This window comes from Colossoma macropomum, unplaced genomic scaffold (genome assembly GCF_904425465.1).
Source record: "Colossoma macropomum unplaced genomic scaffold, Colossoma_macropomum, whole genome shotgun sequence".
Classification (NCBI taxonomy): domain Eukaryota; kingdom Metazoa; phylum Chordata; class Actinopteri; order Characiformes; family Serrasalmidae; genus Colossoma; species Colossoma macropomum.
In genome coordinates, this window is record NW_023494810.1 from 20,412,422 (window position 1) to 20,534,317 (window position 121,896).

The window sequence follows — 121,896 nt, forward strand, 5'->3', positions numbered from 1 at the left end:
AACAAGTCCTCATACAGTCCAACTAGTTAAGTACAAGCCATGCTCCCGAGGGTGTCTTATGATGGCTTGATCAATTTCTTCAAATTTTCTGAATTTCTCTCCATCTTCACACAAGCTATTGATAGTGAACATACTGAATATGCAGAAATTCAATATATAAACATTTAAATTTAAACATTAAAAATAATCTAAATAGTAAAGAAAACTAAAACAGGACACTGATTCAAATTTTGAAATAAAACTTTTAACTTTAAAATAAAGTTAAATCATGATAAGCTCATTAAGAAGTCAAACAATTTTAAAAGTTTACAGTCCGTTCTATCTTAGGTGGCAGTGGATTAGGGCTGGGGTATACAGAGCTTAATGTAATTCCATGATTTCCTGAGCTCAGGCCTAGCCGTCAATCATTTCTGAGAGCTCTAGCAGGAGATCATCCTCGCCCTTGCCAGGGTCCAGCTCCATCTCATCCTCCAACTTGTCATCAGTGAATTCATCCAACAGGTCCTCAAAGTCATCCACCATGGAGGAGCTTCCTGGATTAGTAGCAGCGCGAGCAGAAACCAAACTCTGCCGACGTGCCCGAGACAGGGTCGGTGTTTTAACAACAGGACTACAAGAAGTGAAGTGGAAGAAGGTGGGGGAAAAGCATTGAGACACTCCACACATTTTTTTTTCTTTTCTAAATTTTCCCCCCAATTTAGTCATATCCAATTCCATCCCACAAGCTAGGACACCTCCAACCACACGATACCACCAGCGCGAAGACGTGAAGGCTAATACAAGCTTCCTCCGAAGGATGGAAGCCTGCCACCGCATCTTTTTTAACTGTCGTTAACGCAGTGTTGGACAGCTTATAAACAAATCAGAAAACATGCCATACCTTTGTGGGACAGAGAGAGTCTCAGTCACTGGCGACATAGTTTTGCTGGGAAGGTTTATGCCGTCTTCCACAAGAGATGACATTTGTTGGGTACCAGCGCCAACTTCTGAACTGCAGACCGTAGCAGTCGACTAAGGAGTGAAAACAGTAGCAAGTCAACAATGTTTGTCAGCAGTGTGAATCCATTACTTGACAGTACTTCATGAGTTCTCTGCAGTAGTAATAGATGCTTCACCTCGATGTGCTTGCAGGGCGGCTGAATTTCAGGTGCTGGGATAGCATTAAGAGGTTTCACTGCAGCAACAGCAGAGCAATGACTCCCTGCAGTTTTCCTCTTCTGGCCAAGTTTTACCTGAGCAGCTGGCTTCATCACAGAAGGTTTCACATTCAACTTGGGCCTCACTGAAATTCAGATACAACCACACATTGTCAAATATGTTTAAATACAGAACTTTCTGTAGTTGATTTAGTACATATGATTATGTACTTCATAATGAACAGTACCTTTCGTTTCCATGACTTTGCTTGGGGACGTTTTGGGGGCTTCTTGATTCTTCTCCATTTGTGGCTCCTGCGAGTTGGAGCCTGGAGAAACCGCCACTTCTGCTGCTTGCCTATGAGGAGCTACTGTAGGTGACAGCTTCAGTTTCTTTGGATTTGGGATGAGAGAGTTCTCCTCGGCTTGTGCCTCTGGAGACATCTTCTCTGGTATTACCACAGGCACAGGAGGGGAGGGCTGGGGTTTGATGCCAAGACGCTGTCGTACAGAAGGCTTTGCTTGGTCTGAGAACTCTGTGGATAGTGGGGCTGCTGCAGGTCCAGTTATGCGCGATCTGATTACAACAGGAGGCTTCTCCTCAGAAAGTGCTGGGGTTGATTTCTGACCAGGTTGGTCTGGCTGGCTGGTAGATAGGGCCTGATTCTCCTGCTGCTTGCGAAGTTTTTTCTCTCGCATGATCTCCTCAAAGGACTTTACCGTAACACCTTGGCTCGAGGGGTCACTTTTTCCATTGGCAGACTAAATAGGTTAAAAAATAAATAAATAAATAAATGAATTGTATAATTGCATCAAGTACACAGAAATTATATTCAAGTAAAATGACTATTAAAAGTATAATCCATCCTTGCCTCTGCCACATGATCCACTTTCTTCTCAGAATCTTGTGACTTCTTCAAGGGAATGGTTGAAGCGGCTGCTATAAAAACACAGTTTATCTTTAGAATGAATTTAAAATCTTAATTTCTATAACAACAAATGACTAAGAAAAACAACTTATTTAAACATACATGTGTTCTTGCTGATGCGAAGAATTCGCCTCTTCACAGCCACATCATTTGAACTAACGGTGTTGTCACTTGAAGTGTCCTGGGCCTGTGCTTGTGCTTGCATCCTTGCAGCTTTTTCCTTGCGAATCTCATCGAGGGTCTTCACTCTGACCTCCCCTGACTGAGCAGCTACTTTGACTGCTACAGCATTTTCAAGGCCTTCAGTTCTCTCTGGGCTGGAACTACCTTGCTGAGACACCCCCTTGTCCTCCTGCAGCTTTTTCTTCTCATGCAGGAGCTCAGAGAAGGTCTTTACTTGCGGTCCACTCACAGGCCTGTTCCCTTTTTTGGTGGAGCTTTTTACTGGCACCTCCATTACAACTCTGACACCTTTACGCTGCAATTGGGACTTAGTAGCCTTCTCTTTGCGGATCTCTTCGAGAGTTTTGATCCGGATCTCCCCAGATGGCTTTGGCTCAGTGTTAGGTGACTTGGGTGCGGTGAGGTCAGGGGCTGTTCCAAGTCTTTCATGCACAGGTTTTACAGCTAATGAAGTAGATATTAAAAGTGGTTTAAGTGCAACATAAAGATGCACAGCAGTTGCAATGTGTCATGGATAAAATGAATAAGAACAGTGACTTACCTTTCTGAGGAGGCATATCTGGGTTGTTCTGAGGCGAGCCTACAAATCCACCAAGGCGCTCAGCAAGGCTCGCTTTCAGACAAAGGTCACCTTCCACAGGGATGTCTAAACAAAGCAAAATACGCTTCCTCAAAAAATGCTCTGAATAGGTGTCTATTTAGACCATACAGTTGAATAGTAGAAGGGGTGTTGTAATAAAGCTTAGAAATTACCTCTGTTAAGTCTTTTTCCAAGCCTGTCAGTGACTTTCCTTTTTCCAGGGTCCTCCAACACAGAAGACTCTGTAAGAGAGAACATGAATGCATCAAAACACATAGAACATAAACAGCGTATTGTATATTACAAAAGTGCTAAATCAGTTATTCCGTGGCATACCACTCTTGGTAGCAAGAGAAGCCAGCTGTGTGAGAGACTGAATATTTTCCTTCTCTGTGCCAGCTCCGTTGCTACTGGGATGGCCTAAAAATAAAATATACAAACAATTAACTGCACAATCAATACTTTTGACATGCACTGCATAAAGTATTATACACTCCAAAATATACTTGATAAGCAAAAACTGCATGACATTTGGCATACCAGCTCTTTTTAGATTGGCCTTCAGAGCTTTCCTTAACCTGATCTCCTCCAAGGTATTGATACCAAAGTTGAGAGAATCATCTGTGCAAAAAATACACTGAATTTAACAAATGTTTTAGTGTACAATGAGTAACAAAGAGCAGAAAGATTTTTACCTTTGCTAGAGTTCATAAGTTTCCTTGGAGAGACACTGGAAGCTTCATCTCCCTCTTCAGAGACCTGATCTACAAAACAGCAATGTTAACTTCCAAGCCTGCTTAGCATGTGAATACATTTTGTAATTGAGAAATCACTGATTACCATCTTCATCATCCTCATCGTCCACAGGATTAATGACTACTGGTGGGTGTGTAGGACTGGGGACACTCTCCTGAGTCTCCGACTTAATGACACCTCTTAGCTGGGGGTTGGTGGGGTTGGAAATGGGGGCCGTAGCAGATAAAACATGGTCCTCCTGTGGAGTCTCCTCATCTTTTTCCTTTCTTACAGCTGGCCCTGTGAGGTGAGACACATCATGACACTATGTGTGTGATCGTTGGTGTTTACAGTCACAAGAGCACAAAGGACTAGAGTTTATTTATTTTTTGGGAAATAAATAAAATAGCGATGTCATACCTTTGTCTGGGGGGACATACAGCCCATCAATCACACGTGGCTTCTCATGATGAAAAGCACAATGTGGTTTTTGGCAGCCACCCGGTTGGGTTTCCCAGTAACAAGGGATTTCTTTGCGGTTTTTCTGTGTGAAGCAGCAAAATGTATTAATCGATAATATAATGCCTTTAACACTCAAATCAGGAAAACGTTACTCAATACTCACTTTTATTTCCATGTGGCGAAACTTGCATACACTGCGGAAGCAACGGTTCTCCTGCCAAAGGCTGCACATAATCTCGCTACCCATGGCAGCCTCGCAGTGTCTGAAAGGGCAACTATCACCCTTTCAAAGAAAACAAATGTTAGAAAGTTTCCCCACACAAAGCTGAAGCTTTTTAGTTTAAACAACAATTTATGTTAAAAGTATAACTTGGAGGAAAACATATTGCCAACTTTCCACATAACTCAAAAGAATGTCTTTGCTAATCAGGTTCAGATTTTTTTTTTTAAGGTAACACAAAAAATACACATGAAGTACTTCAAGGCATTAATGTATTCTTAAAAGGCTTTTAACCCATTATAAACTACCTTGGTGCATGTTGAGTAGTAGTAGAAGTAGCAGTCATCTCCTTTGTTGGTCATGCTCATCACAGCCAGGCAATACTGCAGGTCAGGAACTCTTCAGTGCTTCTACAGGGCCCTTGGAAGCCTCCCTATTCAAATTGCAACAAGTCTATTTACATTCAGGCTCATTTTATGCCTACTAGCATTCAATGACTATGGAAGGATATAGTGAAACTAATATTTCATGAATATATGCCTCATGAATCAGAGATTTTCCTTTGTGTTTTTTTTTTGCTTTGTGTGAGAGAAATGTGTCCATTTACCTGCAGTGGATAAGACGTTTCCAGGTGCACGTCTTGAGGGTTGGCTCCAAGCTGTACGGATCCTGAAGGAACACTTGACCGATGAGTAAATATTGAACAGGATGAGAGACAGGCTACTTGTGGCCTAGGTTTTCTTCTCTGAGACCTGCTCCCCTTAAGACTGCTTTGTAACAAGTGATCGGTGGTGAAACAGTCCTTTGGTTTTGTTTTTTTTTCCTTTCTTTCTTTCTTTCTGTTTTTGTTTCCTCAACAAAGACAGGTGTAGAAAGTGTGGAGGGGGTTTGGGGAACAAATATCTTCAAACTAGAAGTCGCAGATGGAAGCCAAGGAGAATGAGAACGAAAATCTTGAGGGTGAGTGAGGGGTGGGGGGAGGAAATCTTCTAAATCTTCACACAGGGTGGTAATTTGAAGAAAAGTGGGAAAATTTAAACGAAGTAGAATTGGAAATTGCAGCAGAACTTTGAGAAGACAAAAAGCCCAATGTGAAAAAAATGCATGTGGGGCTGAAAAAGGGTATTCTTCAGGGAAAATATTTCCCTTTAAGCTGGCCTGCATCCAAAATCCAGTTATCTTCAGGACTGAAGAACAACTTGATGTACAACCTACATTTAAAAAGAAAACAAAAAACACTCCCCACATACTGTACAAAGTGGGTAAATGAGTGAGGAATGCATAAAACACCATGTCAGATATATTAGTGAGCAAAGCACTCAAGAGAGCCATGAAGATACAAATAACGCACACAATAAGAGTATGTTGTATCATTGTTAGGTACACAACACTGTATGGCACTTTCAGATTTACCAATCTTGAAACTTCCATGATCAATTAAAAGGTAGTAACGCTAATGCTCTTTTCAAATCATTCTAACTGAATCATGTTCAGCCGTCCGATGATTTGGAGCCCAGAGACACCGACACCATACTGGACAAATAAGGCAGGCTATCTAAAATGCCAGGCATGATTAATCTGTGCTACCAACAGCAACAGTGGAAATGAAAGAAAATATCTCTGAAACCACTGCAATGTTTGCTAGGTTAACGTCTTATCATTTTTTAATTAAACAAAACTTTCTACTTTGAATTAGCTAACTTACCTCATTTACTTGTACAGACATAGTGAAATATCCAAAGCAAAACGACATGTAGACCACGAAACAAAGATCAGGAAGACGGCTTTTTACGAGAATTACTGGACAAGTGCGTCTATCTTTAAATACACTTGCTATAGAACAACAAATTTTTAGTATTTTAGCACGTTAATTAACGTTAGTATTAAGACAAGCAGTAATGTTCTGGGATCACTTAAGCAAATCACGTTTATAACAATAAGTACTGGCCATAAAATGGACACATTAACAGTTTGGTGTTTTTCTGCTGACTTGGGCCTGTGTTACACAACGGCTAGATTTGTTAGCTAGCTAGCGAGTTAGCCATCGGTATCTGTGTCTAACAACGCAACCGTTCGCTGACAGGCCCTTCTTGGCTTGGTTGAAGTCGAGGCACATCACGATGACACTGGTGTCTAGGTCCGATATCAGATATTTAAGACGAGCAATCGGTTAAACAAATAAAATATTATTTACCTTGAGTCTTCTCAACGATACCAGCAGCTAGCTAGCTAGCAAGCTAACCTACATAAGCTAACCCAGCAAGCGCTGTTACTTAACTAGCTAACAAACTCAAGGAACAGTTACGCCTAAGAAATAATCATGTTAAATATACAGTTGATACAAATAAATCATAGAAATTACCAGTTCTATGGATTTGACTGTTTAAAACTTGATTTCATACAAGAGCACTGGTCGACGACGTTCCCGGCCTGCTTGTATAAACGGACAAAATGGCGGCAGCGCTTCACCACATACGGAAATGCCCCCCGACGGATTTAGATGGAAACACTTAAAGTGATAGAACTGGGCAAGAAGTTGAGAAACAAGCACATCAACCACTGAATGTGAACTTGAATTAGTTAACTAGAATAAACTATATATCCAAAAGTTTTCAGACATCTGCTCATCCAAAGTTTCTTCTAAAATCTAGAGTCTAAGTAGGCCGCGTTTATTACGTTTCAGACGCAGTCTATATTGTTGGCACTGATAACTGAGAGGAGAATTGCCGTTCAGTAATGTGCTCCGGATTGGTCAGACACTAGAAATCATAGTTTGCAAATGCTTAGACGTTTTACATAGAGGAATGCATTCATTTTCTGAACACAGAACAGCACAAAACATCACTTAACCTACATTTTTAAGCGTGTTTGCCAGGTTGAAGCGGTCAATACCCGCTTGTAAACAAATACACGTATCCTGAAATATGATTAGTTCTCATGATGAAATCGACCATAACTTCCTTATTACCCAGCCGATTTTCACCGAATGTGCTCAATCATAATACATGGATTAATCTAAGATGCACGGACTGCTTTCGGTAGCTTTTATTTCTGTTTACTAACTGGTCGTGCTGATTAGCTGTCCGGAGCAGCAGAAAAGTATTCAGTCTGCACCTGAGTTAAAAACCGAGCTTCGCGCGAGCTCTAGTAGAAACACACACACACATCAGCAAGTCCATCAGTGTGTGACTCACTTCTGATCCTAATAGATATAAAGATGAAATAACCCCCCAAAACACAGTTAGAAGGACGATGCTTCCTTTAGCTAGCTTGGTGTTCGAATTCTCTCGTTCCACTTTAAATGGTGCACCAGTTGGCTAAATTCTGGTGTCTGAGTGTGCACCATTTAAGGTGGAACAGAAAAGATCCAACAAGAAGCGGGCTGCTGCACCATTTAAGGTAGAAACGTCAAACAAGCTGGCGAATAAGAAGCTGACTTAAGCTTCGTGTAAAACCGTGCTAATTTATTTTTAATATCTACACGGATTAACTAACTTAGCTAGCTACAGTGCGTACACAGCATTAACAATCATTGTAAAAAAAAAACAAAAAACTACTACATCAAGTTAAGATCTCCTGTACAGACTATTACGTCAAGTAAGCTTAATATAAAAACCAGAGGAGTAACAATCACACCAGCAGGTCCTGTGTGCTTCATCGACCACACGGCCATACACATAAGTTGTTAAACGTTACAAAAACAATAAACCACACAAACATGAGTGGACCGCTGCTTTCTCTCCATCATATAATCCTATCCCACTTTCTGAGTGCAGCATTCTTGAAATAGTATATAATTTTAGACAACACATTTCTTAAACTGCCGCTCTATACTGGTACTGAATACAGTCCAGCAGCGATGTTGACCGTCCCAAAATGGCGGCGCTGTTGACGCGCCTGCTGTAAGGTTTTAATCTCTTACTGGCAGCTGGCAGCAGGAAGTACCAGTCAATGGCGGCCACCAGTCTGACAGCGGCAGCCGCCAGTCAATCAGTGGCAGGTGCTGGTTAGACAGAGGCAAACGCCAATCGGTCAAGCAAGCCGCCAGTCGATCAGTAAGCTTGTGAATAAGCCCCTATCTACACTACTTTAGATTGGTACTAAAAAGAAACAAAATAAAAAAGGTCCTAAAACTGCTGGCTCAAAATGTATAGTTTTCTATTCACCAATATATCATCTTTATTAGGAATTACTGAAAATGGAGACACTGCAGTGAAAAGAGGCACAGTCCTCAAATCTGTGTATATATATCTTACACATCTTCAAACATTCTAAGGAAGTCTAATGGCCTACATTACAGGAATGGGTGGATTAAAAAATGAATACCGAAAGAATTTCTTAGGAGTTGATCCTAATTTAAATAGCCAAGGATTGGACAACAATAGTAGTATTCAAATAATTTTATTAACGCATTTACATGTTTGCAAAGTAGAATAGAATTGTAGAATAAACAGTGTATCTCACCATTTCCATGTTATAACTTTGTTGTGGTTCTAGAACCATAAATCAAAAGCTTTTTTCTATGGATATTAAAAGTCTGTACAATATATACAATGTTGTTATTAGCAACATGAACAGATTGGTAGAGAGGGACAAAAGGATAAATCAGCGCTGCATGATAAAGTAGCACTGTAGCTGAATACTTAAATTGTTATAAACAACAAAATCACATATATCCTGTCCTAACCTTCTTGCTTTCACTTTATTCACCAAAGTCCTTGGAAAGGTTCCAGTCTGGTATCAGTAGAACCCCTCCTGCTTCTTTAAGATAAAAACTGTGACTTTGTAGGGGAAAAAATATGTCAGTGCACACACTTGTAAGGATCCTTACAGGCCCCAAATACAAAAAACATTCCAGCCTATCCATTTTACTTACAATTTGCAGACAAAAGAGTGTTACATTCTGACATAAGTAAAGCGTACGGCTACACAGAATGAAGTGCACTGCAGTGCACTGGATTAGCCATTTTTAAAAAGTTCTTCCTGAAAGTCGATGTACATATTCAAAGCATGCACTACGTTTAAGAATATTTGTCTATCCCACCAAGGATAATATAATTACGTTACCTGTTTTTCATCAAAAACACAGAAACAATGTTCAGTCATAGCTTTTATTTTGAGGGTTGTTGTGAAGGAACAGTCAATGTGACTTCATGGTCCCAGATAGAAGGTCATCTCTCAGTTTCTATAGAAATAGATTTTTAGAAATGCACAGATCACGATAGGCAACTGTTAGAATGCTAAACATTAGAAATTTAAATGTTAATAATTAAAACACATTCACTTCTCATACCAGAATTTCCCCATCCTCTATCAATTCTGCAACCAGGCCTTTCCGCAATGCTTCATGTGTACTACAAATAGAAAAAAATTGTCTGACACTGTTTCTGTCAGTTATTTATTATCTCTCATTATATGAGGAATCTAGATAGGTGGTTCTACCTTTCATAAGAGTAATGCACTGGGAGATGGCATCCACAGCTGAATGGTGCATCTTTGCCCAGTGTGGATACATCAATCCTTGCACAGTGACTGTGCAACCATCCATCATAGTAATCGCACTGGATCCACTGCACTGTTTTAATGTGGGAATGCATGGTTCTAAAAAACACAATGATACACAAACAAATAGGTTTGCAACAATATTAGACTATACAAGGAACTACATGTTTGACACAAATCTTTAAAATATACACTGTGCTCACTTTTTTCCTGTTATCTGGAAAACGCAAGCATAGATGTCTCAGGCAATGCAACTGTTATCTGCTATAGCACCTTGGTCATCTTTTCTCTCTAGACATGATGGGAAGTCCTATGAAACAAACATTCAATTGTCAGTACATACAATGTCAGATGATACCTATCATGACATCAAACATATTAATGTATTTTTTTGAGTGAGAAGTATTTTCAGTAAATTTGTATGGATAATATAAATCCTTGAATCTTTGAATCATACCTCAGAAGCCACATTCTTTACCACACACGAGGCATGGTACAAACGTAAATGGCAAATCTGTCCATAATGAAGAGTTTCTTCTGGTATTTTGGCAGCCCTTACATCCAACTCAGCCATCTGTTGCACAGATAGAAACTCTGACATAGTTATTTTAATACAGTATACATACCCAGCTGTCAACTGTGTCTTAAGATGTCTTGACAGTTTTAGACAAGTTGTTTCGAGACATTTTCTTATGTCAAGACATCTCAAGAACGTCTTAAGACATATGAGTGAAGACACTGTCTTTGTCTTGAGACATGAAAGTTAACATCTTAGGACAAAGAAGTGATTATTTTGTGTGTCTTGAAGATGAGGCATGACTTAAGACATCACTTTATCTTAAGACATAGAGATGTTGTGTCCTAAGACAGTTCAGTTGAGACCAAAGAGTGGTCCATTACAAAAAGTCCTGTGGTATGAGTGTGGTATTCCTATGGTACTGCCAAACTGAAAATTACAACAGAGGATTACCACAGTAGTCCCTAATGTAAAATATAACAAGAATATAACAAGTAAGTCCTCAAGAAACAGCGTGTTGTAATCTTATGGTTTTTGTGTGATAGCTCAATTATAACTAAAAATTCTAAAACAAAAGTTACATGTAGGCACCAGCAAACCCTATATACATGCAAAATACCAATATGCAAAACAACCTTTTCTCTACATGACAAATTAGGTGCCTGGAAAAATAAGACTGCATGTAAGTAAAAGAGGCTCAATGTCCTTATTACATGCAGTGAAGAGACCTCTTATTTTAGCATGTTAAATAGCAGTAGTATTTATGTAATGCTGAAACAAATTTACATACACAAAATTACATACCCTGCAAACACACCACAATTGACACTGTCATTTTGTTTCCATGACTGGGCATTCGTCACTTTCCACCCATTCAGTCATTCATGTCGATGAATATGTTTCTGAAAGAATACAGTTTCACATGTATATGTAGAAATTGTATTTATATGTTGAATACATCTATCAACCCACATCAAAAAAAAACCAAAAACAATGTACCTTAGCATTTCCATGTCATCAATTGTGTAACTAGAGCTTCCAGAGTCATAAATTCGAAGCTCTTTTCCAGGGATATCAAAAACCTATACAAAAAATTCAACATATAATTAATTTACAACAATGAGATTGTCAGCTGAAAGTAATGACTGTTTATGATACCCAAAGAATGTAGTAATTTCCCCATTCCAGGCCAACATTTCCCCCAACAAACCATGGCCACGGCACTTTCTCAGTGTTCTGTAAGAGAGCATTTTTAAAGGAAGGCTCCTCAATTATTTTTGTAAAAAATATATGCTAATGTGGCATCCTACCTCTAGGTGCGGTTTCTTCATCCGGAATGCTTCTTTTAGCGTGCCATTCCCTGCTCCATACAATGAATGTGTTTGTTGACAAAATTTATGATTGTCTGCCGGTTGCTCCTTCACCCAGCGTACAACTCCAAGAATTTTTCCTAAATTTGTTCCCAAAATTACATAGGCTGCCAACGCAAAACTCTAAACTACTTTAAGCTACATAAACAAGGGTCTGCTGTTGGCTATGTTCTTATTACCTGATTTTCAGGACCAATAGGGGACATGGCTACTGGAAATACGCTGTCATCACACTCTGTGTGACGATCTTCTTCATTCATGTCTGCAGGAGATGGGACTCCTTGACTCCTTTCTGCTGAAATGAGAAATTACATCCATTACCACTGAGGTCAAACCTTATCACCAGAAAAGCTAATGTATTGTCAGATGTGATTTTAGTCTTCAACAGAGGATCTATAAGTAATTAATTGTTGCCAAAACAAGTACCACGAGAGCTGGATCTCAGTTTTCCAGTGATGTCTATATGCAAAGCTTGCTTGGTCAGCATCTCCAAGGTTGTGGGGTATTTTTGGTTAATACAGACATTGTGAAGATAAAAATATAGTCGCAAAGAAAACGTAACGTTCATCATTCATTTGGCACAAGGAGTATCTGCTTGATGACAGTTCTCTGTTCATCTGTTCAGCTGCAGAAGAGTTAACCAGAGCAGCCAAATCTGGCACCAGTTTTAAGCTTCTCAGAATTTCCTCTGGTCTTCTTTGATTTTTCTGATGGAACCGATCATAAAAAGAATACCGTGCACTGGTTCCTGTCACAGGGTGCATAGAGGAAAATCTGTTAGCATATTTTGCCTGATCGTGAAAGGCTGATCTTGAAGAGAAGCCAACACTCGTCACCCATGGAGACCAGACTTCAAGATGTTTCTCCAGTGCAGCCTGGATGTTCTCATCCGGGATGGCACACAGACGACCATCATGTACCACTCTACCTAAATTGGATATAAATTAAAACTGAGAATTTGACAAATTTATCTATAAAAGTTCCAATCTGACAGTGAAAAGGGTTAATGTGACCTGCTACAATATAATACGTATTTAATAATAATTACACCAAAATAGTGAGAAAAAAAGATTTGTAAAAGCTCAATTAATATGACATCAAAGATTGAATGAGGCATTACCACTGTTTTAAAAGATTTTAAGAAAATGTTGTATCACACTGTGAAATTTGCTTGTTCATTTGACAACAGAGTTGTCTCTTGCCACCAGTTTTTTGGAGTTTGACGAACATTTTAGGATACATGTCCTTGTAAAAGAGGAGCTCTTCAAGTCGTCTGGTCAAGTCTGTACAACTACCGATGTCTGACATGCCAAAGCACAGCATGTTTTCTTCAAGTCCTCTGTTCTGGGCTAAGCACAGGAAACAGAGCCAATAAAGTATAAGTTAGGCTATCATTGTACTTTTGCATGGCATATGACTAGCATAAAACCACAAAAGGTATAAGAAATTTTAAGTTACAAACATTTCGCTCTATGTACTCTTACTGCTTGCAATATGGCATCTTCGTGTATATTCAACCCACACCTTGAAGGGACTGCTTTCTGAGACAGACCTTTAAAAAGTCTTTGGTTCAACATCATGTAGTCTGGTATCCTGACCAAGCCATGGAGTAAATGCAGAGTATGTCAAAGTACTCTTATAAGGATTGGCCATTGTGGTAGCTGGTGATACAAAATAAATAGACAAACATTATAGCCTCAATATAGGATTCATTTACAAACATCGTTGACTGACAATGTCTTTGAATGCCTCTTCCCATCACAAAACCCAGATGCTACAATCCACTTTTCAAGCATCTCCCATCTAGTCCTCACATTAACTTGAGCGTCATCAAGGTTGTTATTATCCAAATATGGGCATCTGAAGAGGTGCACAAGTATCCTTCTGGGTCGCGGTGGGTGCTGGAGCCTATCCCAGCTGTCATTGGGCGGAAGGCAGGATACACCCTGGACAGGTCGCCAGTCCATCGCAGGGCAGACAGACAGACATACACATTCACACACACACACTCACCCCTAGGGGCAATTTAGCACATCCAATTAGCCTGACTGCATGTTTTTGGACTGTGGGAGGAAACCGGAGTACCCGGAGGAAACCCACGCAGACACCGGGAGAACAGGCAAACTCCACACAGAAATGACCCTGGTCACCCAGCCGGGAATCGAACCCAGGCCCTTCTTGCTGTGAGGCGACAGCGCTACCCACTGCGCCACCGTGCTGCCTGCACAAGTACATGAAAGAGGAAATTAGCTACCATACCAACCAACAGCATTGCCCTTATGTGCATTTAATGTTAACAAAGTTGTCAAAGTGTTGTTTGCACAGAGATCCTCATGGACCCCAAGCCAGTACACATATTTGTGGTCTTTTAGCACCCAAATACACCTGCCTACATTCTGCAGCCCTTACTTATTTAGCTGTTTGAGTTGTGTTAGATCAAATATCAGGACTGGGTCCCTAAAGACCAGACTACTACTTCTCCAGCTTAGCTTCTTACCTGGTAAATTCATAGTGATTTTCCAATTTGCATCAGCAATCAACATTGGTGGGTTGTGGCCACATCTGTTGCAAGAATAACTATAAGAATAATCCCTCAAAGCAGAAAAATGGTAAAATGCCCTTTGAATGACAGGCTGAGGTTGGCATGGTCCTCCAAAGTTTGCAGAAATCTGCAAAGTGATTCCATCAACAAAATAAAAAAGTAGATGATGACCACCTGCTTGACAACAATTAATAGTAGCTAATTAAAAGTGAGATACTGTGGACAGTACATAAGTTTGGTTACTCATGTACAGTATGTGAAATACCCCTTGTATTTAGTCACCATACTCACCATAGCAGCACTGACATCAGCTTCAATGGCAACAAAATGTTTATTTCAACAGTTCTACTACTGTAAATGCTCTTTTCTAGATTGGTAAAGCACTCATTGAGATCTTACACATCTCTTTTGTCTTTGGTTTGAGAAATGAGTAACAGTTAACTCTTTCCTCCAGTCTCTTGGGAAAATTGAGCAAGTTTTCAGATTTACATATATGTAAGAGCATACTGTAAACAATGACAGCATAGTGTCATAATAAGTTTATTTTCAGGCACTCCCCCCCAAATAATGTTGATTTTGAAACATTCAGAGGGCCCTAGAGGTTAATCACCTTGCTCATGTAAATGCATGCCTAACGTGACAGATAATATCACTCTGGTAATACGTTACTGGACACAGCTTAATGAACAAACATAATGAACAAACATAAACAAAAATAGGGTAATCAAAATAACAGCCATATTTGTTAATATGTAACATATTTTCTTTAATATGTAGCTGCCTCTTTTTCAAGGGACCAAAGGTAATTGGACAATTATCTCAAAAGCTATTTCATGAGCTGCATGGGCTATTCCCTCATTAATCCATCATCAATTAAGCAGGTAAAAGGTCTGGAGTTGATTCCAGGTGTGGTATTTGCATTTGGAAGCTGTTGCTGTGAAGCCACAACATGCGGTCTAAGGAGCTCTCAATGTAAGTGAAACTGACCATCAAGCAGAAAGAAATCCCTCAGAGAGATAGCAGAAATGTTAGGAGTGGCCAAATCAACAGTTTGTACATTCTGGGAAAAAAAGAGCGCACTGGTGAGCTCGGGAACTCAAAAAGGCCTGGATGTCCACGGAAGACAACAGTGGTGGATGATCGCAGAATCCTTTCCATGGTGAAGAAAAACCACTTCACAACATCCACCCGAGTGAAGAACACTCTCCAGGAAGTAGGTGTATCAGTATCTAAGTCTACCATAAAGAGAAGACTTCATGAGAGCAAATACAGCGGGTTCACCACAAGGTGCAAACCATTAATCAGCCTCAAAAATAGAAAGACCAGATTAGACTTTGCCAAAAAACATCTAAAGAAGCCAGCCCAGTTCTGGAACAGCATTCTTTGGACAGATGAAACTAAGATCAACCTGTACCAGAATGATGGGAAGAAGAAAGTATGGAGAAGGCTTGGAATGGCTCATGATCCAAAGCACACCACATCCTCTGTAAAACATGGTGGAGGCATTGTGATGGCATGGGCATGCATGGCTTCCAATGGCACTGGGTCACTAGTGTTTATTGATGATGTGACAGAAGACAGAAGCAGCCAGATGAATTCTGAAGTGTACAGGGATATACTTTCTGCTCAGATTCAATCAAATGCAGCAAGGTTGATTGGATATCACTTCACAGTACAGATGGACAATGACCCAAAACATACTGCAAAAGCAACCCAGAAGTTTTTTAAGGCAAAGAAGTGGAATATTCTGCAATGGCTGAGTCAATCCCCAGATCTCAACCCGATCGAGCATGCAGACAGAAAGACCCACAAACAAGCAACAACTGAAGACAGCTGCAGTAAAGGCCTGGCAAAGCATCACAAAGGAGGAAACCCAGAGTTTGGTGATGTCCATGGGTTCCAGACTTCAGGCAGTCATTGCCTGCAAAGGATTCTCAACAAAGTATTAAAAATCAACATTTTATTTATGGTAAAGTTAATTTGTCCAATTACTTTTGAGCCCCTCAAATGAGGAGGCTTTGTATAAAAATTGCAATTGCAAAAGTTGCAATTCCTAAACATTTCATAGGATATTTTTGTTCAACCCCTTGAATTAAACCTGAAAGTCTACACTTCAGTGGCATCTCAGTTGTTTCATTTCAAATCCAATGTGGTGGCATGCAGAGCCCAAATCATGAAGATTGTGTCACTGTCCAAATATTTCTGGGCCTAACTGTATTCCGTCAGTTGGTGTACATCTGCTGAAGGCCTCTGTGACATATCTCCTCTTGTGTCATCTGACTCTCTGACCCTTTCATCGATATCATCTATGTCTTCAGCACTTGGGTCAATTTGAGCATGAAGCAGATTGGGTCTCTCTTGAAAAATCAACCGCATGGACATGTATCGATGAATACATTTTTTCATTTTGTTTTGGCAATGGCAGTGCCAATGGCCTGACTGGCTGTCAAATGTCACCCTTGTCCACCAGTTGTCTTTTATCCCAGTAAAAACTGAAAAGTACACATATCTTTCAGAGAGACCATGCTCTCCCCAAAAAATGGGAAAAACAGTGTCAATACCACTTTTGGAGTTCAGCTCCATGCACTTATCTTTTCAAGATGTGGAGATGAGGCCTCTGGCCACCATTGTCTGTGTAGCTCAGTTGAAACTTTCGGTTCAGTTTATTTATTTTATTTTTTTAATTGATTTATCAGTTCAAATGTATATACTCATGTGTAACATCTGTAAGGAATCCAGCCTAAGCACTGGGGGTGGAAAATAGGGAATAGCATGGTTTGTTCTCTGAAGATGTTGGCATTCTATTCCCACTTTCCATTCCTATTCTCATATAATCTCTGCATAATGGTACCTCACATGCCAAGGACTGAGACAGAACAGACCTGCAAACATGAAGAGCATCTCTGGGCCCATAGGCATCTTTAGGAGTGACAAAAATCCCATTTCTGTCATCTATGCAGATGATTGGCTGACCCTCCTTGTCATGTTGCTGTGACACTTCAAATTAGATCCTTAGATTCTGGTGGTCTTCCTGTTTCTGTGGTGAGCTCTTCTACAGTTAAATAGACAGTTTCCAAAAAGCAGAGACAGAAAAACATATGATATTAGGAGAAAAAAAGAAGTTTCACATATTATAATTGAAAATATATTGATTCATAAAATATTTATAATATAATATAATGTAATATAATAAAAACATAATGTAAAATTTATAATATACTGTATTTATACATTTAAGATAAATATTTACTTGCACGTGTGCCTGGGGGTTTGTCTGTAACTTTAAAACTTGCAATATAAAGATAACAGAAGAGCTTGAATCTCACAAAAGCAATACAACAACAAATAAGTTCAAAGCAAAAAGAACACATTCTAATGGAAATATACACTTTCTGATTACTCAGATGCTTTTTGAAATCTGAGGTGCGACCCAAGATGTGACAGCACTTAGGGCAATGCCAGTGGCTCCTTTTTTCTTGTTTTCCATTAGCACAGAAGCAAGGAATGGAGAATTTAACTGTAAAGACAAGTGAAGATGTAGTTTAGCTGAATGAAACACATTTGTGTGTGCATTGCACTGGTTCATTGAACAGAAGGAAAAAATTGATATTCTTTACAAAAATGAAATAAAACATAAATATAGAAATACACTTACTAATGCCATTGTATTCAAAATATACAGCATATTTCAGGTGCCTTGTAGCAAGATGACCCAAAGATGCTTTAATTGTAGTATGGGCAATCAAGGTCATGTCTCAAAGAAAAAAGTTCTTCCTCACCTGTAAACTCAAAAACAACACCTGCACAAACATTTATCTATTAAACACAATCATGGGCTTGGCAATGTAAATGCAACACCAACTTCATATGATTGGTATGAATCATTTTCACATATCCAGGGAACAAACAAAGGTCATGCCATATTGCTACAAGAGTTTTAATCACTTGTTTTTTATGCCTTTTAAATAAAGAAGGTCTTCAATATTTCCATAGGTGTAATATCTTATGATCAAGACAACTTCATATGTTCGTCTAAAACCTGACAACAGTGGATGCTTAACCTTTTTAACTTTTTTAATGGCTCACAGTTTAAGTTATACTAACCTGCCATGCTGATGAGAAAGAAGAAGGCATGGGGGGATGGAGAGAGAGAAAAATTGGGATGAGGGGAGAAGATCTTAAAAGAGCTGATGGGTTAGACAAAAAATGATTAATGAAAGGATGAGGGAGTATAGGAATAAAAGTATGGTATGAGCAGAGTAATGAAAGGACATTGGATGCAAGTAAGCAATTTGAAATAGAAAAAACATTTACCTTGAATAAATATATAATTTATAACTTTGCACTGGACCAAGGTTTGTATAATTATAAGCAAATATGTCAAGTACATTCAGTTTCATAAATATATGAAGTCAGAAAAATTATGTCACTTAGAGAATGTATTATTGTTTCTATTTTATTTGATATTTAACATTGAGTTAATTTAATTGAAAGTCTAGGCAAGTTTTTATGATCCATAATTTCTTAAATCTTAAGGGTCTCTATAGTCTATAGTCTAATATACTAAAATACATATAATAGATATGTATAAAACTCTACTTCTTTACTAACTTTATTTGAGAACTACAGAAAAGTAATACGTGAACTTATCAAATTACAGTACATTTTTAAAGCACTTCAAAGCACTCATTACAAATCACAGTGATATTTTTTCTTTTTATTTTTCTCCTGTGTTCCCATGCATATTATTACTGTTATATATGTATGTATATATATATATATATATATATATATATCTGTTAACACATTTACTTTTTTACTTTTATGCACTTGGGTATGTAGATAACGTTACTGAAATTTAGCTTTTCTAGACTTTCACTCAAGCAGCTATCTATTTTTTCCTCATGCTTCCAGTTTGAACCGTGTGAGATTTTGACACATTATTCCCTTCACGCTTTTTTTTTATTGAGTAAAATTTTGACAACTTCACTTAAACATCACACTTTAACTGTACAGTTTTCCCACTTACTGTATGGTCATAACGCTATTTAGTTAGCTAGCTACACAGCTAATGTTAGCTAGGCTACATGGTGACGATACAATGTTACTAACGTTAGAAAAGTTTGTACTATAATGTCAGTCATGTTTCATCTCTGTAACTGATTCTATGTGGCTACAAGCACAAAAAGACACTTACCTCGCACTGACAGGGATGGTGCCAATGTTAAAGACTTTGTTGTCAGCTGATGTAGACAACAAGGCAGTAGGTGGCAACTGGATGCCCTCTACTGTCGGCGGTCACTAAAAACGTTCCAAGCTGCGACTCACAATTGGCGGCTGTCATTGGCAGCTCCATCCTACTACACCTAGCGATTGACGGCTGCCCACTGACTGCTACTTCCTACTGCCAGCTGCCGCATAGGGATTGAACCCCCTCTCCGTGCCTGGCTGAACCCAATGCGGCATCAATGTATGTATATCTATGGCCTCACATATGTTCCACAGCCATCATTATGTTCATGCTTGCCAACCAATCAGCACTCAGTAGAAGTAATGTCATCCAATCAGCACTCAGTAGCAGTAACAAGCATCCTACTGCTATACAGTTAAGTTTTCTTTGATTTTTATTGAAATACATCCTTCTGCTTTGTGAAATTAAAGGAAGGTCTTGGATATTTGGTTAGAAACTATTTTAACTTTTAAACTTTTAGCTTCATTTCCCCCCTATTTAGGACTCGCTCGCAGGTGTCCTGATGTTTTGCAGTCATGTTTTTATATAATGGGAGAAAGAGGAAGTGGCCAGGCACCCCTTAAGGTACATGTCCACTTGCAGTTTTTCTCACTGCATTCCGCCGCGCCAGGTCTAAACGTATCTAGGAAAGTAAACAATGTGACACGCTGCTTGCTGTTGCATAAAAGCTAATGAGACTAAAATACATGCATATGCTTTTAGAAATTTCAAAATACATCAGTCATCCACACAAACTAGAATCTCAATCTTACTAGCAAGTTACCCAGTTAGCAAAAATTGTCCTTGGTTTTGTTCTGTCCCAGTTCTGGCTCATTTACTGTAAAATGAGAAGAACTAATGGATGTGGCCCAGATGTGGCCCATACACTTTACAACGAGTACAACTAATGGATGTGGCCCAGCTCTGGCCCATATACTGTAAAGTGTGCAAGTTTAACGGCTGTGGCTGTGATCTGGCTCATATATGGCCAGTTATGGCTGAGTACCCACATTGGTCCCTGGCCCAGATGTGGCCCTGAGTATGCAACAGTCATTTATTGTAGAACATGCAAAATATTAATAATATTTTTTCTTAATAATCAATATGTTGCAGAGAGAAAACTCCACTGTGATTTTGGTTAAATAAATAAAAACAGTAAATGAATGAAGAAAAAAAAGCCTTAATCTTTTGATAGGTCACTGTCTGCAGTCTTTGTGTGTATATCAAGGACATATGCAGCTGGCCATTCCACAGGCTAAACGCCTTGAGTGAAAAAGTCTTATGTTTTCCACATTAATGAATACATTTTTCACAATATCTCTGCATGAATTTTAAACCATGGTGGATGGAAAATTCTTGAGCGAAGTGGAGAGGCCACTGAAATACAGGCTAAATCTGACATCCTCCTTGAAGCACTGTTCAAGTGAGTTTAGAATGTAATTATTCTGACATACATACATACATCATCTAAACCACTTATCCTTCTGGGTCGCGGTGGGGTGCTGGAGCCTATCCCAGCTGTCATTGGGCGGAAGGCAGGATACACCCTGGACAGGTCACCAGTCCATCGCAGGGCAGACAGACAGACATACACATTCACACACACCTAGGGGCAATTTAGCATGTCCAATTGGCCTGACTGCATGTCTTTGGACTGTGGGAGGAAACCCACGCAGACATCATTGCAAACTCCACACAGAAATGACCTGGTCACCCAGCCGGGAATCAAACCCAGGCCATTTTTGCTGTGAGGTGACAGCGCTACTTAAGCTACTTACTTATACTTAAGTGGTCTGTGGAATAAAAACAATTGTATATGTCCCTGAAGTATAGGCGTCAACCATTCAGTGCCTTTATAAAATACATGCATATATGATAAACAGCTATGTTTTCTGATTCTGTATGCAATATATAGTATGACTACTAGAGGATCTTTTCACAGAAAACAAAACTGGATAAACTGCTGTTTTGCGAATGATTTTAAATAAATGATTTTATCCTAAATGTGTTAAACATGGGTCCTTTCTGGGATGTGTGGTAGTAACCTAAGAAGTTTTACAGAAACTTTTAACTGTTTCCATCATGAGCTTACGTGGGTATATTATGATCATAGTGCTTTATTTTACATACATTCATTTTCACCAATGCAGAATCCCTTAAACAAAACAAAAAGCAAACATTTAAAATGTAGTCAGATTGTTTATTGTGTATCACAATTATAAATATTTTCAAAGTAGAAAAAAATCAACGCACAAAAGCAAATACACAAAACAGAAATGTTTTGGTCTGTTGTAGATGAACCACACATAATGGCTATTTAATACACAAGTTAAAACAAGGAAAAATTAGAAGTAAGGGCTTAATTTTTAATAAGTTACAGACGTTTGAAGCAATCGGTTTTTCAAAGATCTAATTAAACACTAGATAGTGAGTTATTCAGCGACCTTAACCCTGATAATAATAAAAATAATATAACAGAGTTTTCAAAATACTTGTTCTAAAGTAAAAAAACTTACCATATAAAAACATTGCTAAAATTCTACATCAATCAAAACCTGTCCACTTTCTGATGCCTAAGGAAACAGGAAAAGCATTCAGCTATCATTTAGCTACTTCTTTAATTGATTTCCAGATAACACGGTTTTTGTGTCAAACTGTACAACAAACCCTTTTATCTGACAATCTGAAATAATACATTATACATGATAATAAAGAATTTGTGGCAGTTGTGGGCTGGAGGTTAGGGAACCAGCCTTGTGACTGGAAGGTCGCCGGTTTCGATCCCCTCAGCTGACAGTATGTGACCGAAGTGCCCTTGAGCAAGACACCTAACCCCCAACTGTCCTCTGGGCGCCATGGAAAGGGCTGCCCACCCTGTGTGTGTTCATTAGTTTGCATGTAGGTGGGTGTTTCACTGCACGGATGGGTTAAATGCGGCGGTCTAATTCCAATGTGTTCAAACACAGTTGGCTAAAGATTCAATAACACCACAATCAGCATTTCCATCAGATCCCTCTGCACACTGAATAAGCTTGGTCATTTTGAAAGTTGTTCCACTGTAAGTAGTCACAGAACAGCTTGTCTGGAATAGATGGGTTTAACTTTAGAATTTAAATAATGAGGCAAGAACTCCACAACTGCAAGATCTGTAAACAACACGAAATTTTTTGTTCTAACAAACATTAAGAAATCCATAAATTAAGCTACTTACAGGTTGAACTAACCTGTTTTTGCTTAGTTTAGACTAACAGACTCTCATTATATTGTGCATTAATTATGCTAATAAAGTGATAGTTCTTCTCACCTTCTGCCACAGTGGTCAGAGGATACAGCAGCACCCACATGGTGTGGCAGGAGCCACGTCAGCGTCCCCCACCCCTTACCAACTACTGCCAGCATGTGAAAAGGACACCTGGAGTAGATATAACAACACAGTTCAGTCAGTTAAGCTTCAGAAGTCTGGACAGCCCTGGTCAGATTCTGTGTTTTGATGATTTTCTAAGTAAAAATACATTAGTACATCCACTACAGAGAACACACTGCTGAATTTAATATGTGCAAAAGTTATGGCACATTTGATATTTTATGTTTTATTTTTTTTCCCAATATGTTAAACTTGTGCTGCCGCTCAGACTGCAGAACATTTTTCCTACTTAAACCGGAAAGGCCAAAAAATATCGTATCCTGTTCTCCATGTTCAAAACAGCCGTCATCTTCTCTCTAGCCTGCTGGAGGAGAAAACTGCTTACGCTTATGAGCTTCAATGGTACATTAGGTCTAATTCACTTCTACTGCCAACATCACCACCCCAAACACAAAGTCAGTTTGAAACTCCAACATACAGTCATCTGCAAAAGGCTGTGCGCAACTGGTATGTTGTTGTTGTTTATGCACAGTAACTGTTCATTTACTGAACTGAATATATTGTTAAAATTGGGGAGTTAAATGAGGTTCGTTCAAATTGAGTTTTTGTTTTTGAATATTTTAATCATAGAATTACTCGAACTGTATCAAATATTGATTGCACACTTTCTCGCGAGTCACCTCAGCACACTGAAAGTGTCCTATAAGTGACTCAAATAGTTTTCTCTGAACTTTATGATCTCTCAAACTCCACTGAACTCAAAAATCAACAGTCACAGTTCTTTTATTGCACAAGTCAGTCTTTTAATAAAGCAGCAGATAAAAAATGGCAAAAACGAGGGAAAACACAAAAACTGAGAAAAACACCAGAAGACAGACCAGAAGAACACGAGGAGCGGTTTTGGTGGAGTTAAGGGACATGTGGCAGTGCTGAGGTCCTCTATCCAGATCGTAACTTCTCCACACACTTTAGTGTGCTTCTTGCTGCCAAAGGTGCTCTTCTTCTGAGCAGGCATGACAATCCTGGTCTCAGCTCATCCTGCTCTGTTGTTAAAGTGACTTATCTTTCCGCGCCCCTCTGAATCGTTGCTGCTTAGGAACACCAGCAGTCTCCATTCAGACGCCTGCTCTTGTGGCTGCTGGTGGACATTTGGCTGTGTGGGGAAGCTCTCTTTGAACTGGGTTCAGCACCGTCATTCCACCCCTGTCATCCTCTCCTCTTCTAATTCTGTCCATTTTTTCAGTCCCCTGGTTTGGTGAACAGTTTGATGGCTTTTCTGAAGAATTCGAACTTATTACGTTTTTCTTTTTGGTTTCAGCGTGCATTTTCTATTGTCCTCCTCATGTTCAGAAGTTCCACCTCCCCAACAGCTCAGCAGGAGAACCATTCACAGAAGAGTGACCACCACCCAGGTCTTCTGCTTTTTCCTCTACAAGAACACAGCTCTTTTATTGCACAAGTCAGTCCTTTATTAAAACCTCATGTGAGAAAAGAAAACAATGAGGAAAAACACTAAAGCTGTGAGAAACACCAGAAAAAATAAGCAGAAGTGCAGGAATTGCCGATATAAAGGAGTTGGGGTATGCGTGGTGGTCTCTTTCGTGGCAGTGCAGGGGTCCTCTATACAGATCACTACTTCTTCTGGCACTTCAGTGTTTTCGCTGCTGGAGGCGCTTTTCTTCTCAGCAAGCATGATGGTGCTGCCCTGAAGATCTCCAAGGTGGGACGGTCCTGCTATTGACTCGTGCTGTTCAGGGGTTACAGTTTCTCTCTCGCTTTTGCCCTGTTCTTCAAAGCTGCTGAATGCCATCGGCACCATGTTCAGCTCATCCATCACATCTAGGAACAGGATTTTGTGTGGCACTAAGTTACAATGGGTAGTAGTGGAAATCTTCCTCTACTAAATGGGACAACACTCAAATAAAAAAAATAAAAAAAAACTTCATTCACAGGCTATATGTGGTGCTCTGTATGCGACCCTGCCAGTCTGCAGTGATAACAGAGGAGGGTAAAGTGCAGCAACCTCGCTGTTGATCTTTAGTTAGGATATTTTATTCCTATGTGTATTAAGATTAGAAGTGATTCACACATTGATTGATTTGCTGATTGTGAGATTATGTTTCTGCCGGAGCTTGCGCAAAACTCGATTATTAATGTCAGGTGCAGACTGAATATCCTCCTACTGGTTCGGACGGCTAATTAGCACGATCACATTTATTAAAGGATTAAAAACTACCGAGAGCAGTCCGTGCAGCCTAGAGTAATCCATGTCTGAGAATTATAACAAAACGAATTTGGTGAAAATCGGTAAGTAAGGAAGTTGTGGCCGATTTAATCCTGAGAACTCATCACCTCTCAATACAAGTGAATTTGTTCACAAGCGGATCTTGAGCTCTCCAACATGGCAGATGCGCAGACGCATCGCCTCAGATAGAGAACAACAGACAACGCGGCATCTATGTATGTACATTTATGCGCCAGAATGTGACTGTTGCACCATTTAAGGTAGAACAGGAAATTTAGCTGGCTAACGTACTAGCAATTTTATGCTTGTTATGAAGAAAATGGCCATTTTACATTGAAACGACAATAAACTAAGACAATACAATGGTTATCGTATTTTTTTATTGTAGAAAATGCTCACCATCGTGGGTTTCTTTGGTCGCTGTTTACGTTGCCATGGTTATAATCACAGCGCGGCGGGAATTGTATTAACGTTAATGTTTATAGCTTTTAGCTCCTTTTGAATATTTTTCATATCTGACAGTGATTAATGATCATCAGTACACAAATCAGGAGGATTACTGAGATAGTTTTCATATTAGCAATCTGCACCCTTTACTGGCTGCAAAAAATTAAGGTACAACGTTTAATTTGACGTTTAAAATAAAGATTAACGTTTAATAATAATAATAATAATAATAATAATAAGAAGAAGAAGAAGAAGAACAAGAAGAAGAAGAAGAAGATTTGACTGATTAGCTAAATATGATCATTAATATGTGCATTTAGTGTTTGGATATTACATTGTGACTGTCTTCATTTAATAGGACATTTATTACTGTTAGGACATTTATTATAAATATACATTTACATTACATATAATTAAAATATGATCTACAAACGGAATATCACAACATAAGAATAACTTTGTATATAATCGTATTTTAATATACTGAAACAATTAAAATATCCCCCCACACAAAAGTCTGTGCACGTCACTGTTAACAACACTATTTAGACCAAACTGCAAGCAGCACCTGCTCACATATTATAGATTATGGGTTTTATTATTGCTTTAACGCATAATAGACTGTTAATGCTTTTCTGAAAACCCCACCTATCTTGAGTGAAAGAGATCAATAACTGTAACCCCTTTAGCTCCTAGTAATCATTCTAATGAGCTGCTAATGGCCATGTGGTGGTAATAGCCAGTGAGTGCATAATGAAGTATATTATCATATATATGTTTAGACATAATGTTCTGCTTTTTTTAGGCAGGCAGTCAAGCTCTGTTTGCTCTTTGAATAAACTGACAGGAAATGTAACTTTTTACTTGTTTTGTATATTCTTTCTTTCATCTTATATGTGTTATTGTCTGTTTTTGTTTACCTTTAACATTTTAATTCGCCTTAATTAGTGCAACTATTTAATTTTCAATAATGGCCAATTTCAGTTTAAAAAGCACTTGTTTGCAAAGCAGTCTACTTGTATGAAAGGTGCTCTATAAATATAAATATAAATATAAATATAAATATAGGTTCACCTTTATTGTCATTGTTATTAGATCGCAAGCAGAAGTAAACATACTGCTTCATTTAAACCCAGACTGCTGGAAAAAACATCCATTATCAGCTCATTTTAAAACATTCAGCAACAAAACAGTGAAGTGATCAAACTAGTTTAACCTAAAATATCTGAGAGTTGGTTGTATTTTGTCCTGCATTAAAGCCAGATGTGTTTTGAACCGCTCATCCACTACAGGACTCACTCTCAGCATCCAGACAGCATCCAGCCACAGAGCTCAGTCACTTCACTGCAGCGCCCCCTGCAGGACACTCTCGGGGATTTTTCCAAGCGAGTAGAAAAAACACTACACTCACCTTGTGCTTTCCACTAACTGGCCACTTTATTACAAACACCTATCTTGTACTTCCACTCACTGGGCACTTTATTGAAAGCACCTATCTTGTACATCTGTAAGGGGGCTTTGAGAGGTGGACGTCTGGTTCCTATCACCACCACTGTGAACAATTCAGACAGGGTAAGTTTCTCTAGAAAGGAGCATTTCACACCAAACCATGATAGAACCATGTATAGCACATTTATGCACATTTTGCAATGACACAATACTAACCTGTTGGTTCTGTGAAACAACAAAAATAAGTTAATGTTCAAAACCTGATTTCAACTTCTACTGTGAGTTGGTTTTCAGTACAAGCCCTGACCAACCCCACACTGCTTAGTTTCTGACATGAGACCAGACCAAGGGTTCTCATAGGTTTGTATACACTGGCTGAAGCTGGTAGCCGATACAGACCTTCTAAAGTAATTGAGTAGAATATATAACCGAGTACATGCAGATTTCCTATGCTCTGTCTTAAGTCTTCTGCTTAGCCCCACAGTATAAACTACTTTTCACTGTATCCAAAGTTTAGTTTCAAAATACAGATTTGGTTCTAAAGGTCCGAACTGCTGGCAATGCAGCATGGTTTCACATCCAGTCACTGACCAGGACCAGCCTCCCTTAGCTTCGTAGCTCAGCCAAGCCTAAGAGCTACCAGTCCCATAGAGCCACTGGCTGTGGCTGGCTTCCAGTATTGGCCATTTAAAGTATCCCACCACACTATTAGAACTCAATCAAGGCTGACTTTTTTAAAATTCTTAAAAATCTACAGGGGACAAACAGAGCAAATGAGGAATTGTGGTTTTGTGTTACTCCTAGTTTTGTTACTAAAAACTAAGCTAATCATAAACTCCATTCAGTATTACTGGCAGTCCTACTCAAACCCGATAGCCCAATTATAACCCTTTCAGCCTACTGAGCTGCTTCTCTTTTTAGTCCTTGGAACGCATCATCCCAGCTCTCAACACACCTGAAACAAACCTTTACTAAATACCTGGTACAGGTGTACTGGGAGATACACTAGCTCTACCTCTCAAGCATAAAATGTAGGCTGTCTGATGGTTCCGTAAGCGCTGAGAAACACTGACCACTGTTACAGCTTAGGTAAAAGTTTAAAATAAAATAGTAAAATTCACAAACAAAATGGATAACAAGCAAGCAATAGTATACAGTGTCCAGAATATGTTGCAAGTACAAATAATGGCAGTTAAATGAAACTTAAATTTTAAAAATATTACTACTACTTGTGACCAGAAGGTTGCCAGTTCGATCCCCTGAGCCAACAGGTCATGACTGAAGTGCCCTTGAGCAAGGCACCTAACGCCCAGCTGCTCTTCGGACGCCATGGATAAGGCTGCCCACCCCTCCGGGCATGTGTGCTCACTGCCCCCTAGTGTGCGTGTGTTCGCTTGTGTGCATGTGTGTGGGTGTTTCACTGCACAGATAGGTTAAATGTGGAGATCAAATCCCTCTGTGTGCAAGCACAGTTGGCCAGTGTTTCTGAATTCTAATGTTACCACTTGATACTGAAGCGTCGGAGCATGTGTCAAAAAAGCCTGTACCTTGAAGCACTGCACTGATTGGTCCATGTTCCAAAAACACACGTGCATGATCATTGCTTTGGAAACTGATTCAGTAGAAATAAAACAACGTGGTTTTTCATGGTTTCAAGTTAATACCAAACACTTATATCTTGATTTAGATTTTACATATGAAGCCCACGCCTTGACTTTGAAGAATATGTAGGGCAAAGTTATATATAATTAAGGTTATATGCAGTTTGACTGGAGATTTGTTATAGACACAAGCTGTAAACATTGCCTCTCATTTTTTTAAAATCATGTAACCCATTCCTGCATCATGTTTATGTTACTAATTATCTTTAGTGCTTTAGAAACTAATTATATACTTTTAAATCACTAAAATGTAAAGATTTGTACTTTTAGCCCGAAATATCTCCCAGGATAGAATATATTCATTGTTGTTGATCATACTTTTAGCCACCAGGTGTCATTAATGTGCACTGGTTTTAAAAGCTTTGAATAACAAACCCGTTCAGCTAAAGGAAAGCTTCACTGCTTTGGAAACTTCGTGCCATCACTAATTACTACTCATTTTTACTCATTTTGATATAAAATATCCTAATAAACACCTTTAACATTTCTGCTTTTGTAATCATATAGTCTGGGTTTGATTTCTTTCATAAGGTAAAATATATGAATAACCAAACACAGCACACAAGATCAGTACTGCACACTGACAGTGTTGGGCAGAATATTTTGAAAAAAAATAGTGATGGCTGAATACTGAATACACTGTACTAAATGTATTTAATAATGTATTCTGTTGCAATATATAAGAAACAAACATATTCTGAATACATTTAGAATGCATAATTATTAAGCACATGGTAATTTTTTTTTTAATTAATTCACACTTTTCCTTGCTGTCACTTGTTAGCAGATTTCTTCCTGTAATCTTTGTGGAAAATTTGCTTATCATTTAAATCAAGACTAGAAATTCTTAACCTTTTTTTCTTAACTGCTTCCACAATCCCCTGATCAGGAGTTCTGTACAGTGTAGATGCTAAGCTTATCACTTGCAAACATGTCCACTGATAATTAGTTTGATCATCCCTTAAAAGAGCTCAGTAACACTGAGATTAATAACTGATCATCACATTGATTTATCAGTCTACTCAGGCTTTAGCAGAGCTCAGTAACACTGAGATGAACAAATGATCATCCCATTGATTTATCAGTCTACTCAGGCTTTAGCAGAGATCAGTTACACTGAGATTAATAACTGATGATCCCATTGATTTATCAGTGTACTCATCCCGCTGGCCTATAACTAGAGTTGAACATTCCAAATTTACAGACTTACAGATTTGCAGGCTTGGCACTAGATCAGGGATTTCAGGTTGTTCAGTGTGTTGAAGTATGAGAACTATATTGGACACGTCGAGGACCAGAGGTGAATACCCCTGCATTAGATGTTGGAACGTTGCTGTGAGAATTTGAAAAAAAATAGTCATTGTTAAAGCTGCACTGTGTAAGATTTGGGGATTTGGAGACCTCTCTGGTGGACACACACACAACATGCAGAAGAACTTTTTTGGAACGTCAGCTGTGCTTCAGATCCCTCCACAAGTGGATGAATTTGAAGCTTGCAAGCTTGCTGAAAGAGTATTTAGAGAGAACTTATGTAAAACTTGGTGAAGGATGTGGCTTCAGAGAATGCAAATGAATTATCTACTATTGCCGTCATATTTCATGTCTTCATCAGTACAACGCTGATTTTGCATTTTCATGACAAATTTAAACTTCACTACAAAAGGACTTTGTAAAGAATTAGAAGTGAACTGAATAGGCAAACAAATATAAACAATATAAAGCATATATTATTGCATATTATACAGCATGGTGAAAGTTCACACTGTAAAAATAATAAAAGGCAGAAGAAATGTCCTCAACTCATTCCTTTAAGGGAGATGTGTCCAGTCTTATCTGCAAGGGGTGGGTGTGGCTGCAAGTTTTCATTCCAGCAAAGCAGGAGCACACATGATCGGTACTTTGAAGACCAATTGATTAAGCAAGTAGAATCAGGTGTGATCTGCATGTTTGGAATGAAAGCCTGCAGCCACACCGAAAAATTTAATATTAGGGCTGCAGCACCATTCTGAGCTTCTTCATTATAGCATTATGTTGGATAAAGCAGAACCCAAAATCAGACATTGTATATCCATGCATGTATTTTCAATATTTAAGTCATCAACATCTCGTAGCTTAAAAATTCTAACCAAATCACATGTACAATTCACATAAAGATTTCTTCCATTTTTGCTTAACATGTTATGTAATTTTGGAAAAGCTAATAATAACCTAGAACCCTGTTAGCATAACAATCTATTCTGTTCAGGCTCCATTCTCTCATTTACAATACATACAGTGTTCTTATTTTGATGAAGAGTCATTCCATGAAATTGGTGCCAAATGATCATGGTAATGTGAAATTATTTTTTGCCCTCAATAGTTTGAATTATCTATTGTTTTTGCCAAAAAAAGATTTTCCTATCTCAATAACTAACATTAAATAAATGCTGAACTTACCACCTTTCGATCCTGGCTTCTCTGAATACTTAAAGCTGCACTATGTATGATATAGGCATTTTGGAGACCTCTCTGGTAGAAATGTGTAATTGCACACAATGTGCAAAAGAAATTTTTTTTAACATTTGGTGTGCTCCGGACTCCCATCAAGCAGGTGGATGTGACATTTGCAAGAGCTTTGAAAGAGTCTCGAAATAGAATTCAGTCAAAACCCGATGAAGGACGTGTCTTCTGAGGATGTAAGTGAATGATCTACTATTGTCCTCATATCTTCATCAGTGTAATGTTAATTTTGCATTTGAGACCTAAATGTCGAGTCGGGCCTTCTTTTTGAGTGTGTGTATGCGTGACACTAATACATATATATTTCAGGCTTTACAGAGCGACTCACAGCGGTGCACTCACACCATATTTTGGCATGCCCCCCCCCCATGTACAGACATGTTCAAATGCCTATTATTTTTTCAGATTCCTAAAAAAAAAAAAGTACATATAGAGCTTTTTCACTTACTTTAAATGTAATAAACTGTGTTTATGAAACTTGAAAGACACTTATTAACAAAGGACTCAAAGGACAAAGGATTAACAAAGTTGGCACTCACATGGCACTCATTCTCATGAAATGACTCTTAAATATTATCTACTGTTAAGCACATTGCACAGATTTATGTGGGTACAACTTGTAGTGCTAGCAGAGTCGTTGTCCATAAATGTTGTTTTTTGGAGCATGATTCTTCAAGGTGATTTGGGATTTGGTGGTGTTCGCGATGAAAGAGCTAAATGTTATAACCTCAGTGGTATTGGCAGACTCTGGATTGAGTTTGAAGAAACAAAACATCACTCGCAAAACTTTCATTTAGAGGTTTACATAAGTTTATAAAATGTGGAGAATTATAATTTTTAAATCATGTTTATTGAAATAACATTTATATTTATCTGGGATGTTCCAGACCTTACCCGTTATTAAAAGTGTCTTCAGGTAGCTGATGAGGGGGTAGGTACCCTGTCCACAAAAAGATCCAGAAAAATCATCCAGATCCAGGGTCCATATATGTATGTGTGTGTGTTTGTGTATATATATATATATATATATATATATATATATATATATATATATATATATATATAATTGTATTATATAGTAATATAACAGTTTATTAGGGATGTGAAGGACTTTTTCATACTGCGTAATGAAAAGAAATTTTCTATATAACTATAAAACTGGCACATGCAGTTTGGAAAATGACATAAATGACACAAAAATGTTTGGATGAATGCTCATTAGTCTAGGCATCAAGGGAAGGCACATTGTATTTTCTTACTCTATAAAAGATGTGTGACTTGGCTAACAGAAAGCCTTATAGTAGGGAAAAACATCATTTAGATGAAAATTTGCTAATAGATTTTTGGTAGTGTGTGAGATACCTTAAATTCATAGCTCTGTTGGTTGTCAAACCCTACCCACTCGTTTCCTTTAACTGCAAATGGAACTTTCTGCTCCTCTATCCACTGGATCTTAGCCCCATTTAGGAAAGGACAAATCTGGAAGCAAAAAGCACAGAGCAGATTTTTCTGAATACTTCAGAATTATGCAGATTTTTGTTTAAATCTGTTACAATATGATCTTTAATAAATAATTTCTTATTTGGCAAATAACACACTTTGTACTTATAAATCCTTACTGAACAATTGATTAAAACATTTAAGAAATATGAAATGAAGAAAGTGACTCTGGTGAATTTTTGAAAAGTAACTGGAGTCAGGCGGAGTAAACTGTGTAGTTTTGCAGAGGCTTGTGTTTATGAAAGTTGAAGTAAAAAAAGACTGAAACGATTTCTGAAGGTTTGGACCTCCAGCAGTTTAAAGCAGCAGTGAATATACCGTATTAGACTTATGCCTTCAGTTTGGGCAGTTTTTGATTAAAAAAAGGGGTGGGGGACACCTCTACAATAATGCTAATTCTTGTTAGCGCACCACAGAATTTCTGATAGTATGTTAGCACTAAGCTAATGCTGATACTAGTGCCCATGAACATTTTTAGGCTGTATTAGATTAAATATGAACATTTGAAGCTTCCATATGTTTGAACATTCTAAATATTTTATTTGAAGCTTGTAGGCTTGTAACATAAACACAGACAGTCCACTTCATTAAGTACACCTCCTTGTATCTACACTCATTGTCCATTTTGTCAGCCATTTACCATATGGGTGCCTTTGTAGTTCTGCAGTTAAAGCCTGTAGTTCATCTGTTTCCCTGCATACTTTGTTAGCCTTCTTTTATCCAGTTCAATGATCAGGACCCCTACAGGACCACCACAAAGCAGGTATTATTTGGGTGGTGGATCATTCTCAGTACTGCAGTGACACTGACGTGGTAGTGGTGTGTTAGTGTGTGTTACACTGGTACGGATCGATCAAACACAGCAGTGTTGCTGGAGTTTTTAAACACCTCAATGTCACTGCTGGACTGAGAATAGTCCACCAACCAAAATTATCCAGCGGGCAGTGTCCTGTGGGCAGTGTCCTCTGTCCACTGATGGACTACAGGATGATTAACACAAGCTGTGCAGCAAATGAGCTATTGTCTCTGACTTTACATCTACCAGGTGGACTAACAAGGTGGACCAACTAGGTGTCTCTAATAGAGTGGACAGTGAGTGGACACAGTGCACAAAGTGGCACTTATTATATGGTAAGTGGAGCTCATAAAATGGACAAAGAGTGTATATACAAGGTTGGTGTAGTTAAGGAAGTGGCAGGTTAGTGTATTTTACCTTGCATGTAGCAGTTTTACAGTGACTCTTTCAGTGAAGAGCATATAGAGCTGCTGCTGTTTTCAGTTTCTGGCAACTGACTGAAATCTGGTTGATCATATTCATGGTCATTGACTATGACTAGGACAATCTAGAACAGAATTTCGGACAAATTGGACCCATTGTAAATCAAAATATGATTGGTTGATTCCTATGTTAATTCTTAATTCATGTAGTGTGGGGTGTTCTGTCCAGCTTCCAAAGGCCTGACTAATGGGAGAGCTTGCTTGACTGCCTAGATACCGTAGATTTCCTTTAGAAAATTTCACAGTCTTAATCCTTGTTTCCAATCAAAATTTAACAATTAAATAAGTGTATTCGTTTCCGATTTTTTTTTTTATAATATAGAAGGCCTAGAGTGTTCCCCTCAACTTTTTAACTTGAGAAAATGAGTCTGCTATAGGAAAACCAAAAATGAACAAAAACAAGAGTACAGAAAACAAAACATTCCTGCCTTCCAAATTGACAAAACATTCCTGCTGGCCAAAAAGACCACTTGTACAATTTATTGCAGTACTGTATCAATATTCTTCGGACGGATAAGACAAAAGTTGGACAAAGCAAGACACTGCATACCATATCCCATTCTGTGGTATACCCTATATAAATTCATTTAAAATTTTCTAGAAAGAAATCAAAGTAGATTTAGTCCAAGTTCCTACATTTTATACATTTTTATGTATCGGAATTGGTATTGGCATAGGCAATTTTGTCTGTTTGTTCAATAAGACCGTTTTAGTTTATTCTAATAGCTTAGATGAAGATCAATTCACATTTTGGATGTATTTATTCAGAAATCCAAATAATTCCAAAGGGTTTCAACAACTTTTTCATGCAGTTATGTAATGATGTAATTTAACTGCTGTTATTTAATCAAATTTTGAGACAGGCTAGTTTCAAGAGTAATACCTTTGTCAAAGAAGCACATTCCAGATTTTGCTCCGTCTAACCTCAAAATAGGACCACAGACCCATTTCTTGAGTGTATGGCCCGGGGGACGCAAAGCTGCTGGCTGGAGAACCAACTCCACTTTGGGCTGAAATGAGGATGATGGAGCGGCCACAAGTGGGATAACCCATTACTAGCTTTTATGCTGGTCCCTCCAGTACTGGAGAGCAAAATCCTGCCAGAATTGCAAAAATTATTAATTGTGCTACCATAGTTCTATTTCTATTTATAGATGTAGATGTTGTATATTTAGCGCTAATATATTTATGTATGTACATACATATGTCAATCAGTAAAATTTTTAGTGCTCTTACTGTATTACAGTTGACATCATCTTATGAGTCATTGATGCCCATATACAAAGGGCTGTGATGTCTTGTGACCCCATGTTCTCTCCCATGAAAATCAAATGTTTTGACGTTTATTAAGTCCAAGTATCTGGAGGTGTACACACAAAAATATGGTGCTCTTTATTCATATACTATTATTAAAAATAACTGCTCATGATACATATATTAAAGAGTATTAATACATACAAGAAATAGAGAAATTATTACTATCTGTGTCTTCTGGAATTGATTTTAAGGTTTTGTTTTAAGCTTACTGTTTTATAATAAGTTCAATTTATAAAGTGTCTTTCTCGCTTTACAGAGGCAAAAAAAACAAGGTAGGATTAAGAAGCTCTTAATAGAGCAGCACCTGGCATGCCTGACAAAATATGTTCCAAATCAGGCTTCAAGACCATTTGAAATGCTGGTTTACAAGTATACAGACTGCTTTTTTTACTGTGCCTTTAAGACTGATATACAGCTCCATAATTAAGCCCTTACAAAGAAAGCAGTCACGAAAAACACGAATAAAGCCTAGTTTGGCTTTTTAATGTACAAAGTAAAATAGAAAACAAAATAACTGATAATCCAAAAAAAGGTGGAATGGTTAATATATGGTTTTTCGTTGGAGGGGCTCAATTATTGACAGCCTTTGTATACATGGGGGAAAGGTCACCAAAAATGTCTTTGTAGCATAGCTTTATCTTACACAAAACAATGTGAGATCTCACCCTGAATTAGTCTAAGGAAGACAAAAACCCTCAACAAAACAGTTTTGTCAACTTTCCAACATAACTGCAATGAGTCATCTCCTATAATGTTTGAGAGCAAGGGGTGTGAGACTCTTCCTCACTTCGTAATCTCTCCAGATCCTCCAGACTCCTAGATCCTTTTTTAGCACTCTACTCTTTAGCTCACCACACAGGCTTTTAGTGGGGTTTAGGTCAAATGACTGTGATGGCTATGTCGAAAGCTTAGATTCTGTGATCACTAAACCGCTTTTCAGTGGATTTGGGTGTATGTTTTGGATCATTGTCCTGCTAAAAGATCCAAACCAGTCTCGTGGTACTTTATAGAGTGAATGATGCTGTTTTTCCTAACAAGGTTCCTAGGGCCTTTACAACAAAGAGCATGAAGTTCTTGTTCTAAAACCAAACCCACCTTAAGTGTTTATTGCTGAAAAACTCTTTTTTTGTCTCATCTTACCGCAGAACCTGGTTCCAGTCAAAGTTCCAGTAGCATGAAGAAAAAAGAAAAGGGTTTCTTCTACCACACCTTACATATACTTTTTTGGCTTGAGGATGGCATCTAACTGTTATTTTTAAGGCATTTTTGACCCCAAAATGTAACCGTCTTCTGCAAATCTCCACTGTGATCCTTAGATCAGCACTATGTAACATATAGGGATTTGGATACCTCTCTGGTGGAAATCTGTAATTGCATGCAACGTGCAGAGGAGCATTTTGTACCGTCAGTTGTGCTTCGGACCCCCATGAGCAGATAAATCTGATGACGGCAAGTGAGTTGAAAGAGTATTCAAAGAGAACTGTTGATAATACTTCAGAATTATCTACTATTGTCATCATATCTTCATCAATATAATGTTGATTTTGCTTGTGAGACCTAAACATCAAGCCGGAAATTCTTTTTGAGTCTGTGTGTGTCACGTAATACATAAAGATATATGATGTGCAGGTTTTGTATCCTGTATAGTCTTGATCTAGTTTTTTTTATGTTTATCAGCACTGTTATTTTTATTTTTATTACAGTTTACATTTTTTCACTGCTAGTTTTTGTTTTCATAAAAGTTTTAGTTAACTATTATTATGCTGCTCTGGTCTTCATGTTGATTTGTCCTTTTTAACAACAAAAGCTGTCTTCACAGGCAAAACCTTAGGTTCAAACCCATAATTAAATTGGTTTAGGTGTGTTGCTGATGAAATTAAACAAACCAATGCAATTGCTGGAGTGCATTAAGAAGTCAGAAACTAAACTGTGCTCTTCTAAATGTATTCTTTTAAGTAACAAACTTTTTTTTTACTTTTTGGAACAAAAAAAGTAAAAGTAAACACGAAGTAAATAGTTTACTTATGCTTTACTATATTTCTGCTTATCTAATAAGAGAAGTTTTGAACAACTTTACACAGTACTATAGAGATGAACCAAAAAAGTTTTGGAGCAGAGTTTTATGGAATGATGAGACCTCTAACAAAGTGATGGAAATATTGTCTATTGCTACTGCTAATTATAATTTATCACTTGCTATAAAGTAATAGTTGCACCCAACTGTAGTTCACTTATCATTGATTTTTATCATTATAGTCATTAAATAGCTGTGAATGGTGTTGCAGACATCAGGTGTGGTTATATGGCTGTGATTTTAATAGGAAGTCAGGTACTGTATCATTCTCCAATCAAACTGTCTTCTTGAAATTCATTATTACTAATGGAGCTACAAGCACTGGAGAGATGGTAATTGCCAACCAAAAGAAAGCAATGCTGTTAGGTAGCCCATTCAGTTGCTTTTCTGTGATGGCTTTGCTGACATATTTGACTGATGTTTGCTTTAAACTTAAAGTTTCTTGCTTTGGTATCATTTCACAAGATTTGGAGAGCAATTAGCCTGATCGGCTTATAAAGATCAAATAATTAAGTATTAAGATATAATAGAAAAGTAAATGTAGTCCAAAGCATAGATAATCAAAGTGGTTTTATGCAGTTATACTCCAACTTTTGAATGGTGCTATGTACATTTCAGTGCAGGTTCTGCATTCTGTGTTGTTTATGTGGAGTTTGTGCTACCTCCATTCAAAATACACAGCCTTACTTGTGCTGTTATTCTAATCCCCTCTGCACAGCTTGTTTAGTCTCAAATGACAGATTTTTCTGTTCAGTACTTTGTTTTCCATGTTTCCAAGCCCCAGGCAAAGGAAAGTGATGATATCCTAAACATAACACCAGTTAAGCCTTGAAGCAAGATAACTGAAGTGTTGGCAGGCTTTTGCAAACATCATAAGAATAAGCAACACTTAAGCCGAGCCTTATTTTTCCTGTGAAACACCCCATTTACTCATATAAACATTAACTGCATGAAAACATGTTATGCATTGTGTTTTAGAATAAGTCATGCATCATGGTTGGGTCTCTGTTACAATTAAAGGGGAATGTTTCACAATTTTTGAATGATAAAATCATGAAGATGCACCACATCAGACCACTCTGAACGACTTTGATCACATTTCAGCAGTTGATTTATGCTGATTTTGGAAATTTCCTTTAAGTGAAAAAAACTATGCTTTAAATAGAGTCAAGCATCTTTGGGGTGTGACTTATGGTGGTTTCAGGTTTCACATGAGGTTGAAGGATTAGTATATACTGACAAATACAACAAAAATAGTTTTCTGAACATATACCATACCAATGGATTGAGAGAGAGATATTTAAATCTTGTAACCAATCTTATAACCACTTACAGTTGGTGATGGATGTTTACTGACAACTGGCCAACTTGGGTCAATGTTCAGGCACAACAGTCTGATAAGAGATTATCTTATCTTGTCCTTGTACTATTGAGAACATCCTACTGAAAGTCACGTCATCTATATTTTAACTACTGTCTGGCTGTCAGTGCTTTGCAGTTCATCATGCCGTAAGGTCAGAGGCAGATTACTATCTGGGCCTACTGGACGTGTACCCAGAAGCTTAGGCCATTAGGGAGCTCTCAGCCAGCATAGATTTATGAGCAGTTGGCCAGTATGCTAGATTGTTTCGCATACAGTCTACCAAGACTTCAATGAGTTGATGTAATGTCAGCCATTAAAAGTACAGTCACAGAATAAATTCTAAAATATTATGATAACATGTTTCGTGAGTTTCTAAAAGAAATACCTTAGTGAAGGTAAGGCTGTCTTCTGCATACTTTTAAAGCTAATCAGATGCTCTGAAAGGATATGTAATGTAGGCTATTTTTTAGGTAAAACAGCGTCTCAGAGATCAGGCAACATATTTAAAACCTGTTAATTGTAATAGCCTTCTATGTGGTAGCTTTTAGAGAAACTAAACTCCCCTTTAAATGTTAAAATGTAACAGATTTTTGTGTCTTTTAGTTTTTCAGTGTTGCTATGATATTTAAACTACATTGCTGCAGCAGCTGTGAGACATCACCCAACATCAGCATTGATTCTCAATGATATCTAGTAGTTAATAGTAGTGTATTTATCATTTATATTCATTGATTTAGCTGATGTTCTTATCCAGAGCTTACCAACATGTATGTAGCAAAGAGATACAAAATGCAAAAAGTAAAAAAAAAATGCTTGTATCCTTAACACAAGACAACAGTCTTTTTTAACTTGCACTTGTGCAACTTGTGTACATCTGTCCTAATTGCAACAGTAAGCACAATAAAACATTCTAGGTAATAATATAAACATCCTAAACACCATTTCCAGAACATCTTGTCAGAGATAAGAGCAATTGTATGGATATTAAAGGGCCCATACCCTACATTTTTCTTTCCTTGTCGCCCACATTCCCTGTGGTTTCTGTGATTTAATTTACCAAAACAGTCATGATTCATTTTTACATGACCATTTTACAGCCTCTCTTTATCTCTTAGAAATAAACAGGCTGATTTTGTTACTATGCTTTTAAGCTATGCAACATATGTGTATGTTATTTGTAAATGAGCTCTGTTCTGACTGGCTTTATTCGCAGTATGAAAGTGAAAGGGACTTATACAGAGATAAATGATACTGAGTTACAGTGTACTGAAATAACCAGGATTTGGTAGTAACAAAGGTTAGAAAATATTCTTTATATTCTTCTAGTAATGTACAGGTGTAATCTGCAGGATCAAGGACACAAACAGAAAATGTGTCTTCTAAAGACAAGTCAATAAGATTTGACTTTCACTTTTCTTTCATTAGTAGAGATTAAATTCCCAACACAGCATCATATACTTCTTCCAGCATCACATACTTTTTAGCAGGCCCTTATAGAAAGTATAGCTTGTCCAGTAGTTCTAGACTCCACCTGAGAATCTTGGCTAAACTGAGAGAAATCCATGTGAGCTCAGTGTGTTGGACTAGTAAAAGTGAGCACACCTGATGCCGATTTACTCAGCAAAGAGAAACTAGGTTTGGCATAGCTGTCAGTCCAGGGATGTGAGGGAGTGCTGATTTTTATTGCAGCAAATAACTTATACTGTGACATCATGCTAAACGCTGTGGCTCTGTCTCAATTTGCTAACTAGTTCCGTATGTAGTGAATCAGTACAGAGCGAATAAGAACTTGGGCATTGGCTAGGTCCCTAGTAGGAGAACACTGGGACACTGACAACAATTATATGTGCCATGGATGTAGTGACAGTACATAATGATGCAGTATTAACAACATCGACTGGGAAGCTCACCCATGGTGTTGTGTTTGGCTATACTATCATTTTTTAGGATGGAATATTCCGGTCATTTCATGGACCTTCCCTTTAAGTTTACATGGAGACCCCCAGATACAGCAATTCCGTTCCATTTTTCCAAAATTAATAATAATGTATTAATAATAATAATGTAATATGTAATAATGTAATAATAAATTCCACACACTAACATGCCACCGCTACGTCAATGTCACTGCAATGCTGAGAATGATCAACCACCCATATAATACCTGCTCTGTGGTGGTCCTGACCATTGAAGGTCAGGATGAAAGTGGGTCTAACAACATATGCAGTGAATGCAGTGGCCAGTTGATGTATATAAATAAAATGAAATCAATGGTTGTTTGCTTTGCTTAAAATGTTTGGAACCCTCAGCCCCCGACTTCCCACATCCTTGTGTCAATCTGTGTGTGCTACAAAAAAGTGTATAAAGAATGGAATATGTGTAAAAGATGTGTATGAGTTAACCTAATGAGACCCAAAGTTTAAAAAAGAGGAGAAATTATCCCAAAAAACTGAAAAGCAGAAGAGATTTAAGTTGAAGACAGAAAGAAATTAAGGCTAATACTCCTCTCTGTTGTTGTTACACTTTATCATAGCCCATTAGTTTGAGTGTGTTCGGCTGTTCCTAATGGGCCTGACATAAGCAGGCCCATTAGGAACAGCCGAACATTAAAAATACCTTTTGGTACATAAAGTAAAAAATACAGCAAGTGATCCCAAACTTTTGAATGCTAGTGGACTGTGATGAAAATTATGAGCACACTTGCTCTTCCACAATTGAAAACAACTTTTTATATTGTTTTCATGCATTTGTTTTTTATTGTTTAAAAAGCAGATCAGATTAATTACATACATGGATCATACAAGCACATTATTTCTAAAACTAATATTTTATCCCATCAGGTCATTATGACTTGCACATATTAAATATGAAATATGATCTGATGTTTTAGTTTACATGAAAAGTTTGGCTATATTATTTTCTGAATACTTAAGACCACAAGTATTGTGCACTGTTTGCTAAAGGAAATAGCAGAAGGATCAAAAAAGTCTTCATGTTGTGAGTTGGCACTGATCTGGTTGAGCATTCATTTAATGTTTACTATTGAAAGCTGCAGGTACAGCAGTTGCATGCATCATTAAAAACTGTTCCAACTCCACACTTCTTCTTAGATGTTTTACCCTTATCACACTCATAGAATTTACTTGGATCTTCAGGGTGACTGTAAAGGTCTTCAGGCATCCCTGCGAATTCAGTTCCAGGCTCATGTATGGTTGTTGTGGTTAGTTGTGGTGTTGCTGGGATGGCAGGTTTAGGTGGTGATGGAAGGCAATAGAGGCAGTTCTAGAGGGCAAAATCAGGATGTTAAATTATATTTCTATCTCTATAATTATCTTTTAATTTAATTAGTCAGCAGTTGGTTCTTACAAATATTTAGAAGGTTGTGTAGGTGGCCTATCAGAGGATAGCTCCCTTGCCCACAGAACTGGCCAGCAAAGTCATCTAGATCCAGAGCCCAAACAAAAGCCCCTCCAAACTTCTGGGCTTTTAGATATTGGACCTGTGGGAGGGCGTGGAGTGAAATAAAGTTACAGGCCTCTAGATTTTTTTTTAAAAGATCTTGTAAATAGATTTTTTCCTCAATAGTCACCTTGATTTCAAAGCTCTCTTTGGTGTCAAAGCCAACCCATTCATCCCCCTTGGTTGCATAGGGTACTCTCTGATCCTCAATCCACTGGATCTTGGTTCCTTCAAGGAAGCCACAAATCTGAGAAAACAGTAATGAATGAGAAACATTTAACTTTGAATTTAATTTAGAAAGCTAAGATATCACAGTGCCCTGGAATCTGTACTAATATCGTAGAGCAGACACAAACTAACAGGGGGTAAAATGTAACATAGCCTTTTAATGTACATAAACAGGTTCCAGTGAACATGCTTTGAGTCATTTTCTCATATTCCCATTGCAATGTGATCAGCAAATTTTGAGAGCAGTCAGAGAGATATTTCTTGAGATTCACCCTAAAGACCGTTTTGTATTGTAAATGTACTTTTTTTCATCATAAGTGTTAATAACTGTACTGAGAACTGTACTGAGTGCAGGATTCACAGCTACAGTCTGGTTTGGGAGGGCATAGTATTTTCAAAAGATTCAGGGAACCCCAAGAAATGTCTGTGCATAAAGGGCAAGGCTGAAAACCACAACTATGAATGCCCATGACCTGAGTTCATTAGGCAAAGCATAAAACATTGTGTTTTTGTACGTTTTTTTAATTCAATATAGGTCAAACAGAATTTACTTTTCACTGCTTTATGTTTTATTAGCATTTCACATATTGACTTGGTTTATATCAAAACCAAAATATGTTAGGTTGTGCCCTACTCTCCCCTACACTTTTTTGTGAATTTTCCTGTGAAGTTATTACCTCATAATAGGACCAGAATCCAGCTTCACCTGTGTAGGGTCCAGCAGAGGCAGGTCCACTAGCTGGAGCTCCAACTCCATTAGCAGACGTGGTGAGGTGGAAGGTACGGCCATAAGCTGCAAATCCCATCCTCAGTTTCTCCACAGGGGTACCATTGTCCCTCCAATACCTCATGGCGTAGTCCTAGAGAAAATGCAAGAAAGAAGTGATCTGTAGTGGTCTTATTCTTCATCGCTCTTGTTTTTTAGAAAGCACAGATTATCTATTATTGCTCATTTATGTTTTTATTTACCGTGTTAAAATACTCAAGATCACCCTGCTCGTGGGCTCCCTTGTACAGAGGACTGTTGTGTCCTGTCAGTCTGTCCCAAATTCCATGGAAGTCATAGGTCATCACATTGATGAAGTCCAGATACCTACAGATAAAATGGAAACATGAATGAGTTTAATTAGACTTAAAGAAGTGAGGCATTGAAACATCTGTGAACTTCAACTATTCAACTATTTCATCAGAAATTCAAGGGCTAGGTTTAATAAGTGTGTTAAATTGTGTTACTGCATTATAAGAAATTATATCAGTATGGCTGTATTATAATATGTGAATATTGACACACTTAGCTATCTCACTGATTTCAAAGCCGTCATCAATGATTTCTTTGACAGCAGGCACAGCTGCACTAAGTAAGAGCGTAGATTGCCCAGTAGATTTGGCCTCAGCAGCAAAGGCTTCTTTCAGTTCCTGTAGAATGCATAGTCAAAGTATTATCTAAGGGTGAAAGAATTGAGATTGAGATTTCAGATGAAGTAAAAGTCCTACCTTGCACAGCAATGTAAATCTCTGCTTGTCTTCAGGAGGGCTGCCTCTGGCACCAGGGTATTCCCAGTCCAGGTCCAGACCATCAAATCCATGTGTTCTCAGGAATGAGATGGAGGACTGGATGAATGTTTGACGGTTGGCTGGAGTGGACACCATGATGGAGAACCTAAAGTAAAAATGTAAGGTCACATTCAGCATCTTCTGTCTAACATTTTGGAGTATAAAACAATCTGTAGAAACTCACTGAGTGGAGCCAAAGTTCCATCCACCAACTGCTAAAAGCGTCTTCAAAGCTGCATTCCTGCAGGAGGAAGACACTTATCTGTGAGCTCAGTGCTTCATACTGGAAGATGAAGCCTCTATGTCCATTTTTTAATTTTTCACTGTTGCTAAGGTATTTGACAAATAATACGCACTTGTTCTTCAGGTCAATAAAAGATTTATAGAATGTCTCATCATTCCAATCACTGGTGACAAGCTCATTGGCATAGTTGATGGAAGCAAAAGCGTAAAACAGGTGGGTACAGAAGAAAGGATCCACATTAGAAGGCATGTACTTTGCCACGCCAGGCCTGTACTGGGACCAGTTTGTGAAGTAGCACCCCAGCTGTTCTGCTGAACCTGAAAAGTGCACAGTTCCTTATGAGGCTTTCTGTTTATTACCCATAACTACTCTTTCAACGTTGAATTTGTTTGACTCACCAAAATGGCACAGCACCAAGCATAAGCCTAAAGAGGCAAGTTCAGTTCATTAGTCATTTGGATAGTTTTACAATTAATTCTAAATACATAACATACATGCAAACTTTAAAGCAGTTTACCTGCAAGAATTGTGAACCTGGTCATTGTAGCATCCGTTTCTAGTTTGATCTAACAGGGGAGAAAACAGGGAATTGTAGGCTACTGAACAGAATGAACAAATTTGCATTATATTTAAGTTAAGCATATTAAAACACCAGTTATGTTTCAGTTGTCTCTATTACTGGCAATTGAAATATTGTATATTCATATCATGGTTTCTTACCATTCTTTGTAAGTTTGTGTTATAATATAATATAATACATAAAACTGTCCTAATCCCAATCCAGTGTCTTCTCTTGAGAAAATATATTTAAATTATGCTTTTCTGTGTTTTTTGAGTAACACATTTTAAATTATAATTTAGTGTGCTGTAAGATAACACCTGAATAAGTGTGTTTCTTAACACACTGAAGCATATTTAAACAAAAGCATATTTAATTGTGATCAACTTAAGTGTATTGTTTAAGAAGTATATTTTATAGCAGTCTCTTTAAAATGACTACCGAAGTATACTTTAGTACAATTTTGTTGCATTTTAGTTGAAACAAATCAAATCAGCAATCAAATATGGGTATCGGAACATCCAAAAGTATTCATTTAATTAATAAATATATAAATAAAATATATAGTTATAAAAGTACACTTAAAGTAGGTTTGTTTTATTTGTTGAATGCTTTTAAGTGCATGTTTGTTGCAGTATAACAGCATCTATAAAGTAGCACAGAAGTGCCCAGCGATCAGTACATCCAGTAGTACATTTATAACATGTTCCAAGTGTAATAACAGTTTTGTCTACATATTACATATTTGTACTGTAGTGCTTAATATAACTTGTGTTTTTCAGAAAAAGCACTCAAAAGCACAATTTGGTGTATTTAATATATCTAATCATACCTTAATTACTATTGTAATCCACTTAAGTTATCATAGGTTGCTCCAAAATAATACATTTATAAATTAAGTATGTATTAAAGTAGGTTTAAAGTGTAAACATTAACAATATGTACTTTTCATATTACAAAGTACACTTAAATACATTTTTCTTTCACAAGGTTTAGCATACATTCCCATAGCTTACCTCAGGTACCTCAGATGAAGACCATTAAATAAGCACTTCTCTTGCTCCTTATATCTCTCTGACGGCTAAATGAACTTGTCACATAAAGAATGCAGGATGATTAATTTGAACATGGTGGGACAAAAGACCAATGAATGATAAGATATCTGTCATAAAAGATTAACCTACTCCAAATAACTGACAGTATGAAGATGAAATGAATGCCAGGGCTGTTTAAAAAGTCAATTGCATTTAAATCCACCAGTAAATTTTGTATCGAGTATGTCTGTCTTGAGGACTGCAGCAGAGACTTTTGAATAACAACTCTCTCGCTGACAAACACAGACACACATACAACACATTTGAAAGGATTGCCGCATGTGTAGGGCTCACTGATTACCCTATTTAGATGATACAGGGTGGCATGACCATTTGGAATTCTCTACATTTAACACACTGTTTTATGATCTGCAAAGACCTTTGATATTAGCAGTATTAATCTTCAAAGGGCTTGCTCAAGAGTACTTTGATTCTGTTAGACACTTATTAACTGTGCTGTAATATCGACAAAGATGTATTTAAATTGAAATGATACATTGTACTGTGCAAAAACCTTCCTTAGTGACCAACCTTTCTTTATTTTAATTCTAGTCAAAATGTTCATTAAGTTCATTGATTTTCTCTCATAGATAAAAGATATAAGAACTGTTCATCAGATGGTGACAGGATTGGTGCTCTGCCAGGTCTTACACAGTAGTTAGGAGTCCCATTTTCTCTATATCTTTTAATTATTTTTGAGCTCCATTTTTGGAAAATTCTGGGGTTTTTTTACAATTATTTTCTTGTGATGTTCCCCGTCTGTACCCAAATGGATTTTCTTATATCAGTCTCCCCTGAAAAATCTCTTTGGTCATTTTAGATGCACAGGAGAAAGACATTTGTGAGGCCGCTAAGGTGTGTTTGGGTAGTTCTATGAATGTTAGTGTCTGTTTGAAGGGGAATATTATGGCTTTAGGAATAGCTTTTGTTGGGAGGACACAGCTAGAACTCTTTGTTTTTAAGACGGGAAGGATTAATAATAATTATATATATATATATATGTATATATATAAACATATATATATATATATGTATATATATAAACATATATATATATATGTATATATATAAACATATATAAATATATATATATATATATATAATGTAGGACTTCTTGTGCTGCTGGCAGCTCAAAGTGCTTTACAGACAGGTGATAAAGCTTAACAGCAATACAAGAGATTAAGAGTACTATTTTAAAATCATATAAAAATGACAAAGATCAAATTAAAAGATAAAATGAGTTAAAGTAGCAGTAGAGCACACAAAAGTAAAGAGTGGACAAAATAAATACTGATAGATTCAATATCATACCTAGTGCTGGAAACCTTTGTGTAACTTTCCTCCTTTCTGACACTGAAAAATAAACAACTTGTGTTTTATGGCAGTTTTGACTAGATTAAAACCCTTAATATTACATTGAAACATGTCAATAACATTAACTAAATGGATGCATTAGTCTCACATTAATATTATTTTTAACAATTTACTATGAAGTAGTGGCACAGAGTTTCCTCTTTAACACTACTGCACTTTAAAACATTGGCATGGGTTAACAGTTTCTTTTTTGTTTTGATCTTTAGAAGCCCTTGGGATATGGGTCGCTAGTGTTTTTAAGGGTCTTGTTATAAAATGTGGAATTACAGTGCCACAGATACCCTTGTGCCAGATTGGAATCAAATTGATCCACTCAGCTAGATATTATCCAGCAGTTAGGATATGTAATAATAATTGTATCTAATAAAAAATGGTGCTTCAAATAACTTAACCTTATTTGCATGCTCCACTCCTATATGTACTATAGGTTTAAAACACAGTTGATACATACAGTACTCTGTAAACATCAGAGACCACTCTTCATTTATTTAATTTCCACTCAAAACAACCATTCAGTACACGTTATTTATTATTCAGGATATATTTGTTATGAGATTAGTTATAAGATAATCCACTTGTATGAGGAAGGGGAAAGTCAAAACCAAAGTTAAAAGAATAAATAAAAGTTATAGAGAAAATAGAATTCGGAACAACTGTAAGACCTGGTAGACTAACAATGTCACCATCAGACAATAGTACTTAAAGTTTTCATCTTTGAGAAAGAGAACAAAATCAAGCTCCACTCTCAGATCTAAAAAATATCCACAGGTGTTTCTGCACCTTCTTTCACTGTGAGAAGACAACTCAGCACTATGAGTATGAAAATATGTGTAGCTGTCAAGAAATTGCAACTAACAAAAAATTAGACAAAAAAAAATCTAGAAACTAGAGGCGTTCTCAGAAGAATTAACTAGACATCCCAGAACCCAGACTCTAACATCATTGAATGTGTTTGGGATTACTTGGATCATGAGAAGCAAAAAATGCATCTCAATTTTTAGACCGAAAATAAGAGGTGTGGAAAAGTATCCCTGCAGATTTCTTTGAAAAACTGGAAGCAAGTCTCCTGAAAAGATTAGAAGCTTTTTTAAATGCAAAGCGTGGACACACTAAGTACTGGAAACTTTCGTATTATATTGTGGCAGCTGCAACTTGCTCCCCTTTGCAAAAGGGACTCTAAAGGCATGGTATGCAGAGACCTAATGGCCTAACCCAATGGCTTGTGTCCAAGTAGTACTCACAGTCCACAGTTCGCCCCTCCTGATCCACAGCCATTTGGAGGCCCTGCCACACTTACTGTATTCTTTACATTTTTCTCAACATTATTCATCAGTCATAAAACATAAAACAGCCCAAAGCAAATTTTCGGAGGTGGGCCACTTTCATGGCTCCTGGGACATCAGCAGGTGTCTTTGGACCAACCCGTCTACAAGAGTTTGACATGAGCCAAATTTCACCTGTTGTTCCCCAGGAAAAACAAATGCCACCAATGGGATTACCTGAAGGTAAATATTGTGTCACTGATTGCTCCTGCAACAGTTTAATGTCTTTAATTCAAGATGCTATGTCATCCTGTTTACATTCTACAACAAAACAACTCCTATCAAACTCATATCTTCCTATCCGGGTGATTGACTGGCCAACTGTCACTTGGGAACAGCAGGAGATAAGTTCCCTTTAATGATTTATGTCTTTGTATCCAGTTAAAAGGGTTCTTTGGAGCATTGTCATAGAAGAACCACCACTGCTTCCCTAAATAACCTTTCAATTGAGTGGTTTCTTTTTTTTTTTTAAAGAAGATTTTTAGAAATGTTTTTAAAGCTCATTGAAAGGTTGAATAAAGGTTCCAGAGAACAATTGTTGGCATTTTATTTTTAAGCATTGCTCTACACGTGGCCATTACTGAGTACCAATGTGCATGCATGGCAACTGCTCAGGCCAAGGTCCCATAGCAATAAACTCTTGGCATACAGGGTCATGCACATACCACATTAATTCTATGGTATTTGAGTTGATAGTATACAACTGTCCTGTCATCTGTACATTTATCCCTGTCAGACACCTTCAGTTTATTAAAATACTTTTTAAAATTAGAAGACATATTTTATTAGAACATATTACGTACTGAAAATGTGATTGTCATGTCAACTTTTTCAACACAAATATTTTAAAGTAAGTGCTTTGAGAATTAAACAGGCCATTAAACAATCTCTATTCTGATTGGCTGACCTGTGGCTTATTCAAAAAGATGTCTAGGCCGGAATACTCCTTATAATGTCAACATGATTAGGCTGAACAGGTAGAAATACAGTCCTGTGTAAAGCCTTAGGCACTAAAGCCCAATATTTAAAACTATTTATCTTCAGTCTGTTTGTGCTTGTAAAAACATTGTATATCACAAGAATAAATGCAAATAAACAATATAGAAAAGAAGTAGTTTATAACTTGTAAGCCAGCTTGACAAACAAAGTTTGGCTCCAGATGTCTCTTGGATGCCCCTTGCCAATTCCATTACCAGCGCACATAATGAAGTATTGTTTAACCAAACCATATACTGAATAACAACAAATAATATTGTAGTGTTTTTCTGAACAAGAAATGCTTGCAAATGTGAATTCAGATTGGGTTGTTCTTACAGCATAGTTTCAATGTATGGACTGCGGAGTGATTAATATGTTTTAAAACTATAACAATGTTTACACACTACATCAAACTCCTTTATTTACATTGTGGGATGTCATGTTGTTAGCTGTATATTTTTTCATATGAGGTAGAGTGTTTCTGAGTGGTTGATAGCATGATAGCAAATGTGTAGATGCACATCTTAAACCTTCTGTTATGTTATGGTTGAATTGGACCTGCTTCTACTTTTGAGTCGGCAAAAATACTGGTTACTTTCTCGTTTTTTTCCATTCAAATCTTTACCTTATTTACAGACATGAGCTTGCGACCATGCAAAGTGGTCACAGAGGTGTTGTGGAAGGCCTGCACAATATTTGTATACAAAGATGATGTGGGTCATTTGACTCACATCATCTTTTCATATACATTATACCAGTTATGACTGGTTCTGATTGCCCAGAGAGGGTAACGTTTATGGATGTAATTTTTTTCAACATAATACAAGGATTTAGTGAAGTGTTTTCATTTAAAATAGCTCTTTTTAATGCTTAGTAGTGTTTCTTAGTAGTTAGTATCCATATTAGAAAAGTGACTAGAAAAAAGTGGTATCATCTGAACTCTAGATTTTGTAATTTGGGTCCATACAATATTTAGAAAATTTCCATTTTTTTAGTGTCTGCACAAAATTAAATTTTCAAGAAATGTATCTTTTTATTCCTCTTGTTTCTGGATTTTTGCATGTTCTTACTAAATCTCTCATATTTTATAGTTTCATCTGGAATGTACTACTCGCGAACAACTTCCTCTGTATCATCATATTATTGCCCTTTATTGGCTTGCAAACAGACCTAAAAGATTAGAAATTACTAATTTCGTGTTATGTTTTCTTTTTAAGAAGGAATTTAGGATGCAATCTGAGTATCTGAGTCTGATCTTATCTTTTGGAGAACATCCTGCTGCTTTTGGCTAGTTAAGGACAGGTTAAGCCCAGGTAGATATTTTGTCATTTGGAAATGTGCAAATGTAGTATATATGCTGTGTTAAATGTGTCATATGTGTTGTCCACTATTCATTGTTATCATGCTTTCATTCTGTTTCCTTAACAATGTAATGATGATGACCCATCACCAGGGAACATGGTGCTTAACATGGGTTTAATATCATGGCATAGTGGGCTGTGCTTAACAGTCTACATGAAACATTTCTGAGAAATGTAATCCATTTTATTTAATGAGCTTAGTATTTAAAAGCACACAAGACAAATGACAATAATTACAAATGCCATCAAACAAAAATGTACTTTATTCTTTATTGACAAAAAACAGACAAACAGATCTACTATGCTAACATTCTGAATAACCTAGACATTAAACATGAATTATTAATTCTTTCAAAAAGAAAAACAGCTAGTGTTTATCCACAGGTCAAAACACAGTATTGCTTCCAGAAACTGGCTTTTAAGTTTGTAAGAATTCATTTGAGTCCGTTGTACAATTGATGGGGCTTAATGTGTAGTCCAAGCACAGCACTTACAGTTGTCATTGAACACTGTGCCAGGTCCACATTTCCTGTCATAAGTTTCACCCGCTAGACAGTCATAATATCTTCCGGGGTCCTCAGGATGAGCGTAAATTCCATCTGGCTTTCCATTGCAGAAGCCTGTTCCAGGCTTGTGTGTAGTAGTTGTGGTTGTTGTTGGTGTAGTTGTGACACCAGGTTTGAGGGTGGTAGTGGGTGGCAATGGAGGCCATTCTATAAAAAAAAGTTCAAAAATAATTTACAGTGAGGAGTGAAGAAAGTGCTGTCTTGTACACAACAAAAATCAATTACAGATTATCTACGCCAAAATATATGATGAATTTACCAATATCCAGAAGGTTGTGTAGATGGGCCATTAGAGGATGGTTCCCTTGCCCACAGAACTGGCCAGCAAAGTCATCTAAATCCAGAGCCCAAACAAAAGCCCCTCCATACTTGTTGTCTTTCAGATAGCGTACCTGTGAAGTTGAGGTTAAAAATATGTTGTAGTTATCCTGTTAAGCTTTATACCACAGATGCTTTGTGCTTCCACTCTGTAAACTGGAAGGTACCTTGATCTCAAAGCTCTCTTTGGTGTCAAAACCAACCCATTCACCATTCTTGGTGGCGTAGGGTACTCTCTGATCCTCAATCCACTGGATTTTTGTTCCTTCAAGGAAGCCACATATCTGAGGGAAAGAAGCAGTACATTGACTAACGTTTAAGGGGAAAAAAAAATAGTTCAGTTTTGTGTTTCCTTTTTGTGCAGATTACCTCATAGTAGGACCAGAATCCAGCTTCACGGGTGAAGGATCCAGCAGAGGCAGGTCCGCTAGCTGGAGCTCCAACTCCATCAGCTGAAGAGGTGAGGCGGAAAGTACGACCATATGTGGCAAATCCCATCCTCAGTTTCTCCACAGGGGTACCATTGTCCCTCCAATACCTCATGGCATAGTCCTTTACATGAGGGACACTGCTTACTTTAGGATACAGTTTCTACATCGATTTACTTTTTTTAGAAAAAAATTCATGACACAGATCTTACCGTGTTGAAGTAAATGAGATCTTCCTCATCATGAGCTCCCTGGTACAGGGGGCTGTTGTGTCCTGTGAATCTTTCCCAAGTTCCATGGAAGTCATAGGTCATCACATTGATGAAATCCAGATACCTAGAGTTTAAATTTAAATACATTTAAATTTTTTTTATTTAAATGCAAACGTGAATAGGCAGTTGACTGAGAGTGACGTCTTTGCAACTGTTTTCAATCATGCATTTGCTTCCATCTAATCTCTTTCTTTTAAATTCAGGTTTCATTTTAAATAATTAATTAGACAGTTTGTAAATATTGGCACGCATTTCAAAAACACACTCTCAGTGACTTCCACCACTTACTTGGCAATCTCAGCAATTTCATATCCAGCATCAATTGTCCCTTTGCCAGCTGATACTGCAGCAGTAAGCATGAGTCTAGGCCGCCCAGTAGCTTTTCCTTCTGCTTCATAAGCTTCCAGCAGTTCCTTAATAAATTAGACAGGGAACAGCAGTGAGGAATATGGTCACGTTACTTCAAAATGAAGTGATTTACACAAGTCTATTACATTTTAAAAGAGCTGGGATTATATGCTCCAATCTACCTTGCACAACAGGGTGAATCTCTGCTTGTCCTCAGGAGGGCTGCCTCTAGATCCAGGGTATTCCCAGTCCAGGTCCAGACCATCAAATCCATGTGTTCTCAGGAATGAGATGGAGGACTGGATGAATTTTTGACGGTTAGCAGCATTGGACACCGTAATGGAGAACCTGAGGTAGATTTTGAAACATTTAGATTACAGATGTTGCATCTGTAGAATAATTTTATGCAATGTACTGCTGTCCAGCACTAAAGATGGAAACATGTGATGGTACAAAATACTCACTGGGTTGAGCCAAAATTCCATCCTCCAACAGCCAAAAGAGTTTTAAGAGTAGGATTTCTGCACAGATTAATGAAGCACTGGTAAATATGCCATCCCTGGATTAATGTTAGTATTGTGCATAATTAGATTATTATTATGGAAAAATGTTTTATTTCATTGGTTCCGATGTTTGTTAAGGCAGTCTGACTTATTACTCAACCTTGCTGTTGTACATACCTGTTCTTCAAGGCATTGAAGGCCTGGTAGAGCGTCTCGTCATTCCATTCATATGTGACAAGCTCGTTGGCATGGTTAATCATAGAGAAGGCATAAATCAGATGTGTGCAGAGGAAGGGATCCACATTGGAAGGCATGTACTTCCCAACACCAGGTCTGTACTGGGACCAATTGGTGAAATAGCACACCATTTGCTTGGAAGAAGCTGCATAATGATGACACAAAGATATGCAAATCAAGTCAAATTTAGTTGTTCTTATGGACAGGTTGCAGTCCAATAGATGCTGCACGAGATTCACTTAGGCACTATAAATCCTCTATGACTCACCAAAGTGGCACAGCACCAAGCATAAGCCTGAAAAATGCGGAAGTTTACAGTAAGAGTACAGTAAACACAGTATAATTATTTAAATACCAACTAGACCCAGCCTTGAAAATGTAATATTTTCTAATACCTGCTAGAAGTGTAAGCCTAGCCATGTTGATGCCACCACTCTTGTTTTTCAGCTTGATTTCTTCTGTCAAGTAGAGAGGTTGTCTAAATTGCTGTACTTGTAAGAAGCAGATGGATACAAATTTCACCACTGTACTGTAGCCCTGGGCATTGTAAACTCACCTTGGGTTCTTCAGTTGCAGGAAAGACCAAAATGCCTTAAGACCACTGAGTTTATATAAGCAACTGGATGGAGTCTTTTCTGATCAGATAAGGGATGGAAAGTTTATTAGGACATCCAGAGATACCATATCTCTTCTAAACTGTGGACCGAAATGACTCATGCTGATACCATGATGGCAGAGTGCGCGATTCTGGCTTACCTTTGAACTTTCATAATAAGATTTCGTGGACAAAAATGAGATACAGTTAGCACAGTTATATTAAATTGTGCATTATGCATATAAATTAGGTTCCTATTTGTCTATAACACAGCTTGGGACAGAGGTACAATTATGCTGATTGTGATTTTGTCATCATTTGACTTGATTTGTTCTTTTGGTAATTATTTAATAGGCATCATCTATTCAAAATAATTCTGCTTGCATGCAATAGGTAGAAGAAATTTATACGTAGGTAAGAATGTTGCTCTACCGTTTTATACTTGCATATATACACATTAAGTAAATTAAATGAAAATGTGCATTTGATCGCTAAATATAGAGATTTGCAAGGAAGTGTTATTGCCCTGTACAGTAGACCAGTCATTTATGACGTCAGTGTTATCAGATGTTCTAATCAGCATTTTTTTGAAATGGATACATTTGCAACTTTGATCTCTATATTTTGTATCTATAAAAATCCAGACTATAGCATTTTCTTGAGATGAGATTGTTGGAGTTATATAATTAGCATTATTTCACTTTAACACATTTCAAATGACACTGTAATGTTTTTTTTTTATTAGTGAAGGATTATTTTGTATAGTGTAAATGCTTTACTAGCATTCTGGAAAATTTTGGTAAGTATGCACTCATTCCACATTTGATGCCTTTTCTTGCCTTTCCTTTGCTTTAACAACACTCAATAATCTTTTGAGGACTGAAGGCACCAACTGATCTAGTTTTTAAAGCAGATTTTTTTCCCTCTCTTAAGTTACATAAGTCCTCAGCTGTATGGGACCTTCAGTGTCGTATTTTGTGCATCATAATGCACCACACATTTACAAATGGGAGACAGACAGGCCAGTCTCACATCTGCGCTCTCTGATTGCACAGCCATGCTGTTATAACACATGCAGAATGTATCCTGGCTTTGTCTTGTTGAAATAAGCATGACATGAAAACCTTCAAGGCAGCATGTATTGCTCTAAAATATGTATATATCTTTCAGCGTTAATGGTGCCTTCACACATATGCATGCCATGGGCACTAATACACCCTAGGTGTGTAACAATATGCAAATTTCATGATAAGATATGCATTGACGTTTTTGCATCACAATACGATGCACCTTCGATACAGAATTATTTTTTGCATTTTTTTATTTATTTCTCATTTTTTGTTTATTTAAAATAATCAAATATAAGCAAAAGTCCTATAACTGCATACAAATCAACACAAAATATAAACTTTAAGGCTACATTTCAATATTAAATGAACTGTGAGTGTTGAGTGTTACAAGTGCATTTACAATCTGAGCTTGTGTTTCCACAAGAAGGACTTCACAACCAAATAGAGGTGAATTCCACAACCATATAGAGGTGGACTCCCCAACCAAACAGTGGTGGACTCCACAACCAAATAAATGTGGAATCTACAACCAAATAGAGGTAGACTCTACAACCAAATAAAGGTGAATTCCACAGCCAAATAGAGGTGGACTCCACAACCGAATAAAGGTGGAATTCACACCCGAATAGAGGTGGACTCTACAACCAGGTAGAAGTGCAAATAGCCTATTAAAATCCCTACAGAGTGAGTTTTTGTTTCACTGTTTCAAAATTGGAACTTAATGGCTGCTTGAATCCTGCGGGGAGAAGTAGCTGCTGAGACTCATGTTTTGTCCTTGGGATTGAAGTTCGCTTCCTATTCGCCAGCTTTTTATTTCAATTTTCTGTAACTACTGCTCCATTGAAGGTAGAATGGAGAAATTCAAATAAGAGACTGGCTAACTTTAGCTCTGCATTGTCTCCTCACATTTGGGTGATGTCACATGAGTGAAAACATTTGGGTGATGTCAAATGAGTTAGCGTATTTAAGGTTTAAGCATGGGTATTTGATCCTCATATTAAGCAGTGTCAACATTCTGTCACCACATTTTGTCCATCATTACTGTACTTGACTGAGAAGCCTTGCTATTTCATATTTATATTCATAGTATTTTAGAATGTGGGACTACTGGTTCTATTCTTTCTGTTCCTACTTATCAAAACTAAACTAAAAACAAATATTATGGTACATATTGTGCATGGTGAATATATCACATTCAGGAATGCAATGGATTGTGTTAAATAGAACAATAGAAACCATTGTCATTATCAAGAACTATGTAAAAATAAGCATAATTGTATTCAGTTCACAGTGCATATCGTATTCCTGAGCCCATGTTGTGACATGCATGACAGAGGCATTCCAGTTATTAATGCAGTGCTGTCAGAGGAACTGAATGTCAAAAACAAGTGTTTGGGTTTTGGCCTTGCCCTTAAGGCACAGAGATTTCTCCAGATTCCCTAAATCTTTTGATGATATTACTCACCATAGAGGGTAACATACCTAAAACCTTTGCAATCAATTAGGAACAGCTTTATTTTGGCAATGTGATGAGCCAGACCCATTCTTTCTCATCTCCTTTTATGGATGACTCAATTATCACCTGTTCAGGATGTTTTTTCAATATATAGGAAAGCAGAGGTGTGGACTCGAGTCATATGACTTGGACACTAGTCAATTTGATGACCTTGGACTCAACTTGAGAAAATCAAGAAAGACTTGGGACTCAACTTTGACTTTAACACCAGTGACTCAGACTCTGACTCAGACTTGAGTGTCATAACTCGGAAAGACGCAAGACCCAAAGTGGAAGAATCTTGGAGAGTCTGACTGCAGATGTGCCTCTAGTTGGTTACTTTTCATGTGAATGAATTCGTTACCTGATGTAAACTGAATAAACAGCAACGTTGTTAGATGTCTGTCACTGTGCTTATATTCAGTTTATTTTATTTCGACAACGAGAAGCATTAGAGCTCAGGTTCGACTCCATAAACTGGAAACAAGCGAAGCGTCAAAATCATCAATGCGCCCTCACTCAGCACTTAAACTCCATCTTACTGCAGAAACTTAGCAGGTGGCATGGTAGCAAAACAAAAGAAACACAGCTCTCTCTGTTCGATCAATTTTAACAGCTTCTGCAGGTAAAACAAGCGAAACATTCAGCATGCAGCTGAAGTTGACTTGAGTTGGAAAATTCGAATAAGAAGCTGCTGGTGAAAAAAGTCAACTTCAGCTTCGTCATTTTTTGCTTTCTTTTCTGTAAACTGTTCAGGTTGGTTGTTTTCGTTTCTGTTGTCCTCTAAATTCAATTTAAATTAGCGGCTGTATTTAGTTGGCAGACCTAGTTTTTTATTTAATCCTGTGTGCACAATGTTCCCAAAAATCATTAAAAATGATCTTCAAATATGAAGGCTTTTTTTTGTTTGTTTGTTTTTTTTATTAAGCTAGTAGTAGTACTTTTAAAATTCTTTTCATGTGTAGTGCACTACTCCTTGTGTATACCAGTATGCCTGTCATGGATATCTGTGTACCATGGATTTTGTATTTTAGTTGGAAGGGTAAATAATAAAACATTTACATACAGCCATTCACTGCTAACTGTCATTAAAAGGCTATAGTAATGTTACCATTATTCAGTGTTATGGCCCTAAATTAGCTGAAGAATGCATACTGACTTGTTTAGGATTAGAAGAGTGGGACTACTGACTTGGGACTCGACCTAAGACTCGCCAGTGCTGACTAAGACTCGATTGCCTTGACTTGGGACCTGACTTGGGACTTGAGTGTGAAGACGTAAAACTTAGTTATTCCCACCACTGTAGGAAAGTAATGTTCCTAAAATTGCCCCAACTTTTCTGGAACATTATCACCATCAATTTCAGAATGAACACATGTATATAAAACAATGAAGTTCAAAAGATAAAACATTACGTATCTTGTCTTTATGCTGTTTTCTTTTAAATATAGGACAACATATTTTTATAGTTTTTATTTGCATTACAGTCCAAACCTTTCTGGAATTGACGTTTGTGTTTTAGACTGTGGCTGCTGAAAGCTGTTCTAGATTGTTACACTTTTTAAATCTCCAGTTATTTTATTCTTATCATAAACTGGCTGTTACTTTATCACTTCAACTAGGCAATGCAAACATGTTTTAGACTAGTCAATTTCAGACCTAATTTTGAAAATTAAAGACTGCTCTCTTTCTTAATATGAACTACATACAGTTGAAGTCTTAAGTTTACATACGCTTAGGTTGAATTAAGTAAAACTCATTTATTCCCTCCACAGATTCTATGTCAAAAAACTATAGTTTAGCAAGTTGTTTTGGATATCTACTTTGTACATGATACAAGTAATGTTTCCAACAAATATTAACAAACAGTTTATGTCACTTATAATTCACTATATCAAAATTCTCACTTGAGATAATTGAAGATGCCTGTCTTCAAGACCTACTTGTCTCTTTGCTTGACCTCAAGCCCTGACCTCATTCCCATAGAAAATCTATGGGCAGAAAAAGCGTGTGCGAGCAAGGAGGCCTACAAACCTGACTCAGTTACACTAGTTCTGTGAGGAGGAATGGGCCAAAATTCCAGCAACTTATTGTGAGAAGCTTCCAGAAGGCTACCTGAAATGTTTCACATTTAAACAATTTACCTACCAAATACTAACCCTGTGTATTTAAACTTCTGAGCCACTGGGAATGTAATGAAAGAAATAAAAGCTATACTAAATCATTATTTCTAGTATTATTTTGACATTTCACATCTTAAAATATAGTAGTGATCCGAACTGACTAAAGAGAGGAAATGTGTACTAGGATTAAATGTCAGGAATTGTGAAAAACTGAGTTTAAAGGAATTTGGCTAATGTTTATGTAAACTTATGACTTTAACTATATCAACTAACAGGCCAGTCTTTTATTAGTGTGATTGAATCATTTTTCATCAAAATGGAGAGGAAATTAAGAGTCCAGTTTTGAGAGCCCACTGTAGATGCTTTGAGGATGCTCACTTTGTCTGTAATTAACATTCAACCCAAATCTATTGAATGCAACTGAATATTCTGTTAAATGTAATAGATTTATTAAATTTAACCCAACACTGAAAAAAATCTTGCTTTGAATATTCTTAATTCAAATGTGTACATTGATTCCACATGAATGAAATACATTACTTCAACACACATACTCTTGATCATTTCACTTACAATTGGCAAGAATTGTGTTCATGTCATGTATTTTATTCATGGAAATAGAGGCACTTGCTTGAATTAAGTAGATTCAAAGTAACAGCTTTTTCAGCGTAACCTTAATTTCAACCCAAAACAAAACCTAATCCTCAAGCAATGTTAACAATTAAAGTGTCTGTAGATAATCTATAAAGGATTCTCAAAAGGTGTGACCAGAAATCTATACTCATAGATCACAGTCAGTAGAAATTAATCCATATGTCTGACAAAAAAAAGATAACTGGGCAAGAATTGACAACATTTTGCCCATAGACTTCATTAGGTCATTTATGAAGCTAGTTCTTATAAGCTTGTGTGGGATTTGTGTATAATTGGTGCTTTTTGTCAGGGTGATGAATGAACGCAGATGCACGTGATGTTGTCCAGTGTTGTGTGTCTGTTGTTTATGTATTAATGTGTTTATGGAATTGTTGTGTACATTTGGGGTAATGCAAGATATATTTTTGTGAAAATGGACAATAAATAACCATCTTATCCAGTCCTCGGTTATTTTTGTCAAACATGGGATGAAGACTGTGAACAGTCATTTTTGGTTCACTTCTTTTTGATTTTTGGAATGCTTTACTTCAAGTCAGCACACCAGAAATGACTGCCTTTTGTAGCTGGAGGAAGGCAGGAAGATTTGTAAGCCAATCAATAGAATCATTTGTAATACATTTCCCTAAAGGTACATTCTATGGTAGCGGCTACAACCGCGGTAGGTTTGCTACAACCCTGTATAACAGCTCTGGTCTCTCTTAGATGACAATGCGTTTACCCAGTAAACTCGCTAAACGTTTTTGGAGATTTTGAGGTTTTATACTATTACTGCAAACACAGTAATCAGTCTGCACTTTGTCTCATAAGAAAGTTACATATGTTTTTTTTTTTTTTGATGCTCTAAACAAAACACTTAAAGAATGTTTATGGTTAAAGAATTGGGAATAAATTAGATGGCTTTAAAAATCACAGTGTGGCTTCATTAGGAGCACAAAATTATTCTATATATACAACCTTTTTTCCAATCTAGTATGTTAAGCATGCAGTACACATGTGTAGTTTAACTGGTAAGCTATAAACAAAAGTAGGTTCTCATGTTCTAGATTAAAATCTTTGTCTTATCAGGATGAGGTCGTTTATGAGACAGACGTGTTTGTCTTTTAAAAAACAAAGCTATTTCTCCACCAATAAACTTCACACCTTTTTTTTGCCAAAGTCTTAAAGTCAAGTTTATCAGATTGCCTAGTTTGCACATGTGTGTGATTAACATTTCTGACCTGTTCTAGTTAAAACTTGCTGAAAGAAGGTGCAAATCTTGCTAAACCAAAGAGTTCCTGAACACAGAGGAGAACTGCCAGCAGAGGGGGCAGTTTGATCTTTTTCAAGATAACTGAATCATCTTTTATCACTCAGCTAAACAGCATAAGCATATCACATAAAACAGTAACAATAATTAAAACCAGCATTGTTAAGTTAGTCAGAGAGTTAACTATTATTGGGATGTGTAAGGGAGGGGATGAGTTGGCACTGGCTTGGGGGGGGGTGATACATGGTACTGTGCAAAAGTTTTTGCCATCTGAAAAAATCTTTAGAAGAAACAATCGATGTTTATTAATTAGTGCAGGCATATAAAGACATACTCTACAGAAGACTGGACTACTGTATGGGTTTTGTGGCAAGTTGCATACATTTGAAAGGTTTTGTTATTGGAACATGAAGAAAACTGCCAACGAGTAACAGCGAGAAACAGTGTGAATTAAATAAAAATTAGAACAGTTTTTTTTTTTTCACTATGTATTCTAAATGTATTCTGAATATGTCACTTTTCTATGTGTTGTAATGGAATATGTTACTGAATACATTTAGGCAGTGTATTTAGGCAGTGTATTCAGAATTCAGCCATCACTACTTTTTAAAAGTATTCTGCCCGACCCTGCTTATGGAAAAATTTGATTTAGTTACCAGTTACTTCTTAAAATTATGCTGTTATATGACTTTTGTTTTTGATAAGTGCAAAGTGGTATACATTCTGAACTTATCTTTATGTGAAACTATTTTATAGTATTTATAATTATAGTGTTATACTGTATGATTTCATCTCGCATGTGCAGAAGCCTGCTCCTTTTTCTCGATTTTGAACGTGTTGCTTCTGCTAATGCAGGTTTACAACCAGAAACACTGCCCTGCACAGCTGATAAAGCAGAACCTTTCCGCAGTGGTTTCATTTTCAACCAGTTTCAAGTGAAAAATGTAGTGGGAGTGTGTTTTGATTCTTGCTGCTGGTGTCATGCCACTTGCAGTAAGTGAACTTGCTGCTGCAAATAAAATAAACAATACCCGCGAAAGTTAACTAACCTGTGAAGCATCCTAGGCTAAAACATATTAGCACTTTGAAACACTGGGCATTATAAAGGTTTGTGGACTATTTGGATGACTTTGATCACTTGATGTGAGAAAGCAGAGCTTTGGTTTGATACTCTGCATGGCCTAACCTAGTAAGTACTAAATTACCAGACTACTAACGACAATGGTGACAGCAACGATAATTTTGTACAGACCCCCCAGGAACATCTTTTGACCACTTCTGAACTTAAAATATGTCCATGGGAAATGATATTGCAAGGCTAAAGAGCAGAAAGCAGGAATGACACAAAGACAGTGGTGATTTTGACAGAACTCACAGAAAACAAATCTAATGTGTGTATCTTTAAAAAATCTGCATGTATAATTAAGATGACTTTTAATGATAGTTCATTATAACAATTGAACAATAAAGTACCCAAGAAACCATTGGATTTGGATGGATTAGTATCAACTGCGCTATTAGAGCTAACAATTGACAGCCAGAGATTAATCGACAGCCAGAGATTAAGATGGGCTTCGGTGCTGGCGGAACACTAGTCAGCAACTTTATTGACATAGAAAGATCAGCTCTTCAATTCACGAAAACTATATGGTTGAGAAGTATTGGCATTTTATCCTTGAGCTAAGTGAGCAAGGCCTTGCACAATACACAATAAGTGTATTTTGCCATGTCACAAACCAAGAGCAGCCAAGAATTAGGTGACTGGGCATGATCAGATTTAGGGCAGTTATGTGCTGGATATTTTACAATGTGTAAAGTCTGTGTAATGTTGCTGAGTTGGTTATATAGGGTGCAGCAGTGCATGACTCACTCTTTGACACTGAGGCAACTCATGAAAGGTCATGTTGTCACAGAAACTATGTATCTTTCAAAATGCTTTGTGTGAAGTAGATATATGATACACTTAGCCTAGGTTTATGATCAAGTCATAGTTTTTTAAGTACAAGACCATCGTGCACAGTAACACATGAACACACCTGTAATGTTGCTCACACTAAAGTGACTTTGAGCTGTGGAGTGAGCTCTAATAAAAAGGTACATGTCTTTAACCTATTCACTGAGGTATTAGGTACGTCTACCTTGTACCCAGGGATGGTTGTGGCATTTTGGGTGTCCTAAACAAGATTTAAAAATAAATTAATAAATAAAATAACAATATATAACACAAGCTTTCGAAATATATAAATTTATAACTGGGTGACTGTGTATTGCTTATGATCTAATGCTTGTTTGGGGTTCTTAGAAATTACATTTTAAATATAACCTTCTCAGCATTCTGGATTCAGGGGTCTGTCTCATGATGCAGTACTTCCTTCATTACCCAGGCAACTTTCAACTTAGCTGGATCTAACCCTAGTGGGATTTGTTAATTAGTTAATTAGTACGATTTCTTTTTTCCTGTTTGGTGACTCCTCCTCATGCGATTGGCTCTTCATCATAAACGTCATGCTTTCGTGTGCACACACATAAGGATTAATCACAACCTAACCATCTGAACCTGGATTAACAGAAAAAGTTGATAACCACTGTAGTAAAATGAGTTGACTGAGTCTGTGTTGAAATTTAGACAGAGAGCCTGTCTAAGTTGAACCTGCTTCATTAGACAGACCCAAGACTGACTATTACTTATTGTCCAACTACAAGCCAAAACAAATGGCATGTCAACACCACAAAAGAACCCAAAACATACCTTTATCTTTAAGCTACTTCTCTTCATCTTCTTTTTTTTCTTTTCTATTATTCATCTCTTGTTGTGTACATTTTTTGAGAAATCATTAATCAGTTGCTTTTTCTGTATTACTCGAGCATCTTAAATCACATAATGTTCCAGTAATCACCTAGAAGTAGTTATGGGGCCCTCTGGTGGCCATGGGGCCCTAAGCAGCTGCTTTTGTTGCTTTCTAGGTAAAACTAGCATTGCTTGTGCTTATACCTATTGGCCATTTTACCAGAAATACCTACTATCAAGATGCACTTTGTAGGTTTACAATTACTGACTGTTGCCCATCTGTTGCATAATTTGTCTGCCGCCCAGTGCCCAAACTAAATCATGGAAATACAGGAAGAGAAATGCACACAGGACATATTCAACACAGATCATACAGCGCATCCCTAAAGTGCAGCTGGTACCAAGTGTTGCATACAGTTGTTTTGTACTGGACGTCATAGTGGGCAGTGCAGCGTTACACATAAAGTTTAGTTTCACTATGATTGCTTTTTTGCCATGTGCTGTTATAGAAGCATGTACAAAAATATTGGGTTTAGCAGGGCATGATGATGGTTGGTGGGGCATTACCACCTTAAATGACTCCCTGACACACCACTGCCATGCCTGAAGCTGCTGTACCAATGCAACATGACATACAATTGCTTGTGTCACTGCTGTGCTAATGTTGGTGGATGGTAAATGTATCTGATAAAATCTCCAATGAGCAGGTAGGTGTACTTAATAAACTCTGTCTTACAAAGTTGTCTTATCCTGCCTTATAAAACATAATGTTTTGTTAAACAGAACTTAAATGTCATAAAACATCCTTTTATACATCACAGAAGAGAATCCATATACAAATAAACTTTCTGCTTGCTTTACTTATTTAAACAAGAACAATGAATTTTTATCCAGTGTTTTTCAATTCTAGTCATGATGTCTTACTGTCTTGAGCAGTCTTTTGTCTAATCTGTCATTTAAGTTATGATAGGTAGCAAAAGCAATGCAGCAAAAGCAAATAAACCCAAAACTGTCAGTCTACAGAACTGAGTTGCTTTTTAAAGGCAAAGAAGTAAGGAGCAGCTCCTATTTAACAGCGCACTGGCAGTTGAAGAGATGGCAGAGACAACACCATCTGTCCATACACTTAATGTTTTACTTGGAATTCAAACCAGTTTTCATTTTTGTACATTTATACCATTTTTAATACATTTCACTCCTCCAGAACCGGTATCAGCAATGAACCATGCTTACTAATTGAAATTTTATTGTTTGACCGGTATATGAGTTTTTTTGCGAAAAGAACTTGGTCATCTCTTATGGCCAGTCGCAGCATTTGCAAGCGTCAACATATACCAGGCCGGGTTGGCACCGGTGCAGGTATGTGTTTCCACGGAAGCACTGGAAGTAGGTGGTCTCATCAGCAGGGTTAGGATACAGGCCATCAGGTTTTCCAGAGCAGAAGGTGGTGATGGGGTCTGGGGTAGTGGTCGGGGCACGAGTTGTGGTTGGCTTGGGTGGGAAACCTATTAGAAGAGGTCCATATTGTTAATAATGCGTGTAACAACTACAAAAAAAAACTTGTTACTGCATGCTTTGTCCAAATATAATTAGTTTATGAATGAAAAGTCCGCTAGCATCACTCTCTCGCCAAAGCAACTGCTCCAAAAGCCTCCAAAGGTGGAGTATGCAAATTGTCATGTGTTGGTGTTACATGGTGTTACTCTGTGATTGGTTAGAAGCGTCTTTTGTCTATTGCAGCCCTCTGTGATATCCGTATTACACAGGCCAACATCAAATAATGATTAATGAACAATATATTGTGCAGCCCTGATACAAGATCAGTATAGACCAGATATATATGAGTTATGGACCAGGTATGTTGAATTGGCATGGATTATTTACCCAGTGAGTTGCGCAGATGATTAACAAGAGGATATTCTCCATGTGAGCAGAAATGTCCTCCAAAGTCATCTAGATCAAGGCTCCATACTGATGCCCCCCCCAGGTTCATAGAGGTGAGCCACTGAACCTGAGAGAGAACAAAAGCATACAAACATGTAAGCATCAATAATTAGTTGAACACACATTTTTGGCATTTTGGCATCGTCTGTGTTTTAGCACCTTGATTGCTTTCTTAAACTGTCTCCTGTACCTTGGCAGCAAAGCTCTCTTGGTTGTCATAGCCCACCCAAGACTTTCCTTGAACAGCATAGGGAACGCTCTGCTCGTTAATCCATTCTACTTTGCCCGCTGCTGCAAAGGTGCAGATCTGTAGAGTAGAAAATACTTTAGCATTAGCAATATTATCATCATTATGATTACTGCAATTATTATTACTAGTGTCATTAATGTTGATGTTTCATATTTAGAGGTATTTTATGTTTGAATCTAGTTTAAGCTGGAAATGGGACATATTTCCATTTTCCACTGCTCCATGATACTTTAGAGTAGTATATGTCTACATTTTTACTGCGATTTTATGCATGATGCTTATATTACTGGTTAGGTTCAACATTTCTTTGCCATTTATCTATAAACCATCTTCAGACAATCTTTTAAAAGCTGTATAACACTTTACTGTATTTTTTAAAAAGGGAAAAGAGCAGGGCATAAGCTTCTGTATACCTGACTTTATATGTCAAGTTTGTGGCAACTTTGGTAGCCAATAGGCTAATTGGTCAGTCACCTCATAATAGGCCCAGAAGCCAGCATCACGAGTGTAGGGTCCAGCATCAGCAGGGCCATTAGCGGGGGCACCAAGGGCTGTTGCTGAGGTGGTGAGGAGGAAGGTGCGTCCGTAAGTGGGAAAACCCAGCAGCAGCCTCTCAGCTGGGGCTCCATTACTGATCCAGTACGACACAGTGGCATTCTGACCAAAATTAACAGAGAGTTCAGAAACAAACACTGACCAAACGCTTTTTTGTTATTGCTGTTTTTTTCTGTAACTTCAAAGTTAATTGTGGGATTTACACTTACAATGTTGTGGAAGATATGGTTTCCGCTATCGTGAGAACTCTTGAAGAGTGGACTGTTGTGTCCTGTAACCTTCTCCCATGAACCATGGTAGTCATATGTCATGACATTGAGGAAGTCTACTTGACTGCAATGATAAAAACACAGATGGTGTTCAAAGATGACCATGTTTATGGATTCCTGTGCTTTATTAGGGCAGCACAATATGGACAAATATTCTTGTATAGTGGTTATATTGCTACATAATAATATATTAAATATGCATTGGTAAATCAATAATGTGATGTCTTAGAGGAATTCGCCTAATGACCATTATATTGTTAAGATTTAAACAAAGAGTGGTTTGACATAATATGTGCCATTCTAAAGAAACTTTCAGACATCCTTAGCATTCTGCCTCTAAAAGCTGCCTCACAGAAAGTTACATAAAATGGTTAGGTAAAATAATACCTGAGACACTGTCTTATGATAGTTTAGCAGTAAGGTTTTGTCCTAAGACCAAGTCCTAAGCACACAGAAGTATTCATCTGGAACTCTGATTGGTCATGATGATCTCAGCACACAGTAAAATAATGCTATGATTGGTTGTAGAGCTAATTTGCATATTGCAGCCTTTTGTGATATCAGTATTGCGAAACCAGTATCTCCATAAACAAACAATATATTGTGCAAACCTAACTTTCATACTGTATTAGAGCATTGCAGTAATCGTAAGTATGTCTGGAGTACCTTGCGATTTCAGGGATTTCATAGGCAGCATCAATGGTGGGCTTTAGGGCAGCCACTTTGGCAGAGAGCAGCAACGGGGCCTTCTTGGTGTCTTTGGCCTCCTGCTCAATGGCTCTCCTGAGCTCCTGCAAATTGTGTGGTTTAATAATATAACTGGCATTAAACCTTGGAATAGCATTACATATTAAAGTAAATTATGCAAAATAATTCAGCGATTATAACAAAGCTATATTAACCCCTTATACCTTAAAGGCCTGTGTGTTGGCCCACTCTTCAATGCCTCATAACTGTGTAACTTAGTTCCATAGTTATGTTACAACTATCCTGCAAAACCTTAGCTGTTCCATACATGCCTGCTTACCTCCACCAGAACAGTGAACCTCTGCTTATCTTCAGCAGGGCTGTCGCTCTGTCCAGGGAATTCCCAGGCCAGGTCCAGGCCATCAAAGCCGTGAGCCCGGAGGAAGAGTAGTGCAGAGCGGATGAAGGTCTGACGATTGGCTGCAGTGGACACCATCTCAATAAACCTGAGATGAAACAAGTTCCTTGCTCATGACATACAATAGTTGTTATGTGGTGTGGCATATTGTCCCTGATCCTTGCCTGGCAAAAAAAAATCTAAAAATCTAAAAATTATGAAGTATACTTTGAAATAAAGTTGTCAAAAAGAGTCTTATGGATGTGGGCCCGGTTTAACCCATGGATTTAATGGACACATACCCAGAGGCCCAAGCTGCAATGAATTCAGGCCCAAGAATATGAATTAAAACAATAAATGCATGTTACAGTGAGCTATTTCACATCAAACTTGTGTGAGATTTGAAACATCTGTGGGTGAAACTGCTTTTGGTAGAGCAAAGTGGTAAATGTTTCCCTTTCTTTGCTATAACACTCAAAGCAGGTCCTAAATATACAGTGGTGTGCAAAAGTTTGGGCACCCCTGATCAAATTACATGTTTTTGTTGATTGTCTACACATACACATCCTTTACAGAGAACAGACTTCAGCACATTTGAATACACAATTACTGTTTATTTGCTGAATTTAACATACTGAGGAGAAAAAAATCAGACATAAAATGTGGCCTGTGTAAAAGTCATGGCACATCTAATTTCAGCAAATAAAAAAAAAAACTGCACTAGGCAGTTATTTAAGTGTTAACTTATTTACACTTAAGAAACCAACAAAACATGGAATTTGACCAGGGATATCCAAACCTTTCTTCTTTCTTTGAACTTTTTATACACACCAGTACATGCAAGTGATCTTAGACAGTGACCTGTGGAAGCAGGTTTCAAAGCTGTAAGCTCCTTGTGTACGTTAATGCTCATAAACTGTAGGATCAGAAAGATTTGTAATAGCTTATAGTAAGTTTAGGAAACCATTATAAAATTATAACTTAATCTGCATGTTCTGTTATTGGCCCCATTTAACAGCTCAGCAACATGCCTGATCTGTTGATGGTTCTTTAACAAAAACATTTTTGTAAATGTGTAGAAACTTCTTAAAGTTGAAAGAACCTCCACATAAAAATGAATGTGTATTCTTAAGACCCACAAAGAACCATTTACTGCATGCATGATTAACACTATAACCTCGCTGGTTGGTTGCATTTTCACACAGTGGTACCTACGGGCTCACGCCATTGACCCAGCCCCCAACTGACAGCAGTGTCTTCAGGTCAGGGTTCCTGGAAAGGAGAGATAATGACATCAGTCCAGTTTATTTCGGAGTAAATGTTGGTACTATCAGTTTCACAACACTGATGCAGTGTATGCAACATACATTCATACAATCTGTTTTGTTGCATGGATTATTGCATAAATCGTGAAACTCTATATGTAATTTTCTATATGACCACAGAGTTAATTGCATGTCATTTATTAGTACTAAAACATGAATTAAAAAAAAACTATAGGCCAGTATTCAGTCTCACTCACACATTCTTCAGACTGTTCAGGCTCTTGTACATGGTCTCATCGTTCCATTCGATGGCTGTAATCTGCTGGTCTGTGCCAATGGTGGCCAGTGCATAGATGATGTGCGTGCAGAGGAAGGGGTCGACATTCTCTGGTGTGAAGCGTCCATTGCCGGGCCTGTACTGGGACCAGTTGGTAAAGTAGCACACCAGCTTGGTTGAGGCAACTATGAAAGAAGCAATTATACAGTTATTCAGCAACTGTTCATATCATGTCAGGCATATGCTATGAACAAAATTGCCAGGGAGTCATTATTCATGCATTACTGCACAAATTAAATGTGTTCAGTTTTTACCGAAGCGCTAATACCAGACATTCAGAAATACATAGAAGTAATTACCTATCTGAAGACAAAGGAGAAGTCCTAGTCCTGAGAGAAAGCCAACGGACACGAGTTAATGAAAAGAAACAGAACAGTTATGACAGTAATATATGGTAAGGCAGGAAAGCTCTGCCAAAATAAGGAAGTCATAAATTTTGTATATACCTGCTGTAAGAGTTAGTTTTGACATTGTGCTGTTGAATCTGTACAGATTATTTTAGAAATCCACCTAGACACATAAATGGAACATTCAGTATACATGATAAAAAATACAATGTATTGCATAACATAGCAAAGGAGAAAGTAAGGTTTAAATATTAAAAACTTATTTGCTGCATGTTAAATATATCATATTGAAGACAAACAGGGCTATTGTACATTACAATACGTTGAACCGAAGATGCTGTTTAGCCATTTTGACAACAAATTAAGTACATTGTCCAGTTCCAAACACGATCGACAATGACAATCATATATAACTCGCAAGTAAAAAGCTTTACAAACAAAAAGTGGACTGGTAACATTTGCTTTCTTTAAATAAGACTAACATTAGGAAATAGTTATTATTAATTTTTTACCTGTCTCATTCCCAGACAGTCCTCTGAGGTACCTCGAACATGTTCAGGCTCATTTATACTTCGCTAATATTAATGGGTAACAAAGTACAGGTGATAAGTAATGTTTGAGGTCTAATCGGGAAGCGGGAAATACACTGATAACCGATGAATTCAGAAGAAAGATTTATGGTGCACATTATTGTTCCATTTTACAGTAAGCTTGCATAAATCATCCTCATCGAGACGCCCAAATGAAAGCGTCTCTAGATGACAAAGTCTTATCATTCACTTATTGCAACATATAATATTAGTTGATCTTTGCTCTTTTATTCTTCTGAACAATAAAATATGGAATAGCCATCTCATTCAAAGTCATCCCAGACACTGTGAGTCTGAGATATTGGCCCTGCAATGTTTTTGTATATTTGATAGTAATGAATTAAGACAATACTTTAGTATCAGAGTGAGCTCATGGGATATGAAGCATCTATAAACACTTCTGGAAAAACAGTGGTGGTCTGTGGTGGTGTGGTGATCGCTCCACTTGCTTTATTCTAACACTCAAAGCAGGGCCTAGATGTAGGCTTTGAGTTCCTTTCAACTTCATAGATATACAAGTACATGCAGGTGACCTTAGTCAGTGACCTGAGGAAGTAGGTTTAAAGCCGTCAACTCCTGGTGTCTATCAAAGTTTATTAACAATTTGATCAGAAAGATTAGCTTATAATGAAAGACAAATGGTAAAATTATAAATATACAATTAGATTAAGTTTCACATCCAGTTTATGGCCCATTTTAACAGCTCAACATGCTTACATGACTTTAACTGCTTATATGATTTTGACTTAATTACTCTGTTAATCATGATACATAACTTCTGGGGCCCAAAATTGAAACATACATTTGCTTATACATAGCCCTTACAAACCATAAAATGTTAATTTTATGCACAATAATAAAAGGATAGCTTTCACATTTTCACACCTTTCTGAAATGTGCACACCTATTAATTTATTTTTTTTAAATGTTTTAACTTCTACTTAATTCAATCATTGGGATGTAAACAAATCAGTAGTTTGATGTGATATGATGCATTGTAGAGAAATTTACTTGGAATTTCTTTACACACTGTAAAATAATGATTCAGTGTTTTAAATTAAAAAGCTAGTAACAGTTGACTTTAAATGAACCTAAAGTAATACATTAACAGTATGTAAAACAGATATTTGTTCTGTTAACTTTGTATTAGAAATTCAATAAACTCAAAATTTAAGCCAGATTTGTAACGTTTTTAAGTTAAAACATCAATTCATTTTTTATGGTGATGGTGATGGGAACCAGGCGTTGTGATTTCTAAACTGAAAGTCATTTGCTGTCTAGGTTTTGATCAGGTTAAAAGACAGGAAATATAACAAACTGTAAAATGATTATTATATTTACACATACAGCACTGGGGATATCCCAGTCAATAAAGAAGTATCAGCTATCTCAACAAACCATTACGGTTAACCTCCTTCCAAAAATAAATATGTATACAGCTTATTATGGATGTGAGGCTTTTAAGAGTTTGACTGAACCTTGGGGCAGCAGTCTAAAGTGGTGTAAACCTAGTAATAGTAATAGGCAATCGATTGTTAAATTATAAATCTACTTGTTAATTCATGGTGTGTTTGGTGTGTATGGTTGTAATTCCTGACAAATGAGATCAACAGCTGTGATGTACAGTCATTTTTTAGGAGAGAGAAAATAGAGAAAAGAGTGGGGAAACTGCCAATGGCTTCATTATTTGACTTGAAGGGGCACTTGAGACAGACTTGGAAAACACTTCTGATGACATATCTTGAAGGTGGGAGGAACTTTTGAAAAACTACAGGTGCTTTGAGGTGGCTTTTGGGAAACCATATAAGAGGTGCTGGAGGTGGTCACTGGTGCTGCCTATGTGTTTGGAATGTTTTTTCTGCTAGCTGACGAATTCAGAAGGAAAATTATAAAAAAAAAAATGCATATTAGGCCAAAAAAACGTAAAACGCCTCTTAAACCCTGTAACTGTCAAATGGAGTTGTATGTAAAAGTTTGGACACCCTTGGTCAAATGATATTTCGTTGATTTTCTAAATGAAAATAACACATTTACAGAGAACGCACTTCTGCATGGTTTAACGCACAATTACTGTTTACTTGAATTTAACATATTGAAGAAAAAAATAAAACAAAATGTGGCTAGTGCAAAAAAAACGTTTATTTATGTTTGTTTTATGTTAAACTTATCAAATAAACAGAAATTGTGCTGTAAAATTTGCAGTAAAATGCCATATCCATGTTTGCTCCCTGTAGAAGATGTATCATTTTTGCTTAGAAACAAAACATCAATAAAACGTAATTTGACCAGGGGTGTTCAAACTTTTACATACAACTGTAAGTCATAGTTTGCCAGCTATTACAGTATTTTAAATATAAACACCTCTGGACCGTGTCCAGTGGACTGCAACCCTCCACGTCACTCAAATATAGCCTTTTGCGGTAAGTCTGTAAGAAAAGTCTGATACGGCAGCTATTGTTTTATAAGGTATCATAAAAATGTAATATGATTGTCATGAGAATTGCTGTTTGTGAATTTTGACTCCAAGACTGGACCAACTCTTTCACTTTTGTGATCTGCTAAGAACATACTTTTTCATTGCTGAACTATCGACTCTTTATGTTAACAGGCTTAGGGTAATGGAAATGCTGATTACAAAAAATAAAAAATAAAGCAGCTACTATAATGTACTATAAATTAAAACAGCTGAATTTTTATTTTTTAAATCAACTTTAAATCAAGTTAATGAGTGCAAAGAATAGAGTCCGAGTAAAAAAGGAATGATTTTACAAGGCTATTGAGGCTGAATTTATCCGAATAAGTTGAATGACATATTTTCTTTTCTACTCAGTTAGATGATCACTACAATACTCCTGATTGAACAGAAGTGTGTCCTCTACTTCCGTTTACAGAAGTGCAATGCTGTGTCACAGTCAGTGACCACCCTTCATTTATGTCATGTCCTGTTGGTCATTACATTTTAACGAACAGAGTTATTCATTTTTTAGTTGAAACATTAACTCATTTTTCACAGCACAGTAGTCGTGATGGGAACGAGGTGTTGTGATGTTCTTTCTCAGTAACAGCTTCCTGACAGTTAGGCCTTCTTTCAGACCCATAGCACTGAGAACTTCTCACAGTGGAAGGATGGACAGAAACACTTGTGGATTTTTTCAGATCTGAAGCAGGAGTGGAGCTTGAGTTTCTCTTCTCACTTAAAAACAGGCCTACCAGGTCTTGCACGGCTGTTAAGAGTCCCATCTTTTATTTTTTTCCAACATCAGTTTGGACATTTTTTCACTTTTTCCATTTCTTTTGCAAGTGGATTATCTTATATCTAATCATTCCACCTGAAAATTAAATGAAGGAAGGGTGATCTCTGAACTACATGCTGTACTTAAACAGAATTTTGCTTAATATCAAATACAGAGACACAATTTCTTCAAATACAATCAAAATGTGTTTATTGAAGAATATGTACAAGTCCCATTTGGTAGGCTCATTCACTTCACATTGGACAGGCTCAACCGGACATTGACAGAGGTTCAAAGGGACAACTCAACCTGCGCTCGATGATACTGAACTGACCAGTCAAAAGATTCCTGACATTTCCTTAGAAAAATGACACGTTTGAGGAAGCTGCCCCTTTTTACTGATCTGTGACCAGATGTCTTGTGTAACTGCAAGAATTATAGGTGGATGAAAATGATGCTGGATCAGCAGCAAAGGTTCAGCTTCTGTGTAATGCTATGGCAACACAAAAAGAATGAGTTATACATGAGGCTTACTGAACATACTGGGCTCTGATAACCTTGAGAGCAGGTTTTCTTTTTGCAATTTCGAAAAGCACAATATTCACACACAGCATCACTGAAAGCTTCTCAAATCTTACAATACTTGCTTCCAGTAGTCTTGCAGATGGTTTGCCCTGAACAGTAACAGGTTTGGGAGTAAAGAGTCATTATTCAGTAGGAAGAAGGTTGAGGAAGTCTGCAGATGAATGTCCATGGAAGATTATAATAAATTAATCAATAGTTGACAGATATTAACAAACACAGTGACCTGAGGCACCTGCATCACATTAGAGAGAAGTTGCTTTAAAGTGTTTCTATATTATGCCTAGATGAAGAGTTTTATGTATCAGTGCATGTGGTGAAATTCTACATTGCTGAATTGCTAACACATAATGCTCCTCTACATTGCAACTAAAACATTTCTAAATTCTTTGTATATAGTGAGTCATAGTTTTACAGTTAAACAACATTTTTTGGTAAATTTTAGTTTGAATAAATACCACGGGATAAGCTAAATAACTAGAAAACAATACTGTGTTTGGGGTTGAGGTCAGATAAAGAGAACTAATCTGTCCTGTTCCTTCAGTGTTTAAACAGAAAACAAAAATAACCTACATAATTCAATTACACTATAAAAACAAGTGATGCAGAGAACTGACATCATGCAAATGTGTTCATCAATTCCATGTGAATAAAATATATTACACCAACGCAGTTTTGTCTTTCACTTTTGGCAATAATTGTGTTGATATATTTTGCTCTTGTGGCATTAATGTAGACATTGAATGAGATAAATTCATTGCATGACTTTTCAGTGCATAAACAGGGTGTAGAGGGCTTTTGACACTTTTAACACTGCCTACATTGAGGTTTACAGCAAGTGTGCCAACAGCTCATACTCTTATTTAATGTAATATCTGAAATTCTGAGAAATGACAAAGCCTAATGTGAGAAGATTGTCTTTGTTATGTTAATGCAAAACACATCTAGACACTAATAATACTGTACAGGCAAAAGAAGCTGCAGATTAGGGCTGTTTGATTCCAGAAATTCTGGAGTTGACTTTGATTCCGATTCCAAGTGATAGGGATCGATGGAGTCAATTCTAAGAGCTGAGTCTACACAATAATATTCTTAATTAACAAAACTGATGTTGTACTTTGTACAGCATGTCTAGACAATGACAGCAGGATATGTCATACTCCATGCGCATTTGGGTGCGGTCAAACTTGAACGTCACTGTGTGGAATCTGAGAGTCGAAGGCTTTGGAGTCGACTCTTGGTTCCCAAATGGAATCAAAGGATCAACACTTTGGGATCAACTCCCAGCCCTACTGCAGTTAGGAATCATTCTGATTCTTGCCTAATACAAGTTCTGCTGAGGTGTTAATAGATCTAGTATAACTGTGGTGTTCCACATGCAGATAAACCACGAATCAACCAAAAGCTTATGGCCTTTAGTTGCGAATCTTCCACCACAACTAGGCTGTATGCATGTAAAACTGAATACTGCACAAACAAGAGAGAAAAGAAACCAGAGCCATAAATAACACCTTGGTGGGGTGGGGTGGTAAAGCAGAGTGCACTGTAACCCACTGCACTGTATCTTCCTTTTTGACCCTTTAACAAGTTTTGTGGCAAAAGTGTAATTTACAGTCAATGATCTACATGACGCTGTTGCATAACACAAAAAGAAAAATGGCAAGATAACACACAAAGATGATTATAAATACAGAACCCTGATAACTGAAGATAACTTTGTAAGCCTTATCTTCTTTATTACTGAACATTAATAATCAACTTTTGTTTCTCCACAGTGTCGATGGCAACTGTTATCTCCAAACAGCCCGACATATACATACACACACACACACTTACACAGTTGATGCTGTTGGGTTTGGTTTTTACAACGTTTAAGAAGTCGACAGACACAAAACACCGTAAACAAATAACTATTTTAGCAAAATAATAAAAAGGTAAACTTTCATTTGGATCCTCGTTTAGATTCACCTCGATTCAATCCTCATGCTGCCATACTGTAGCAACTTATAAAAAAGTTTTTTTTTTCTACTACATTAGTGTGGCATAGGAATACCACCATTAACATATTCCAGCACTGTATGTACATCTATAAAACAAACAGAGTACAGTGAGATCTTGACCATATCGGATCTGTTAAAGTCTATGCGCCTGTTATGAGTTGAAATTATGGTTGAATTTGAGAACCTAGTACCAAATTCTGAATAATCACTGCCCATTTCCAATTAACCAAGAAATGTGCTGATTTTCATATAAGGCGAGGTTTACAACACAATCAAATAGTCAGCCCTCCTTACATCCCACAATGACCAGTAGTCTTTGTTAAAAAATGTATTTTTTTATACAAAAGAATAAAACAACTGTCATTCACTGTCTTTATTACCAAAATCCCAGCCACCCTAACTTTCCCAATCAAAGACCCCAATGCCCAAGGCTCCACCCCTCCTGGAGAGTAATCATCCAATATCTATGGCGTATTAGTGGGAAAAAGAAATTTACATTGGCTGATCACAGTAGCAATAAACCAATTAGAGTTAGGACCGCTGTGGTTGACACCAGGACTGATGTGCAGGAGGATTTGGAAATGCCTGCACTGTTGTTCTGAACCATCATTCCAGTTCCTGTGGAACAAACAAAATGCCGTTAACTGTTCCTGTCACTCTTTTCCACTTGTGTTGCTTATTTAGGGCTGTCACTATTGATAATATAAATAATCAAGTAACCTGACAGTTATTCTGACAATTTTTTTAATGGACCATATCATGGAAAAGCATATTTGCCTTATTTTTTTTAAATAAGAGCTTGATGTAGCATATAGACACTGTTAAAGTTTTACAAGATATTTACATATATCTGCCTATTCAACCTACAGCAGTTTAACTTCACCCATACAGACTGACGTTATAAGGAGTGTTTCAGCCCAGACTGCTTTTTGAATTAAGCACAACACAGAGCAGCCAATCAGAACAGAGCTTATTTACATATATCAATCTTAAAAGTAACAAAACAGCCTGTTTAATTCTCAGGGATAAAGCGATAAAAAGAAGTTTTTGGTAAATAAACCAAGCAAACATTATAAGTGTATAAAATACAAGAAACATATAGGCTATGGCCCCTTTTAAGGGCCAGATGACAAAAATGGACTTAACCACAACAAATCTTGCATAGCCTTTCAAATATTCCAAAAAAAAAAAACACATAAACTAGGAGGCCTTTAAACAGGCCATGTCATAGAAAATCAAATTTTCTTTGAAATAAGCACATGGAAAGACTGTTCACTCCCCAGTTCATATGGTACACATAAGGAAATTAAACTGCTGCAAAAAAAAACCGGTCATAAATGGACCTCAGAGGGAAAAACTAAATACAAGAAAAACATAAGATACAGCCGCTTATAAAAGACATACATGATAGATAAATAAATAAACATATAAAAAAAAGTATGAATATGAAATAGGCATGTCTATCAGGCTCACTATGAGAGAAACACAGGAGAATAAAACATGTATTACGCTAATCACACCAGTTCATCAAAATAATACATCTGATTTGTTTTTTAACCAAGTATGCAATTTTAATTAATCGTGACAGCCCTAAAAAAGTTCTTCTCAAAGCAGCATGTCCGCTGATTACATGATTATTAAATATCCTATTATTATGAAGTTTCATTGTGTGTGACCACTGAGCACATCCACTCTATTTTTTCCAGTCATCACCACTGACATACCTGAATCTCGAGATACTATGATCTCGTGAGCTGCCCCGTCACCTCCCTCTCCCCAAGAGCGGATCTCCAGAACCACATAGCCGTTGTCTTTGGGTAGGGGGAGATTGACTGACGTCTTTCCTTTGTCCAGAACTTTTAGAGCTGACTGTCCCTCATGCTTGTAAAGGACCTAGAGGAATAATGATAAAGTGAAACTCACAAATTCTGCTCTAAATTGTAGGCAAAAAAGAAAAGAAAAATCTATCAGCAGTAATGTTTTTGGGTCGAAACTGATAAGATGCTAAGATAAGTACAGATAGTGCTGCTTTTTCATACCAAGCCTTATCTGATGAAACTGCTCAGTTTCATTTCAAGCCTGTCCAATTCAGTGCGTCTCATATGAATCAATCACCAAAGTGGTACATGACATGTTCTGACAGGTATTCTACAGAAGAAGATTAAAGACAACGCTGAGCATAAAATAAGAGAGATGGGTAGTCAAGACCCACTACGTCACCATCTACAGAGCTTTGAAGGCTGTGTACTTTTCAGTGGTCTATCATCAAAGACAAACTGGAGCTTGTGAGTGGATCTTTCAAGGAAGGAGTCACCAGGTACATTTCCTGTACACGTTTGATCACATGAAACTGCCTATTTATTAAAGGATATCTTACATGCATGACATGAAGGATACAGTTGCTTGGCTTAAGGGAGTCTTTTCAAAAGAACTGATGGCAGGAGTATGTATTCTACACAGTCTTATGATGCAAAATATGACCCAATATGGACAAAAATGCAAGCAAACATCTATGACATCTGAAGTTTCAAATGTCCTTGAGTGTCACTTACTTTGTAGCCCTGGACGGTTGACTCATTGTCCATAGATTTAACATGATCCCACCTCACTGTTACCCAAGAACCATCCGTCTTCCATGAAACGTTCCCTGGAGGGCGATTAGGAGCTGAAAATGAAAAGACGTACAAAGTAAAACCATCAAGTTATGCATTGCTCACACTGTTCTCAATGACAAGGTAACTTCCATGGGAAATCATGGCCCCACTGAAGGAGCATTTAAAACTTTTAATGGTGTGTATAGATACATGTGAAGTTACAAATCACTCCACTTTTCTAATAACCAGTTTTTTCAAGTCAGGTTTTTAGTTCAGGTATTTAAATGACACTACTCAGTAGGGGCGCAGGAAAAACTCGATTCTTAGATGCATCGCGATGCGGACGTGAACGATTCTGAATCGATTCACAAATGTCAAAAATCGATTTTCTAAATGTTTAATTTATAACGTAATGTTGATGGAATGCAAAAGGCGGAACTGGAAGTGTGGAAGTGCAGCGCCCAGACAGTCTGTGGCGGCACATAACAAAAACACAAGTGGATGAGTGAGAAATCCAACCGGCTCCCTCTGCATTAAAGCCAGGTTAGGTCAGGAGTCACAACACAAATGTTAAGAAGAGACATTTTGCCTTTCAACAAAGTCAAACCACGTTGGGGGCCACAACATTTAATGTCCAGTATGTGTTAATGTCGTAGTATGGGCTAAAAATATAAACGAGGGCGCAGATATACTTCCAGCCCAGTCATACGCATGGACATGAGCAATGCACTTACGGGGCTTCTTGGTGATTACGGTGGTTCGCGGCGAGGGTGGGCCTGTGCCAGCACTGTTATAAGCCAGAACAGTGACATGATAGAGGGTGTTGGGTCTTAACCCAGAAACCCGAGCTGTGCTCTCCAACCCAGCTGTCCGCACACGATCTGCTGCTGCTTCTCTCTCGTGTTGCCGCCAGTACCGAATCTAGGAATAAAGGGACAGCACAACATCAGAAGTGTAGTGCAGCCTTCACTTGATATTCCACATGAATAAAACATATCACCATGAACATAAGCAAACTGAAAGACAAAATTGTAAATTTTTAATATGGAAATGATGTCAATACAAACCCCAACAGAACTATGCAGTAATTTATTTTTTTTAATACTGATAGAAAGGGTGATGGTAAGCCTTTCCCCAGTCATATTATCCTTATCTTGTATACTTTGCTTTACTTTCAAAAAGCCACTCTAGCATAAGTGACACTCATTAAGCAGAGATGAAAAACCTTTCAGAAATGGATATTCTTTTCATTAGACTTCAGCCCCCAAACACAGTCTGAAACATGTATTTTTCAAAAGAAAATCACAGATTTCTGAAAATCAAGACTCTGAAAATATGAAAATCAAGATTCTGTTGACAGGCTGACAGATGTATCAGATGTTTGTCAGTGGATGATGCACAATTTTCTACAACTAAATCAAACAAAAACTGAAATACTGATTCTTGGTACTAAAATTCAGAGAAAGCAGCTTTGTGAGAAACTACAGGCTCTTTTGCATTGTATACCAAACCTGAAGTACAAAACCTGGGTGTATGTATTCTACCTCTCTTTTTGTATTTATCTTTTTTAATTTTTAGTTGTATAATTTTTAATTGTTATTGCTTTAGATCACTTAAATTAATACTGTTAAAGTTAACAGTATTAATTTAGGTGATCTAAAGCAATTTAACAGTAACAATACTAGAACTACCATGCTATGCACCTTAGGTATTATATGACAAGAGAGCAGGCATTATATACAATGGGGTCCAAAAGTAAGAGACTACAATGAAAATCTGGGATTTTCAGATTTTACTTTAAATAATTATTTAAATAATTATTATATAAAGCTAGAAATAAAAAATGAACAACATTCAACATTTTTGAACAAAGAAAAGTTATGACAAGGAAAATGAAGAATAAATATTCTGCATTATTTCTAGGTCACTATTAAGATTTAAGCAAATATGGGACATTGACTATGCTAAGGCCTTCATATAGAAGGGTCTTTTTAATCTTATCTCTTCTATTGAAGCATGTATTAGGAGGTGGATTTGATCTACTTATCAGTGGCTTGTTTAACTTGCAGCAATTGTTCAACTTGTCATTAAAGCAAAGACACATACCAAGTACTAAGAAATTCTGTGTATTTCAAACGTTCCACTTTTTCATTCAAATTGTTATGCTGGTAACAGAATTTGTATTAATTTAAAAAATAATGCAGAAAACAGAAGTATTTTCACCAGATTTTGGTCCCCAGTGTCAAATATTATACCATCTTACATATTAGCTTCTGAGCTAGTGTCAACTTAATCCAAGCAGTAGTTAATAATGTTGTGCAACTAATGCTTTATTATTAACAAGACAATGTTCACTTCAGGTCATGTAGCAGCCATTACTTCATTTATTTGTCTGCTCAGCACAGATAAACACATGCTGACTGTCAAAAGAAACAATTACAATAAAGTAACAAAAACCTTTTATATGCCCAGTGCTTGAGCTGCCAAGTCAATAGACCAACAGGCAACACTATGGACCGTTGTTAACACCGAAGCAATCTCACACTAATCTCTCATAAACTGCGGTTCTTTCGTTTCTTCTTGGCTTCCGCATTTATCAGCTGAAGATGGCATGACTATTTCTAGGGCATAAATGACTGAATGTGTAAGTATAAATAAAGAGGTGTATATTCAGACCTCATAGCCACGCAGTATTCCGTTGGTGCTTAAATGCTGGACTGGTTCCCAAGACACCTGGATCTCGAAGGCTGTTACAGCTGTGGCATTAATCTTGCGGGGGGACACTGTGGGCTCTGAATGAGACAGAATTAGAGATTCTTTTTTCACCATCTTTATTTAACCACTTCCAGGACTGACCTCTAGTGGTTATACAGAAAACATCAAGCTAATCAAAACCAGATGCATTCAGCAAACATTGATACTTTGCATTGAGGTTTTACATTTAAGTGTTAAGTATTAAGGACATTTACATGTGGCATTATAGTCCATAATGTAAAAACAAACCTGTGGACAGGCTGGCTGCAACTTAGTGCTGTATACAGTACAGTTTATTAAGTACACCTACCTTGTACCTTGTACCACTGGTTATCAGATACATGTGGGTGCACTTGGTAGGTTTACAATTACTAACTGCAGTTCATCTGTTGCTCTATAATATGCATAAGGGACCACCACAGGACCCTATTGTTTGGGTAGTGGACTATTCCCAGCACAGCAGTGACACCAACATGGTGGTAGTATGTTACGTTTGTGTTTCGTGCTGGTAGAAGAGTATCAAGTGCAGCACACAAAAAAATGATTGTGTTTTAACTTAAAAAAGTTTGTAACCTGGTCCTGTATTCACAAAGCTTCTCAGAGTAGGACTGCTGATCTAGGGTCTCCTTCTGTCAGTAAAGTCATAGGAAATAAGAAAATAATCTGCTTCAAATAGGCCATCTTTGCCTTACAAATTTGAGTTTATTGAACTTCTAAAAGTAAGTTAATAGAACAAAAATATGTGTTTTACATTGTGTTACTGATTATTTGAAGTTCAATGAACTAAAACTAACCGGGTTAGTCAACCAGGTAACAATAAATAATTTTACTGTGTAGCACTGCAGGGGTTTTTGAACACTGTGCCTGTTTTTTTCACCATACAGTGCAGTAGGTTGTAAATCCTTGATTAAGCATTTTGAAGTAACTTCCTCTGCCAAGTGTGACACACCATACCTGAGTACCCATGTTTGATTACCCTTCTCATTGTAGTACCAAGCATGCCAAGCCAGAAAGGATGGGTGGTGAAAACCACTGATTGGTCAATCATCACACAATTTCACATGGTGTCACTGTCAAATGTCAAAAAAAACAAACAAAAAATATAGCCAGCCAGAATTACTGCAAGACATACATCAGAGCTCCTCCATTGCTGCTACTTTTATTTGTGTTAACACTAGATTTGTGTAAGAAATCATGTGACCGCACAAGCTAAAGAGAACTCTGCCTACTTTCATGGTTCTGTTATGTGATGGGAAACAGAGACACAGCTACTCGATCAGTATGGGTAGAGTTCAGATCTCTAATACTGTATTGTATCGTACTGCCCAGTTGTAAAAACACCATTACTGGCCACTTAATTAGACACACCTACTTGGTTGGTACGTCTTGTGGGTGTACAGTTGGAGAGTGTATCTCATCGTTTTTCATGCCAAATTTGCATTAGTCATTCTCTGGCCTTTCACCTGTTTTCAGCCTATGACTACAGAACCACAGTTGGTTGAATATTTTCATTGGTGGACTACTCTGAATCCAACAGTGACAATGAGGCATTTAAAAACCCTAGCAGAACTGTTATGCCTGATACACTTGCACCAGTGGGATGCACTGACATGCCACTACTGTGTTGGTGTCACTGCAGTGCTGAGAATCAAAGCTTTCTCAGCCAGCATCCTTGAGGTTCTTACCTTCTTCTGCAGAGTGCACCACAGCTATCTGACTGAATGGGCCTTCGCCTTTGCTGTTGTAGGCTTTGATTTTGACCTCAAAGGGGCAGTATGGTGAAAGGCTTTGGTTGCTGTAGACATATCGTGATGACTCCGCATTGGGCACGCGAACCACAGTCCACGATGGAGTCTCCAGCTTCCGGAACCACAGGATGTAGCCAAAGCCGTCTCCGTTCTGATATTCCCTTGCCATGGGCTACATATCACATTCAGGAAAGAAAAACAAACATTTTACTTATTGCAGTTACCATAACAAAACCTCATAACTCTTTTTCCTCATCCTTTGAAAATGTCAGCTGCCATTTACAATGTTGTGCATGATGTGTGGACATACTGAATTTTTTTTGATGAAAATGAAGAGCTTCCATTAACAGATGTTAAGTTACAAAGGTTCTTCTCCTATAAAGTTACAATTTCAAAGTTTTCTTATGACAGCTACATTATGTAATACAATCAGTAAATATATTAACATGTATAAATACATCTATTTTCTGAAATCAGAATGACACAAAAAGTACTATAGCATATAAAATTTAAAACTATAGGTGGATGCGAGAGCATGCTTACTGTCCATGTTATGATGAGCTCATTGCGGTCTCCTCCTCCTCCTCCAAGGCCACTGGGTGCCACTGTAGGAGCTAAAACACCCAAAGATACACAACACTTATTTCAAGAGACACAACCACATCACTTCACAGCAAGCTTAGTCTTAAGGCTGTCACTGATTACATTAGTAATCAAGTAATCGAGTAAACAGGGCTTTCAGTCTGATCAATAAAAAATGGACCTAAATGAACAAAAACAAATCATGCATAGTCTTTAAAAAATATTTCAAAACAAGGTAGTCTATAAAAAAGTTACATAAAAAAGATGCTAAAAATGCATATATAATCATAGGTTTAGGTGTTACTAGACAAACTATGTGTTTTGTACATATTTGAAGCGATACTAAGTTAAAACATCCTCTACAGAGAACACATTTACTGCTTATTTGCTAAATTTATCATTTTAGAAAAAAATAAAACAGAAAATGTATCCTGCGCTGAGGTTTATATGTTATGTATTCCTTCATATTTTATGTATTCCGATATAACTCATACAGAATAAATAAAATGTAAATAAATAGAAATTGCGCACTAAAATTTGCAGAAAAGTTAAGCCATATTTAAGTTTATTCCCTGCAGACAGTGTTAACTGTAGATTAGGAACAATTTCTTACTTTAAGAGAGATTAGTAGGCGATTTTATCATCATGCTAGTTACCCACTAACAGCTGTCAATTCATTGAGAATAATAAGGTAATTTTAGGTAATTTTAATTATAATTTTACCGTTTAATTATAATTTTACCATATAATTTTTTTAATCAAGTAATAGAGACTGAGAGATCGTGACAGTACTGACAGCACAGTCTTGAACCTAAACTACGGGGACACTGAAAATCTCCTTAGTTCAAAACTAAGCTTAATCTGTTTCTAGACAACAAGCCTAAGTGTGCTGTAATGTGTATGATTAAAGCAGAGCGTTTCTCTGACCTGCCTGTTTGGTGCGAATGGATTGTGATGGCATGCTGGGTTCTCCACTGCCCAGAATGTTGCTGGCAATGACCTGGAACTCGTAATCCATCCAGGGCCGCAAGTCAATCACACGGGCAGATTCAGCGTTGCCCTCGATGTTAACAGGGTCTTGATAGGCCGTTGCATAATGAATGAACATCTGGTTATTATTAAATTTACTGAACATGATGTTCTTTGAAAGACAAATTAAAAGCAACAGCTAGCACCAGTAGAGTAGTCTGTAGTAGTAGTAGTGTTACTGTCGTTTTGCTACACTATTTAAATGTAATTACATAATTACAGAAATAATTACATATTTATGAAATAAGCACATTTACATTTAAATTATATTCTGATGTTTTGATAAGAAATTCTTTTCACCAAAACAAGACTGTATAAACAACAATATTGCTTCATCAAATTTAAATCATAATAAAATGAAAAATTATAATTTGTACAGATGAAAACTATGACTTCTATGGGTTAAATATCATATTTATCATATAATTCCTACATCTTAAACATATTTGCTGGTACTGCTGACCAAATATTCAACGAAAGTAAATTAGAAATTATGTTGATTATAACTTGGTCTAAAAACGGGTTGTCTCACCTGTCCTCATCCTCTTCCAGTCATGTGAGTGTTCAGAGCGGCCCATAATGACATACTTTCCAATAGGGCTGTGGTTGTCATAGCCACGACTCCATCTAAGCTCCACCGCTGTCTCGTTCACACTCTTCACCACCAAACCTCCAGGGGGCCCTGGAGGTCCTAGAACGAACACGGGAAAGAGAAAGACAAAAAAGAGCAATGTAAGGATTATAGGTGCTTTATCCTTACTGGCCATTGTTCAGGGTACATACTGCAATTTGCCTCCCATCAGAGCCACTCACATGCCCAGAGTGAGAGAAAGCACTACAACATAATTATGAGTGCTTTCAAATGCCAGGGGTTCCATGAGCTTTTGGTATTTTTAGAAGCAGAACAATTTGCATCAGACAGCATGCTGGTACCCTTATTAGGAGTATTTGCTAAAAATACACATCCTTTATTCATATTCCATGGCACTGAGAGCCACTAGTGCTGCACAATAAGGACAAAATACTTGTATTAGATTACAGCATATTGTAACTGCAGTAAGCCTTGCAATTTATTAAAATACACTGGTAAATCAGTAAAGTGACAGGTTTAAAGACAGACATGAAAACTCATGAGCAAGGAAACAAGTGAGAACCAATCCCCTATAGCAAGGTCCAGGAGTATCATTACTATGATAACATTTCAGTGATTTTAACATAAAAATTGTGTTGCATTCTGGTGTAAAAAAACAATGTTGCTTACCATACCAAGGCCAAAAGATTAGTGTATACAAAATCTGGCGAATATCTCCTTTTGAAACCCCACATCTCATTATAAATAGAGGCCATTCTCATAGCTTCGCCAATCATTTTCCTTCTACTGGTTACATAACGCATGTTGTGCTTGGGACCCAATGACCCGTGTTTAGCTCTCATAGTAATTACGACTATCTATGTGTTCTACATCAATTTCAGATGCAAACAAAATGGAACTGACGGTCTTATTTGCCCACAACAAAACCTTTCTAGCCCATCGTTTGAAAGCCATTGAAGAAAAAAATTTAAATATATGAAAATCAAACCAACTTCACCGCTCATTAAACATCTCTTTTCACTTTTTGGTAATGTTATCTTAGTTCTGGTTGGCCAATAAAAATTAAATACTATGTTTGTGGGCTGGCCAAAACATGACTGTGAATCGGTGACTTGCGATAATGATTAACAAACAAACAATATATAGTGCAGCCCTAAAAGACACTGTGCTAAAGTAAATCCTGGATTCATCCATCAGTTGTGAAACGCCAAACAGAGCTAAAATGAGCGTAAGGGCAGTTGCCCGAGGCCTGCTCAACTCAGATCTATCCTAGAGAGCTGTAATGAGGTTCCTGCTTGAATTCTGCCCACACACACCAACCCCTCACCTCTCACCACCAGCCGGGCAGAAGCCACTGCACTGTCCACCACCGTCTGGGCTGAGCATGTGTAGATGCCTGCTTGACTCAACTGGGCATTCACAATGGCCAGGTCACCTATGGTCTCTTTCTGTGGAAGATGACAAGTGAAGAAAAAGTTAGAAAAGAACACTACGGTTAGTGCTGGGTGGTACTGGTAAAATTCAATATCACAGCATTTTTGAACATATGACAATATCAAAGTGTCATTTTCAGGGGTCGACATTGCCTATTGCATCATGTCTCAGGCCACAAAATATGACATTCTGGCCCGAGTGGTCACTTGCCATTTTTTCCCCTTTTAATAAACCACTAGGCCTGGGTTTCCCAAATGCATCTTAGTACAAAGATAATTCACACTGAAAAGTCTCTTTACTAGCTGAATTGTCACAAATCTCCACAACTGATAACCAGTCACTGCCTTAAGGATACAAAAAACTACACTGTAAAATCTGGTTGCAGTGACTGCTGATTAACAGTTTGAATTTTTTGAACTTCAAAAATGTAGCTAACAGTGTAAAACACAGATTATTGTTCTGTTAACTTACTATTAAAAGTTTAGTGAACTCTATTTAGTTTTAAAGTAATTTGTATCACAAGTGACACCGTAGCTATTAACTTTTTTATCTACTGTAATCTACTTCTAAAACAAAAAAAATGAATTTTGCCATGTAACACTAAGACTGGCACGCTGGTAATGGCAATATATCGCCCAGCGCTAGCCAGAGTAGGAAGAGTGTTCAGCTTTTCATAATTGGATGTGGATTATCGTGCTTCATTATTTTCCTAATTTATGGATGCTTCACAGCATGAATGAATACTAAGCAGAACCACAGAGTGGCTGAATACAGGCAGAGCTAAACAGAAGTATGTACTATTATAAGACAGTTCAGAGGCTGCTGAGATGTGTGATGCTAATTCAGAAAGAAATAATAATCCTGCTCAACTCATTACGAACATCATCAAAATCTCACCACAACATGCTTCTGCTTAAATCCACAACAATTTGTCTCAACAGCAGAAGCCAAAGTTGCTTCATTACTGAGAGAATATGACTGTGGCTTTGCTGACTGCACTGTCATTAGGGGCGCGGAAAAAAAACGATTCTTAGATGCATTGCGATGCGGATGTGAACAATTCTGAATTGATTCACAAATGTCAAAAAACGATTTTCTAAATATTTAATTTATAACGTAATGTTGACGGAACGCAAAAGGCGGAACTCGGAAGTGCGGAAGTGCAGTGCCCGGACAGTCTGTGGCGGCACATAACAAAAACACAAGTGGAAGAGCGAGAAATCCGACCGACAGCCTCTGCATTAAAAGCCAGGTTAGGTCAGGAGTCACAACCCAAATGTTAAGAAGAGACATTTTGTCCTTTCAACAAAAATCACACCACCTTGGGAGCTACAAGATTTACTGTCCAGTATGTCTCAGTATGTGATGATGTCCTAGTATAGACTAAACAATATAAACGAGAGCACAGATTTACTTTGCTCTGCTTTAAGCTTTAGCTCAGCTATAGCCGCTTTCCTCCCATCTCCGCCAGAAAACTTTTCCTCAGAAGTAGATCAGTTTCTTGTAAAATGTTCGACTGTTTTACGAGGCTGAAGTCGCTTCTTATTCTCCAGCTTCTTGTTCAAATTTACCCATTCCACCTTAAATTCTTACTGAGGTGCCGAATGTAAATACGGCACCATTTAAGGTGGAATGGGAGAATTCGAAAGAGAAGCTGACTTCAGCTTCGCCACTTTTTAGTGTGTGACAGTCTCTCGTTGCAGATTTAACGGACCAGGAAACCAACTGCGCTGCTTATAAATGCGAATAACACATCATTGCTAGGTGACCTGCTGTCTGCACGCCGGTTCTCAGTCATTGCGAAACAGGGCTTTCGCGCTATGTTGCACACGACCCGTCTCAAAGATATTTTACTGACACAGCAATTCCCCTTCCCCACTCTCTACAACAAGACCAAAACCGAAGTTATAAGATCACTAAAGAAAACAGGTAGAATAGCTGTAACGTGCTGCGTGGACATCCATTGCCACTGGATCTTATTTCACCATAACTGCGCATTTTATCGCAGATGAGTAGCAGCAGCTTCTCGTGCTCCAAACAAGAGCACTGAATGAGAGCCGTCTAGTTCACTTGCCACATCACTTCCATTTGTTTTATTAAAAAAGATATTGGAAGTAAATTCAGTATGGATCATTACAAATACTTTGCTTTAAAAGTACCAAGTCACTTTAAATAACGATAACATCGAGTCACTTAGTCACTTTAAAATGTATATTGTCTCTATATTCTGTGTATATTTTGTGTATATTTTGTGTATATTTAATGAGAAATAAATTTGAAACTTGAACTCGAAACTTGAGCTCACACAGTGAGAAAATATAAATGCTATATAGAAAAAAAGATGCATCGAGATGCATCGAAAATCGTTTTATAATCACATCGCAGCCCTCTGAATCGTAATCGAATCGAATCGTAAGGTGCCTAGAGATTCCCACCCCTAACTGTCATCAACCTGAAAATATTATCTACGAATTAGGGCAAAACAACACACAATCTACTTAGACGTAACAGAAACTGTGCAGGTTTAATTGGTTTTCCTCACAATAGAAAAAGTAAGCGTAGTTGTAAAGCACTTACCCCCTCTACACGATGGTAGTGTCCATTTGGTTCCTCCAGGTCCAGCAGAACCCCATTGAGCGACCAGGTGAATGTGAGGTCCATAGTTGGGTCATGTGAGGCATGACACTGCAGGGTGACGTTTTCCCCCTGGTTGATGTCGGCATTGGAGGGTGCTAGTGTAATTTTCGTGGCATCTGTGCAGTTGAGGGGTATTTGGAAAAAAGATAAGATTATGAAAAGAGATTAAGGGGGAAGTCTAGTGGCATCAGTGCACAGTGTAATCTCCAAACATCAGAAGGATGTTGAATACCAAACAAACTAATGCCGTCAACCCTTAGAACTGCGGATATTCCCAGCAATAACAAAAGCTGTAATTTTATATGTATTATTTTTCATATCTCACTGAAAGACAGGGAGCAAGAAATTCTGTTGGAATTGTGGATTCTTCACTTTCAATTAATATCATATTAGTGTTCACAAGTTTAGGAAATATTTGATTATTATTTTTTATTTATTTATCTGTTCCATTTATAAAGCACTTTTCTCATATCTGGGGCCTGTTACAAGTTTTACATAATCACAATTATTTGAGCTGATGGCAATTCAGTTCCACAGTTATAAGCTTTCATATATTTACATCACAACAAATAACATGTAAATGTAAGACGTCATGGCTCTTATGACTATGACTATGACAGTTAGAGGCAGCAATGAGCAATGTTTGTTTAAAGAAGCCAAAGCATGACATTTTTCCATGTTTTATTTTTTTGTGTAAAGCAAATGAAAAAAAGAGCCTGAAACGCAGACTCACACCTTTCTAATATAATAATATTTTTTATGAATAAATATTGTTTCATTATAATTCATTTAACTATATAATTATTTATGTAATAACATTGAAATAGTCCATTAAAACAACGCTAGATTTGTAAGGTTTAATGTACCTCTGACTGACAGGTGCCCAGTGCTGTTAGCTTTGCCTAGGTAGTTCTCAGCAAAGCAGGTGTACTTCCCTTCATCGGCCCGGCTGATGTTATAGATCCACAAAACCCCGTCTGGCGTGACTGTTACCCTGTGGGCAAATTCATCACACATTATTATTTACCTCCAGGTACCCAGCCTGAAGCTGATCTATCAAAAGAAATCAGCTACTCCAATCATTATTTCATTGTTTCATCATTGCATTACATTCCATTGAACTCAGAGCCCGTAAAGCAAGGTCAGCCCATTTGGGCCATTCTGAAAAAAAAAACTGGATGCTGCCAAACATGATGAAATCAACTGAAACTCTTTGATGTGAGTGCCGTCTTGAAGTTATTGCTTGAATAAGTGCTCTTGTCTACCGTCCGCTTTTCTCTCTTTTTGTTTTCCTTTTCATTTTTTTTCCTCAGCTTTCATCACAGTACATTCTCCAAGACCCCGTAACTCTGCATCAGGGAAGGGCAACACATCTACTATTTACAAATCCAGCAACCTCAGAGAAAAAAAAGAGATATACTGTGGTGTGTATTACCTGCTGCTGTTAGTCAGGAGCTCAGTGCCGCGACTCCAGAAGAGTGTGGGTTTAGGAGCAGCTCGAGGCTTACACTCCATCTTCACCTGACCACCACGGGCTGCGGGAACCAGTTTCCGCACTGGATTTAGCCTAAAATCTGGAGCCTGGACTGGGAGAGCACAATCCATCCAAAAAGAAGAGAAGAGAAGAGAAGAGAAGAGAAGAGAAGAGAAGAGAAAAGAAGAGAAGAGAAGAATGAAGAAGAGAGGAGGAATCACACAGTATGAGTAAAAGGAAGGAAAGAGTTCCTGGGAAGGCCTAACCACAAATACAGCTACAGTCAGGGTAGTGGTATGATTGGATGGGTGAAACAGGATTTGGACACTGCAGTGGATACAGCAAGAGAATAGAGAGTAGAGAAAAACAGATTAATATGTTACACAGTCATTAGTATTGTGAAACATATTACTCATACAACTAATATAAATTAGTACTGATTATATGTTAAATTGTATGACAACAAAGTGAGATAATTGACCTATCCATGCTTTACAAACAAAAGCATTCTTTCATAGCAACTGCTGTTAGATTAGCCAAGCTTTATAGAACACTGGTCCAAATTCAATTAAACCTAAAGACAAACATTTTACATTTTGTAAAGGCACTATTCAAAATACAGTTACTTTTTACATTTTTAGGAGAATGCTTTTAGAATACTTTAATTCTCAAGTAATTTTAATTTTCAAGTATGGCGAGCAAAAGTGGGACAAGTATTTGACAATATGTATGAGGTTAAGCCCCAGTAATACCTATATCTACCTATGGCGTATTTAATAACAAAACAAAAGATTAATCAAGCAAGCTTTACATGGTGTATTTAAAAAAATTTAATAAAAAACAGAAATGATGAAAAGTATGGACTGGGATTACAGAGGTCCCTTTAATCCTAGTACAACTGTGTTCCTAATAAGCCCATGCATTGTTTTATTTCAGAAAAATGATTCATACTGATTATGGATAAGCTTATGAACAACAGAAACACAGACTAATAACAAAGTGCTAACCAATGACAATGAGGAACAGTGTAAATTAAGTAAAAATTACAACAGCAGAGTTTTTCCCATGTTCCTTATCAAAATGGATTCTAAATGTATTCCAAAGGTATTCAGAATATGTGACATTTTTATGTAATGTAACAGAATATGTTACTGAATACATTTAGGACAATATATTGATATTCAGTCATCACTGCATCTTTAAAGTATTCTGCTCAACTCAATCGTTGCCAAAATACCTAAATTCAGAGGATTATTCATTTTCATTTCAAATAATATTTATTCCTATGCACATGTGAAAGTTTACAATCTTACAGTCTGTAGGCATAGCTTTTTTTCATGTTGCGAAACTAACATGAGCATACTGGAAAATTTAGTTTGCAAACTGACTAGTTTGGATTATTTACAGCAACATATGTAGCATAGCATTTTAAACAGGTAAACACAACTATTATGTGGGTGATTCCATGATTGGGGTGGCATTTGTGCAACTTGTGTGCATTTTTTTAGAAATCTCTGATATAGAAATCTCTATATAAGATTTAGAAATATTTTATTAATCTAAAACATAACTAAAACCTACAGCAAAATATTCCGTACTTAGAAAGCAGTGTTCTGGTGGTCTTTGCCCACTCTAACTAGACTTCACTTTGAAATATAACCATTAAAATATATATTTGAATCATTTTAAGATCTCACATTTCAAATATCCTTTTAAGTCACCTTTTATAGGTTATGTATATTTCACCCCTATGAAATATCACATAATATTCGCAAGTCACACGTTCAACAAGAACATCATCTGATTTTCCTGAAGATCATTGGAAGACAAAAAGCAAATTATTTTTTCTTTGTTTTCAATGATATTGTGATGCTGACTGACAAGCTTACTTCAAAGGTTCTGATGTTGGTCCTGAGATAGTTTAACTCACTTTTGAGTGGGTAAATGAATGTTCTCTTAGATTCAATGTTAAAAAATACTAAAAAACAAAATGTAATTTTTAAGAGTAACAATTACTAAATCGCATCCCAATCGTGGAATCACTCGTAGTTATGCTGCAAATGGTGCGACAGTTCTCGTTTGGTTTAATGGATGTTTGTCTGTTCCATGAAGTTTGTAAATCTGGCTACAGCTACAAAACATTTGTGAGTGGAGCATGGATAGGTTGATTCAGGCAGGTTTTGCTTACCTTGAACCCTGAGCTCTGCATTAGAGTAGATGGTGCCATGTTTGTTCTCTGCCACGCATTGGTACATTCCAGAATCCTCCAGGGCCAGGTTACTGATCTTCAGGAGGCCGTTGTTGACCTCTACGCGGTCCTGAACACAGACAGTACATCAAAAAACATTCACTTTTGACAAGATACTCAATAGGCCTCTGACATGCTGACAAACTACACTATCAATGGATGACAGGTCTGTAAAAGATCACTCAGTGATAACGGCTAACCCTGTTCTTTACTGCCATTCCCCAGTGTCTCTCAGGCAGGTGTAATCATCTAAAAATAAGTTGTTTTGGGGCTGCGTTGGATTTTGATCTGTATCTTATATCAGTATGTGCTCTGACAGACAGGTGCTGCAGGTTTGTCTGTGATAACACATTCAGATGGGTGATAACACTGCACCTATGTGTGCTGTGATGTGAATCTCATCCCAGTTTGCTGCTACTGTGTAGGTGTATATAATGTGTGTGTGTTTGTGAGTGTGTGTTCAGTCTACAAGTACACAAACTGTTCACTTTGATGGCAGTACCAAAATACACAGGAAGCGAGACTTTGGTGGAAAAAAATAATAATTTCCACAATTACCTCTAATGTACTACATCAAACATGACATGTTTAGTCTTCTCAAAGCCTGTGTTTTGTCCATTGTCATACATACATAACAGAATGTTATATGTTGTCAAGAACCACAAAAGCAAATTTGTTTGAGATTGCTTAACAGCTCGACATGGACTGAAGCAAGCGTGTGATGATTTAGATATGCAGTTTTGCAGCATACTGAATAGTGTAGTATAAACTTCTCGTACGTGTTGGCTAGCTGAGAATTTGCCTCAAAGTTCCAGTGAAAAAATAAAGTAGCAAACTTAGGACTCTAAACATGTCTTGGCTGATCAATAACATTCTGTGTAAAGCAGGGCTGTATCTAGACTTTCTGAGCAAGTACTGCTAGTGCTAGAAAAGTTGAAAATGCTGAAGCACAAATTAAAATATTGTAGAAAAGAACACAACAATACTTCTACAACAAATTAATCCCAAAAAGAGGAACAATTTGTCATTTTAACTGTTAAACAACAGAAGCAGCATGTAAATGATTTGAATTCAACATTTAGTTTTTTTTAATTCTCTCCACAATATTTCAGATTTTCCAGAAGGGGGAGCTTTTGAAAGTAAAGCAGCATTTTTGTGCATCACTGAAAGAGAGGACACCATATCTCGCAAATACACGTATGGTTACAGCCACAAATTTCAAATTGGGAAGCAACCTAAAGGTCAGACTCAAATGTGCCTCAGACTCTAAATCCTAGATGTCTTTGGGCTGACTTTTTTCAGCAGGTAAACAGTACAATTTCAAATCATTGCTGGCTTTACACATGACATTACAGTCCAAAGCTAAACATCTTATGGGCATTTTGTACTTTGTGGACACTTAGTGTTAAAATTACCTGATAGACTACATCTACCCCAAACACTTGATTTTTACTTGCGTTGCAGCTTATATGGCTATGCTTAAAGAGACTGCTTGGGCAGTGGGAAAATGTTTTTCGATACTGCACACACAAACTAGTGAGAATAGCTTATGAATAATTGACTGCAACTTCTATAAACACTAGAAATGGCAAAATATTTGAGTGGAATTATGTACACTAGTCGTGCAAACAGAAAGCTGTTTCACACAACAGTGTGAAAGTGATCTTTCTTGTATTTGCACGGGATTAATTTCTCCAAGCACATTATTGTCGCACTGTAGAGTGAGAAAGTCATGTAAATGTAATTTTCTGTGGAACTATCACTTCAAATGTACTTAAATATGAAAGGTAATGTTAATACTATAGGCACCTTGTATACAATTTTATTATTACTGTCAGAACAAAATTTTTTATGTCCATTTTTGCCTTTTTGAAAATTCCACCTGCCGTTTATACTGCGTCAAAACTGAATGACTACCGGACCAATAGAAGTGGTCTAAAAGTTAATGTTTTTTGCTTCTCCTGTAAAGTGACTTTTTTGGAGGTTTTTTATGTTATATATGAAATTTTTATTTCATTTTAATTAATTCAGTTACTCTTTACCACTATGCGCATTAAAGTGTGTGTCTGTGTGTGTGTGGCTCACCTGTGTGCCGAGAGGCAATCCGTTGCGTAGCCAGCGGATTATAGGTCTTGGTTTTCCTGCAGCTACACAACTCCAGTGCAGCTCTGAACTGATCTCTACCTCAGAATCACTCATCACCTGGAGCCACTCTGGCTGGGCTACAACACACACACACGAACACATTCATATCATTACTCATCCACAGTGTCCTTATTTCAGTGTGGGCTGTGCCAAGAAAACCATGCTGTATGAACCTCACTGCCTACATATACTTATTCTTATGCTAGCACATCCTGAATGGTACAAACATTAATTATAGATCAAGTGATTCATCCTGCTAACTCAACACTGTAGAGGCCTTATTAGCTTATTAATAATAGAGGTTATTCCTCCAAACAATAGAGTTGCTGCTGTTGATATATTAGACACAGTAGAGTAAGGAAAGTGCAATAACTATTTGGCAAGAAAGTAGATGAGCTGTAAGAAATCTAGAATAATCAGTGCTTTTTTCAATTGTTCTCAAATTTTTTTTGTTAGCCTCAGTTTCATCACTATTCCGCTCTTGACTTAACAGGCCTGCTTTTATCTACTGCTGTTACATGAAATCTTGTTTCCAGCAGTAACACCGGAGGCTATTAGCACATTAGGCCCACACCAATTAAGGCTGGAGTACTGAAGTGTACCTTGGACAGAGACCCGTCCCTGGTGCGTATCCCTTCCCTCTGAGCTGTAGGCCTCACACTCATACATGCCCTCATCATCAAAGCTCAGGTCAGGAATGGTGAGGATAGAGCCATCTGCACTGGCCCCCACCTTTGAGGGTAACACCCCATCTACTTTCCTCCAGCGCAACTTGGGTGTAGGACTGAGAAAGAAGGAAAGACATTGTCAACAGACTGATGGATGTATAGATAGTTAAAGAGGCAGTGTGCCTGATTTTTGTGGCAATTTATTAGGTACACTTACCATGTACCAACACTTGTTGGTCATTTTATCAGAAACACCTACCATACAGGTGCACTTAGATTTACGGTTATTGACTGTAGCCCATCTGTTGCTACATAATGTTTCATCTCCCCTCTATTCAGTCCATCAATGGAAAGGGACAGTTATGGGATTACCCCTGACCAGACATTATTTGGGTAATGGATCACTGTGGATCATTGTGACACCAATGTGGTAGTGGCATGTTAGTGGGTGATGCGCTGCTAACTGTGTATCAGGCTCAAGAGCACTGCTGGGGTTTTTAACACTGTACGTATATACTTTATTAGACACACCTAACTTGTTGGTACACCTTATAAATGTGCAGTCAGATACTGTATCTCTATGCACAATTTGTGTTAGTCATGTTCCAGCCCTTCATCAACGGTCATTCTCAGGATACTTTTGGATGGTCTATTCTCAACCTAGTCTTGGCCAGATGTTATCTCATACAAAAATGCAATGGGACAACCAGCAGAAGTTTTGTGCTAAATATGAGCAGAGAAAGTAGACCTATTAGGGTGGGAAAAACAGAGGGTGAACCAATCCCAGACATCATGCAGGCGGAACTCAAGGTAGGAGGTAGAGGAGCACTTGTCAACATTGTCCAACTGACAGCAAGCCTGTTAGTATGGCTGACATGTACTGCAGCTGCCACTATGTATATTCTTTCATGTCCAATGTGAACTTAAAAATGATATGGTTTAATGAAACAACTCTGAAAATGTAAATCCATCACTAGACAACTTATTTTGTATATATAGAACAAAATACACAGTCTGCTCTAACCGCTGCCATGGTTAGTTTTGTATTCCCAGTTGGTATGACTACCTTTTCTGTTGCGAGTTTGAAGGAGATGCATGTATGAATAGTTGCTGTTGTGTTAGAGTGAGTGTGATTTTGAAGAGGCTGGGCGAGTGATGGGAAGTGTTCAGACCAAGCACATCATGCATGATGTGGTAAAATTTGGAAGCTGGGTCCTCTCTTTTTTATATATGACCGAAAATGCCACTTGTCTGTTTTTTTTCCTTGTATTTTTCTCTGAAATGGATTAGGAAAAAACATTTTTCAAACCTCTGGCATGACATTAAAAAATCGCCAAACATGACTGTTCCCTTTTAACAGGTTGTCCCCAGACGTGCTGTATTCTCATTGCGTCTGGCCCCATGAGACTATTCTCAACCCAGCAGTGACACTTAAGTGTTTTAAAAAAAGCAACATTGCTGTGCCTGATAACCTGTCCCAGTGCAGAGTAACATGCCAAACTGTGCAGAAACAGATGGGCTACAGTCAGTAACTGTATACTTACAAAGTGCACCTATAAGGTAGGTGTATCTGATAAAGACCAATGAATGTAGGTAAAAGGTAGGTTTAACAAACAAACTTACAACTCAGTGTATAATCAGGTTTTAAATTCTGATTTCATATGAGCATTGTGTTACAGTGTGTTGCAGATGGAGAGGTGAACCAGTAGGAGCTCCACAGGGAATTGCATCTCAGGACCAAGGGCACGTACTTGCCGTAGGCGAAACACTCCAGCTGTGCTGTGTGGCCTGCCAGTGCGTACGTCTCAGAGGGGAAGCGCACACGAATGTTTGGAGCCGACTTTCTGGGGTTAGCTAAAGATTAACAAAAAACAAGAACGAAGGTGAGGAAAACAACTTCCAGCATTCTGAATAACTACTTAAAAGCGTCTCTCCTCCAAATGTTGAAAAAATCCAGGCTACAGTAAAAATGCCAAAGGCACCACGTTACCTGCAATGATCTTTAGTGGAAAGTTGACTGAAATGACTGAAAGTAGAAAGTGACTAAATCTAAAAGTAGAGAGTAAAAAAATCTAACTCACTATGTTATGAAATATAATTACATAATTACTTTGAATAGTATATAAATACGTAAGAAATAAATCTTGACTTACAAGGGCTAAAGAAACTGGGTCCCAATCTAAACATGCCCAGTCAGAAAGTAATCTTATATGACTAGCCAATTTTGCTGTGTAGCAGAAGTAGCAGAAGTTAGCAGATAGCACTGACCATCAGGCTGCACTGTGAGCTGGATGGCCTTGCTGAAGGTGCTCTTGGTGCTGATGTCCATGTTAATGGTCGTGAGGCAGAAGTAGCTGCCCGTGTCGTTGGCTCTGGCATTGGCTAGGTACAGGTTGCCCGTCACCTGCGAGACAAACCACCTGCCTCCATCTGGCTGGACGAAGCTAGGGAACTCATTGAGGATCCATCGGTAGGAGAGTGCTAAAAAGAAAGAAGGTGACATTTGCACTGACTTTTGCTCAGCTTTGAAGAGCTTAAGCTTTTAATTTGTAGCCCTGCTGTCTACCTGGGTAGTGAGCTGGGGCTTGGCAAGCGAGGAAAGTTCCAGCACCCTCATAAGCTGTCTGAGGACTCCTGCTTTCAGAAGGGAAATCACGGAGGTCTAAAAAAAAACAATAAAGGCAGTAGTAGACTTACTTTTAGTGCCAATAAATGTAAAATCTAACAAAACAATGTAAATTAATAAAAAAGTCAGATTTCACCAGGCCCATCATGTTTCCCAAGAGCCTAGTGGAGGTTTGTTGCTCACTCACAGCCAAATTTGAGGTTGGCGGCACGGCTAACAATGGTGCCACAGCGGTTGATGGCGAGGCACTGATATGAGCCAGAATCACGGCCATATTGGGGGTTACTGATGACCAGGTTACCGGCCACCAGTGTGTAGTGAGAGTCTTCTCTTATCACCACATCTGACCCATTCACACGCCACCTGAAGCAACCACAGACAAGAACATAAATTGAGGAGTTAAAAGAATTGACACTGCCTTTAAAAAATTAGGGCACCTTGCCTTTTTCAGAGTAATGATTTGATTTTCACTGTAATGCTTTAATTAAGTGAGAAAAAATAGATTTTGTTAACATAAAATGGCTTTTTACTAATTATTTGGGTATATCTTCCATTTAAATTTATGCTATTTAATAGACTTGCAGAAATCTAGAGTGTGTTACAGAGGTGCTTTTCACACTTCCTTGCTATGAAGAGCAGGTTTTTCAAGCCACAGAAACTGTAGCCTAAACTACAACACATCAGCAAAGGCATTTAAAAAGAACAGTTATTGTTAATATATGAAAAATGCTCAAAATAAATAAATTATAGCTGGTTTAGTGGAATACATCCTAAATTTATGCAAGACATACATGTCGCCTCAGAGAACAAACTACACCACTTTCCATGTGGCTAGTGCAGCTAAAACATCAAAGATGCTTAAAAATATGTGTGGGAGCACTTTAAATAATCAGAGAGTAGAAAAATGTTCTGTGCAAAATTTACATTAAGAGGATCGCATACCAGAGGCATGACAAGTTCCATGATTCATCTCAAATGTGTAAGTATAGTGATACTTATCTGACAACCACTAGTCTCAGATGATGGTGATGCTAAAACAAGAAGAGCCCAGAGCCTTAAATCTGTTTCTTGTAGCACTAAAAGCTCCTCAATACTCCACTTCACTCTTTGTAGCTAAGCTATAAGTGAGCTCATTACTGCCACCTTCCATGTTTAAAATGGTGATCTAGCCAAATAGGATAACTTAATAAAAGAAATAAAAGTGACTTACTAAAACAAACTTAAACTGTGATGAAGAAAAGTAAAATAATAATTCTAATTCATTACATCCTTAGTGTCTACATGACTCATAAAAGCTGTTACAATCATAAAGCTGTTAAAATTGTGGCTTCTATAGCAACATACGGTGCATGATCAGCTTGGCTTCAGTCTGAATATTAAGATGTTGTTGCCTTTTACTACATATTAAATTGCTGTAAGAACATACTTAAAAGTATGGTCAGTCATGAAAAGTAAATATCTTTGTTTCTAAAGATGATTTTGAGAACAAGTATTCAGGTACTCTTTTGGAAATACCAACACGTATTCAAAGCTGTAAACTGCTGTTTGGGCCAGCACTACTTATTTATTAAAAACATTTTAAAAAGCTATGCTTCCTCTATCTTCTATTGGGCATTGTACTTAATTGGATGGTGTGAAGAGTATATGTGTCTACATTTCGATGCAGTCTGTTGTTCAGGAGATTAGGTGCTGCTAGGTGGTAAATGAAAGCTCTCTCAGAGAGTATGTTACCTGTAGGATGCTGCAGGGCTGGCTCTGGCCTGGCAATTCAGGGTCACTTTTCCCTCAGGCAGACCCTCAGGGTAAATCAGACTGGATGGCTGCTCTTCAAACACTGGCCCGCTGTCATGACCTGACACACACACCTCCCCACCTAGTGCACACACACACATATATGCAAAGCATGAGTGACCCATTTCACTCCTTGTAGACCTCCAGTCCACTTAGGTGGCTTCATTTACCGCTAACAGAATATTCCCTTTATTTAGAGATCATGTCATTGCAGGTGTCAAAAAACTGGCAACGCTTTTCTGCAATAATGACCATTCTCTCTGCACTACACAGCAAAATCACTGGTGGAGAATGAACCTCTGCGGTATCTAACTGGTCCCCACTGCATGCTTTGTGCTGTGGCTACACTAATCTCAAAACCACAGGCATAATTTAACACTGGTAATTTAGCTTTGTAATAGGAGTAGAACTAATGCATCAGGACATAAACAAGAGAAACACATTGAAAGCCAGCTAGGCTACATGCAAAGACATGATTATACAGAAACATATTTACAAATGAAATAATCTATTTGCCTCTGTGCCACTGACTTGTCTGATGGAATCTAATTACTGTATTACAGCAGGTGGATGCCAAGAGGGACTGAAACAGAAGGGCTGTCCTAAACCCAGACGCAGTGAATCCGCAGAAAGAATGTGGAGGATGGGAAAATATTCCTCCTGGGCAAACTCAGCAGGGGATACATGCTGTCAGATATAATTGCATTCACTCAAGCACTGTGACAAGCATAGGAGAACCAGAGGGATGTACACACACAGAGTATATTCTCTAGGTACCTGCAAATACTTCCATTGTATTGTGAATTGGGTCAGAAACTAAGATTATAGTGTAAAAGGGACTGAATGTGAGGGTAAAATGTATGTGCCAGTGTGTCTGTCCATTTACAAGTCTTTGATTTACAGTGGCTTGAATGTATACATATTGTTTTTTTAATACATTTTTCAACATATATATGTAAGGCTGCACAATATGAACAAACGTTGTAACGGGATTGCATTGCAATATATTAAAAATGCACTGGTTAATTCATAAATCACCAAATAATTGACATTTTTAAAATTCACCTTGTCAATTCAATTTATGTCACTATCATTTATGTGAATATTTGAGTAATCTAGCAATAAAATAATTTTAATGACAAATTAAGTAATCAATTGAGTTAAAATGGCAATAATGATGATATAATATGCAGTATTTCAAAAAATCCACTTAAATACTTTATTGAGAAAGAGAAATAAGAGAAATAAGAAATAAGAGCCTTTAAAGCTACTTCACATAAGAATAACACAATGTGGTAATATAATATATATATATATATATATATATACCGATCAGGCATAACATTATGTCCTTGTTTCTACGCACATTGTCCATTTTGTCAGCTCCACTTACTGTATAGGTGCAGGTACTATTTGGGTGGTGCATCATTCTCAGCACTCAGTAACACTGACGTGGTGGTGGTGTGTTAGTGTGTGTTGTGCTGGTACGAGTGGATCAGACACAGCAGTGCTGCTGGAGTTTTTAAACACTGTGTCCACTCACTGTCCACTCTATTAGACACTACTACCTTGTCAGTCCACCTTGTCGATGTAAAGTCAGAGATGATAGCTTTTCTGCTGCTGCACAGTTTGTGTTGGTCATCCTCTAGTCCTTCATCAGTGGTCACAGGACGCTGCCCACAGGACGCTGTTGGCTGGATATATTTGGTTTGTGGACTATTCTCAGTCCAGCAGTGACACTGAGGTGTTTAAAAATTCCAGCAGCACTGCTGTGTCTGATCCACTCAGACCAGGACAACACACACTAACACACCACCACCATATCAGTGTTACTGCAGTGCTGAGAATGATCCACCACCCAAATAGTACCTGCTCTGTGAGGGTCCATGGGGGCCCTGACCACTGAAGAACAGGGTAAAAGGGGACTAACAAAGTATGCAGAGAAACAGATGGACTACAGTGTGTAACTGAAGAACTACAAAGTGCACCTATATAGTAAGTGGAGCTGATAAAACGGACATTGAGCATAGAAACAAGGAGGTGGTCATAATGTTATGCCTGATTGGTGTATATATACATAAATGTGTGTGCATCAGGCTGTTTCTTATTTTAAGAGAGGCCAACAGGACAATTAAAAATATGTATTATCAGGGTATCTGGAAGTATCAGCAAATTCAGTTTAATTATTTTTAATTATTTTTATTCAGTAAGTTCTATTTTAATTAGGCAGTTTGTGAAATTTTTAATGCAGCTTTGAGACATTTTTTGAGACATTTTTGAGTCATTTCATAAACTTTTCATGGCCATATATATTACTATACAACAGTTACCACTACAATAAAGCTAATATTCTCTATGGGTAAAAACGCTTTAATACTACTTAGGCCAGTTCTGTTTAAGTATGGACATCTGAAGCATGTAAAAGACATTCATGAGTAGCATGCAATATACAGTGCACATTAGTGCAGTATGCAGTACATAGTATAGTAGTATGCCATTTCGATTGCACTCACTGTGATTACAGGGCTCATTTGCATGTTGCATCTTCTGCAATATTAGTACTGCAAAGGCCAATTTCATGGCAACGATCAACAAATAATATATCATGCACCCCTGAAGTACATGTAAGTGATTTTATCTGTGCAGGTATATGAGAAGCAAGGTAAGGATCTAAGTGTACAAGGGCGTAGACCTTGTTTAATGTATTTGCAATTCAGAACCAGGCGTACTTGCATGCATGAGTGAGCAGGCATGTAAATGTGTGTGTTCTGATGTGTGTGCAAGGGTGTTACGTCTGCAGCTACTCGCAAAAGGGCCCAATGGAATCTGGGACAGAGTGAGACATAGAGAAGAAGCTAAGGGTGGAGTGAAGGGGAGGAGAAGGGAGGGGAGTGTTCCTAATCAGCCTGTTCCGCGTGGAGCTTTCTGCTCGGGGATAACACTCTGGCTCAGCTCAGTGTTTACTGCTGCCAGTAATGGAATTCCAGCATGAAATCTTTTCACACACCTTCCACAGGAGATGCAGCCCCACTCCTTCAGCTCCCAGCTGAGGCAGCATTAACTGTGCTCTGTGCTTAGACTCCACTAATGGGCATTACAGATGCAATAGAGGAAGCAGGGTGAGAGACAATGACTCATCAGTGGTACTGCTAGCTGATTCATTTGCAGCATCTTTCTTGGTTTATTGAAAAGCCTTGATGAAGTCATTTGTAATTAAAGTAGCCTTTGGTCTGCTAACTTGGTTTGATAATAATGACTTTGGACTTTTGTCTAACCTTCGCCAAATATCAGCACTTTGCTGATTTTTGCAAAACACAGCCAAAAGCCTCTACACTTATAATAGGTAGCCAGCGGCTTCCACATTTATATACATGGAGGACCAAATATTATTTTGTTTAATTTTAATATTTTAACGTTTTAATCATCTTGTTAGATTTATAGATTAGCAAAATGGATGCATGTCTTAATCCAGAAAATGGCACCATTTCTTTCTAGTGAGACCAAAGGTTTCTGTCAGTGGAGTTGTTGGGAATGGTTGAATACAGTAATGGATAACACTATCGCCCCTCCCACAGGAGAACAGGCAGGAATCAGGAACATGACCAGTTCCAGTAAGAGTGCCAGTAAGAGTCACTGGCAACCACTGCCATTGTAAACTGCTCTGTAATGTAGAACATTTCTTAGAAGATAAAGAAGATAAAACAGGTTTCAATCATGATTTGCCTACTTCACAATATTATTCCAACTACTAAGGTGAGAGAAACAAAGTGTAAATTTCATTGGATAAAATATTTTTCTTTTGGAGAGCTACTTTTCAGTCAAAAGTCACTATATCAACACGTCATACTGCAATACTTAGCATATCACAGATCTTTAAATAGCACAACAGAACCATATTGTGGTTCATGTATTGTGACAATATCATATTGTGGGGCTTGTAGTAATTCCCACCTCTAATAACAAGGGTTGGCGATATGAGGATATGCTATGATTATCCTGATAAATCACTACACAATATGCTTTTCAGAGTATATCATGGTTATCATCAGTACTTTTAGAACATTAAACACTTGCATGCAACACTAAAAGACAGATTTAGAGCCTGTAAACAACAAGCAGGATACAGACCATGCTAGCAAATTAGTAAAAAAATGTTTAATACTATATTAAATTAAAACTATATTTATATGGATTTTGTTATGACCTATATAAACCCAAAGCGTTATTTGATATAGTAATAAGGTAAATATTTACAAAATCATAATTTATAGTGTACCTTCTTTTGGAGATGACTGTCCCAAACCCTAAACCCTAAATTTCAACTTGTGAAAATAATACATAATTTTTTTTCTATTTTTTTCATTTTCATTTAAAGATCTTTTTGATTTTTTTAAAGTAAAACTGAAAGATTTAGATTTACTATGGTTTTTAAATAAAAACACTGTCCCACGTTTTCATGTCACTACCATAACACAAAGAGCTTTAGTATATGGGCGGAGCTTTATCTTAGCCACACCCCTGTATTTTAGAGCAGGAAGTGAGACTGCATCCCTGTCCCTCATGGCCACATGGTGAGCAGTTACATCCCATTGTTGTGAAGAAAATGTGTTAAAAAGTCTGAAAATCAGTGTGTAAAACTAAGAATTGTCATTACCGAAACTTTTTTCTGCAATTAAGTAAACTTTTTTGTGTTTTAATGAAAAATATAATGATTTTATGCATGTACAACTGTTCTTCGCTGTGTTTTCTAGTTATATACTAGCTAGTGTTTTTGACTTCTGCTCAAAACTAACTAAAATTGCCTCTATCGAAATATTTGGTAGTTTCCAGAGTGTTATGATTGGTTTGTTGGTGAGAAAATGGAACAATCAAACTTTTGATTTAATAAAATAAACATAAGTAAGTCACAGAGACACTCAAAGAAAAAGGATTATATTCTAAAGTCCAACACAGTTAAAAGTCCAAAAAGGCTTCTGAACTCTAAATTCAAACCTATTCAGCATAATGGTCCACATAGTATAGTAAAACTGCACAGTAACAAGTTGCTGATGGAAAGTTTTAGTCTATTCATTTATTTTTTAAAAATAATTTTGTCCATTCCAACTTGTTCCCAAACCTCAAAAATATGAAATATCCTGATGCATATCATGCATCGTGAAAATGTCTAAGTATTGTGATTTTCCATATGGCCCACTCTTAAGTTAAAATTAGCAAAGCTATGTTTGCGTGCCTACTGGTTCAGGTTCCCTACTCCTGGGGTGGTGAGTTTGACTGTACTAAGGCCGACTTTCCATTTTCATTAACCTTTAATGGTGTCTGAATCATTTCAATCCTGAGAAAAGAACACACAAAAACACCTCTCAAGAAAATCAGATCATTTCCACTCACTGACCTAAAATAACATGATCAATAATTAATCTAGGTTGTAGCCCCTCTCTACAGTGGCCCACTCTTAAAATATGCCAGACACATTTCCTGTCATCAACTTGACATCCTACATTTGTCTGATGTTTCCACAGGGGGCTTGGGGGGTAGGGGAGCACCAAATATGAACAAGTATGTATTGGAAGGAAGAGCGAGGGGATGGTTTGAAGAGGGGCTAGGCAAGCCTGCAGAAAGAACTCTCTAATGGGACCTCCATGGAGCTGAGCTGACAGAAGAGAAGAGGACAGGCGGAGGTCTACTTACCCGTAGTGTACCTCGGAGCCAGTGAGCTGAAAGCTAGCAGAAACAATAGAATCCTCATCCTCCTTTTGTAGCCACGCCCAGTAAAATAGAGGCCTGTCAGCTCCTGAAAAGAGCAACATGAAAAGTCGGGTAATGCACTCAGTGCTAATTATTTCCCTCTTTGATGTTGTTATGATGTTACTATGAGGTTACAGGTAGTGGAGGTGATGTATTCCACCGTTAAGCTAACACAGACCCTTAATGCGATGTACAAAAATCAAATTTACACAATTTTCCCCTTACCCTAGACGTAACTGATCGGCCAAGATATGTTTGGTGGCTGTGGTTTGCTTATTTAGTTTTGCACTGGAGCTACGAGGCCAGTATATGTATACATATATATATATATATATATATATATATATATATATATATATATATATATATCGCTGTTGTCGAAAGAAAACCTTGTCTCCAAAATGATAACTTTACAGGAACAGGAAGAAAATTTTTAATATAAGTCAATGGAACCAGACATTTTCCCAAGTCATTTTGGGTCGTTTCTTTTGGTCCATTCTTAATGAAATGTACACAAAACGTAAAGGGCAACAGGCATTTTATTCTACACAATAGTGAACTGTGCTTTTTTAATTAGGTTAGGTTAGTTAGATTTCTGTTTACATTGCATCCAGTCAGAGGCATTTTATTTGAATAAAATGTATCTGTTCTCATATTGTCATCGTAACAACTCGACAGGCTTCACAACAGTAAGCCAGTTTGCACAAGGCTCAGTGCCTCATGTTCAGCTTTTACTTTTTGACATATCCACTAAAATGGCACCACTGGGAAGATTCTTAACAGGCCTCTCCAGTAGTTTAAGCTTGCATGCTTGAATAAGCTCAGCTCATGAGAAGGGCTGAGTTGCACTGACGCTGTATTCCTATGTCAAGTCTGCAGTCTAATCTACCCTGTCAGCTTCCCTGTTCCCTCTCTTGGATCTGTCGCCTGCAGATGTGCGCTTGACATCGGGACCTATTAAGACAAGGGTCCACATCTGAGAGAAGCCTCCTCGAAATAAGTTAAGGTATAATTGGCCAGGCAGTAGCCAGCACTAGAGAGCTATGCTGGTCTCAGTTAGGTCCTCCTTGTATCTGTACAGAGCCTGTGGGGTTTGTTATTCTTGAAGTGCTGCATATCCCCTTGCTGGACCTATAAATCGCCACTTGCATGTCTTTCCTGGCCTGGAAAAAATGGCCATTCGTGGCAGACACTGCTCCACTGTGGACCCTGGTAAGTCAGCTGAGACAGTGTAAATACATAACTCCGGCAGCAGATGTGCTATTTGTGTGGTGCTCCAAGTGGCTCCCAGCAGTTATTTGCTGAGGCTCAAGTGTGAAAGAACGAGGGTATTATCACACAGATTCCTAAATTATGCCCAGACGAGGCACACTGAGGGCTGACTGCCGCCTGGCTGTGTCAAGCCCCTCTCCAGAACCTTGTTTTCTTAGCGTCTAGCCGTAGACATTGCAGCACTTCAGCCACCCCCTCTTAGTCATACGACAACAGGATTTCAGAGAACAAATGGCAAGCTTTTTGCCCTCTGACTGAGGTGGATGCTGAGGTTGTAGAGGCTCAGCTGTGATAGTTATGTGGGGGTATGCTGCAAGTCTATAATTGATATAGCATTTCTCTGGAATCATTCAGATGGACTGTGGGCAAAAGAGCAAGAAGCACAAGAGGTTTGTCTGCTTTTCTCATGTACTATTAGTTCTGCACTTACCGCAAAGACATAAATGACTTGTTCACACTCTGCCTACAAATGTGCTCATTGCAAAGTTCGACTGAACGCTAGGCAAAACCAACACTGGACCTAATGACAAATTCTAACTCAGTTTTGTCAAAACATGTAAATTGTTCAAATTAGATTTTAACAATGTTTGTAAGACTCATTACAAAATGATGAGCAGGGTTCTACATTTCAACCTGGCAGATTACATTGTAAAAAAACAATTCTTGGGTTTCACTGGTATAATAGTAACAGTGGAAAAAGCAAGAACTTAACTGCTTTGATGCTAAAGAAGGCAGATTTGAAAGCACAACAACATACAATTTGCCAAGATGAGCTAAAGTGATACCCTGATCTATCCTAACACTGCCAAACACATATAAAGTAACTAACATTTGAAATTAATAATGCACTCACACTGAAATTCCTCATTAACTTATCCAACCTCACAACTGTAGCTAAGACTACTACTCTCTTTAACCATTCTCATCACTCCACCTCTGCTTTCCTCCGTTTCTTTATAAAAAAGGCAAGCAGCACAAATGACTCAAAAATGGCCTAAGGCAATATAGCTTTCAGCGCTGCCCCAACATCTGCTGATGGCGTGCAGCGTCCCAAATGGGGCCTTCACAGCAGGTGGCATGTTTGGGGTAGGACTCTGGGTGAGTAGGGGTGGGACCAGTACAGGAAACACATAAAAACATTATCATCTAAGGAATATTTGATCAAGCCACATATTTCCTGGCACAGTCGCCCCAATGACCTCCATCCATGCCCCTGTCAAAAGACCATGGGGGTGTTTCGGATGCTGAAAGACAAACACATTAAATAAAGCAAGCCACAAAAAAGCCCCAGTCTCGAGAACAGTAAATAGCTAGCAGATTCTTTGCAAAGGAGAAAAAACAAGGCTCTTCACAGGCTCAAATATCCTTAGCGAACATCAAACAGCCTTTCAGAAAACCATTCTCCATGTGATCTAAAAACTGTAGCCTGCCAGTCTCGGCTGTACTCTGGTCCCTGTATAAATATGCAGCCCCTGTTGCAGATAAAGCTCAATTTTAGGAGAGAGAGTTTAAAAGAGCAGCTGTGAGAGGAATTATAATAATGATATATGCAGGGAAAGGACATATCCACTGCTTTACAAAATAAATACCAAAAATGATGAGATTGCATATTTTGAAAAGCCACACCTGACGAGAGCATCATTATGCATGATGTTACAAACCAAGATCATCGTAATTCATTATATATTGGATGTCATCTGCAGTTTCTGTGTGTGGTGCTCTACTCATAACATGGTTTTACTTATGTTTATGAGCCATCCTTTCTCACACCACTTCAAAAAATGCTCCTTAAAAATCCACCAGTGGCTCCAGGTTATATAAACTCCTATAATTGCCTCTTCAGTAAACAGTGCAGGAGCTATGACAACATGGATATTGCTTTATAAGTATTCATACCATGCTTCAGTGTTTGTTGTGAGGGTTGTTGCTCTGCGTGTTTGTGCACAGCCATTAGCTGGCCTGCCTGGCTATTTGTGCAAAGATTTGAAATGCAAATTTGCCATTTTGGTACATCAATCAAGAATGTGCTACATCACATCTGCAAAGCTCATTCTCATTATAACTTATTTAGTTAGGCTAAATTTGTGACATTCGAAGCATGACATTAAGTTGAAGCAGGACGGCAAAGCATGACTGAAATTTAAAGAACAGACTGTAATGAGCAGTGACAGGAAGGTCTGCTACCTTTTTAGGAAAAGATCATTATCTCCCTAATCTTCAAGCATTGCAGGAATACTAACTGACACATCAGTCTGTTTACTAACAAGGGGGCACTTCAAATTGTTCTTGTGCAGTCTTTCTTTCTGCCACTTTCTCAAGACAGTGTCCACTAACTCCCAAAGCTTGGCTGATTTGTCGATTTTATAGTTAGCAACGTCAACAATCCTAACCAATAATATTATTTTAGCGTTGAGGCAGTGTTTTTCAGCTGTTTTTTTGCTGTTTAATTGCAGCTGCACGTTCAATAGTGCAAAAGAAAACTTCCATGAGTTTTTTGCATATTATTGCATTTTCAAAAAGCACCAAATAAAATTTTGAGAGTTTGAAATGAAATGAATCCACAACTTATGAGTTTCAAAGCAAAGGAAATGGTTAGTTTTCCAAGAAGGCAGAAAGTTTCTTTCAAAGACATTTAAGCTTAACATATTTGACCATGGGAGGGCACTGCAGGAAATTCAACTCTAAAACATGGACTTCCAAAAGAGTGAAATTAGGCCTATATTAGGCATACATACAAGTGTTTCCACTATATATTTTTATACATTCATATTATTGCAGAATTTTATGAAGTGTCATGAAGTTGCAATTACAAAACTCTGCAAAGGGCTTTTAATTTGAAAGCAAGTGAACGGACATCACGCGAACAGTCAGAAGCGAGTTGAGCTGAAGTGCTTAATGAAACGGTTGTCAGTGGGGAGGACTTTTCAGGCGATTTTAGCACTTCATGAGGGGGTTGGGTTGACTTTATTTTGGAATGTAATTAAGTTCAGTTTTATATTTTGTGGACTTCTGTGGACAGTGGTGGTCTGAAATATGAATAAAGTGGGTCATAATGAACGGTTTATCTGTTTTGTTCTGTGCAAACATGGCTACTTGTTTGTTGTAATGTGTTAATGCTAGCAAGCTAGCCAACAAGGGTGAGCTACTATTAAGGACAGTATATCTTGTTTGTTTACAACTTTACAGCAAGAAAATGTTGAATGACACAGGTAAGACCGATCTCCACCTGTTTTTAGGGTCTGGACAGTAACGCAAAGAAGCTGAAGGGTGGAGAGATGGAGTGGGGGTGGGGTTGGGGGTCTGTCACCGCTGTTGAAAAAAGTCCTAGGGGAACACTGTTTACAGGTGTTTATTTAGCTGTTTACAGGATATTAAACACTGAATGTCATCAAACAAAAAGGTTCAACTACAACAAGACCAGGTCCAGACTCTGGCCAAGGCTAGTGACCTCTTTACTGACTTGGATGGCATAATATTAGCTCCTTCCAATACTGTTAGAAACCTTGAAATTATCTTTGACTGTACATTTTCTTTTCAGTCACATATTACCTACTTATCAGATGCAGAAACACTGGTTCACATTTCCATAGGTTCACATCACATTTATTCAATTCACTATCTTCAGGTTTCTGCCTCGAATCTCTGAGGAAACTGCAATATATCCAGAACTCTGCTGCTTAAATACGTACCCACACCAGGAAATCTGTCCATATCTCTCCCATCCTCCAACAACTTTACTGGCTTCCAGTTAGAGCCTGTCAAGCATGTCCTGTTCAGAAAACTTACCATTATATGTAAAGCACTTCACTGACTTGTTCCTCCTTAATTGTCTACCCTTCTAGCCCCCTTTACACCAGTTAGCCCAATCAGATCTTCTGATACAGGCGTTCTTACAATGCCACTTCTCCCAAACTCTGGAATGCATTACCTCAACGAGTTTGCAAGTATTTCCTCTTTCAAATCAAAACTTAAGACACACCTGTTCCCTTACTGTTTCCCAATTGTAACACAAGATGTTTTCTCCTTTTCATGCATGCACACAATCCTCTCCAATTCGGTTTTTTTCCTATTATTCTCAGTACTTTGTTATTATTTGCATTTGTAATAAAGCTGTTTCTTGTGTTCTTGAGTCTGTGAAAGGCTCTCTATTAAAAAGTACTATTGCTACATGGATTCTTGTTTTAAATGGGTGTAATATGAATTCTAACATAAAAAAACTTATGTATTGCAGTGTCACACTACTCTCTGCCATCAGAGTGACTCTCCATTAATTACCACAGTGCTACATATTGCAATCACAATCTTTTTTCATGCTAATGGACTGGAGGTTAGATTACTTGTCAAAGAATGTGACTATTACTCAAGAGGTCATGGGTCTTCACCTAATGTAATTTAATGACATTCATTCTCCCCAGTGTATTCTCCTCCCATTGTCTCTATAAAGGACAAGGGTACATCTCACGCCATTAGGCCAGCACTCATAAGCAGACTTGACACTGCTAACACAAAGGCAAATAAATAGCTGTCAACTCTGTGATGCATTATTTAACAATGACTTCTTCAATATTTCACCATGCTGTCACACAGCATGGCCAAAATAACAAGATTAAATCTTTAAAGCAGCTTAGACAATCCCTTATCTCTGCCAAAAGATTTGCAACAAGGAGAATCTGGGTACAAACAGTCGTTATGAAGCCACAGCTGGCCAATAGCTGTAATACGGTGATGTCTAACTAATGGGTGGTGTCAGAAAGAAGAAAGGAGTAAGGCAGTGTGCTAAAAAGTGCTATGGATAACAGGCACACAGGCTCAAATAGCACAGTGAGGAGAAACAGAGAAATAGCCGGAGCTGAGCGCATCCTTTTTACCCTGACTCCTGCGGAAAACCGAAACCAATCAAGCACTATGGTTCAAACAGCTTGGATTTCACACATCCTCAGAATAAATGCCCTTTCCTACAGTTTTGCTTTGCATAAGTGTCCAGTGGTCCACCAAACGGAGCTAAAAGGGAGACAGTAAAACCTCAGTGGAGCTAGACCTACTTGTTATTGTAGGTTTCTTGTGATTAAGCAAAAGCAATTAGAAACTTACACTGCAGCAGCACAGTGGTAGCACTTCAGGCTATAATACGTGATTACGAACTAATTGTTGTGATGTAAAAGAATTTGAGTCTAATTGATACTGAGATGAGGCAATCTACAAGGCAGAGAATTTTTCCATGTACCCAATTTACACAGAGTGAAAAATGGTCAATTTTACATTTTAAATTAATCTTCTTATTAAAGGAATAATTTCCACACCCTTGATGTGGTCAATCAGTCAAGACATGTTTGGTGTCCAAATGTTGCTTTAGTCTGCTCAGTGCACACACACGTGAAGCCCTATATGGAAGCTGCAGAGCATGTTCAAGATTTCTTATAAATAACTATTAATGTTGGATTTTCTAACTGAAGTTGTGTTTAGAAATAGAATTACAGAGGAAATCTATTGTCCAACATGCCTTGGCTGACTGACTACATCTGGGCTAAGTGGAAAATTGTCAAAATTAGATTTTTCACCAAACCACTGCTTTGAGTATCAGGATCTTTAAATGATGTCATCATGGCCGTTTTTAAAGTTAAAGAAAATGATCTAACAAGGCCACAAATTTCTGTTTTTTTTAACTACCATTTTGAGCAAGCAAACAAATGCATATTCCAGACTTCAGTTATCTCTTATTGTTACTATTGTTACTTGAGCAAATGTTTCAGACATTTAAAATAGATTGTTAATTGAACTGCTGTCTGAATGTATGCCTGCCCTTCTTCAGAAAGCGCCACACTGCTCCTAACAACAATGACAGAAACTGAGGCAGCGCTATTGAGATGCAACTCTGGCAGTATTACCGCTGCTTCCTTCTGCGACATTTGGTGCCTTACTTTAACCAGCCTTAGGATCTTTCTGTCAAAACGCACTAGAAAAAATAATTTAATAAGTTAAAGCCAAAGACTCTCTTAAAGTGTAGATGCTGGCATAAAACCACTATGATATTGGCAGAGGAGGACTAAGTTCACAGCATGAGTTGATATCCCTTTTAGACTGCATACTTTCTGCATGCATGTACTGTTTCAACACAGTGAAGCCTCAGCAGCAGCTCGGGCCAGCAGTGTGCCACCTGCTCTGATCGTCATGACTTGCATCCATGTGCATAATGGTGCACACTTCCCTCCCCCTTGCCATGCAGATGGTGCACAAGATGGTGTTTGTCGGGCCACTGGAGTCAACCGCCACGCCTGCAAGTGGTGTGAGAGAAAGTGTGAGTGCGAGAGACCTGAGAGAGTCAAACAGCCTCACGGGGGTTTGCCAGCCAGCCTGTAACTGAAATATCAACTTGACAGTCTGCAAGTGCTGTCGGCATGCCAAGGCAAAGCATGCCGCTGATGTGCTGTACTCCTGATAGAGGGTGATGGTACGTCTTGCCCTTTTGAGGAAAGGACAGGCTTGCATTCAAGTGATCTTTCACAGACTGGAAACATAATGCAATCTAGTTTTTCTTCCTCCTTATTCTAACGTTTACGTTTCTGTTATAGTTTTCCTCTTTCTGTATTCTTTCTGTATTCATTATGTCTAATGTCTGGTTCCTTAACACGTCAAACAGTTCAAAAACTACATCAGAAAAGACGTTCATGTTTTATCCATCAAGACAGCAGAGTGAGAGAACTCCTTGTGGATTGAGCAGGGAATATGAAATTCAAGGTCATCCAGCTACCTTTCAAGCTTTTACTCCTTAACCTGCAGGATTATTATGTAGTTATTAATATTAAGACTTATAATTCAGTAACTATGTACCTAAGGTGAGGTCTCACACATTCAACATCCTTGCTTCACAGCGATAGAATGAGCTTTTCCCAGAACTCCATATTGCCTAGTCTTTCTGTTTCTTCCACCAAAGTCGAAGGCTAACTTTACACAGTAAAACTTTCATGCAATTTTAGTTGCTTGAAACGTACATGAAACGTAATTGCAGTTACGTAATGTAAAACATCTTGCAACTCTTGAAAGTCAGCCGCAACAGTTGCAAACACCTCAACATTTGAAACGAGCTTCATGAAACAGCCAATCAAACGGTGAAACGAATCAAAAGGATCAAAATTATTGCAGAAAAGGAAATCGAGATGCACTCTTTGATGAACTTGTTCATTTTCAATGGTTTAACATACACAGAACAGATTTAAAAACCTCAAAGATATGGTAAAGAACTGATGAATACATATAACAAAACAGCTATGTTAGCTAGAAAAATATACAAAGATGATTAACATATCAAAGATGGAAATATGTAAATAACACCTTGTGGATGACTTTGGAGTGAGAACGATACACTGTATTAAAAAATTACAAGCTCACTAGTGGAGTAACTGAATTTGTTGCATGCAACTTTGTTTTTGAATTGCCTGATGTAACTGTCAAGTTGCATGGAAATTATGTTGCAGGCAACTCACAACATGAAAGTTTCACCATGTTGCTGTTAAAGGAAAAGTGACGTAGCACATAGGTTAACATGTGCCTGTCACAAATTTTTGGAACATGTTGCAGGCATCAAATTTGGAATGAGCGTATATTTATATTTGATTATTTATAATCAAAATTGTTTTTTACCTAACTGTTTTTACCTACTGTCCCAACTTTTTGTGGAACTGGGGTTGTATAATGCAAACGAAACAAAGAGTACTGTTTTTTGTTTTTTTTAATAATGACATACAAATCCAGATATCAACTCAGAAATGGCCGTCCAGAGTATGCATATTCTGTAGAAGAGCTAACTAACTAACTAACTAAATCTGCTAACTAAATAAATGTAAATGCTGTACAAATTAGTACACAGTTAGCACAAACTATGAAACTCATTTATCTATGCATTGTAGTTAGGAGAGTGGGAAACTGAAGTGATAACCTGCATACAGGCTCTAACGGTTTAAGGGGTTAAAATAGATATTGAAATTTCAGATGAAAATACTTGTTCCATATCTCCTGCACCAGTCAGGCTATTGAGATTTTTCCATCGCTCTGAGTGACAGGACAGAGCGCTCTCTCTCCTCACCATTACACACCCACTGCGACAAGACCCACTGAGTGCCAAATGACGCTGGAGCCATGGACGGCTGTGCCCAGGGAGGCAGCGGTGACCATGCTCAGTGACTTCAGTGGGAACAGGGCATGTTCTCAGTGACAAACGAAACATCTGTGTCTGCCCAGAAGACAATGAAGCTTTATGTCTGTTCACTTTCTGCTGCCAGAAGTAAACAGAGCCTCATCTGTGCTAAAGAACTTAACAGTAAAGATGAAGGAACCTCCATCTTCTCCAGTTCTCAACCACCACTTCTTCACTCACACACAAAACCGGCCATTCTTGCTGGGAGATAGATCTCAACACAGCAGATGTAGAGATGCTTGACCTTTTTGCCCTGGACGTAGGCATATTTGACCTTGAGACCTCTGACCACCATGACCAGCAGGCTCTCCATGTACGATCCAGGCATATTTATTAGTGCTCTTGCAGAAAAGGCTGAGAGAATGTGTAGTGAATACAACAATCCCCTAAGGCACTGGTGACCTGGATGTATTTTAGTCAGGGTTAAATAAGTCCAAGCTCTCTGGACGAAGAAGCTGTTAAATTCTGCGGGACGTTTTGGTCTGAATAATTCAGTGCAGTAAATGCATGATACTTACTTCGTCTTGGTTTTATGGGGTTAGGGCTCTGGACAGGGTCATTTTTCAGCGGCTAGACGAAATGTGCTCCCAGCAAACCCTAATCTAATTCCATCCCACATCATCACAGCATTCTCAGTTCTTTAAAGGAGCAGCTCATTCTCACACCATCCATTATACAGACTAAGAAGATTAGAAGGTCATCTCCCCAAGACGTTTCATAGAGAGCACATAAACCTGATACAATAGGTATACAAATTTAGAAATGAGGGGGAACAGAAAGATGTGGTGTACATGTTGAGAGATTAAAAATGTTCTTGTATCCCAGGAGAAGAAACCAAATTCCTTTGTAACATTTGCTCTCACACCCTCACAAACCTCTGAGGACACATTTCCTCACAATACTGGCACTCTCTCTCACACACATCTGTCAAGTTTGGTCAAAGCAGAGTCAAGGGAGAACACAGTGAGGATAGGGAAGAGTAATCAATTTGGAAAATTTACTGATATTGATATTAATTGTAAGAAGCATTTCTATACCTGATAATATTAGATAATATATATAACATGATCAAGAATATAACACACTGCAATAGACTTAGTTAAACTATGCTTACTAATCCGAATGACAGTTTTGTTAAGTATGACTGTCAATTCTCAATAATTACAATTCTCGAATAAACATCAGAAACAAATAAAGAGCTTCCAGACTTTGTTATTATTTATGTAACATGCTATCATCATGTTAAAGATTAGGTTTGGACGGATTTTACATGCTTGTGTTACTTGCATATTATATTCTTACCAGTATTTGACAATATTTCCTAAATTTGATAATTCAAATATCTGATCATTCAAATAACTAAAACTTTTATGAAACCATGTAGGGCTGAATGATTTTGGTAAAATATCTAATTGCGATTATTTTTACCAATATTGCAATTACGATTTAAATTGCAATTGTTTACAATTGAGACAGAAATTTAGGTATGGGCCTTTTTTTGGATAAGATATATTTTTTTTTTTGGCTTGAGACTTGAATTGTATTTTTGGTTAAAAAACTCTGTTTCTGCTGCTCTCTTGTTCCGCTCTTTACTTTAAAACAGCACAGCAAACTGTTCAGTGTTGCCACATTGAATGCAAACCTGGAAACAGCATTTGTGCTGCTTTCTTGTATCTACTTTTTCCAGTACTGTGTAATATGGTATTTTTTAAAAAGTATTATTAAAAGGTGCATCTAAATAAAATAATGAAAAAGAAAACTGGAAAGAAAATAAATAAATAATTCATGCAGAAGTAAAAATAAATCAACTAAAACAAGACTAAAAAGCTTTCATTCAATCATTAACGTGAAACGTCTTGGGCTTTTTAAAACCCTTACAGAATATTTGAATATTTGAGATAACATTCAATATTCAGAAATAAAATATTGGATAGCTGCAGCCCTAGCTTCTACTGCAACTTTTTAAAAATTTGTTACATGTATGGCAATATGACATATTGCAATGTATCAAAGTGTATTAGTTGTAAAAGCAGATTAGGCCTCTGAAAGAAAACTTTGATTGATTTAATAACATTTACACTATGATCATCCTACTTCAGACTTTTTTTAGTGAATCAAAGAAGCAAAACATAATTGTGACAAAGACAAAGCTACAATCAAAAACCTTCCCTAATTAACCATATGTTATACTGTGAAACAAACATTAGGTTGCACTGAAATAAACCACTACATATTGTGGTTTATCTGTAAAATTTCTGGCGATACTGATAAATCCACTAGACCTACAACATCAGCTGATATTATCATCCAACTGATATAGCGGTCAGACCCCAATCAGAACGGAAACGATATAGGCCTACTAAGCCCAGAGATATTCTCAATACTGACATAGAGTAAAGTTAATGGAGTCCTAATAGGCAATTACTGAAGGTTGGAGCTGTACTCATTTTGAAACACACATGACCATCACGGCCACTTTCCTTTCTGTTGTAGAAATAGGTTTATCGATCCAAAATATCCTTCACATCTTCAACTTGACCTTACAGTGACGAGAATGATGTGCGATACAATTGTCAGAAATGCAATACAACAGCTTGAGACACTGACCATTAAGGGTCTATTGACAGTGTATAATTGAGACAAAGAAAGAGATGTAAATAAGCAGGGGCTGCTCTGCCTTTACTGTAGTGAGAACTCAATAGATCTGAGGAACAGATAGTGAGTAAACTAATAAAGCTAAACCCACAGAAGGATGCCCTTGAGATCTCCTCAACCATCAGCCGCTCTCCAAAAAGCTCCCCAAGCTCAGCCGGCACTCCATCCCTGAACTCAATCTCTTTTGGAAAATAGGGGAATTTACTGAATGTTTCATGAGCCAGGGCAGATATAGCACATGCCCTCATTCCCATGGAGTTCGAGGCTATATTTACATGGATTACTTTATAAATACTTCCAGGTCGTAGGCAAGTCCCTGGATGAACCGCAGCTTGGCTGAATTATAATCAGCATCTTTGGAAACATTTGGCTCATAAATATTGGTGCACTCATCCTTGAGTGGCTTGTTAATGGAATTTTGGAGAGATGTTGTTCACCCTCATGCATTCTTTCATTCTGTTGTTTTCTCTCAATCTCACACTCCTTCCCCCTCCTTCATTTTCAGTTCTGGATGAACACCTGAGCACACAGCGCATTGCTGGTCGCGACTGCTGGCCAGAGGCAGCCCAGCATTAGCAGTCCACTGCGCGCTTTCCAACGCTGCTTCACTGAGCTTTAATTTACTTGACTGTTGCCATCGCTGCTGTTTCTGCAGCGTCTGTCACCCAAGGCCTTCACTGTCCCATCTACCCAAACACCTTCAGGTCCTATCCAATATTCACTCTCAGGACATGTGTCTCGCCCTCAGCTAGATCTGATCATGCTGCTTAACTCAAACAATTCTTCACTGAGATGGATTCTAAATATATGCTGAGAATTACACTCTTACACAGAACAACTAACTTTTAGGTGCCATATAACAACCACTTTTGGGTCCCTGAAGAACCTGTCAATGGATATTTCTTAAAAGAATATTTTTTGCAAATGTGATGCACAAGTGAGAAGAACCTTTTATAGTTGAATCCCTTAAAATCCTAGACTTATTACATTAAGGCTTATTATTCAGTAGCTACAGGGACTTTAATGCAAACTGGCTGAGCTCTTCTTAGGTTACAGAAATGAGTAATAAAAATGGCCCTGGCCATTTAAGGGGTTAAAGAACCCCTACATAATGTAAATATTCTATACCAACTCAAGGCTTTTCCTACATCTCAGCCAATTACTATTTAGGAACCTTAACTTTAATTACTATTTAGGAACCTTAGTCGGCATTGGCCGACGTTCACTCCTAACATGATTAGCAACTGATTTATTTTTTATTTTGTAGAGAGGATAAAAAGATTGCAATGTTCAATGTGTATACTGAACTCAATTAAAAAAAAATTGATTAAAATTAATTTTCTCAGTAAATCTACAATGATTAGTTTGCAGTTTGCATGGTGATAATGTATGTTTTAAATGCTACTAGCCTCTATCCTGTTGTACAAACCCTTTTATAAGCATTTTTGCCTCAATATGTAATTTTATATCGAAGCGTCTTAAAGGCATCCAAATTTTTGAAAGGCTATGGATAATCTATTAGTATTTTTTTTGTTTTGCCTTTTTAAACTTTAATTACTCAATTACTTGTCGAAATAATTAAAAAATTGTTCAATTACTAATATAATCCGTAGTCATGGCCGTGAATGTTTGCAGTGCAGGCAGTCTAAAGATGAACGACACCAAAGATTTTTTGTGTTTTTGCCTGTTGCTTAAAATAATCAGTAAAATCATCCCAAGAAACTGCAAGATTTTGCTGTAATGAAATCGCTATCAAAATCTAAATCAGCCATTAAAAACCCTGACTGATGCACCTCTATTATATAGCCTTGTTTATCGGACTCTTTGAAGTCTGTTTGCTTTATGAGACCCAAACTGAACTGAATTTACAGCACCTACTTCAGGAATATGGAGGACAAGAGTAAATGACAGGAGATAAAATTTGGAAATGGGGTAAATACACACAAAGACACGGACATCCAAATGCATATTTCAAAGAAAAATCTAAGAAGCAACTGGACAAGAGAATGCATCATACAACTGGTGAATTTTGCTAAAATTACAGTCCATTTACAATGAGTAAATTACTTATGATTGGTGTTACACTAATGTCTGTCGCAAGTTCTGAACAAAAGCTACGTTGTTTAATGCTGAACAAGAACCAAGACTATGGTAGAGAATGAAAGCATTCTCCATGTCTAAATTTGAGGGTTATCAGTAAATCTCTCAGAAGAGCTGCCATCATTCCTTCAGTCTATACGATCTGAACAAAGCAGTTAATGCTGAAACTTTGGCCCGTTATCTCTAGTCCTAAGTTAGCATGCGGCCACAGAAAGACTCTATTGAAGGCATGGATGAGCTCCAGTGGATGTACATTCCTTTTACCCTAGTGTCTACAGAGGTCTAATACAAGTCCCACTTATGGTATATTTCCCTGATAAGGCTTATTGTATTTTTAAACCTTTTCTCACTAAAAGGTTGAGTTGAGGCTGATTTTTGAATCAGTAAAATTACGAGTTAAACAAAGGTCGATAAAGGAAAGAATGTCTTAAATGTTCAGATTAGTGGCTGTCATAATTTCACTTTGCCTTTTTAGACATACAAGGCAGCAGTGTGGAAGAGCAAGTGCACCTGTGTGTGTAGGTAGCTAGGTGTGTATGTGTTCTGTGAGCTGTGCCAGCTCCACCATGCCCAGCTGGCACAAGGCACAATCATACACAGAGCGAAAACTAGGTGAATGTTACGTTTTAGCAGTACATCTCTACGCTAACAGCGAAGAAGCCAGGGGCTGCTAACTACATGAACTAACAGAAAAATTCCTTCCTAAAAGTGAAGAAAGCAGTCGGGATGGAACATTAATTAACTAACAGCATGTCCACCATAAAAGAGAAAAGGAAGCAAAGCTATATAAGCATCTCCCCCACCGGCACCGTCCTAAAGCCAGTACTCGTAGCTGTTAGGCGTTTGTGATGTAAACACACGGACTGGACGTAGCTCGTTTTCAGTCACCGGGGCTAAGCTAACTAACGGCATCGAGAACGTGCGTCAGGCTGAGGATGCTAATGCGCAGTCAGCTAATGAATATGAGACCCTTTCGCATTTTTCACACTGTACACACTGTTTTCACTATTGCTGGTCTACCGCAGAGAAAGACAGAGAGAGAGAGAGAGATAACAGCAGATAATTGTGGTTCTAGCTCTTACCTTCACTCTGTGAGGATGAGCTGGCAGTTTACCGTTGAGGCTCCGCCGAACGACCTGCAACACGACCGTGTGTTTTCAGAGCTGGAGCTAAATTCTCTGCCTCCCCTTCTCCTAACACAGCTTTGTTAGTCAGGCAGCCTGTCGCAGTAGGATGGGTCGGTCCCTCTCTCTCTCTTTCTCTCTCTCCCACTCCCTCTCCCCAATTCGAAAGCGTAGCCCTCTTTCCTTCTGTCGTGCACCAGTCCACCAATCCACTTTGTCTTCTCACAGCTTCAGCCCCTCCCTCCTCCCCGCTTCTCTCTTGCTCTTTCTCTCAGTGCAGTTGAATGGGCTACACAGGCATCACTGCTTTTTATGCAATATTGCCAAAGCACTTACAAGAGTAGACTAAACAGTATTCTTATTATTCATAATATATATATATATATATATATATATATATATATATATATGATATAAAATGAACTTTTTTTTTATCTGGGCAGTAAGTGTTTATTTGCTCAGAAAAACATGAATATATATATATATATATATATATATATATATATATATACATATATATACATATATATATACACACATATACATATACATATATACGTATATATATATATGTGTGTGTGTGTGTGTGTGTGTGTGTATATATATATATAT

At 37.7% G+C, this 121,896-nt stretch overlaps 5 protein-coding genes across 7 annotated transcripts; all 5 read right to left on the reverse strand.

Annotated features, from left to right (window-relative positions):
* Positions 1-311: 311 nt before the first annotated feature.
* On the reverse strand, positions 312-6,731 carry zc3h11a (zinc finger CCCH-type containing 11A). Its single transcript, XM_036559284.1, has 17 exons — positions 6,608-6,731; positions 4,853-4,914; positions 4,554-4,678; positions 4,189-4,308; positions 3,984-4,107; positions 3,669-3,863; positions 3,524-3,592; positions 3,369-3,449; positions 3,165-3,248; positions 3,002-3,070; positions 2,790-2,894; positions 2,168-2,692; positions 2,009-2,076; positions 1,385-1,898; positions 1,116-1,282; positions 881-1,011; positions 312-610 (listed from the first exon to the last, which is right to left on the reverse strand). The coding sequence occupies exons 3-17, from the start codon at positions 4,611-4,613 to the stop codon at positions 394-396; spliced, it is 2,529 nt and encodes an 842-aa protein (XP_036415177.1). The 5' UTR covers positions 4,614-4,678; positions 4,853-4,914; positions 6,608-6,731; the 3' UTR covers positions 312-393.
* Positions 6,732-41,334: 34,603 nt separating this feature from the next.
* On the reverse strand, positions 41,335-45,972 carry LOC118799503 (acidic mammalian chitinase-like). Its single transcript, XM_036559429.1, has 13 exons — positions 45,832-45,972; positions 45,664-45,737; positions 44,606-44,654; positions 44,487-44,513; positions 44,201-44,405; positions 44,029-44,085; positions 43,785-43,950; positions 43,582-43,706; positions 43,260-43,383; positions 42,968-43,150; positions 42,193-42,309; positions 41,970-42,102; positions 41,335-41,885 (listed from the first exon to the last, which is right to left on the reverse strand). Coding segments are annotated over exons 3-13 (1,164 nt in total). The 5' UTR covers positions 44,631-44,654; positions 45,664-45,737; positions 45,832-45,972; the 3' UTR covers positions 41,335-41,883.
* Positions 45,973-51,016: 5,044 nt separating this feature from the next.
* On the reverse strand, positions 51,017-54,051 carry chia.2 (chitinase, acidic.2). 3 transcript variants are annotated; one of them, XM_036559427.1, is made up of 12 exons: positions 54,005-54,051; positions 53,844-53,906; positions 53,717-53,743; positions 53,389-53,593; positions 53,173-53,229; positions 52,891-53,056; positions 52,649-52,773; positions 52,301-52,424; positions 52,030-52,212; positions 51,828-51,944; positions 51,602-51,734; positions 51,017-51,489 (listed from the first exon to the last, which is right to left on the reverse strand). In XM_036559427.1, the coding sequence occupies exons 2-12, from the start codon at positions 53,866-53,868 to the stop codon at positions 51,242-51,244; spliced, it is 1,410 nt and encodes a 469-aa protein (XP_036415320.1). In that variant the 5' UTR covers positions 53,869-53,906; positions 54,005-54,051; the 3' UTR covers positions 51,017-51,241. The 3 variants fall into 3 exon arrangements, with proteins under 3 accessions (XP_036415320.1, XP_036415321.1, XP_036415319.1); XM_036559428.1 differs by having other exon boundaries at positions 53,844-53,903; positions 54,005-54,050; XM_036559426.1 differs by having other exon boundaries at positions 53,844-54,045.
* A 10,208-nt stretch (positions 54,052-64,259) lies between these two features.
* On the reverse strand, positions 64,260-70,045 carry chia.1 (chitinase, acidic.1). Its single transcript, XM_036559567.1, has 12 exons — positions 69,983-70,045; positions 69,570-69,633; positions 69,423-69,452; positions 69,044-69,248; positions 68,737-68,793; positions 67,465-67,630; positions 67,104-67,228; positions 66,378-66,501; positions 66,088-66,270; positions 65,554-65,670; positions 65,304-65,430; positions 64,260-64,924 (listed from the first exon to the last, which is right to left on the reverse strand). The coding sequence occupies exons 2-12, from the start codon at positions 69,592-69,594 to the stop codon at positions 64,716-64,718; spliced, it is 1,368 nt and encodes a 455-aa protein (XP_036415460.1). The 5' UTR covers positions 69,595-69,633; positions 69,983-70,045; the 3' UTR covers positions 64,260-64,715.
* A 3,435-nt stretch (positions 70,046-73,480) lies between these two features.
* On the reverse strand, positions 73,481-121,483 carry cntn2 (contactin 2). Its single transcript, XM_036559748.1, has 23 exons — positions 121,243-121,483; positions 105,886-105,988; positions 100,138-100,279; positions 98,594-98,769; positions 98,347-98,442; positions 98,049-98,261; positions 97,532-97,634; positions 95,715-95,896; positions 95,053-95,189; positions 92,908-93,037; positions 90,681-90,831; positions 90,112-90,239; positions 89,186-89,361; positions 86,502-86,622; positions 85,115-85,273; positions 84,481-84,630; positions 83,515-83,585; positions 82,909-83,143; positions 81,146-81,261; positions 79,204-79,390; positions 78,428-78,540; positions 77,600-77,768; positions 73,481-76,493 (listed from the first exon to the last, which is right to left on the reverse strand). Exons 2-23 carry the CDS (start codon positions 105,941-105,943, stop codon positions 76,381-76,383), a joined length of 3,126 nt encoding a protein of 1,041 aa, XP_036415641.1. The 5' UTR covers positions 105,944-105,988; positions 121,243-121,483; the 3' UTR covers positions 73,481-76,380.
* Between the last annotated feature and the right edge of the window lie 413 nt (positions 121,484-121,896).

What these genes read in the sequence shown, in the direction of transcription:
- zc3h11a (XM_036559284.1), bottom strand. Translation starts at nt 4,613, where the DNA reads ATGAGCATGACCAACAAAGGAGATGACTGCTACTTCTACTACTACTCA. An exon ending in ACTACTCAACATGCACCAAG is followed by an intron (nt 4,309 to 4,553) that starts GTAGTTTATAAT and finishes TTTCTTTGAAAG; the next exon opens with GGTGATAGTTGCCCTTTCAG. An exon ending in GTATGTCCCCCCAGACAAAG is followed by an intron (nt 3,864 to 3,983) that starts GTATGACATCGC and finishes CTCACCTCACAG; the next exon opens with GGCCAGCTGTAAGAAAGGAA.
- LOC118799503 (XM_036559429.1), bottom strand. Translation starts at nt 44,630, where the DNA reads ATGACCAGGTTCACAATTCTTGCAG. An exon ending in ATCTTGAGTATTTTAACACG is followed by an intron (nt 43,151 to 43,259) that starts GTAAATAAAAAC and finishes CATTTTCTCTAG; the next exon opens with GACTACGCCATGAGGTATTG. An exon ending in GATTCTGGTCCTATTATGAG is followed by an intron (nt 42,310 to 42,967) that starts GTAATAACTTCA and finishes CTGTTTTCTCAG; the next exon opens with ATTTGTGGCTTCCTTGAAGG.
- chia.2 (XM_036559427.1), bottom strand. Translation starts at nt 53,868, where the DNA reads ATGGCTAGGCTTACACTTCTAGCAG. An exon ending in ATCTCATTTACTTCAACACG is followed by an intron (nt 52,213 to 52,300) that starts GTAAGATCTGTG and finishes CCTCATGTAAAG; the next exon opens with GACTATGCCATGAGGTATTG. An exon ending in GATTCTGGTCCTACTATGAG is followed by an intron (nt 51,945 to 52,029) that starts GTAATCTGCACA and finishes TCTTTCCCTCAG; the next exon opens with ATATGTGGCTTCCTTGAAGG.
- chia.1 (XM_036559567.1), bottom strand. Translation starts at nt 69,594, where the DNA reads ATGTCAAAACTAACTCTTACAGCAG. An exon ending in AAAACTAACTCTTACAGCAG is followed by an intron (nt 69,453 to 69,569) that starts GTATATACAAAA and finishes GCTTTCTCTCAG; the next exon opens with GACTAGGACTTCTCCTTTGT. An exon ending in TCTCCTTTGTCTTCAGATAG is followed by an intron (nt 69,249 to 69,422) that starts GTAATTACTTCT and finishes CTTCTTTCATAG; the next exon opens with TTGCCTCAACCAAGCTGGTG.
- cntn2 (XM_036559748.1), bottom strand. Translation starts at nt 105,943, where the DNA reads ATGAGGATTCTATTGTTTCTGCTAGCTTTCAGCTCACTGGCTCCGAGG. An exon ending in GGCTCCGAGGTACACTACGG is followed by an intron (nt 100,280 to 105,885) that starts GTAAGTAGACCT and finishes TGTGTGCACTAG; the next exon opens with GTGGGGAGGTGTGTGTGTCA. An exon ending in CTCCTGACTAACAGCAGCAG is followed by an intron (nt 90,240 to 90,680) that starts GTAATACACACC and finishes ATTTGCCCACAG; the next exon opens with GGTAACAGTCACGCCAGACG.